Source organism: Kogia breviceps, chromosome 9 (assembly GCF_026419965.1).
Source record: "Kogia breviceps isolate mKogBre1 chromosome 9, mKogBre1 haplotype 1, whole genome shotgun sequence".
In the NCBI taxonomy this organism is placed as follows: Eukaryota; Metazoa; Chordata; class Mammalia; order Artiodactyla; family Physeteridae; genus Kogia; species Kogia breviceps.
In genome coordinates this window covers 98,090,135-98,231,350 of record NC_081318.1, presented here as the reverse complement: position 1 = coordinate 98,231,350, position 141,216 = coordinate 98,090,135, and the positions used below count along the sequence as shown (strand labels likewise).

The 141,216-nt window shown below is 42.9% G+C and overlaps 2 protein-coding genes across 3 annotated transcripts; one reads left to right on the top strand and one right to left on the bottom strand.

Moving 5' to 3' along the window:
* Positions 1-19,962: 19,962 nt before the first annotated feature.
* Positions 19,963-96,736, top strand: LAMB1 (laminin subunit beta 1). Its single transcript, XM_059074800.2, has 34 exons — positions 19,963-20,255; positions 20,385-20,507; positions 21,559-21,734; positions 24,250-24,385; positions 27,522-27,595; positions 34,483-34,671; positions 34,760-34,823; positions 39,093-39,295; positions 43,872-43,992; positions 45,506-45,694; positions 45,939-46,118; positions 46,256-46,368; positions 47,731-47,810; positions 58,777-58,912; positions 60,397-60,555; positions 61,863-61,990; positions 62,205-62,328; positions 62,774-62,978; positions 64,128-64,271; positions 64,496-64,727; positions 67,654-67,817; positions 69,064-69,288; positions 70,887-71,101; positions 71,832-71,928; positions 81,872-82,241; positions 85,087-85,271; positions 86,206-86,447; positions 89,076-89,279; positions 89,830-89,974; positions 91,737-91,944; positions 92,132-92,273; positions 94,523-94,699; positions 96,155-96,314; positions 96,460-96,736. Exons 2-34 carry the CDS (start codon positions 20,471-20,473, stop codon positions 96,594-96,596), a joined length of 5,361 nt encoding a protein of 1,786 aa, XP_058930783.1. The 5' UTR covers positions 19,963-20,255; positions 20,385-20,470; the 3' UTR covers positions 96,597-96,736.
* On the bottom strand, positions 83,099-136,161 carry DLD (dihydrolipoamide dehydrogenase). Of its 2 annotated transcripts, XR_010842293.1 has the most exons (16): positions 136,014-136,150; positions 134,236-134,314; positions 126,927-127,006; positions 126,361-126,429; positions 125,732-125,801; positions 123,856-123,956; positions 123,407-123,550; positions 122,870-122,971; positions 107,647-107,837; positions 106,822-106,992; positions 106,314-106,503; positions 105,750-105,887; positions 104,769-104,858; positions 104,568-104,680; positions 83,589-84,887; positions 83,099-83,357 (listed from the first exon to the last, which is right to left on the bottom strand). XR_010842293.1 is itself a non-coding variant. In XM_059074805.2 (15 exons), exons 1-14 carry the CDS (start codon positions 136,050-136,052, stop codon positions 104,615-104,617), a joined length of 1,530 nt encoding a protein of 509 aa, XP_058930788.1. In that variant the 5' UTR covers positions 136,053-136,161; the 3' UTR covers positions 103,930-104,291; positions 104,568-104,614. The 2 variants fall into 2 exon arrangements, 1 of the variants encoding a protein (XP_058930788.1); XM_059074805.2 differs by lacking the exons at positions 83,099-83,357; positions 83,589-84,887 and adding an exon at positions 103,930-104,291 and having other exon boundaries at positions 136,014-136,161.
* Between the last annotated feature and the right edge of the window lie 5,055 nt (positions 136,162-141,216).

The following is a 141,216-nucleotide window of genomic DNA, read 5'->3' as shown; positions in this document are numbered from 1 at the left end:
TAAAGCTGTCTGTGCATGGGCTTCCCTGGCGGCCCAGCGGTTGCGAGTCCGCCTGCCGCTGCAGGGGACACGGGTTCGTGCCCCGGTCCGGGAAGATCCCACGTGCTGCGGAGCGGCTGGGCCCGTGAGCCACGGCCGCTGAGTCTGCGCGTCCGGAGCCTGTGCTCCGCAACGGGAGAGGCCACAACAGTGAGAGGCCCGCGTACCGCAAGAAAAAAAAAAAAAGCTGCCTGTGCTTGACTCCCCTGGACTACCTGCCAGCTTGAACTTGTGTAAGGTAGAGAAGCAAACCCCTCCTATTTATGTCACTGTGATTTTGGTCTCTGTCAAAAGCAGCTTCACCAACGTTCTCATCAGTATCTTTGCGGTGCTAAGGGGATTCTAAACCCTCTCCAGATTGCTACAGCAGTCCCCTCTCTGCCCCGTGTTAGGGGGACAGGGGACCAAGGGTCAGGTGATAAGTGTAAATCCTGGTTTGGCCCCTCCACGATCTCAGGTGATTCACAGTCTCTCTGAATCTTTAAGTCCTCATTTCCTTCAGCTGTAAAATGCCAGTAAATAGACCTGGCCTCCCCACTAGGATCACAGAGCCAATTCGAGTGAAAGGGCTTTGAGTAGAGTGAGGTGCTACTGAAATCCTTTAAGACATAGTTCCTCTCCCGTTGTATGTGGTCCATCTGTATCTCCCTTCCACCGTCGGTCCTGCCGTGTTGTCCTCCTTGAAATCCCAATTGTTCGCTCTTCTCCAAACCTGTCCTTTCCTTAAGGGAAAGCTCACTTTACCCTGAACTTCCCTCTCTCTCGCCTGCTTCAAAGCCCTTTCTCTGAAGCGCTCTCTCCTGTTGCCAATTGGCTGATAAACCTTACCCGTCTAACCAGAGAGTAGGTTCCCTGAAGACACAGAGTACGTCTTCGGCCACATCAGTGTCCCTTTTAGAACTCGGCACAATGCAGAACACGCTCAATATTTGTTCACTTATGCATTAGTTCCATAAATGGACAGCAAAGCGTTGGAGGTTGGGCGTGCTCTGGACCACTGCAGAATTAGACGTTTTTCCGCTGTAATATGAACCCAGCTCACCCTGTGGGTCAACTCTCTCAACACGTATTCGAGAATCATTCAAATCTGTGCTTCCATATTGGGAGGAAACAACGCCGCATGGGGAGAAGATCCTGTTCTGTCTCTCTGTCTGTCTCTCTCATTTCCCAGAGCCCACTGAGCCAGGGGGACACAGCCTCTCCTCCTCACTCAGTCAGCCTTTGTCTAGAAAAATGACTGCACTTAACTGACTAAGCATACGATGCTAAAGGACACGTTTGAAAACCTACTTTTATAAATATTAGATATATAAAGGTTTATATATTTATGTATACACTTCAAGATATATGCAAAATTTATATAAATGCAACTAGAAACGGTAGGCTGCTCAGTAACCCTTAATCATTAAACAAATCAGTTTAATTAAATCCTCCTGTGTAGGAACCGTCCTCTGCCCTCACTACCCCTTCCCCCAACCTCGCCCACCCCTCACAAACATGCCACACCCCTCCCCAAGCAAGCTTGACTAGAACTTTCTTTTTTATTTTTTTTAACTCACTTTATGCTTGTAACTAAAAGTTCTTTCCCAGCCCTGATTCTCGTGCTTCAGAAAAGGGAACAGTTTTGAAATGTGGACCTAAGTTCTCACCGCCTTTTTCCATTATAAGCTTTAAGGCTTTTAGTAACGAGCTGCCTGCTTACAATTTCTCAGAAGAAATTCCCTGTTCCTTCTTTCATGTTCCATGCCCTCAGCCCTCTGTTTCTCCTCTTGTGAGAGTGAAAGGAGGTTTGTTTTTTTGTTTTTTTTTTTCCCTCTCCAACATAAAGCAGCCAAAGCAGACCTGCTCTTAACACCTCATCTGTCAGCACCTAGCTTTGTCTCTTCTGGGGAATAACTTGAACCTACATATAATGTTTTTTTTTTTTTAGTTGAAGTATAGTTGATTTTACAATGTTTCAGGTATACAGCCAAGTGATTCAGTTATATGTATATATGCACTCTTTTTCAGATTCTTTTCCCCTATAGATTATTATAGCATATTGAATATAGTTCCCTGTGCTATATAGTAGGTCCTTGTTGATCTATTTTATATATAGTAGTGTGTATCTGTTAATTCCAAATTGCTAATTTATCCCTCCCCGCCTTTGCCCTTTGGTAACCAGAAGTTTGTCTTCAAAGTTTGCGAGTCTATTTGTTTTGTAAGTTCATTCAAACCTACATATAATCTTTAACTATACTCATCAAATTCTGAGTGCCATGGCAGAAGGCTTCTCCTGCTCTACCTACATGTCTCTGATTCAGCCTGCCACCTGAACGAACTCTGTTACAAGAAGCAAGTTTACTACAATCTATATTAAACATTAATCCAAACATACAGGGTTTTTGAACAGAGACACAAAGTGTCTTCTTCACTGTCATGGAATTTGTGATTTTTCTTTTTAAACACTCAAGTGTTTGATTTACAGTGATATCTGACATAGTTCCACATGCAACCATAGCTCTGTTAATGACAAGCACCAAAGGCTAGGGTTCGATGGTTGGTTGCATTTTATCTTACGTTCACTGGGCAGTAATGGATTAAGGATACTGCATTTCAGAGCTCTCTCTAGTCATCCCAACGTGGCACCAAGAATTAAAATCTAACCTTAATAGTACTGGTACTTTCCTGCAGTGAAGACTTTGAAATGTTTAGCCCACAAAACATTCACAGTAGTGTGAAGAAAACAAGCAAAAAACCCAAATAATAAAATCCACCAGTGGAAGAGTTTACCTCTGAAGGGAAAAGGTATAAAATGACTGTCAGAAGTACTGGATGCAGCTGGGCAAACCCTTAGACACTAGATGCAAGCATCTGCGGAGCTCTCACGCATAATATGTTCCCTGACCCTGCCTCTTGCTCAGGAAAGAGGTTTAAGAAATCCCAAATGCAAGAGATCTAAACAATTGCCTAGTCCCATCCCCGCCTTTTGTGTAGAGCGCCGAGGTTAATTTAGCCAGGGTATACAGCTAGTCGGCAGAAATGCCAAGGCAGGTGTGATAGGAAATACACCCCTCTCTCTCGCCCTCTCTTTCAAGGCCACTTGCTCTTTTAACCAGTCTTAGGCTCTACTTAATAAGCCATCAAATCCAGCAAAACCATTTTCTTAAGTTTGACCAACCCCTTTCTTTGCACAAGTGGCCTGTCTTAGAAGTTAAATATTTTTAACGTTAATATTTCACAGAAAGTCTTTCTTTCTGCTTGGAAAAAAGGTCAGAGTAGCTAACCAAATAGAAATACTTTATCCTTAATGTATGAACAAAGAAGTATACTCTTTTCAAACTAGTATGTCTTTTGAGAGAATATTGAACTCCATGAGCATATCATTGTAGTTATTAAACACATTCAACTGAATTATTTTCAGTCCTCTAAACTCTCCATGTAGTTAAAAAAAAATAGGACTGCAACGTAACGTAAGTACGAGATAGGCCAAGTTTTAGGTATGAGGCTTTATTACATCTAAAATTTATTATAATATATTTAACAAATTCATTTAATCATGTAGGAAAAGAAAGTAAACCTAACTACTGAAAGAACTACTTGGTTGGGAGCATTAGTTCTATGATATAAAACGTTCTAGGACTCTGTAATAACCACACAGCCATCCAGATTATTACTTCTGTGAAAGTGCATATCTAAATTAGTCCATGTTTTTTTTTCTTAAAGTATAGGTGATATACAATGTTGTGTTAATTACTGCTGTACAGCAAAGTGATTCAGTTATATATATATATATATACATTCTTTTATTCTTTCCATTATGGTTTATCATAGGATATTGAATGTAGTTCCCTGTGTTATACAGTAGGACCTTGTTGTTTATCCATTTTATATATAAAAGCTTATATCTGCTCACCCCAACCTCCCAATCCATCCCTCCTCCGAACCCCTCTCTGTTGGCAACCACCAGTCTGTTTTCTATGTCCGTGTTTCTGTTTCATAGATAGGTTCATTTGTGTCCTATTTTAGATTCCACATGTAAGTGTTAGCATATGGTGTTTGTCTTTCTCTTTCTGATTTACTTCATTTAGTATGATCATCTCTATCCATGTTACTGTAAATGGCATTATTTCATTCTTTTTTATGGCTGAGTAGTATTCCATTGTGTATATGTACCTTATCTTATTTATCTTTTCCTCTGTCAGTGGACATTTAGGTTGTTTGCATGTCTTGGCTATTGTGAATAGTGTTGCTATGAACATAGGGGTGCATGTATCTTTTCAAATTATGGTTTTCTCTGGATGTATGCCCAGGGGTAGGATTGCTGGATCATATGGCAACTCTATTTTTAGTTTTCTGATGTTTTCCATAATGACTGTACCAACTTACATTCCCATCAACAGTGTAGGAGGGTTCCCATTTCTCCACACCCTCTCCAGCATTTGTAATTTGTAGACTTTTTAATGATGGCCGTTCTGACTGGTGTGAGGTGGTACCTCATTGTAATTTTGATTTGCATTTCTGTAACGAGTGATGTTGAGTATCTTGGGTGTTTTTGTAATACATTGATTGATTGATGGCCACGTTGGGTCTTTGTTGCTGCATGCAGGCTTCCTCTAGTTGCGGTGAGCAGGGCTACTCTTTGTTGCGGTTCAGGCTTCGCATTGCAGTGGCTTCTCTTGTTGTGGAGCACAGGCTCTAGGCGCACGGACTTCAGTCGTTGTGGCGCATGGGCTCAGTAGTTATGGCTCGCGGGCTCTAGAGTGCAGGCTCGGTAGTTGTGGCACACGGGCTTTGTTGCTCTGCGGTATGTGGGATCTTCCCGGACCAGGGATTGAACCCGTGTCCTCTGTGTTGGCAGGCGGATTCTTAACCACTGTGCCACCAGGGAAGTCCCTTGAGCATCTTTTCACGTGCCTACTGGCCCCATGTATGTCGTCTTCAGAGAAATGTCTCTTTAGGTCTTGTGCCCATTTTTCAGTTGGGTAGTTTTGTTGTTGAGTTGTATGAGCTTGTTTTGTATTTTGGAAATTTAGCCCTTGTCGGTTGCATTGTTTGCATATATTTTCTCTCAATCTGTAGGCTGTCTTGTCGTTTTCTTTATGGTTTCATTTGTTGTGCAAAAGCTTGTCAGTTTGATTAGGTCCCATTTGTTTATTTTTGTTTTTATTTCTATAGCCTTGGGAGACTGACCTAAGAAACCATTGGTATGATTTATGTCAGAGAATGTTTTGCCTATGTTCTCTTCTAGGAGTTTTATGGTGTCACGTCTTAAGTCTTTAAGCCATCGTGAGTTCATTTTTTTTGTACGGTGAGAGGGTGTGTTGTAGCTTCATTGATTTACATGCAGCTGTCCAACTGTCCCAACACCACTTGCTGAAGAGACTGTTATTTTCCCATTGTATCTTTTTGCCTCCTTTGTCGAAGATTAATTGACTGTAGGGGTGTGGGTTTATTCATAGGCTCTCTATTCTGTCCTGTTGATCTATATGTCTGTTTTTGTGCCAATAGCACACTGTTTTGGTTACTGTGGCTTTGTAGTATTGTCTGAAGTCTAAGAGGGTTATGCCTCCTGTTTTGTTCTTTTTCTTCAGATTGCTTTGGCAATTCTGGTTCTTTTATGCTTCCATATAAATTTTAGGATTATTTGTTCTAGTTCTGTGAAAAATGTCATGGGTGATTTGGTAGGGATTACATTAAATCTGTAGATTGCTTTGGGTAGTATGGCCATTTTAACAATATTCTTCCAATCAAAGAACATGGGATAACTTTCCATTTCTTTGAATCATCTTCAGTTTCCTTTCTTAATGTTTTATAGTTCTCAGTGTATCAGTTTTTCACCTCCTTGGTCAGGTTTATTCCTAAGTATTTTATTTTGGGAGGTGTGATTTTGAAAGATACTGTATTTTTTAAATTCCCTTTCTGATATTTCATTGTTGGTGTAAAGAAATGCAAATAATTTCTGTATGGTAATCCTGTATTCTGCTACCTTGCTGAATTCGGTGATCAGTTCTGGTAGTTTTTGTGTGGAATTTTTAGTATTGCTATGTATAGAATCATGTTATCTGCAGATAATGACAATTTTACCTTTTCACTTCCAATTTGGATGGCTTTTATTTCTTCTCTGATTGCTGTAACTAGGACTTCCAATACTATGTTGAATAGGAGAAGTGAGAGTGGGCATCCTTGTCTTGTTCCAGAATTTAGCAGGAGGGCTTTCAGCTTCTCCCCATTGAGTATTATATTGGCTGTGGGTTTGTCATAAAGAGCTTTTATTATGTTGAGATATGTTCCCTCTATACCCACTTTGGTAAGAGGTTTTTTTTTTTTTTTTAAATCATGAATCAATGTTGAATTTTGTCAAATGCTTTTTCTGCATCTATTGAGATGATCATGTGGTTTTTGTCTTTTCTTTTGCTTATGTGATGTATCACAATGATTTTGCATATGTAACTCAGGATGAATCCCACTTGGTCTTGGTGTAGGATCTTTTTTATGGGTTGTCGGATTTGGTGTGCTAAAATTTTGCTGAATTTTTGCATCTTTATTCATCAGATATATTTGCCTTTGTCTTTTTTGGTGGTGCCTTTCTCTGGTTTTGGTACCAGGATGATGGTGGCTTTCATAGAATGTCTTTGGGAGTGTTCCCTCTTTAATTTTTTGGAAAAGTTTGAGAAGAATCGGTATAAGTTCTTCTTTGTATGTTTGGTAGTACTCACCTGTGAAGTCGTCTGGTCCTGGACTTTTTTGTAGGAAGTTTTTAAGTTATAGATGCTATTTCACCTCTAGTGATCAGTCTGTTCAAATTATTTCTTTTTGATTCAGTTTTGGTGGGCTGTATGTTTCTGGAAAGTTATCTATTTGTGCTACGTTGTCAAATTTGTTGGCATGTGATTGTTCATAGTATTCCCTTATGGGTTTTTGTATTTCTGTAGTATTGGTTGTGAAGTCTCCTTTTTCATTTCTTACTTTATTTGGGTTCTCTGTTTTCTTGGTGAGCCTGGCCAGAGGTTTGCTAATTGTGTTTACCCTTTCAAAGAACCAGCTCTTGGTTTTGATTTTTTTCCTTTTTTTTAAATTTCTATTTTACTTATTTCCTCTCTGATCTTTATTTCCTTCCTATGGCTGACTTTAAGTTTTGTTTGTTCTTTTACTAATTCTTCTAGATGGTAGGTTATATTTATTTGAGATTTTTTTTATCTTTGAGGAAGGTCTGTATTCCTGTGAACTTCCCTCCAAGGACTGCTTTTGCTTCATCCCATAGATTCTGTATGGTTGTATTTTCATTGTCATTTGTCTCAAGGTATTTTGTAATTTCCTCTTGGATTTCTTTGTTGACTCATTGGTTTTTTAGTAGCATTTTGTTTGGTCTCCATGTAATTGTTTTATTCTCATTTCTTTTTTTTTTTATGGTTGATTTCTAGTTTCATGTTGTTGTGGTCAGAAAAGATGCTTTAGATAATTTCTATACTCTTAAATCTGGTGAGGCTTGTTTTGTGCCCTAGTACATGGTCAGTCCTAGAGAACGGTCCACGTGCACTTGAAAAGAATGTGTATTCTGGTTTTTTGGATGTAATGCCCTGAAAATAGCAAGTAAGTCTAACTGTTCTATTGTATTAGTTAGGATCTCTGTTGCCTTATTGATTCTCTGTCTGGAAGATCTCTCCACTGATGTGAGTGGGATGTTAAAGTCTCCTACTATTATTGTATTCCCATCAATTTCTCCCTTTACGTCTGTTAGTATTTGTTTTATGTATTTGGGTGCTCCTATATTAGGTGCACATATGTTGATGAGTGTAAAATCCTTTTCTTGTATTGATCCTTTTATTATATAGTGTCCTTCTTTTTCTTTATGGCCTTTGTTTTAAAGTCTGTTTGCCTGATAAGAGTATTGTGACCCTTGCTTTCTTGGCATTTCCATTTGCATGAAATATCCTTTTCCATCCCCTCATTTTCAATCTATGTGTGTCCTTTGCCCTAAGGTGGGTCTCTTGTAGGCAGCATGTTGTAGGCTCTTTTTTTAATTTAATCCAATCTTCCACTGTGCCTTTTGATTGGAGCATTCAGTCCATTGACACTTAAGGTAATTATTGATAGATATGTATTTATTGCCATTTTAAACCTTGTTTTCCCATTGATTTTATTACATTTCTTCTTTGTCCCTTTTTCTTCTTGTTTTTCTTTTTTTGGTTTGATTTTCTTTTGTATTATATTTATGTTGTCGTCTTTTTGGTTTTTGTGAATCTACTGTATGTTTTTGATTTGTGTTTCCCCTGTTTTTAATTATATTAACCCCTTCCTATCTTTACTTGCCTTTGGTAGTCATATAGGCTCAAACACATTCTAGGAAAAAAAAAAAATCTACATTTTCTTGTTCTCCTGATGTCCTCTTTTACATCTTCATGTCCTTTTACTGTTCAGTGTCTTTTTTTCTTGATTCTCAGTTAATTGAGCCTATTAAAGTTATCACCATACTGTGAACATTCTTAAAAGGAGTAGAAATGGAAGTTACATGGAGCCCAAAAAATCTAGCAACCAAACTAGTGTTTGAGGATTCCAAGGATTCATACCATGGGAAGAAGCTCAAATCTTGGAGAAGTTGTGTAAGCATTCCATATGTAAAGATAAACACTTAGGATCTTATAACTTCAGGTTTAGCTTTTCGTTGGCCGTAACTGCATTATGACTCATCTAGGAAAGGCAAGATATGAATGGGAAAAACCAAATATTCAGGATTAAGGGAACAGTTGCTTTCATTTGGAAAGAGGAAGTATAACATTTCTTATGAATAAATGTAAGAAAAAACATCAATCTATTTAGATATGATTGATATGTTAAGTTACATTTATTTATTTATTTATTTATTTTTGTGATATGCGGGCCTCTCACTTGTTGTGGCCTTTCCCATTGTGGAGCACAGGCTCCAGATGCGCAGGCTCAGTGGCCATGGCTCACGGGCCCAGCCGCTCCGTGGCATATGGGATCCTCCCAGACCAGGGCACAAACCTGTGTCCCCTGCATCGGCAGGCGTACTCTCAACTACTGTGCCACGGGGGAAGCCCCAGTTTTATATTTTTAAAATCCCAGTTCCCTGGCGGTCCAGTGGTTAAGACTCCACACTTCCACTGAAGGGGGCACAGGTTTTATCCTTGGTCAGGGAACTAAGATCCCACATGCTGTATGGCCAAAAAAAAAAAAAAATCCTAGTTCTGTTCTTCAACTCTCTAGACTACCATCATACATGCTAAACAGCAGATACAGAAAAATATGTATACTAAAATTTCTACTTAAGCTCAATTTTCTTTCAACCTACAATGGGGCACATTTAATATACAGGCAATCTTAAAGATTTAAATTTTGACATAAACACACTCTCTAAGAAAAATTTACTTTTAACTGAACACAGCTTACCATGTTTTGATTAGAACATAGGAGCAAAGGAAGTGGTTAAAAAATTAATCAAAAGTTGTAACACTGCATTCAAATCCAGATAGACCATGACACTTCCTACTGAACTCAAACTCAAGTTTCTATGGAGTACCTGCATATTTTAAGGGGTGTCTGCAAGATTGATTTGTTTTTCCTCAGTCTTGGCTGGCCAGAAGACTGACCCTTTTCTTAGAGATATGAACATTGTCCAATATCTCCATCTAGGTTGTAAAGTCTATTAACATGACCTTCACTTCTAAACAAGGAGAGTCACTCTTTTATGCAACCACAGGAATGCAAATACTGGAAGCTACCTTAATTTTGATTTTTTAGAACAAGGGCTATACATGTTCATTATGGAGAAAAAAGAGGAGAACTATCATCTAATATTTGGGGCTGTACACACAGATAATTCCTGGGTGACACCTCTTTTTAATCTCAAGAAATATGATAACGTATACTTTTGTCATAATTGGAGCCTACTTTTTCCTTCAGTTGTATCATAGAAATAGAGCCAATCTTTTTAGGCAACGGAGTATCCCATTACAGGGGTCTAGCATGATTACTTAACTTATCCCCTAGTGAGGACCTTTTAGGTTATTTCCAGTTTTTCTCATTACAATAGTGTAAACATCTTATATGCTTAATTTGACATTTTTCCAGAGTCACTTTGATGTATATATTAAATTTTAATACATTGTTCAGATTGCCCTCCAGAAAGGCACAATTTTACCTTCCCCATAATCACTTATACTAGTGCCCTCGTGAGTTTGATTGCAGATAAGACTTGGGGACATTGACTTAACCATATCATCACCACCTTGCAGCTTCTCACATGATTGTGAAAGTGTAGTCACTTCTTGGTCATCCTTGTGTAGGTTTACCTTCTCCACATAATAGTACAGAGCAAGTGTATGTTAATACTGTATATTGATTAATCCTTCATGTATCTAAATCAGAAACTGTTCACTTTTGTTTATTTCCCATGGTATAAAATGAAATGTACTATATGCTCTTTTAAAGTACTAATGTGGGGCTTCCCTGCTGGCGCAGTAGTTGAGAATTCGCCTGCCGATGCAGGGGACACGGGTTCGTGCCCCGGTCTGGGAAGATCCCACATGCCGCGGAGCGGCTGGGCCCGTGAGCCATGGCCGCTGAGCCTGCGCGTCGAGAGTCCGTGCTCCGCAACGGGAGAGGCCACAACAGTGAGAGGCCCGCATACCGCAAAAAAAAAAAAAAAAAAGTACTAATGTGTATTGAGTATGACTCATTTTGACTAAAAAACTACCTGGGAATGATTTCTCCCCCAAAAGCACAATGGACATAGTGCCAGGTATTTACTGACCAAATGCATGCAACAGATACCTGATGAGGCTTCTGCTCGGTGCTGGAGAAATTAGGATGCTCTGAAGGCACTTGGAATTCAACCCACACAGAATCTATTCGTGCCCTAACCATTTATTTCCTTAATATTCATTATACACGTACAATGTGCTCTGTGCCATGCTGGTGTTGGGGGTGCAGCAGCGAGCGGGAGAGAGGGTGTGCATGACCTCATGAGTGGCACATCTGTTCTAGATCTAGCAAGGCCTTCTCCAATAGGTGTGTGTCCGAGTATTGTACCTGGGCAGTGGCATTGAGAAGCTTCCACAGGTGAGGTATCATCAGAGGTAGACTTTGAACATAAGTAAAAGCTGGCTTGGCAGAGAAGAGAGAGAAGCATTCCAGGTAGAGGGAACAGTCCGAGCCATAAAACAGTCTGGGTTTGGGGACTGGTGAGTATACGGAGGCTTAGTCGGGGTGGGAGACTGATATCCTGAGAATGCAGAGATGAGAGAGATTGTATTGGAGCCAGATTAGAAAGAGCCTGTATAGTGTGCTAAGGCACCTGAACTTTAAAAAAATATTTTATTGAAGTAATTTTGATTTACAGTGTGTGAATTTCTGCTATATAGCAAATTGACTCAGTTATATGTTTTCTTTTTCATATTCTTTTCCATTATGGTTTATTATAGGATGTTGAATATAGTGTACAGTAGGACCTTGTTGTTTATCCATCCTATATATACTAATTTGCATCTGCTAATCCCAAACTCCCAGTTAAGGAAGCTGAACTTTGTACCCTTTTACAGGTAAGGAAACTGAGGCACACAGAAATGTGACTAACGTGGTCCCAACTTAAGAGCCTTGTAATGTTATTCACTAAACTCATTAGTGACCAGCAACGATGAATTTTAATTCTGTAGGTCTCTGAATTTATATTTCAACTTAAGAGCCCTGATTTCATCAACATTTATAGCACACTTCATTTAAAATAGAACATTTTATACTTCAAAAAAGACTTTTGGTTCTGTCTTTTGTTTTTAATGATACCAGTTGTACACAAATAGTCTCCTTACTTAAAAAAGAAGTTAAAACACTACACGTAAGGCATAAGTACCCCTTTCACTCCCATCCCAAATGCAATCCCTGTACCTTACTTCAAGTTACCCGCTATTATCTGTTTGCTCTGCCTCCATCCAGAACTTTATCCTTGTCTACTTGTGTGTATATGTTTACAAAAATAGAGAACTGTAATGTTCTTCCTTCATCTTAGACTTTACTCCTTGCTGATCTCTACCAATAGCGTGTACAATTTAAGACAATCCTGGCCTCCTCAAAAGGTAGAATATACACCATTAGTACATAGCAGAGCTTGGCACATAGTGAATGCTCAAGAAATCTTAAAGAATAAGAGACGTATGTCACTGAGAGGCTTAAGGTACTAATGAGGCAGATGGGGCAGTTGCCAGAGTCAAAGGTCAACAAAGTAGTGGGGATTATCACCGCCTGGATTAAAAAATCCCCAGAGCAGACGACTCGATTGTCAGCTCCATATGCCATGATTTCCCAATAGGATCCCTGAGAAATCATGCAGTCCTCGAGGTTGATGGCAGCATTTTACTAGCCATCTTGAAAAGGGCAGACACATGCTACAACTTCTTTGTCTGGCAAACAGCCCAGTATGTGCGACGTCACTTAATCCTGGAGTGAGACCCAGTGCTGACTTGTCTCTGATGTGATTAAAAACACCACCACTGTGCTCTGGGTGGGCTGGCCTTCCTAAATCTGATTAGCAGCCTTGGTGGCAGCAGTACAACAGCCATAATGAAATAAACGCTCTCTTTGCAGAAGAGCAGGCTTATTCCTTTAGAGGAACTGCAGTCGCGGCGTTCATGCATCTAGAAAGCCAAGGGCGTAGTAGTTGGGGGAGATGAGGCAACACTGCACCTCTTTGAGAGTGGAGATAGCTTTTACTAGCGTTTCCATCACTTCTGAGGTGTGCTCAGAGCAAAGATCCCATTTTCCCAAGGTAAAATGACTGGATTGACAACTAGAATATTAGTGGAACATTTAATTGCTTGCTAATTAAATCCAGTTTCCTGGATCACTCTAGGTAATGATTAACAACCCAGAACGATGAGAGAGCTTTGCAGCCAGCGAGAAGCCTCTGGTACAAAGATACTGCCTGAACTTTACTAGGTTCAAAATATAGACTAAACACAAAGCGCTTTTTCATTCAATAATCATTTCCTAAGGACCCACTCAGTGCCAAGTACGGGAACTCACAGGGAGGTGCAGCAAGGACTTCAGAGGCTCACTAGGAGCTGAACTTGACCCTTCAAATGGAGAAAGAATCTGGATTTTTTTTTTTTAAAGAGTAAAGGAGGATTTTAAAAATGAAAATATTGGAAAACAAAGTCCTTTTTTTACCTCCTGGCTAGTGCTGAATTTCAGCATCCTTAAAAAGCTGAGGATGTAACACTACCAGCTAAGATAAAATTTTCAAGATAATCTTGAAAATACAATTTTAGGTGGATTGCTTTAAGAGATGAACTTCCTTTTAATTAAGGAAAGTTTTTCTAAAACTTAGTAACCATCAACCACTGAGTGTTAGTTGCCTACTCAATTTGGCATTGGTGACTTGCAATAAACATTAAAAAAAAAAGCAGTCTTAATACACTTCATTTAAAAAAAAATTTTTTTAATAAATTTATTTTTGGCTGCATTGGGTCTTCATTGCTGCATGCAGGCTTTTCTCTAGTTGCGGCGAGCAGGGACTACTCTTGGTTGCGGTGTGCGGGCTTCTCATGGTGGTGGCTTCTCTTGTTGTGGAGCATAGGCTCTACCAAGCGGGGTTCAGTAGTTGTGGCATGTGGGCTCAGTAGTTGTGGCTTGTGGGCTCTAGAGCGCAGGCTCAGTAGTTGTGGTGCACGGGCTTAGTTCCAACACAGTATGTGGGATCTTCCCGGGCCAGGGCTCAAACCCGTGTCCCCTGCATTGGCAGGCGGATTCTTAACCACTGTGCCACCAGGGAAGTCCTACACTTTAAGTTTTAGGTGCCAATGTGTTTTTGTCTAAGTATCTTATATAAAATACCTTAAGTATTTCTATAGTAAATAGTTGTAGTCATTTCTTAAACTTCCAATTATACAAAGCAAAATGTTTGAATGTAACTATTATAGGTGACAAAAGCTAACCAGAGAAACAAAAGCCTTTACTTTTGAAGGCCTTAAATCTTACCTGTGAATTGGCAAGTATTTGTATTTTTGTTTAAGTTCTTACTGCCCTTCTTTAGTTAGGGCACTCATGAATGAAGGTAAAGATAGGATATGCCAGAAAAATGAAACTTGGCCTCATGACTTGTATTCAAGTCTCAAGGTGTTCAATTGACTACACTTAAGTTAATCCTGCCATAAATCTGATTTTTTTTAATTGTCAGAGCTTTCCTGAGACTCCCTAGCCCAACCTCAGACATTAATCTCTCCTACTCATTTTTAAATGAGGTTAGCAACCAGAAGTTAAAAATCCACAAACAATGAACTGAGAGGGCTTGCCCCATTTAGGGTGTTTCTATGGCATTCATGTTAAATATAGTTTAGAAATTAAAAAAAACAAAAACGTTGGAATTCATGGGCATAGATAGGGAGGCACTTTGTTTCTACCCATCTCCTGTTGGATCTAAACTATCATCTTGCTGCTTACTGGGAGGTGAAATGCAATGTGTGTGCAGCCTTGCAGAAAACCTGTAAAGAGGATGGATGAGGGCTGCCTACGCCTATTTTAGTGACTATCTTAAAACACTCAAATATTGACTTGGGTACTTTCTCACTTGTGACATTTCTTTTGAAATATCTAAGAATAGACAGGTGACTATTTTTGAGACCACATTGATAAAAAACCTGCCGGAACCAGTCAGGATAAATTAGGTTATGTTGCAGTTAAAACAGAAGACAAAACCCTCCCAATCTCAGGCTAAAAACAGCAAAGGTTTATAACTTCCTTATCCTACATACACAGAAAAATTTATTGGCTAAGGTAATATCTTCTGGCTTCAGGCATAGCTGGATCAGGATAATCCAAGGTGATCCTTAAGGATTTGTCCTATTGCATCCCTTAGCTCTGCCTTCCTCTGTGTTGGCCCCAATCTCAAGCAGCCTCTACTAGTTCCAGGCAGACATCCATATAACTCCAAGTCTAGGGAGAGAGGTATTCTTCTCTCCCATGAAAATTCCAGTAATTCCCACAAAAATCCCACAGATCAGGCTTCCCTGGTGGCGCAGTGGTTAAGAATCTGCCTGCCAGTGCAAGGGACATGGGTTTGAGCCCTGGCCTGGGAAGATCCCACATGCTGTGGAGCAACTAAGCCCATGCGCCACAACTACTGAGTCCACGTGCCACAACTACTGAAGCCTGCACACCTAGAGCCCGTGCTCTGCAACAAGAGAAGCCACGACAATGAGAAGCCCGTGCACCGCAATGAAGAGTAGCCCCAGCTCACTGCAACTAGAGAAAGCAGGTGCACAGCAACAAAGACCCAACCCAGCCTAAATAAATAGATAAATAAATAATTTATTTTTTAAAAAATCCCACAAGTTACCCTAACTGGAAATCTTAAGTTGCATACCCATCCCTGAACCCATTACTGGGAAAAGGCAGATGGAAATGCACTGATTAGCCTGGAGCCCATGGAGGGATGAACCTCATCCAGTGATGTGGGTTGAAAATGTGGAAGGACTAGTCACCTCAAATCTCGGAGCTGTTTCCTGATAAAGGGATGTTAATGCAAGCCCAAGCAGCAGTTTCTATTGTATGGGTCCCAGACTGAAAATGCCTGACTCAGCCCCTGATGTTTTCCATATTATATTACTGGTGACAGTAATTATCCTGTATGCTCTGTAAATGGCTATAAGTAAGGGTTATTCAATCTTAGTTATTCATCCAACAAGTAGATATTGAGTGTATGGTATACCAGAAACTCTGCCACCTTATGGGAATACAAATTCCACTAAAATACAGTCCTCGCCCTCAAAGAGCTCCCGGGGATTGGGGCGGAGGGAGGACACTCAAAACTACAAATGACTATCCTGCATATTGTAAGTATGTAGAAGGTACTGTACTGTGACTTTTGTCCTGAAATTTACTAGTCGTCGAACCTACTTTTCTAGATGAATTCTGAAGCTTGCAAAGTACACTTAAATCTAACTTGCAAAACAGCAAAAACGTAGTAATTTTCATGAGAACAGTGTTAAGTAAATAGCCAGGTTTTAGGACCTAGTGATCAAAGTCTAGAATGTCATGTCCTTGTTTCACTGTCAACCTAAGAATTTAAAATGACACACATAGGTGGCATTCTAAGATGATAAAGGTAATCTTTTTAAAAAATATTATTATTATTTTTTGGGCTGCATTGGGTCTGTGTTGCTGCTCGCGGGCTTTCTCTAGTCGCAGAGAGCAGGGGCTACTCTTCATTGTGGAGCACGGGCTTCTCATTGCAGTGGCTTCTGTTTGTTGTGGAGCACGGGCTCTAGGCCCACAGGCTTAGTTGCTCTGTGGGATCTTCCCAGACCAGGGGTCGAACCCGTGTCCCCTGCAATGGCAGGCGGATTCTTAACCACTAGGGAAGTCCTGATAAAGGTGATCTTGAAAGCACGTCTTGGATTTTTGTTGAACAAAAACAACGCCTCAGGGCGACAACTGTCACACATTCTTTTGAGATGGAACAGCCAACAGCTGGCAATCCCATCTGCCATTCAGAACTGCTGGAGAACTTTCCAGCGAAGACTGCCCTACGCTGAAGCACGTAGTGCCAAGCAAGTAGGTTCAGGGACAAGAGGCCCCTGTCAGCAGGCGTAAAGCGTTGATAGGCTTCACTAGCAAAAGGGATTCGTTCCTCTTCAACTGTAACATCTTCAGAAATCAGAGGAAGTTGAAGGAAATATGACAGAGAGAAAGAACTTGTTCAGCAGTGAAATTGGGAAGCATTCCTAAAGTGAGCTCAAGTCTGGTGGTGATAGTCTTTTGTCTTGGACTGGAAATCTGTTAGGCGAAAGTAGATATTTAAGATTTAAGAAGGTTTTTTGAAACATGGGGACAAGTCTTGATTTACGTTGACTCCAGAAGCATTTGTTGAGCACCTAAGATGTGCCCCATGTCACATGAGACAATGTTTATGCACAAAGGAATGTTACCCAATGATGGTATTTGTCTCACTGTCTATTGGGGGAGATAAGGGCATAAACAAATAGTTACAGGATTATGTCATGTATGCTGTAACAGGCTTTTACAAGGTGTCTGTAGACAGGGCTGGGAGTGGAGAAAGAGGGAGGAGAGGAAGTCACGGCGTTGAAGGTGTGCCGTAGCTCACTAAGTCGATGAGGTCAAGGAGGATCCATGTAGCAGAGAAATGAAGGTATAATGGAAGGAGTAGGTCTAGGGAACTTCAGGAGGCCAACGTGGGCAGGGGGAAGCCATTGAAAGCTTTTGAACGAAGGAGCGATGTGATCAAAGCTGTGCCTCTGAAAAATCCTTCTGGCAATGTGACAGAGGGTTAGACTGGACAAGGGAAGAGTTGGGCAGTAGGAACGCGAGCCAGGAGGCTCCTGCTGGCTTTCAGACCAGATGTGAGCAGAGACCGAACTAAGGCAGCGTGATGAGGTTGGAGTGATGGGGACATGACGGCTCGTTGCCACTAGAGTAGAAATGATGAGACCTGATGAAGGGAGGAGGTGAAGGAGACGGAGATGTCCAGTGTGATTCCCAGGCTGAGCTGGCTTCAAGGGTATGTGATCGGGGCAGCCTCACAGGGCCTCCCACTCAGAAGAGTCCCTACTGGCACCATCTTGAAATCACTGATAATTTTTGAATACGGGGCCCCACGTGCTCGTTTTCCAATTTTGTACTGGGTCCTGTGAATCATACGGTCTGTCCTGTTCCCATGTGCCTGTGGGTCACCAAAGTAGTGATGGTCAGTAGGCTGTTAGAAATTAGATGTAAATCCCAAGCAAGGTACATGCTAGAGCCATCCATGTGGGGTGTACCAGGGCCGAGGTGGTAGAGCCCCGGGATGTGGATGAAAGGGGTGAAGAGGAGAAAGAAGCTGGAAACGGCAACTTCGGGAGCATTCATGTGTAAGGGATCAGGGAGGGAGAGAGAAAATGGGGGTGGGGGGAGAAGTCAGAGTCCTGTGGGAAATTTTTAGAGGGAATTGTGTCCTGGAAGCCAAGGAAGAGTCTTAAGAAGGGGGAGGAATCGTGAGGAACACATGCCATAAAATGATCAAATTGGGACATCGTCCGTTGCATTTGGCAATTAGAGGGTTGGGGGTCATCACGGGGACCAGTGGTGGAGATGGAAGCCACATTCCAATGGGATGGAGGAGAAACCAGGAGGAAACAGAAGTGAGTGCAGACTATCCTTTTAAGAACCTGGGCTGTGAGACGTCAAAGGGAGGAAAGGAGTAGAGGGGTGTGGAGCATAAAGCTTTTTGATTTTTTTTTTTTTTTTTTCTCCTCTTAAGATGGGGGAATCGAGCAGGTTTGTGCGTGTGAGAGCATTGCTCTCAGGAGGTGAGATGAGGGCACACTTTCCAGGGCAGAAGTACATAAGATAAAGGTGGGAATGGAGACGGACACATTCATAGATGGAGTGGTCAGAATATATGCATGCAAAACCCAACAAATCTAATTTTTTCAGTAACGGTAAGTTTACCACTGTAGGTGAAACGTTAAGGCATACAGGGGGCTTTACGAGAGTGTTGAAGGTGCTTGCCCTCTGGGAGAGGACACAGACCGGGAGCAGATAGAACTGCCAAGTAGCAGGGAGGGTTCAGCTGCTGTGAGAGTAGAGGCCAGTTTCCCCAAAAGAGGCAGAACCGAACGCCGCCTGCAATTTGTATGGATGAAAAACTGTAATAAGCAACTATGGTCCAGGGTATCCAAAGTTCCACAAAGGGGGAAGACATTTGCTTGTGAATCTTTTTTTAAGTTCTGAAGACCCTCCATCACAGTATTAAGACCATTGCAAGGGCACCCGCTTTCTCAGTGTTCAGGGCTGCCCAGACAGCACCAAGGATCCTGAGCATGAGGTAGAGGCAAAAACCTCCAGAGGCTGCAGCAAGGCAAGTCTTGATTTGGTGAATAATTAATGTATGTAATGAGACCTAAGGCCTCCCTCTGTGGAAAGGATGTAGATAAACTCACAAAGCAGCTTACTCTATGGTCTAATGATTAAACTTCCCTGGGCCCTATTTCATTGCAACTAAGTTAAAAGCTGACCAACTGGCCACTGAAACTCTTCTCCCTGGGGTGATTAATTAGGAAACCAAATCTCCCGACTGGACTAACAGCTAACTCTACTCCCCTCATTCCAGGGAGCACTTTTGCCCAGAGGACTAAAGAAAGCTCAGGCTCTGATTCTAGCCATTGCTAAGGCAGCAGAATTGGGTTAATTCACAGAAGGGGTGGCAGAATCACACCACCAGCCTCTCTCCCCTCTCCAGCCCCGAGAAGGGTGAGCATGTATTTACCCCTTATTTAACCAGAAAGGTCACACGCAGTGCTGCTGGAGACCCGGCGTTAGAGGATTGCTCGCCCGCCTCACCGTTTGTGCACCAGGGAGTTCCTCTCTAGAATTTGTGAGGTTGTGCTTTGTGGAGGTTGTGGACAAGTGCGTCTCAAGAGACCTCCAGCTTCGTGGCTGAGTCGAGCCTTTCACGGTAAGATGGGGAAAAAGCGTCACTACCAAGAGCGGCGTTCGAGAAATTACCTGAATTCGAGCCATACGTCTGGATTTAGGTAAAAAGTAGATTAAAAAAAAAAACAACAACAATTATATGGGTAATTCAATGCTGTGGCCACCTGGGTAGCAGGGACTCCAGGCAGGTCCTGAGCTGGTGCGCAAAGGCAGCGGAGCGAAGAGCACTTTCTTTCCTTCGAATGAAGACATCAGAGGTGGCGCCCAGCCCGGGCTCAGCAATACAGGGGGCTTCCCTGCTTTCTCGGGAGCAAACCTGCCAGGTCGACCCTCTTTCCAAAGGGTTTAACCGGCCCTCCCGGAGCGCTGGGTGCCGAGAGTTTATAGCCTTGGGCACCTCTTCGTGACTCACTCCTTACAAATGTAAATGCACGAGCGCCCCGTAGGTCCCAACCCGCCTCCTGCCCACGGACCCGAACACCTCCCGCCCCCGCCCTGCGCACACTGGACGCGCACCCGGCGGCCGCCCCGCAGCTCTGCGCAGGGAACGTTAAGAGCCACAGTCCCGCCGCGTCCACAGATGCGGCCTTAAAACAAAAGAGGCACCGGGGGAGGGTTGGACCTGGCCCTCACCCCCTCCCCGCCAAGTCGGGGCCGCCCGCCCCCTCCGCCCCGGCTCCCCGTGTGCGCATGAGCAGAGGCGCCACCCTTGGTTCCTCCCAGGGCGAAACTTTCTAATTCCCTTCTTTGGGCTCCGGGGCTGCCAGGAGCCGGGAGAGCGCTCGCCCCGCCGGGTGAGGAGAACAAAGTGGCGGCGCGATTTTTCCCTCCCCACCCCCACGCTTCCGTGGGAGCGGCAGGAAATGCGAGGGCCCCTCTCCTCTGCCTGAACATTTGCCTTATTTTCCTCTCCCCCTCTCCAGAAAGGAAGACGGCGGAAAAGAGCCGGCGGCTCGGCGGCCGTGTCCTCCCCTCCTCTGCTGTGTCCCCTCGGCTGCAGGGACTGGCCATGGGGCGGCTCCAGATGTTCGCGTTCGGTTTCTTAGGTAATTCCGAGGAAACGGTGGGGGAAGGGCGTGGGCTTGGACGCGGGGAAAGAGTAAACCAAGCCGTTGGTCCCAGCTTCGGGAGAGCCTGGGGGATTGGGAGAGGGACCCGGTGGAAATTCTGCGCTGGGATTAAACGCCAGCGCCCTGGATGGTAGCTGGGGACGGCGTGCGAGGATCGCAGGCGACTGCGTCGCGGGGGACTGTGCCAGAGCTCCGGGTGCTCCCGCGGCTGCCTCTCTGGGCTTTGCATCTCCGGCCCTTTTCTCGGTGGGTCTCTCCGTCGCTGGGGTCAGGCTTCATGGGGTGGAGGGCTCGCCGGGAGCCCATTTTCCGGGAAAGCGCCCCGAGCTGAGCGCAGGCTTCGTCCTGGGAATAGACTGGGGCCATGTGGCTTTAATTAACCATCGCTGTTTGCCCCCGGATGGCGCCAGGAACAGCTGGACCGGGAGCGTCCCCGGAATGACGAATTGTTGAAGCCAATCCAAAGCCGCAGGGACTGTCCGCCGGCCCCTCGCTTGGGAGAGTGGCGTCCCCCGCGAGCCCCACCATCCCCCGTCGCCCGGCGAAGCGCCCGCGTCCTCCGAGCGTGCGTGCACACACACTCACGCGCCCGCGCGCTCACACATTTCCGCGCACACGCTCGCGCTGTCACGCCGAGGATACACAGGCTGCCGCGTGCACGCGGGTTCACAGACACACGTGCGCGAGTACTGGTGTGCGGCGTTTGGCCACCTGCCTCCCTGCGCCCAGGTCCAGGCGTGTCCAAGTGCCCGGAGCTGCTTCCCAGGCAGATTAGGGTGGGCGCGAGTGTAGGTGGGTTTCCTGGGAGTGATGCTCTCGGCTGCTGGACAAGTTTGATGTCTTTGTTTCTGTCTGAATCCTTCTCTCCGCGTCTTGCCTCCCTGGCCTTGCTCATTTCCCCGTTCTGTCTCTTTCCTGTGTATCTCTGCCCTTTTTCTGAATCTACTCTTTCCCCGCCCCTGCGTATTCCCTTTGCTGGGGCCCGCTCCCTGCTTGTGCCCTACCCTGTCGCCTGACCCTTCCACAGCCCTGTGCGGAGCCCAAGTGAATGCTCAAGAACCCGAGTTCAGCTACGGCTGCGCGGAGGGCAGCTGCTACCCGGCCACCGGCGACCTTCTCATCGGCCGAGCCCAGAAGCTCTCGGTGACCTCGACCTGCGGGCTGTACAAACCCGAGCCTTACTGTATCGTCAGCCACCTCCAGGTGAGGGGAGAGATGGTACCAGGCTCTGCGCGCGCCTCCTCCGGTCCAGACCGAAGGGGAAGGCCCCGGGGACTCCGCATCCTGCCAGCGATCCAGATAGGAAGCGCCTCAGCCAGGGAGTCCCGGGATTAAGGCTGGTGGCTCACCCTTTTGCACTGTGGTGGCTCACAGTTTGCACAGTTGCATCCGCCAAACATTTCCTGCGGCGGCCACAGTCAGTGTGGAAAGGCAGGGCTGCAGACAGATTTGGTGGCCCCTGCCCCCAAGCCCTGACCTCTAAAAGACCCATGTCTCTGTTTGTTTGTTGGTTCGGTTTGTTTTTTAATCCTTTCCTTTTTGGAAACGTACATAAAAGGTAGTTTAACCTCTTCTTTTTTATACACTGAGTGGTGATCTTGGGCTTTTCCCAAACCTTTCACTTGGGTAAAGAGTATTCCAGCACTGACAGACACCTTGCAAGGTCACTCCAGTCATGGAGAAAAACACTCCAATGTTTTTCTCTCCTCATTTGGTGCTGTTCCCATCTACTTCCATTAGATAGCAGGATCAGATGCTTGCTTTTTCAAAATGCCCTGGTTGCCATGGTACCCGATAGAGGAGGACCAAAATGAAATTTACGAGTGTTATCTGTTTCTAAAAGTAGACCCAGATCCTAGCTTTCAAAGGTCACGTTTTTAATGAAACTAATTTTAAAAGAAGACACAAAGCATAAACCACCCAGAATCAGAAAATCCCTTTCCTTGATTTTGAAAAGGGAGGCAGGTATCTCTGGCTTCTAAAGCCAGCATAAGGGCTTAGTCTCCTGCGCAGGGCAGGTGCCAAGCCACTTGCTCTAAACTTGGTCACTGCACCCACCTGCAGATCTGCCTTTCAGGAGTGGGACAGAATATCTGTGTGGTTTGCAGGCAGATGCCTTCAAATGGAGTCACGTTTACAAAGCAGAAGGAGGGCCCATTCTGGAGACCTGATAAATTAAATCAAAAGAATGTGGTGAAGTGGATTCCACTTACTCGCTTCCAGGTTTACACGGAGATGTCTAGACTGCTTCCTCCTGATTAGAAGGGAGGCTATAATTAAACTTTTTTTAAGTTCTGGTAATTGTTCTCCAGTATTCGTTTCCTTGGCTACAAGTTTCTGAAGGCAGTTGATGTTACCTTTTCTAATATTAGCATATAAATTTTACCTAAACTATTATGCTAACATTTACCTCTGAGGCCAAGACATCCTGTAAATGAATCACAAGATCCTGAAACCAGCTTTGCCCAGAATGAGAATTGGACTATTTGCCTTAAAAGCAAGTAGAGCCAGACTCTCTGGTTTGTGATTAGCCATGAAATTGTGGAGCACGCTTCACAGATATTAGAGCCTAAAGAAAGGCACTGGGTGTGTACTTCTCTCAGACGTTGAACAGGTGAAAAATTGAGGCAGGAAGCGGAAGTATTTTGTCCAGGGTCCCACTGTATTCCTGACTTCTGGTTTCCATTTTCTAGTTGGTACATCTCGCCAGTCTCGAAATCCTTTTGGGAGGAAGATGATAAGTAAGAGTTAGCTAAATAAATACAAACATGAAAAGTATGGTCAGTTGATACTGTCCTTATAAGAATACCACCCTTGCTTAAATGTTGTTTGTAAGATGTGTGTGGGTCTCTAGATTTCCATCTTAGTGTCACTTTCAGACCTAAGAATAATATGCATTTCAGAAAATCTTAGAGAGCAAAGCCTTGTGTGGAAAAGGGAACTTTAAGTGATGCTGTTTATAATCCACGGTGATGGAGTGCAAAGAGGGCTCTTCTGGCTGTGACCCCCGTTTTAGGGAAAAGGAAAATGAGAAGAGAGGAGTTCAAAGCTACTCCAACACCTAAAGTATTTTTTCAGTTCGGGTCCAGTTTGGCGTTCTTTGAATTGGTCCCAGTTTCGTGATCCCAACACGAGAGCCTGGTGTCCTCTTCCTGGATCTTCTGAGCAGTTTGTAGGCTAGCCTGCTCGCTGCCACTGGGAATTCACTGCTGGGGTAGAGGAGAAGCTGAGAAATCTTTATCTGGAGTTCCCAAAGCTTCTTAAATATGTCTGCCTAATACTTAGTTTCTGCTTTATATAGGTTTTCGAAAATCAGGCCAATTGAACTCTTCTCTTTTTATTTTCAGTTTGCTTTATGTCAGCAAAAATTCTCTAAAACCTCCTCTGCAGTTTGCTTCAAGAGTAAACTTCTCCAGCTATTCACTGAGATTAAGGCTTAAGCCTAGAACTTTCATTTTGATTAAATTAATAGCTTGTGGAAACAATGCCGCCTTCTACTTTTGACCTTGAAGTTGCAAGAGAAGAGGAGAATTTCAGGAGTATTTCATACTCAGTTAAGTTAAAAAGTGAAAGACATATGACAGGTCATTTAAGTAATTTTGGCACGTGCATTTTTCTTGAAGCAAGTAGGTTGGGTTTTTGTGTTGTGGGCCTGATTTTGGTGTGTGTCTGTGCGCAGGATTGCTTCCTAGACTCATAGAACTGACTTTGCTTTCAGGAGGACAAAAAATGCTTCATATGCAATTCACAAGATCCTTATCATGAAACCCTGAACCCTGACAGTCATCTCATTGAAAATGTGGTCACGACATTTGCTCCAAACCGTCTTAAGATCTGGTGGCAATCGGAAAATGGTATGTGGTTGGTATGGGGATAAGTTCCAAGCAGTGTGATTGGTCACCTGGAAGGAGTTTACAGGCTCCTGGGTGTTTGTAATTAGATTGGTTTCTCTCTCCTGGAATTGGGGCCTTTGACAGATTTACTGCCTGAAGCACTAACTCCTCTCCGTAAAATCCGAGCCTTCTTCCTGAAGTATGCACTTCCCATAAGAAAGAAGTCTTTCATGCGAGACCAAAGGAGTACTTCATAGTCTTCATCCTGAAGGGGCCTTGGGGAGCGTGGCCATGGGCGGGGGGGTGGGGGGTGGGGTGGGGAGGGGTGCAGTCTGGGGAGGGTGTGGGAAGGCCCCGCACCATCTCAGGCCCTTATTCCTCCACAAAACAGCATCTTTCATTTTGATCAACCCCAAAGGAAAGGGCAGAATCAACACCCACCATCTTCCTTTCATCTAGAAAACATTTAATCATAGTACTCTGAATACACATTAGATGTAGTTTTTCAGACTCAACGTGGATAATGACCCCAAGTCAGCTTTTCCAGCGAGTGTGTGAATCCCACCGTCTTTCCTTTCTTTGCCTCTTGGGTTTTGGTTTAATAAATGCATCAAATATGATGTTAACTGTTGCGGTACAACTAAGCCCAAATTGGTTTTGCATTTGTTTCAAACTTGAATGCTGAAATTTGAGGACTAAAGGTAGAGTTAATGTGTTTGTCATTAACAGTGTTACCATTAGATCTTTTGTTTTTGATTAATTTATTTTTGGCTGCATGGGGTCTACATCGCTGCGCGTGACCTTTAGTTGCAACGAGCAGGGGCGCGGTGCGTTGCGGTGCGCGGGCTTCTCATTGCGGTGGCTTCTCTTTTTTGCGGAGCACGGGTTCTAGGCGCGCGGGCCTCAGTACTTGTGGTACACGGGCTGAGTAGTTGTGGCTCGAGGGCTCTAGAGCGCAGGCTCAGTAGTTGTGGCTCGTGGGCTTAGTTGCTCCGCGGCATGTGGGAACTTCCCAGGCCAGGGATCAAACCCGTGTCCCCTGCGTTTGCAGGCGGATTCTTAAGCACTGCGCCACCAGGGAAGTCCTGACCATTAGATCTTTTTTACAAAATATTTATGAGAAAGGACTCTCAAAGAAGTGAATCTAAGCCTGGGCAGGGAAAGCCTGGGACTTCTGAAACCACATAGAGCTTATGACAAATGTGGGACGTTTCTGACTGTCCACGTTTTTCCAGTGAGACGGAAAGATAATTAGAAGAAGGATGCCTCAACATCCGTATCAAGTTGATAGACAGTAAGATAGTTCATCATGTGCTATTGTTCTAGAGGAGGGTTTTTCTTGGTTACATCAGGAGTTCATCAGTCTCTACAATTTTGAGTTTGTGGGACAAAAGAGGCCAAATGCCAGAAAGAAGGGATTTTCAAATAGAGGGGTTTGAGGGCGCTGCCCCTGTGTCACACTCTTGTGTGATGAGATTAGATGGATGGAACTTAGTTTTAGAAAGTCAGACTGATTGTTACTGTTCCCTGTCATCTGTCTGCGGTCTGATAGGTCACAAGTGAAGACTTTCTTTAGGAATGTGATTTTATCTATTTTCTTGATGTTTTGTCCAAGATGAGCTTTACATGACGTGTTAAATTATCAGTGCTCAGGCCCAGAAACAGTCTTGGAATGTGCAGCTACTTTTAATTTACCCATCATGGTGCTTTATTCCTAGGTCCGACAGAAATCAAGTACACCATAGAAGAATGATCTCATTTCTTTTCTCCGTGGATTTTTCTTCCCATATTAAAAACAAAAAAAAAACAAAAAAACCCCTGCAGTGCTTTATCAGGTTAGGAATCTAAAATGGAATGCGCTTTTCAAGCCCACATTGCCGAATACAGTTCTTACGTTACAGAACTGGTCCTAGTCTTGCTCGTACTTTACGCTATTTCGTTATCTCTTCATTTTAAGCAAATAGTGTAGGTTTTTAAAAGCCTGGGAAAGGAGAGACAGATAGTTGCTTAGCTAACCTTGTCGCTCAAAAAGAAAGGCGGAGAGTAGGTTTGTAGTACGTTTCTTTCTAATAAGTTAGATAAGGTTAGTTAGCACGGCTATGTTTTTCTTTAACATTCCAACTAACTCATATCCGTTCCAGTGACCACTTCCCCCCCACCCCCATCCCCAATTGACTTGGCAGTTGTCCAGTGGGAGAGTTTATTTCAAAAGTCCTACTGATTTCCTGAAAATACACCAGCCTGTGACATGATCCATCCCGACACATTCCTGTCTTCCTGCGTTTAAGACTTCTTTTGCTTCAGAAGATGGACCCCCCCCCCAAAGCTCTCTAGAGCACAGGAAATGCGGAAAGGTCTCCTGCACTTAAACAGGCAGGCTTGAGGGCCCAGGGGATTGGGGAGGAGGTGCTTTCCCTCCCTGGAATTCCAGTGGATTGACCCCCAGGGCATAGTGCAGAGGCTCGTTTGTTTGTTCAGGCTTTCCCCTGAAAGGGAAGATGTTAGTATTTGTTCTGGGCCAGTTTATTTATTTGACCCATTCTTTGTCTCTTTGGCATTGTTTCTCAGTTGTGGAAATGCACCCAAAGTCTTCTCCATCAGGGATAGGTTTTTCTAAATTGGAGTGTAACTCCCAAAACGTGATGGACTCTTATTTGTTTTCTTTGCTGCTGCACAGAAAAAAAGGACTATTTGTGTTTCGACTGGAAGAGGATTGTGTTCCTGGGCTTCACACAGCAAAGCTGAACCCCTACTGTGCACAGGAAGTGCCCTCTCTTGTTTCCCCTTTGAGAGTCCCTTGGCTTAGTGGGTTGGGAAGACTTCATTTTTTTCCTAAGCAAAAGATGTCTTTCTTGACAGCAACTAAAGGCTGTCATTCCGACATTCTGCCAGATGTCTTCTTCCAGGGAACATATTCAGTCCGTTGAACTCCAGAATGATTTATGAATAACTGAAGAATCATTCTGAGATGTGCTCCGTCACCTGAATCAAGCCAGGGTTTTATCATTATTTATCTTCAGCTTAAGATGGACTGCAGAGAGAACTTCTAAGCGGAGCCTAAGGATACTTGAAGAGAATAGTCTCAGTTGTTCACAGATGTTCCTGTTTACCTTGCTGTTTCCTTTTGTCTTTTCAAAAAAAAAAAAATCTCCTGTAGGCGTGGAAAATGTAACTATCCAACTGGATTTGGAAGCAGAATTCCATTTCACTCATCTCATCATGACCTTCAAGGTAAGGAATCCCGAACTTTCTCACAAATTCCCCTTTCGAAACGGATGGCTGTTGCGAGTTCGCCTCAGTGGGAACCTAATCATTATTGTTGCTATAAATTGGGATAGTTGAACAGCTTTTCAGCAGGGGCGTGAAGAACTACGCTTAACAGATCCTCTCTCTTCACGGCAGTAAGTAGAGAGAGCCACTGTTCTAAGTTGATTCGACTGTAAACTTTTAATTAGATATCTGTTTATATCCCCATGGAGATAGGCAGCTTTGACTTGCTCCCAAATCATAGACATCTGGAGAGTAAGTCCCTGCTCCCTTGGGTTGGTGTTTTAATGCTGACTTTGGTAAGTGAAAAGGAAGTGTATTATCTTTAGTTTTCAAGGTTTTGCAAAATATGTGGGAACGGTTTTTGAGTTCCTTAAGAAATGTGCCTGCCTTCTTCAACGTGGATTTTTCCCATCCTTTTTCTTTGAGAGATGTAAAATGACCCCAGGACTAGGGAATGTCTGTGTACAAAGTCCCTTTGTTTCTTCTTAAGCAGCTGCCTGGAAATGACAGGCTTCACATGGCTTAAAGTACATGTTGGTGCCTACAAAACCTATAATTTACTTATTGCTTCTCAGATTAAAATCACTTTTGAATCGTTTTCAGTTGGGGGCCTTATCTACACCTTCTCAGGTTTGGAAAGGGTGCCAGGGGTAGGTTTACAGTGTGGGCGGGTAGCCATGAAAGTCTTGCTTGTGTCCTCTGCCTAAGCCTGGGAGGCCAAGGGCCAGGGGTGGGCGTGGAAGTCACAACGCGACTAGGAGGGCTGCTGGGCTGCTGGTCCCGAGGCCTGAGCTCTTCATCCCCTTGCTCCCCCATGAGAACCTGCGGTTGCTGGTTGGGGTGGGCGGGGGGAAGGTATACCCTGTGGCACCTGCTCCCGCGAGGGATGGGGAGGACTTTCCCTGAAGCACGCCTCGTCCCTTCATTGGCCATGTGCTCAACCTGGCAGTTAGAATTGAGACTCAACTTCGGTTGTTGCCTTCATGTTACGGGACACCTAAAAATACTCAAAATCGTCTTTATTAATGTTTATGGTCCTATCTTTTACTTGGTTCTTTTTTTTTCCATTTAAAAGGTAATATTACCTTTTATGGGTAGTTCGTTTATATCCAAAAGTCGGGTGGGCACATATCCTGTAGCTGAACACTCATTCAAGTGAGTACAATGGGCCAAAGGTGAAATTCTGCGCAGAAGTGCTGACAGTCAAACAGAGGAGGTGGTGATTAAACTGATACCCGAAGAATGGGTACAAGTTGGCAGAACTCATCCTTTGGGCTCCTGGTTCACGTGTGAAAAGCAACATCTACAGGGTCGCACAGACTTGGGTGACTCCCGTTCTGCCCCTTACTGGCGTGTGTGGCCAGAGCTTCTCCTTCCTCTTTGGTAAAATGGGAAGAAAAATAACGCCTGCATTATAGGTTGCGTAGCGCACCCCTCTGCCCCGGGGGTAGGCATGACCTTACCACCCTGGCTATAGTGGGAGCCTGATTGCTTTTATATAGGCTGATGCTTGGCATGTAGTAATTGCTTTACAAATAAATAAGTGGGTAAATGAATTCAGTCATCTTCTGTTTGTAAGAAACTGCCTTAGATTTTAAAGATAGCATGTTCCTGCTCTGCGCTGTCCGGGAACTCCAGTCTTCTAGGGCAGAAATACATACTTGCAAATAACTTACAATACCAGGTAGGATGTGCTCGCTGCCAGAGCAGAAGTGCAGATAATGTATATCGGCAGGGAGGAGAGTGAGATTCATTTTTGCCTGGGATAAAGGAGAAAGCTTTAGGAGGAGGGGACTGGGATTGCCCTTGACCTGGGCCAGGAAGAGTGAGCAGGCTTTTAGGGAGACGAGGTGGAAGAAAAACCCTTCTTGGCGGTGTGAGAGCAAAGCTCTGGTGGTGGGACAGTTCGGGCAGAGTTTGTTCAACACGTACTATGTAGACGTGCCTCGAACTTGGGCTAGTGAAGGGAGGAGCGGGAAGTAAGGTTACAGCCAGAAGGACCTTGCTTCCTTGCTGAGGAGTGTGAACTGTATAGAAAATGGGGGGCCATCGACGGGAAATGAGACCTGTGTTTCAGGAAGGGAGGCAAGAGGAAGTGCAGAGGGGAGGGCCTGGGGCATGGAGAAGAGAGGGCACAGAGGTAGGAGGCTCTCAAGGTCAGCGGCAAGGGGGAGCTGGAGCCTGACTTCGGCAGGGATGGTGTTAACGCAAAGGCTGGCTGTGGCTCTCAAGTAGGAGGAAGCCTCCTGCTGCAACCCAGAGTCCTGGCAGCGTGACCTGGAGAGCTTTTCCCGGTCCCACGTCTCCCCTTGCCGCCGTCCCTGCTACCCTCTGCTACTGTTGCCTTTGAGAGTCATTGCCGGGAGGAGGAGCCCCTGTTTTCTAAGGGAGTCAGTCGGACCCTTTAGAATCAAAGACTCAGCCATGAATTGGAGAAGGATTAGAAGCAGAACAGCAGAAGGCAGGAAGGAATCAAAAATTACTCAGATGTCCGAGCTGGGGAACTAGGAGGGGGGCGATACCATTGAGTGGTGAGGATGGGAAGGGGGCAAGTTGGTTTACAATGTTCTGTTAAGTTCTGCTGTACAGCAAAGTGATTCAGTTATGAAAACAAACGTATATATATGTATATTCTTTTCCTTTATGGTTTATCACAGGACATTGAATATAGTTCCCTGCGTTCTACAGCAGGACCTTGTTGTTTCTCCATTCTGTATATAATAGTTTGCATCTGCTAACGTCAGCTTTCCATTTCCTCCCTCCCCACCCTCCTCCCCCTTGGCAGTCACAAGTCTGTTCTCTATGTCTGTGAGTCTGTTTCTGTTTCATAGATAAGTTCATTTGCGTCATATTTTAGATTCCACATAACAGGTGATAGTATATGGTATTTGTCTTTCTGGTTCTGACTTAGTATGATAATCTCTAGGTCCGTCTGTGCTGTTGCAAGTGGCATTATTTCATTCCTTTTTATGGCTGAGTAGTATTCCACTGTATATATGTACCACATCTTCTTTATCCACTCATCTGTTGATGGACATTTAGGTTGCTTCCACGTCTTGGCTTTTGTGAATAGTGCTGTTATGAACACAGGGGTGCATGTATCTTTGGATTATAGTATTGTCTGCGTGTATGCCCAGGAGTGGGATTGCTGGATCATATGAGAGTGTGTTTGTTCTAACTCGTGTTTGCGTGGACACGGCTGTTTACGAAGTGGATTGGATTTTCTTAGGGTAGCAGAACCCAGTTAGCATATCCACAGTCTGTTTTTGTTCATAGCCAAAGGTTCCCAAACTCACAGCTCTTTTGTTTAGTATAAATTCAGAGGTAGCTGTGCAGAAGGTCAGTGACTCAGCAGTGAACATGGAAAGGCTTCCCTTCTGTAGGTAAAATGTGTTGTCCCCGTTTCCAGCAGCTTCCTAACTTCACAGGAAATTGGATCACTCGTCAGTAGCCTTTTGGGACTCAGAAGGTTCCAGAAGGGAGAGAGAAGGAAGCACAGCCAGGACCGGCTGTAAGGCTTTTCCTTTCTGCTGTCTTGCGCCTCAGAGACATCAGGCTAGTCTCTCTCCAAAGCGTTTCCACCCACGAGGCAGCTCCCCTGGGGAGTTTGCCTTGGTTCAGTTATTGGGTTTTTTCCCCCTTTGTTTAAAGTTTTTAGTCTAATACTCTCTTGGGTTTAATAAAGTATCATTTTCTTATATTTCCGGATAGGTAAAAAACAAAAACAAAAACAAACCCAGAAAAAAAACGTGAGCAACTAGTAATGTAAGTCAAGGAATCTGTCGAAATGTGACTTTCCATTGCGTTACCCTTGTCTCCTTTTATCCGGGAAAAAGACCATCATGATTATGAAGGATGGTGCAAGGAGAGCTGGGCATGTACTAGTTTTCACCCTTAGTTGTCACCCAGGTTTCTGTCAAGCATTTGTTTTATTTTTTTTTTTTTATGGTCCTGTTCATGTTCTCGTATTGGTCGTCTTGGCCCCCAACATTTACTCTCTTTAAAAAATTTTTTTTTATTTTTAAAGGTTACTTGCCATTTACAGTTATTAGAAACTTTTGGCTGTACTCCCCGTGTTGTACCGCACAATGCATCCTTGAGCCTGTCTTGTACCAAGTAGTTTGTGCCTCCCGGGCCCCCACCCCTCCCCACTGGTAACCGCTAGCTTGTTCTCTGGATCTGTGAGGCAAGCACTGGTTTGAATTCATAAGTGAGTGTCTCTGTTGAGGTTCCGTTTGCTCAGTTGCCTTAACTTTCTTGATCTTCCTCCATCGTCGTCTGACTGCCGCTTCCCGAAAGGCACTTTACCCCGTTCATCACTGTTGAAGCTTTTGCCTATTTTTAGCGCTCATTCCGCTTCATCTCTTTTTTCCCCGTTGCCCCTGTTCACCACACCCTCCTAAATCTCCATCCTGCCTCAGTTTCCAGATTTCTTGTCTTTTTCCTCCTTCCTCTCTGGCATCCATTTTTCAGGCTTCTGTTACACCATTAGTCAGTGAGGCAGAAAAGATCTTCATTCAGCCTGGATTTGAAAGGTCTTCAGTCTGGATTGAAATCTCTCTGCCATTACCTGGCGAGTTAACGAATGTCTCTGAGCCTCGATTTCCCCGTCTGTCAGACAAATGTGTTGTTAAGGTATATTAGTTTGCCAGGGCTGCCATAACACAGTAGCACGGACTGGGTGGCTTGAACGACAGAAATGTATTTTCCAGGGTTCTCAAGGGACAAAGTTTGAGATCAAGGTGTCGGCAGAGTTGGTTTCTTCTGTGGTCTCTTTCTCTCCTTGGCTTTTAGATGACTGTCTTCTCCTTATGTCTTCACCTGGTCTTCTGTCTGCACCTGTCTGTGTCCTGATGTCGTCTTCTCTGAAGGACACCAGTCATATGTGATTAGGGTCCACTCCAGTGACCTCACTTTATTTTAATTACCCCTTTAAAGACCCTATCTCCAAATACACTTATAGTCTGAGGTACTGGGGATTAGGTCTTGAACATCAGAATTTGGGAAGGACACAGTTCAGCCCGTAATGGAAGGTTAAATGAAATAATGTGATTAAAGTTCCCAGCACACCTCTCTTGTCTTCTCACTAGCCCTTCGTGGATGTTGGAGCACTGACTTGGCTCTCTTTTATCTTGTCCTTTTCTTTTTGAGGGGAAATTAAATACTTGGAGGTTTCAAATACTATATGTGTACAGTGCCCCCCAAATCCATGTTTCAAGTTCCATTCTCATAGCTGAGTCCAAGACCACTGTTTCCAGTTGTCCAGTGGGCGTCTCGATTCTGAGACCTTGCACGTAACTAGACCAAAACTACATGCCTTTGCTTCTCTTCTGTATCTTTGTTGGTAGTAGCACCCACACCCACCTACCGAAACTCAGGGGTTCCTGGTTCTTCTCCCTCCCTTTCTGTTGGAATCAAGTTGATCACCAAGTGCAATTCAGCATATTTTACTTCCAGTAAATTTTCAGAGCAGTCAATCCCATCCCTTTATCGCTATCCACACTGTAATGCTTGAGTTAAGACCTTCATCTTTTTTCTGTCACTTGGTTCCCTTGTCTCTTGTTTTGTCCTTGTCCAGTAACTCTGCCAGAGTTTTTTCTGAAGTGCAATCTAAGCATTTCATTCTGTTCACTTAAATGTTTCAGTGTTCCCCTTCATTGCATAAAGATAAAGTAAACCCCTTAGCATGGCAACAGATTCCTTCCCAATCAACCCCTCCTGCCACCTGTAACCATCTCTACCCACTGTCCGGAAAACACCCAGTTACCCTTTTAAGATAAGTTTGATGCCATCTTCTCTCTGAAGCATTCCCTAGTTTGTGTGTGTGTGTGTGTGTGTGTGTGTGTGTGTGACACCACTATCTCCAGAACATTTTCATCACCCCAAGTAGAAACCCTGTACCCATTAAGCAATAGCTCCTCATCGCTGCCTCCTCTCAGCCCCTCTTAACCTCTAATCTACTTTCTGTCTCTATGTACTTACCTATTCCATATGTTTCATATAAGCAGAATCACACATTATTCTTCTGTGTCTGGCTTATTTCCCTTAGAGTAATGTTTCCAAGGTTCATCCATGTTGTAGGAAGTATCAGAGTTTCATTCTTTTTTATTGCCCAATAATAGTCCATTGCATGTATATATCACCTTTTGTGTATCTGTTTACCCACTGATGGACACTTGAGTGGGTTCCACTTGTTGGCGATTGTGAGCAACGCTGCGCTGACTCTTCATGTACAAGTTTCCATCTGAGTCCCTGTTTTCAGTTCTTTGGGGTGTATAGCTGGAATTGCAGGATTCTCTAGCTTCTTGAGTTAGTAATTCCTTTCTCTTGTTTTCCCAAGCACACCACATGTGATTCTATTATAGTGTTTGACGAACTGTTTTGTGAATAATTTCTGCCCATTCCTGTACCTCATTGGACAGCATTAGTTACAGCACTTAGACTCCTGTCTGGTACCGAGTAGCTGTCATTACACATCTACCGAATGATTAAAGGAATGAATGAAAGAAGGAACACTGAAGCTAAGCAGTCGTGTCATGGGCATGGTGGCTAAACGTACCAAAACTTGTATGCTATTAAGGCCTGTTTATAATCAGCTCCTAAAGAGGAACAGCTTACTAGTCTCTGGTAGGGTGGGAGAAAGTGCAAAATTTAGAGGCGAGACGCTTTGTTGTGAAAAGAGGCTCCATGGAACAGCTTGAAATATTTGAAATCCAGCCACAGTCTGAAATACCAACCACATGCAGTCAGGGTTTGTGGCACACAATTGAATGATGTTTTCCTCTGAGATTTTAACGTACAGATTACCAATAAAAACGTCCCCTGAGTCTCTTCCACCCTGCCTTTAGACATTCCGTCCAGCCGCTATGCTGATAGAACGATCGTCCGACTTTGGAAAAACCTGGGGTGTGTACAGATACTTTGCCTATGATTGTGAGAGCTCGTTTCCCGGCATTTCCACCGGCCCCATGAAAAAAGTCGATGATATAATTTGTGATTCCCGATATTCTGACATTGAACCCTCAACGGAAGGAGAGGTTTGTTCGTTCTTTTTGTTTTCCATTCTACTTACAAATCTAGTTTTTGATCCTTGCAAAAATACCAATTACTCATATCTATTTTTAGGTGATTTTTCGTGCTTTAGATCCTGCTTTCAGAATAGAAGACCCTTACAGTCCAAGGATACAGAGTAAGCTTGTTTTCAAATAAAAGCTTTGATGAAGAACAGCAATCATGGGTGAATGCTTACCCAGAGCACTGCTACCCAGAATCTAAATATCAAGTGCTAATTCCACTCTCTTCATTTCCTTCTTTCTTTGCAATGCTCTTGAAATTGGCAGTTATCAGCCCTCACTGAAGGGGGGGGACACGTTTTGATAAGAGTAAAAGGTTTGGGCTTCCCTGGTGGCGCAGTGGTAGAGAGTCCACCTGCCGATGCAGGGGACACGGGTTCGTGCCCCGGTCCGGGAAGATCCCACGTGCCGCAGAGCGGCTGGGCCAGTGAGCCATGGCCGCTGAGCCTGCACGTCCGGAGCCTGTGCTCCACAGTGGGAGAGGCCACAAAGGTGAGAGGCCTGCGTACTGCAAAAAAAAAAAAAAAAAAAAAGTGCAAGGTTTGTGTCATAAGACCCCAAATCATTATGCTGGTCATAATACCTTATTTATTGCTCAATATCATATATATATGACGTGTGTGTGTATATATATATCGCATATATGATATATATCATATATTATGCATACATGTATATAATTATGTATATAAAGGTACAGATTAGGCCATTGTAACAAGGTGTCCCCAAAAATGCAGTGTCTCAAAAACGTTGACTTCTCACGAAATCACCGCGGGAGATTTACAGATAAAGTTCCATTCACTTGCCGCAAGCAGGCTTACCAGATAAAATACAGGATGACACCCGGTTCAGTATGAATTTTCAGATAAAAAACCAGTTTTTTAGGACTATATCCCATGTGATATTTGTGACTGGTACGAGCCTATTCCATGCAATATTTGTGGTTAGTATAACCATGTGATATTTGGGACATATTGCTACTGCAATGATTAATTGTTTCTATGAAATTCAAATTTATTGAGCACCTTGTATTATTATTATTGCCAAATCTGGCAATTGTAGCCATTAGGTCACCCAGGTTCCCAGGTTCCCTCTGTCTTGTGGTCTGTATCCACATGGTTAGACCTGGATCGACCCCACCCTGTCCTTGTCCCAACCTGTGGGAGGGGACAAGTAAAGAGCAAGCGACCTGAAGCCGTACATCACATCCACTCACACCCCATTGGCCAAAATTAGTCCCCTGGCTACACCGCAGGAGATGTGAGATACTCTAGCTGGCGGCTGTGTGCGCTCTCAAACTCTTGGCCAGGGCTCTATTGTCAAAAGAAGAAGACAAGAAAGAATCCTGGGGGAAGATTTGAGGTCTCAGCCATATTCAGTGGGCTCGTTAAGATGAGGGTTGCAGTTGCATTTCCCAGATGAGTCAACAGAGGCTCAGAGTTGGACTCACACGCATAAAGTGACGTGGTTATTTAATGAGAGATCCTGAACGCACGTGTTATGACTCTTAGATCAGAGTGCTTTCCAGCATCCAGCAGCCAGGCTCTTGTCTTTACAGAAATACATTTTGATCTTCTTGGTAGACAGAATGGCCTTTGGAGTCCAACACAGCTGGTTTAAGTCCCAGCTCCAGCATATTAGAGCTCTGTGACCTTGGGCAAGTCATTTACTTAAAAACTTTTTTTTAGCTTCTACTTTTTCATCTGTAAATGGAGATAGTCATACTCACCTTCTGGTTGTTGTGGATGGAAAATGAGTAACGTATATAAATGACTCACCGAGGTGCCCAACGCACAGAAAATGTTGGGTCTGTGAAGCTGCTGCCACTTTTGGTGTCATCACTGCCATCAGCTGTCACTCAGGCCTTGTGTAGACCGGGTCCTGCACCTCAGAGAGAGGGTAAGGCCCCCTCTCCAGCTCCTGAGGTGCAGTCAGTTGAGCAGAGGTGGGGTGAGGTCTTGCTGGTCTTTCTCAGTGGAGCGTAGCCCTACTTTGAACCAAAGCCCCGTGGCACTTCCCGGCTCACAGCAGGGGAGAGTAGAATGGAAGGAGTCCGGGGAATATTTGCCAGAAAAGTGCTGTTTCCCCACTTAATTTTACATATGGCCCAGACCGTGTCTGGTCTGTAATTTACTCATTCTGTTGTCAAATATTTATTTTTAAGTTTTATTTTTAAAAGTTTTATCGGAGTATAGTTGATTTACAATGTCGTGTTAGTTTGTAGGTGTACAGCAAAGTGATGCAGTTACACATGTACATATATCGGTTATTTTTCAGACTGTTTTCTCATATAGGTTATCCCAGAATATTGAGTAGAGTTCCCCGTGCTATCCAGTAGGTCCTTGCTGGTTATCTGTCTTGCATGTAGTAGTTCATCCCAAGCTCCTGATTTATCCCTCCCCGACCCACCGCCGTGTTTCCCCTTTGGTGAGCATACGTTTGTTTTGGATATCTGTAAGGCTTTCTGTTTTGTACATAAGTTCATTTGTATCATTTTTTAAAATTAGATTCCACATATAAGCGATATCATATGACATTTTTCTTTCTCTGTCTGACTTCACTTAGTGTGATATCAAACAAATAATTAATGGCACACGCAGCCCTCTGCCATTTCTGAGTGAGCTCTGGGAGGCCTGCCCTCCCTGCTCTCAAAATCCAGTCGCGAGAAATGTCCACACAGGCTCCATGACCAACATCTCCTGGGTCCGTAAAAGGACTCACGGTCTGTTCCGTTTGGGTGAAATTTGTGGGACTTGGAGAATGTGCTGCCATTATCTTTCTATTGTCTTTGGCTGTAAAATGGCATCAGAAAACCTATTCCTATATTAAAGAGGCATCCACTGTGACAGATCATGCTTTGGATTTACTTTGTAATCAAGGGAACAATATCTCTTTAGTTGTCCCCATCGTTGAGGCCTCCGAAACTGACTTCAGAAGTGATCGTGCCTCTTATAACAGCAGTAAATACGAGGCTTAGCTGTTGTTAAATATGGCAGGAGAGAGCGAGGGAGCTTATTTGCTCTGCTGAGGGCTTCCGCAGAGATCATGCAAGGGCTTCTAAATACTCAGCTGCTCTTCAAGTTTGTTGTTTGGTCTCTTGTCAATAGGCGCTTGTGCTCATATTGTGCAGGAGGAAATGTTGGCATTCAGAAATTCCGTTCGGTGAAGTAGTACCACAGTTTCTCTGTTTAGTTTTTGATTTTACAAAGAGCCTAAGTTGAATGCGTGGACTCGTGGGCTTTCTCTTTCAACCCACAGCTCTTTCTGTAGTCTTCATTGTAAGCTATGCATATATTATTAGTATTTAAAATTGTATCTGGGCTTTGAAAGTATCTGGTGCATTGGGCCAATGCCCTGTTGTCCCGTGTTATAAATTTTAAGAATCTCTCAGCAGAAATGAAAGTAAAGCGTAGGAGCAATTTTAGGCTACGGAACTAAAAGGGGAGGACAGGTGGACTAATCAGTCTTTTGGGGTCCACTTCAGCGAGAGCCACTTAGTGATTAATGAAAACACTGATGGAGAAGATTGAATGACTCTTGGTTTATCAACTTATTCGAGGATGTAATTGACAGCCCCGCTTCTGTAATAAGCATAGGCCTATAGACCCAGGAAAAGGAAGAAAAGATCAAGTAAGAGACATTGGTCTGGAAGTACCTTCTATTAGGAAAAAATGGCCTCCACATCCCAATACTAAGCTCCTTTATCTTCACGCCACTGTATTATATTGGTAATTATATTGGTAAACTGTAAAACTAAGACCCAGAAAGTTGTAGATTGTAACGGTGCTTCCAGAGTTGGTTGAAAAGTCAGGCCCTGGATTGTGGTTATTCTATCGCGTTAAATCGATTTTAGTAACTTGGATTTCCCCTAAATGGTGGGAAATTTCACATAGCATTTTCCTCTCCAAAGATAAACACAAACATGTCTCTGACTATTTTATAATAATAATGAGAATTGGAGTGCTTTGATAAGCTCTTTCCCACCTGCATGGAATTTTCTGATTTTGAGACTAGTTGCTGTGGGAACCAGATGGTATTGCAATAGTGTAGATTTCTGTGTGTTCAGTGGCTTCAGGCAATCATGCACCCGCCTTGTAAAATTTCTCCACCTCCACACATCTTCCTGAGACATCAGTCTGCCAACAAATCCATCACAGAACAGATGTTCTTGTTAAACTGATGAGAAGGGAATAACCTTTCTTCGAGAGACTGTCACATTATGTTAACCTTTATTATTACGTGCATCTAGATCGTGCAAGGGGTGTAAGCTTAAGCCATTTTTATTTGTCATGCCTTTCTGTAAAGAGAAAAAACCAAGTTGTCTAATTGCAAAGGATGTCTTGCTTCTTTGATCAAACTTTTCATATTCTTGGTGACCTTCGTAGATCTCTTAAAAATCACCAACTTGAGAATCAAGTTTGTGAAACTACATACTTTGGGAGATAACCTTTTGGATTCCAGAATGGAAATCAGAGAAAAGTACTATTACGCGGTTTACGATATGGTGATTCGAGGAAACTGCTTCTGCTATGGCCACGCCAGCGAGTGTGCCCCGGTGGATGGATTCCACACAGAAGGAGAAGGAATGGTAAGTACACGTTCTAGGCAGTTTCCTCCTTTGTACGGGTGATTCTAAAAAGCAGATGGAAGCTAGTATTACCTTAAGCCTTTTTATTTGGGGTCTTATTTTTCCAGACGGCTATTTAGTCCTTTGTACCATTCCAGTGGTTGAATTTTTTTTTTCCTTTTCTGTTTGCGGATTTTCTTGGACTACGAGAATGTTAAGAATACTCATTTCACAGACACCAAATTTTTGGAAATTGTCCCTGTGGGCTGCTGTTACAGTAGATATTTTAGTCAGTAAGGATTACGAAGTTTTCTACATGACAGTCACATCTTCGTTTACTTGAGGGAATATTAAAAACCACAAGCTTTCCAGCCTGCATGCCAGAAGGCATAAATTGACCCCAGCCCAGAGAACGTGGAAATTTCAACCTAGAACCACGGGACACCGTTTAGGAGTCAAATGGACTTTGTTTCTTGATCTGCTAGTTTCATTCTTTTCCCACTTTTTTGCTGTGTTTTCAAATTATGTAATTTTAAAAATAGGGGACTTGGGTAACTTGCCAAATGGGTAATGTTAGGATGTTTTACCAGCTTCTAAGTGAATTGTTGATTCTTGTTAGAAGAGACCAAAGTTTAAGTAATTTGCCAGAGGGCCTTATGTAAGTACATGGCAGATGCGAATTGAAATCTTGCTCTTCTGACTGCATCAGGGCCTCCACTGGACTGTGGGCCTCGCTTCCTTTTTTTTTTTTAATTAAATAAATATTTTTATTTATTTTTTTGAATTTTTAATTTACTTTTATTTTTTTTATACAGCAGGTTCTTATTAGTTATCCATTTTATACCTATTTGTGTATACATGTCAATCCTAATTTCCCAATTCATCACACTACCAGCTCACCCCCCTGGCGCTTTCCCCCCTTGATGTCCATACCTTTGTTCTCTACATCTGTGTCTCTATTTCTGCCCTGCAAACCGGTTCATCTGTACCATTTTTCTAGGTTCCACATATATGTGTTAATATACAATATTTGTTTTTCTCTTTCTGACTTACTTCACTCTGTATGATAGTCTCTGGATCCATCCATGTCTCTACAAATGACTCAATTTCATTCCTTTTTATGGCTGAGTAATATTCCATTGTATGTATGTACCACATCATCTTTATCCATTCGTCTCTTGATGGGCATTTAGGTTGCTTCCATGACCTGGCTATTGTAAATAGTGCTGCAGTGAACATTGGGGTGCATGTATCTATTTGAGTTGTGGTTTTCTCTGGGTATATGCCCAGTCGTGGGATTGCTGGGTCATGTGGTAATTCTGTTTTTAGTTTTTTAAGGAACCTCCATACTGTTCTCCATAGTGGCTGTATCCATTTACATTCCCACCAACAGTGCAAGAGGGTTCCCTTTCCTCCACACCCTCTCCATCATTTGTTGTTTGTAGATTTTCTGATGATGCCCATTCTAACTGGTGTGAGGTGATACCTCATTGTAGTTTTGATTTGCATTTCTCTAATAATTAGTGATGTTGAGCAGCTTTTCATGTGCTTCTTGGCCATCTGTATGTCTTCTTTGGAGAAATGTCTATTTAGGTCTTCTGCCCATTTTTGGATTGGGTTGTTTGTTTTTTAATATTGAGCTGCATGAGCTGTTTATATATTTTGGAGATTAATCCTTTGTCTGTTGATTCATTTGCAAATGTTTTCTCCCATTCTGAGGGTTGTCTTTTCCTCTTGTTTGTAGTTTCCTTTGCTTTTCATTAGGCCCCATTTGTTTATTTGTTTTTATTTCCATTACACTAGGAGGTGGATCAAGAAAGATCTTGCTGTGATTTATGTCAAAGAGTGTTCTTCCTGTTTTCCTCTAAGAGTTTTAGAGTGTCCGGTGTTACATTGAGGTCTGTAATCCATTTTGAGTTTATTTTTGTGTATGGTGTTAGGGAGTATTCTAATTTCTTTTACATGTAGCTGTCCAGTTTTCCCAGCACCACCATTGAAGAGGCTGTCTTTTCTCCATCATATATCCTTGCCTCCTTTGTCATAGATTAATTGACCATAGGTGCATGGGTTTATATCTGGGCTCTCTGTCCTGTTCCATTGATCTATATTTCTGCTTTTGTGCCAGTACTATATTGTCTTAATTACTGTAGCTTTGTAGTATAGTCTGAAGTCAGAGAGCCTGATTCCTACAGCTCTGTTTTTTTCCCTCAAGACTGCTTTGGCTATTCGGGGTCTTTTGTGTCTCCATACAAATTTTAAGATTTTTTGTTCTAGTTCCTTAAAAATGCCATTGGTAATTTGATAGGCATTGCATTGAATCTGTAGCTTGCTTTGGGTAGTAGAGTCATTTTCACAATATTCTTCCAATCCAAGAACATGGTGTATCTCTCCATCTGTTGGTATCATCTTTAATTTCTTTCATCAGTGTCTTACAGTTTTCTGCATACAGGTCTTTTGTCTACCTAGGTAGGTTTATTCCTAGGTATTTTATTCTTTTTGTTGCAGTGGTAAATGGCAGTGTTTCCTTAATTTCTGTTTCAGACTTTTCATCATTAGTATTTAGAAATGCAAGAGATTTCTGTGCATTAATTTTGTATCCTGCAACTTTACCAAATTCATTGATTAGCTCCAGTAGTTTTCTGGTGGCATCTTTAGGATTCTCTATGTATAGTATCATGTCATCTGCAAACAGTGACAGTTTTACTTCTTCTTTTCCAATTTGTATTCCTTTCTTTCTCATCTCTGATGGCCGTGGCTAGGACTTCCAAAACTATGTTGAATAATAGTGGTGAGAGTGGGCAACCTTGTCTTGTTCCTGATCTTAGAGGAAGTGCTTTCAGTTTTTCACCATTGAGAATGATGTTGGCCGTGGGTTTGTCATATATGGCCTTTATTATGTTGAGGTAGGTTCCCTCTGTGCCCACTTTCTGGAAAGTTTTTATCATAAATGGGTGTTGAATTCTGTGATAAGCTTTTTCTGCATCTCTTTTTTTTTTTTTTTTTTTTTTTTGTGGTACGCGGGCCTCTCACTGTTGTGGCCTCTCCCATTGCAGAGCACAGGCTCCAAACGCGCAGGCTCAGTGGCCATGGCTCACGGGCCCAGCCGCTCCGCCGCATGTGGGATCTTCCCAGACCGGGGCACGAACCCGTGTCCCCTGCATCAGCAGGCGGATTCTCAATCACTGTGCCACCAGGGAAGCCCTTTTCTGCATCTCTTGAGATGATCATATGGTTTTTATTCCTCAATTTGTTAATATGGGGTATCACATTGATTGATTTGCATATATTGAAGAATCCTTGCATCCCTGGGATAAATCCCACTTGACTCTGCACCGGGGCCTCCACTGGGCTGTGGGCCTCACTTCTTGATGAAAGGTGTGCCTTGCTTAGTTGATGTTGGCCTTTTCAAAAATTGTTAGTCCTCATCTAAGAAGGTGAAGGTGCAGGACTGACTTGTATTCAACAGTCTAAAACTTCTGCCTTCCCTTTACTCTACTTCAAACTTTTATTGCACAGATAAAGTTGCATTTTTAACAGAGCCTGAAGGGAGAATATATCCTTCTAATCTTTTTGCTCCATCTTTCAGAGAATGCCAGGTAGATGATATTTACTTCTCAGAGTAACAGATCCTGCGTGTAGCTAACCTCATGTAGTCATGTCACTACCATGTGTCTCACAGTACGTTGTACTGTTGATTCAGATGCCATAGGGTCCTGTGGTATGGGCTTTGGGACTGGTTTTTAGTCTATGTAAAACCACCTTGTAATGAGAGGAATTTAGACTTCTGCTAACTGCAGTCTTGTCAAGGTGGGTTCAGGGTGGACCTGTCTGTCCTGTTTCTGAATTCCATCCTGTAGAAACTAGTGTTAAGGTGAGGGATCCATGAATGTGCATATTTGCTAGACGGAAAGGATGGATTTATCATTTATGTGCCTCAGGGGCTCAAGTGTGACTGGTGGTGTGGTGTAAAAGAGCACATCGTGGTCCCTTCCTGAAGCAAAATAATCTGTATCTTTTTCTGACATTTTATATTTCTTTCCTTAAAAATGTAAATGTGTGGTAACTGATTAATTCTTAAAATCTCATTTTGGGTTGAAAAAACATTTTTAAGTGCTGAGCCGGAAGTCAAAAACCAAACGAAGCAAGCAGAGAAAACCTGTCTTTTGTATGGCATGGGGTAAAGCTTGCAGTAAATTGAGTTGGTTCTCAGTGGTGTGTACACATTTAGTTCTCCATTATAACTCTTGTTGATTTCATTATAATATATTTTTTTAAACTGTTAAGTAACTAGTTTTTTAAAAAAAATTTTAAGTGACTAATTTTGTTCTTCTGTGTTTTTCCTCATCAATACTTCAATAAGAATATTATCGACTACCCATTAGATAGCAGGAACTGTTCCTAGAGTTGGGAATGACGGCCATCAATAAGACAGGACTCACCAGGGGGGAAGGAACAAAATAAAAAGAAACCCTCACTGTGGTGCGCTACAGATGAGGATTAGTGTCAGAAGGGGTTGATATTTTCCGTTGATTGTGGGAAAGGTCTGGCCGTTAGTATATCTCTTCCTTTGCTTTTTTCTGTTTTTGTAACTTTCAAGGTTCACGGGCACTGCATGTGCAGGCATAACACCAAGGGCTTAAACTGTGAACAGTGCATGGACTTCTACCATGATTTACCTTGGAGACCCGCCGAAGGTCGAAACAGCAATGCCTGTAAAAGTAAGTCTCGGGCCAAGGGACGTTCTGAATCAATTCAGACCCCGGTATCCATTTAGATAGAGATGCTGTAACGGTACACTGGTCTGCAAAAGGAAGAAAAGTTACTACCCTTTTCCCAGCCTCGCCCTGATAATTCTAGCAAGCCACTCTCCAGTCTATTAAATTAATCAATTAGTTTTTGAGCAGCACCTATGTGTTTGGCAGATTTAGTAGAAGACAGAGATGCCATCCCTGACATTGTACCTGTTTTTAAGGCAAGATGACCGTGAGCCGAACAGTGAATGAAAACAGTCGTGTGGTGGATCAGTAAGGTCTAAAAGAGATGGAGTATCTGTCAGCCTTGTTTCTGTGCCAGCCCAGCTGCAGCCTGTGGCATCTTTCCATCCACCCATCCCTCCCGGTTGTATTTTCTGGGCAGAGGGGTAGTTTGAAACACCACCACCCCGCTCCACACAGACACAGCGATTCTGGTAGACTGTCATCCCTGCGAGGCGTGCTGTCTCTGCCCCCACTGAGGACTGTTCTAGGAGCTCAGAAAACAGGGAGGGCTGGAGTGGTCAAGGTTCTGTTAGTAAGGTCGACCAGCTGGCCCTTAACAAATAGTTAGGATTGTTTAGGTAAAGAGAAGAAAGCGCAGGGGTGCGGGGGGGTGGGGCGGGGAGGGAGGTGGAAGGGAGTTCAGATAAGGAGAACACAAAACACAAGGCTCTAAGGACATTCTCACGACCCCAGGGTTTAATTCATGATTCTGGGCTTTAATTAAACCAACATATCCAGGGCACGACGACACAGTCCCTCCCTACAGGACGGATAAGGCCAGTGTGTAGAGCCCCGTGAGGGCCCCAGTAACAGAAGCTTCACTGTGGGAAGACAGGAGTCGTCCATGGGGATCGTTGAGCGTGAGAGAGCGATGGTTAAAGCTGGGTTGGAACAAGAGGACTCCGCCGAATGGGCTGGAGGAGGGACAGGATGACCCAAGATGGCCAGCTGGATGGCTGCTAAGGGTCTGGTTAACAGAACCTGGCCCGGTGTGGCGGTGGGAATATGCAAGGGAATCCGGCTTTCACACCGTGTTCCTCAAAGCCGGCAGCCCAGACACGCTTCCTCGGGGACATATCGCCTAGAAAACCCTCTGGACGGATGTCTTCCCATCCCGCCCTGAGCATGACCCAACCAACCGCTTTTCCATGCAGTGCGGTCTTCCTGTGAGTGAGCCTCCAAGGGGACTTCCCCCCAGGACTTTGCAACTTTTTATAGCCCATCCTCTTCCAAAGAGGGCAAGTGAGGTTATTTCGTAAAGGTCACACTCGGAAGGTTTCCAGCATGGCTTAGAATTTAAACTGATGTCGTAAGCAGATGCGTCCTTTTCACCGCCAGCGCCTTCTCGTTCATTGCCATTTTGCCCGAACTTCGTCCCCAGTTTCCAAAATGAGCTTCCTTCCGACCCACCCCCATCCCGCCCCCCGGTAAGTAGATCGAAAAGGCTTTTCCTGCCGTCGGTCTTGTCTCGCAGGATGTAACTGCAACGAACATTCCAGCTCTTGCCACTTCGACATGGCGGTCTACTTGGCCACTGGCAACGTCAGCGGAGGGGTGTGTGATGATTGTCAGCACCACACGATGGGACGCAGCTGCGAGCAGTGCAAACCGTTTTACTACCAGCACCCGGAGAGAGACGTCCGGGATCCTCATCTCTGTGAACGTATGTGGGGAAAGGTCACGAGCTGTCTAGGTCAGCTTTCAGCTTGAATAGTCTGGTAGCCACCGTCCTCCTCTTGGGACTCAGACCCAGCCTGGTTTTAGCTGCTGTATAGGATGCCGGGGGTGGAATTTACTTCGTAGTCCAGCGTTTTTGAGTCTATTTTCGTGACATTTGGAGGGGTGAAGGGAATATGTGTATTTCTGCGCACACACGCGTGTTACCTGATGCTTCTCATCGTCCTTAGCATGTACCTGTGACCCAGCTGGTTCTCAGAACAAGGGCGTCTGTGACGGCTACACGGATTTTTCTGCCGGTCTCATTGCTGGTCAGTGTCGGTGTAAATTACACGTGGAAGGAGAGCATTGTGATATCTGCAAAGAAGGCTTCTATGGTTTAAGCGCCGAAGATCCATTTGGTTGTAAATGTAAGTACGTGTGTTTAAAAAGTTTGGCAGTTCTCATGTGCACGTAATTCCCATTTTGCTTTGCAATTCTTAATCCAGTCGACTACTGCAGACTCACTTGGTTTGTGTTTCTTTACTTCGTTTTATCTTTAATGAAGCTTGTACTTGCAGTCCTCTGGGAACAATTCCTGGCAGGAGTCCTTGTGATTCTGAGACTGGTTACTGCTACTGTAAGCGTCTGGTGACAGGACAGCATTGTGACCAGTGTCTGGTAGGTAAATCGTAATTACATGGGATGGGTGGTTTGTGAATATGACGTTTCAGTAGGGAACCATTTTCACAGTTGTAGGTTCTACCATCACCCTTTTATGTAATTTTTTTTTTTTTTTTTTTTTTGTGGTTCGCGGGCCTCTCACTGCTGTGGCCTCTCCCGTTGCGGAGCACAGGCTCCGGACGCGCAGGCTCAGCAGCCATGGCTCACGGGCCCAGCCGCTCCGTGGCACGTGGGATCTTCCCGGACCGGGGCACGAACCCGTGTCCCCTGAATCGGCAGGTGGACTCTCAACCACTGCGCCACCAGGGAAACCCAGTTTTATGTAACTATTAATATTAAAAGCCATGAGTAGACAATTCACAAAAGAGGAATTACTAATGAATAATTTTGACAAGATATTCACCATCGCTGAGTTGCAAAATAAAACCACGGTGAAGTACCATCTTTACAGACAAAACTAGCAAAAGTCTTTTTAAAAAAATAGGAATGCTATTAAGTGAGGGGCAGGTACTCGTGTGCTACTGATGGAAATACAGACTGGTTCATACTTTGTGAGAAGCGTTTTGGGGATGTGTATCCACAGCCTGTAGAAATGTGCATCCCCTTTGACCCAGTAAGCCCACTTCTGGGAATCTATCCTAATGAAATAATCAGAAAATTGGACAAAGATGTATTCACCAGAAGACTCATTGCATCTTTTATTAATCACAACAAAAATAACTTGGAAGCAACAGTAGGGAAAATAGTTAAATAAATTTGGGTGTTTCTATGCAGTGTGATATTTGGTTGCCATTGCAAATGATGACATGAGGAAATGCTTATGCTGGTGTGAAAAAAAAATAAAAGAACACAGGATGCAAGTGGTATCTTGACTAGGGAGAACGTTCGTCAAGAAAAACAAAATCTGGAAGGAAATAGACCAAAAAGTTCACTGTAGTGTTTCTGGGTGGAGTAATTATGAGAGTAATTTTTAAAAATTATATTTTGTATTTTTTAAAACATTTTTGTGTTTGCTTTCATTTTACTGTCTCACTGCCAGAGTAATTCCAATGAAGAAAATTGGCATGTTTGCTGCTAGCTCACGTTAATTCTTGGAGGAAGCCTATTTGTAGGGCAAAGAAGCTGCTCTGATCTGGGGTTACCATATGGGTATGTGCAGCCCTCTCTGACCCCAGTGACCCACAGCTTGGGTTCTTTATGCTAGAATACTTCTACTCACACCTATTGTAGGCTTTCTGCTCTCACGGTGCAGATAAACGTCTGGTGGAACATCCAAAACACGCCATAACTTGTCTCTTGCTGAGTCTGTTGTGTAATTACAGGAACCCCCCTTTAGATGTTTAATCTTTTGTTCTGCAGCCAGAGCACTGGGGCTTAAGCAATGACTTGGATGGATGTAGACCTTGTGACTGTGACCTTGGGGGAGCCTTAAACAATAGGTGAGTGGAGCTGCTCTGACACTTGCACTCAGTCGCCTCCCAGGGTCCTTGCGACCTCTAGGACGGAGGAGGATGTGTCGCCTGAGAAGATAAGAGTGCATTGACCTTTTTTTTTTTTTTTTAAACATCTTTATTGGAGTATAATTGCTTTACAATGGTGTGTTAGTTTCTGCTTTACAGCAAAGTGAATACATAAACAAAGTTATACATATACATATGTTCCCATATCTCTTCCTTCTTGCGTCTCCCTCCCTCCCACCCTCCCTATCCCACCCCTCTAGGTGGTCACAAAGCACCGAGCTGATCTCCCTGTGCCATGCGGCTGCTTCCCACTAGCTATTCACCCTACGTTTTTGCTTTGAATGCCCGATAATCACTTTGACCTGTGCTCTCAAAATTTTCAAAGGTTTATTCCAAGAGTTAGCTTGAAGCCTTCTCTAGTCTTTATGTTTCTTGGGTTTTTTATTTTGTTTTTTCATGTTTCTTTAGTTTTTGTGTTTTTTTTTTTTAAATTGAAGTATAGTTGAGTTACAATATTGTGTTATTTTCAGGTGTTCAGCACAGTGATTCAGTTATATATGTATATATTCAGTTGTATATTTATGTTCTTCAGATTCTCTTCCCTTATAGTTTATTATAAAATATTGAGTATAGTTCCCTGTGTTATATAGTTGGTCCTTGTTGGTTATTATTTCTTGGTTTTGTTGTGGTTTTTTTTTTTTCGGTACGCGGGCCTCTCACTGTTGTGGCCTCTCCCGTTGCGGAGCACAGGCTCCGGACGCGCAGGCTCAGTGGCCATGATGGCTCACGGGCCCAGCTGCTCTGCAACATGTGGGATCCTCCCGGACCGGGGCACGAACCCGTGTCCCCTGCATTGGCAGGTGGACTCGCAACCACTGCACCACCAGGGAAGCCCCTGTTTCTTGGTTTTTAATGGTGTTATTTGTTTTGTATTTTACTTTTCAGTATTTTTAAAATTATGGAAACAGTGTATGCCTGTGGCTTAAAAAAAAAAAAATTCAAACAGTTCCGACAGGTATCCTGCCTTTTTTCCCCACCAAGTTCCATTGCCTTGAAGTGCCACCATTAACAGTTTCTTGTGTCTCTCTAGAAATTAATAATAGTGCTCAAAATACCTCTAAAAATGACAGTTTTCTTCCTCTCATTTCTTTTGAAATAACATCTTAGGTGTTACTTTTTAAACAAGGCAAGTACAAAGGAATATAGTCCATGATTTCCTACTCAGCTTAACAGACATTTTTTATAAATCAAAGTAATGTATGTATGTACATTACTCTGAAACTTGTTTTTTTAATCTAGAGGTTTTTTTATATCAGCATCTATTCATCTACCTCTTTTTTGTGTGTGTTCTACCGTGATAGTGCCATGATTTATTGATTTCCATTTTTTGTTGTTTTTTCTTTTCAAAAATGTTGCGGTGAATATCCTTATTGGTAATCTCGATGAATGTTTGTAGTCATATCTATAGATTGGCTTCCCAGTGATGGAAGTGCTAAGTCAAAGTACATGTGCCTTTTCTGTTTTACCAGAGGATGTCAGATTGTTCTCCAGACATATGGTGCTAGTCTATTTTCCTCCCAACCAGTTACAAAGTGCCTTCTTCCCAATCCCCCACCGGTATCATCAAAACTTCTATTTTCACCAGTTTAAAAGACAGAAAATGCAGTCCCATTTTGATTTGTGTAAAAGCTCTTCATTTTATTCTTCACTACTTCATTTTTTCCAACTTGCGGGTACCGGGTACATTAATGAAAATTACATACAATAACTTTAGTGACTTAAATATGTTGGTGTTCCTTGAATTGGTGAGACATGACCCTCTCCTCAAAATGATCAAAGTACACATTTTGGCAAGATGTTCAATTTGTGGGAGTTGGATTAATTTTACCTTTGAGTCGTCTCTGTGTGTTACTGGATCAGATTCAGAACATCTGGTAAAAATAGCATAAGTGACTGTTGGGAGGATAGACAGATGTTTCCTTGTGGCCCGGGATCTTCCCTGGGAGAACGTGCTGAATTCATTGCGTAAGCCTCATGGATTCAAAAACTGACTCTCTTACAGGAAGATTTCCCAACCCCGTAGTAGTCTGCTTGGGCAGGAATGAGATTTTAGGCAGCGAGAACATGTTCTGTTTGGCCTCCGTATTTGGGTTTGTTCTGTTCCAGATCGTGCAGTAAACTTGGGACAGCATGTCGCCTCCGGAACTCCAGGGTGAATGCCTGTTCTTAGAAAACCTCCAGAGGGGAGGGAGCAAGGATAATTCCATAAAGGAGGAAAGCGAGACCAACTGCTCTCTCTGCTGTTGAAATCACTTCCCTGACTGCCCTTGGTGACCCCCAGAACACAAGCTGATGATTCCTTTAGTAACTGATTCCTCAATTCAAAGCTGTCGGCACTCCGAAAACGCTTCTCAGTTAGAGGAAAGTGGCATACGTAACTCTCCAAAGTATGTCCTAAACTCGGGAATGTCCTGTGTTCCGTTACCCTAGATGGTTTTTGTTGCTTACACTCCTTTGCTCTCTCTCGCTCGTCCACACATGCTTCCTGTCTCAGAATGCACCCACGCACAGCCCCTGGCCTGCCCCTAATTTCTCCTGCAAAAACTGTGCAAAAACCAGAATGTGCTAGTCAAGAGAGTTTGTGAAACAAAACATTTTAGTGAAGTTTTTTTTTTTTTCAATTTTGGTTGGAGTAGAGTTGCTTTACAATGTTTTGTTAGTTTCTCCTGTACAGCAAAGTGAATCAGTTATACATGTATACGTATATCCTTTAGTGAAGATTTTGAACTGGGTAATTTGATCTTTCTAGCATGATGGGTGAAACAGATGCCTTATCTTTTGGCACCATTGGTGGGGGAAGAAAAGGAACTTGCAAGATGCCTCCAGTCTTGTGACTCTTCGGTGTTTTATAGTCATCCTTTTCAAGGTTGTTTTTCCCCACAGGACTTTAAAGAGTCCCAAGGAGGTGACGGAGGCTCTGTCTCCTAAAGCACCAATTCTTCTAGAATGCTTGGTGCATAACAGATGCTCAGGATCATACTTGCTGAATGATTGATTTGCTGTAGACAGTCTTAAATACCTTCCACCTGACAGTATTATTGTACTTTGCTTTGCCTCAGACACAAGTTGAATAAATGTTGACTGAGTAAAACAATTTGAGAAACAAAAGATTTTTGCGGTATAGAAATTAAACATGCCCTCCTCGGGAGAGGCAATGTCTAAATCAGTCCCCAAACATTCCTTAGTTACTTTGGCCAGGGCTAGATTAAGTGTAAAGTCATGAAGTGGAAGAAGTTTTTAAGTGTTTTGTTTAATGAGCGGAGTGGCTTTTGGTAGAAAAATTAAAGTGTGTCATCTATGCCTATTATATTGACAGTCTGAACTTTGCAATATTTAAAAATAAGACCTAATTGATTTAAATAATGTGACTCCAACCAGGTTAATGACTTTTTCCCTAGTAGATAACCTGCATTTTTAAAAAAATATTTATTTTGGCGCATCGGGTCTTAGTTGCGGCACGCGAGATCTTCGTTGAGGCATGCGGGATCTTTTATTGCAGTGCGCGGGCTTCTCTAGTTGTGGTGTGCAGGTTTTCTCTTGTCTGGTTGTGGCACGTGGGTTCCAGAATACGTGGGCTCTGTAGTCTGCGGCACGCAGGCTCTCTAGTTGAGGTGTGCGAGCTCAGTAGTTGTGGTCGCGGCATGTGGGATCTTACTTAGTTCGCCGACCAGGGATCAAACCCGCATTCCCTGCATTGCAAGGCGTTTACTGCTGGACCAGTGGGGAAGTCCCCTAACCTGCTTTAATGAGTAAATAAGAGTGGTTGCTAAGTAAAAGCTGCTTGCAACTGTTGGAAACATTGAAAAATAGAAGCAGCTTGACAGCGTCCTTCAAAATTATTTCATCAGTTACATTTAGGACTTTGATATCTGGCTTGAAGCCCACCACTTTCCTTCTGAAGACCCCTCCTTCTTAGACTGAAGGCCCCAATCCTCCCTTAATGTGAATACACATTACTTCTGCATCTTTGTTAGCACTCATTCTGCTTTGTGTTATAGCTGTTTGTATTTGCACGGTGTCTTTGGACAGGGATCGTCTTAGGTGTTTCTGCATATTCTTTTGTCCCCAGCCCATGGATAGGTGCTCAGTAAATGAGCTGAAATTTATTGTATTTCAAAAGCAGAGCAGAAGTTAATATTTTCATCAGTATATGGGATAACTGTGGTGTATCTAACCCGTTGTTAATTGCTATGGCAGCTGGATATAAAGAGATTATCGAACATAGCTCCTACCCTTTAAGAACATATTCGAGTTGTAGGGGAATTGGCGGTGGAGGTTGGGTGGACGGGTGTTGGGAAAGCTGCTCTGGAGAGAATGGGTGGTGCTGACTGTACATCACTGGGGAACCAACTCATTTGTAATCAGTATTTTGGAGGAGATTTCAGCGTTGAACAGAGTAGTGGTCCTTATGAATGATGATTTTTATCCTTTAATGTTTTTCTTTTGCTTTATTTCTTAGTAGTGAAGTTGAGTTTGTACAGTATTCTCCCTGCTCATCATCATCTAAATGAAAGTTTTCCTTCCAAGAGTTGGCAATTGCTACATTTATGAGAACTCTGTGTTTTTGAGAAACGATCTTTTTATAAAATTTATTTTATTGACGTATAGTTGATTTACAATGTTGTATTTCTGCTGTACAGCAAGGTGATTCAGTTATACATTTCTGTACATTCTTTTTCATGTTCTTTTCCATTGTGGTTTATCACAGGAGATTGAATATAGTTCCCTGTGCTGTACAATAAAACATTGTTGTTTATCTATCCTATACATAATAGTTTGCATCTGTTCAACCTAAACTTCTAATCCATCCCTCCCCCCTCCCCCCTCCCCCCACCCCCCCCCACCGCAACCGCAAGTCTGTTCTCTATCTGTGTGTCTGTTTCTGTTTTGTAGATAAGTTTATTTGTGTCATATTTTAGATTCCACATATAAGTGATACCATATGATTTTTGTCTTTCTCTGTCTCACTTCACTTAGTATGATAATCTCTAGGTCCATCCATGTTGCTGCAAATGGCATTATTTCATTCTTTTTTGATGTCTGAGTAATATTCCATTGTGTATATACATACCACATCTTCTTTATTCATTCACTGCCAGTGGACATTTAGGTTGTTTCCATGTCTTGGCTATTGTACATAGTGCTGCTATGAACATGGGGGTGCATGTATCTTTTCTTTTTTTTTTCTTTTTAAGAATCAATTTTGGGCTTCCCTGGTGGCGCAGTGGTTGAGAGTCCGCCTGCCGATGCAGGAGACACGGGTTCGTGCCCTGGTCCGGGAAGATCCCACATGCCGCGGAGTGGCTAGGCCCGTGAGCCATGGCCGCTGGGCCTGTGCGTCCGGAGCCTGTGCTCCACAACGGGAGAGGCCACAACAGTGAGAGGCCCGCGTACCGCAAAAAAAAAAAAAAAAAAAAAAAAAAGAATCAATTTTATTTTTTGGCCGAGTTGGGTCTTCGTTGCTGCAGGCGGGGTTTCTCTACTTGTGATGAGCAGGGAGGGGCCACTCTTCGTTGTGGTGCACGGGCTTCTCATTGCGGTGGCTTCTCCTGTTGTGGAGCATGGGCTCTAGGCATGCAGGCTTCAGTAGCTGTGGCTCGCGGGCTGTAGAGCGCAGGCTCAGTAGTTGTGGCTCACGGGCTTAGTTGCTCCGCGGCATGTGGAATCTTCCCGGACCAGGGATCGAACTCGTGTTTCCTGCATTGGCAGGCGGATTCTTAACCGCTGTGCCACCAGGGAAGTCCTCATGTATATTTTTGAATTACGGTGTTCTCTGGATATACGCCCAGGAGTGGGATTGCTTGATCATATAGCAACTCTATTTTTAGTTTTTTAAGAAACCTCCATACTTTTCTCCACAGTGGCTGCACCAACTTACATTCTCACCAACAGTGTAGGAGGGTTCCCTTTTGAGAAATAATCTTGGCCTCTACCCTTTGAGGAAAAAAAATAGGGCCTGTGTTAGGTTTCTGTTGCTGCTATAACAAATTACCACTACTTAGTGGCCGAAAACAACATAAATGTATTGTCTTACAGTCCTGTATGTCAGACAGGGTCTCAGGGGACTAAAATCAAGGTGTCGGTAGGGCCGTATTTCTACCTCAAGGTTGCGGGGAGACTTTTTCCTGCTTATTCTCACTGTTGCCAGATTTCAGTTCGTTTGGGTGTAGGATGCAGTTCCCGTTTTCCTGCTGGCTGTCAGCCGAGGGCTGTTCCCAGCTTCTAGAAGCTGCTCACATTCCTTGCCTCTTTCTTTCACCATCACAACCAACAACGGTGGGTCAGATCATCCTTGTGCCACAGCTCTGACCCGCTCCTCTGCTTTCCTCTTCTGCTTCTAAAGAGTCATGTGGGCTTCCCTGGTGGCGCAGTGGTTGAGAATCCGCCTGCCAATACAGGGGACACGGGTTCGTGCCCCGGTCCGGGAAGATCCCACATGCCGCGGAGCGGTTGGGCCCGTGAGCCATGGCCGCTGAGCCTGCGCGTCCGGAGCCTGTGCTCCGCAATGGGAGAGGCCAGAACAGTGAGAGGCCCGCATACCGAAAAAAAAAAAGAGTCATGTGATTCGCTTGGGCCCACCTGGGTAACCCAGGATAACCCCCCACCTCCAGCTCCTTAACCTCCATCTCATTAGGAAGGTCCTTTGTGCCACATGAGGCAACATATCCACAGATTCCAGGGGAGGAGGATGTGGACATCATTTGGAGTCATTATTCTGCCTGCCTCGGGCCCCCATATATTGTGTTTTATGTCTTTATTCTACCTAACTGATCCAATGAATTGCATCTGTATCTAGTTACAGGGAACTTGGTGGGGGGAACATACGGCGTTGTCAGATGTGCCATTTCTGTCTGATTTGATTTTGCTTGGACACAGGAAAGAGCAGTGGCACGTAAGAAATCTTTTTCCTCTGGAGGAGGTGGGATTTGAGCTTTGGGGTGAAGGCACAGAGGTGGGATGACTGTGGCATGGTGAAGACCCGGTCTGATCTCCACCGGGTCTGCTCACGTTTCTCCGTGAGCCCTCTCAGCTCCTGGCTTCCCGTCTTCTCTCTGCGGCCTCAGGCCCACTTCTGTCCTGGTGTCGCCTCATCTCCTGGGTCAGGTGAGTAGTGTCTTCTCCTCACCTGTCGTTCTTTGCTCTTAGCTCTGTGTGGGCCCTGCCTGCATTTGGATTGGTTGTACTGGTCAGTTGCTCTGTTGTTTATCCCCCTTGGTTAGATTGGAAGTGCTTTAGGGCAGGAACTATCTTTTTCTCCCGTTTTTCTTTCTCCGTGTTTCACTGGAAATAATGGACTTAACAAGGAAGGTTGGATGGGTTCAGAAGAGAGTTGACAGGGACTTCCCTGGCGGTCCAGTGGTTAAAACTCTGCGCTTCCACTGCCGGGCGCACGGGTTCGATCCCTGGTCGGGAAACTAAGATCCCGCGTGCCGTGAGGTGCAGCCGAAAGAAAGAAAGAAAGAGCTGACGTGGGCTAAAATGGGAGAGTCTCGACACCAGGAAGCACAGCTGCCAGGGCCAATATCTGCTCAGTAAATATCTTTGCAAGAGTCTAAGGAGTGTGGCTCAGCCAAAGCCAAGGGTGGGCCCCCGAAAGAGCAGCAGTTGTTTGCAGAGGGGGGCTTACAGAGGCTGCGGGAAACCAGGCACAGGCTCCGTGACTTGATAGGAGAAGAAACCATTGTGGGGTTTGGGGAAGGCGGGGCTTTCGGGAGGTTGGTTTGGCTGTGTAGCTGGATGATCTGGGCAGGGGAGAGAGAGAGGAACTGGAGAGATCAGCTCGGGAGGTGGCTGGAGTAACAGGTGTAGAACGATGACACATGGGGCTAGAGTAGCCGCAGTGACAATGAGAGGAAACGGCCGAGTCGAGAGCCGTCTTGAAATAACACGTGTTATATTGAGGATTAAGGGAAGATTACGTCACACCTACGTCAGGAATTTTTTTTTTTTTTTTTTTTTTTTTTGGGTACGCGGGCCTCTCACTGTTGTGGCCTCTCCCGTTGTGGAGCACAGGCTCCGGACGCGCAGGCGCAGCGGCCATGGCTCATGGGCCCAGCTGCTCCGCGGCACGTGGGATCCTCCCGGACCGGGGCACGAACCCGCGTCCCCTGCATCGGCAGGCGGACTCTCAACCACTGCGCCACCAGGGAAGCCCCAGAGGAATTTTTTTAAATTGAAGTATAGTTGATTTACAACGTTGTTAATTTCTGCTGTACAGCAAAGTGATTCAGATATATATATATATACACACAACACGTACACACACATTCTTTTTTATATTCTTTTCTGTCACGGTTTATCATAGGAGATTGGATAGATTTCCCTGTGCCGTATGGTAGGAGCTTGTTGTTTATCCATTCCATATATAACAGTTTGCATCTGCTAATCCCAAACTCCCAGTCCGTCCCTCTCCCCTCTCCCCCTTGGCAGCCACAAGTCTGTTCTACATCAGAGTGATTTTAAATCTGCCGACGGAAATAGCTGGAGATAAGTGTGTGTGAGGTCGTGAACAGTTTGGGACAGGATGGATGAGAGGTGACGGCTGGGCAAGCCATGGAAGTGTCCCACTCATTGGCTGGAGGGGTACAGCCAGGGCACAGTCGTGAGTCAGAACTCAGAGCCGTAGGTGAGGGCCCCCTGCATGGTTGGGGGGGGGCAGGTAAAGCCCCGAGAACGAGTTCAGCAAAGGAGCGGGTGTTGAGTGGGGGCCCCGCCTACCGGCGACAAGCGTTCAAGCGTGGGGACACAGGCGTGTGGCTGTGGAGCCGCCGTGAGGGGAATTCCCTGCGCAGGGTCGGGTCCCGGTGAGTTGTTTCTTCTTTCCAGCTGTGCTGCGGGTGAAAGCCTCTCGGGGGGCCTTCCCGCTGTCTCCATCCTTGCCTTCCTTGGCTTGTTCTCTAGTGATGGGTGACATTGGGAAGAATCTGGGTGTTTTCTTCTTTGGTGGTTCGCAATTGAGACATTTGTTGCCTCAGTAATAAACATCTGCTGGGGAGGGAAGGGATGTTCTTTTGTCCCTGTGATGTCACGTCTGACGCCTGAATTCTGGAAAATGGCTTTTGGTGGCTTAGCTCGAAAGAGGGCTTAGGCCCTAATTGGAACAAGCTTTCCTCCTCTGGGAATTGTCCACAGGATGTTGAGTGTGTTCCTACCCATGTAGGAGAAAAACTATTTACGTGACATAAAGGAAGAAAGCTTCAGCTGGACCGTGACAGGGCTGTTTGGGGTGTTTTTTATTTTATTTTAATTTTAATTTTTTTGTCCTGCGGTACGCGGGCCTCTCACTGTTGTGGCCTCTCCCGTTGCGGAGCACAGGCTCCGGAAGGGGTGTTTTTAGTAAAGCTCTGAGTATTCGGTCTTCCTGTGAGTTGTAACTTGCCTTAGGTATTTGGTTTAAAATGAACTTTGGGAAGAGAAAAAAAAAAAAAAGAACTCTGGGAGTAGGTTTAAAGTCACAATTCCAAATCACATCTTGACTTTATGAAGTAAAGATGGATGCGTGTAATTCAGGGCTTTTTCTTGTCTTTCGTTGAAGTTGATTTACAGTGTTTCAGGTACAGAGCAAAGTTGTCAATAGTTGTCCAACGAGAGAGGAAGTGATCAACGTCTTAACAATAAACGTAGCAAACAAGTGAGGCCTCAGAAGGCACCATTGGAGGAGAGGAGAGGGAGGGAACCACACAAGCCTTCGTGAAGGGATGACAGTTGAAAAATCAGGAGGATTTGAAGACACAGTGCATCAACTTCAATGAACCACCTACTTGGTGATCCGCTTAGCTGTTGATGTGTCGCATACAGCATTTCTCTTGCAAGGAGGCAGTGGCGCGTCGGAGAAGGTGGTTCCTTCTATGGGATGGGGAGTGATGGTCAGGAAACACCACAGCAGGAGGGTTTTGTGAGCTGAATCTTGAAAGAAGAGTGGGTAGATCTTTGCTGGGTGAATACAGGATCAGGGCATTCCAGGCTGCAGGAGCAACCCAGGCAAAGGGAAGGGGTCATGAGTCCCCCAGGGCATTGGAAAAACTCTGAAGTAGCACAGTGTGGTTGGAGAGGGAGGCAAGGGCAGAGGTGAGGCTAGGAAGGTAAAGAAGAGCCAGAGGGTGGGGGCCTGGTGCACCTGCCCAGGGCCATCGTGCCTGGAAGTGGTGTGGTTCGTGCATCTCATAAGGGTCATTCAGGCAGCTCTGGGGCAAGGTGGAAGTTCAGGGTGGGAAAGTTGGAAGGTTGGCAATAAGGATACCAATTAGAGGACCGTAACTGCTTTTACCCGTGAGCGAGAGAGAGAAGAAAAGGCATAGCCTAGTCGGTGCAAAGTGGGGAGGAAGGATACACAAGGTGCTAGGAGGGGAAATCACCGAATTAGGTTCCCGATTGGCTGTGAAGAAGGAATCTAGGGAAGAACTTCTGGTTTCTGATGTGGTTGACTGTGGGTGGTGGAGTCTTCTCCCCAGCGGAGAACACGGGAGGGATTGGGTGCTGCTTTCTGGGACCTGTGACGAGCCTCTGGGACAATTAAGTTGGAGCTGTCCTTCTGGGAGCTGGATATTTAGATGTGTGAGGCCCAGGAAAAGGGGGTGCATTTGCAAAAGAGATCTCAACGCGAGAACCTATGTGATAACTGCAGAACGCCGTAACGTGGCACAGATGGGGCATAGTCGAGGGAGAGAAAACCGAAAGACCAGGTCACTGAGAGCGTTCAGCCTCACGAGTCTGGGATTGATTTGTAGGCAGTGTTTTTTCCCGTGCGCTTATTTTCTGAAGGAAGGAAGCAAACCCTCCCTGAATATTTCACCCCGCTTACTATTTCGTGGCCGACGCGGATGTGCTTCCAGCCGTTTCACTCTGAACGTGGTGAGCGCACTGACCAGCTCTCCGTCCTTTCCAGTTGCTCTGCGGAGTCAGGCCAGTGCGGCTGCCGGCCCCACTTGATCGGACGCCAGTGCAACGGAGTGGAATCTGGTTACTACTTCCCCACCTTGGATCACTACATCTACGAAGCAGAAGAAGCCAACTTGGGGCCTGTAAGTAGTGGGGGGTGCTTGCCAGGTGCGTCAAGCAGAGCATGGGGGGCGGGTAGTGATGGCAGTACACGTTCTGTAAAGAGAGCGAGTAGGAAGCATGTTGTCGTGGGCACAAGGTAAGGATTAGCAGCAGGCCTTCTTGAGCACCGTCATGCTTAAAGCTGAAGTAAGCCCGTAACGCAGAAGGAGACTCTGCAACGTTCACTAATAAGGCTTTTGGTGTTTTTATAGGGAGGTGGGTTGTCGGTATTTTTTTTCCTTTTCCATTCTTTTCTCTACTGGTGCGCCAGAGTTAGCTGGTATAGTAAATCGTCAGGATATTGCTTCAGTTTTCTAATGCTGTGTAACAAGCCGTGCCAAAAGTTCGCGGCTTCAGATATACGTCTGGCGCTTCAGCTGGGACGGCGGAAACGGCTGGAGGCCAGCTGGGTGCCGTTCTCCGAGCAGCTGTCTTGAGCTTCCTCACAGCATGGAGGCGTCTGGACAGTGAGAATTCTTACCTGGCGTCTGGAGGAGGAAACAGAAACTGCCAGGTCTCTCAAGGTCTGGGCTGAGAAGTCCCAGAATGTCATTTTCTCACACTTTGCTGGTCACAAGGCACAAGGCCAGACCAGATTTGAGGGCAGGGGAACATAGGTTCCACCTCGTGATGGGTAAGGCTGCACACGAACATTACAGGGAATGAAGGACTTCATCTCTGGAGGTAGCTAATCAGTTACTGTATGTAATCCTGTGAACAAACTCAAATGCACACTTGAGTTAAGCAACTCAGATTGATCCATTCTCAGCCTTGCCATCAGAATTCACTCATCAGTAGTGAACATTCATGGTTGTAACAAGGTTCCTGACTTGTACGTGGCGCCTGAAACAAATACCAATGAGAGTGACTGAAAGACATCCTCTAGATATCGGACTAGCCTTGTGGAGATCTGGGACCTACCTAGTCACTCCTAGGCTTGCTACTAACAGCATCTGGGATGTCCTCTTTGCTTCCTTCTTGCTCATTTTCCTGGTTATATCATAGAAGGTATATCCTAAGCCTTAAGCCCATCTCCAATGTCCCAAGACTACCTCAACCTAAAACCAGTTACCTGTTGATAAAGCAAAAAATTATACAGTCTACTGGAAAATATGACTGCAAAAAATGGGTTTAATATCTACAGGTTTGTTTGTTTGTTTGTTTGTTTTGTGGTACGCGGGCCTCACTGTTGTGGCGTTTCCCGGTGCGGAGCACAGGCTCCGGACGCGCAGGCCCAGCGGCCATGGCTCACGGGCCCAGCCGCTCTGCGGCACGTGGGATCTTCCCGGACCGGGGCATGAACCCACGTCCCCTGCATCGGCAGGCGGACTCTCAACTACTGCGCCACCAGGGAAGCCCAATATCTACAGTTATTGGACCTTTGGGTGACTTCAGATTTCTTGGGCTGTTGCATTGAATCCCATTTCAAGTAAAGCATCAGTCCTGTCTGTCCCCTTGTCCTCAGGGGGTCAGCATAGTGCAGCGGCAGTATATCCAGGACCGTATTCCTTCCTGGACTGGAGCAGGCTTCGTCCGAGTGCCTGAAGGGGCTTATTTGGAGTTCTTCATCGACAACATACCGTATTCGATGGAGTATGACATCCTAATTCGCTATGAGCCACAGGTAACCCCTTGGTAGACTAATGCGGTGGCGGGGGGATATTGGTAGAAAAATCTTTCTTCTAACGGACACTATGTCTTCGTGAATTGTGGAGGGTGCATTGTAATAGAGGGAACTCTCTCTGACTTTCTATGCTCCTTGGAAGTAAAAACGTACATTTTTCTTCAGTTTCACAAACATTTAGTGATCTCCTTGTTAGGCACTTAGCCTTGCTGAGGACTGAGGTGGCGATGAGAATGTGCCGGGTTCTCTCCTTGCCTTTATGGCCTGCCCTGCCCAGGGATGGACACGTGTCCCTAACTGCCATCAAAGGTGGAAAGTCTAAGAGCAGAGACACAAACAGTGCTGCAAGATGAGAGGTTCATACCAGCCGGACTGGCCAGGGGCTGCCAAAATGTTTACTAAAGAGTCAGTCGTAGGCCTTAAGACAGAGGTGGCATTTTGACGCAAGAGGAAGTGAGGAATAGCATAAGCGGTGGAGAAGGAGGTGTTTTGAGCATCCTTCCCCATAGCCAGATAAGGGATATGGTTGGAGATGCTGTTAGGAGAAATGCTGGGATCAGTAAATGAACTTGCACTCTATACTAACGGGAAGCTGTCAAAGGGTTTTGGGCAAGGGATTGTCATTATCTAAGCTGTGGGGTTTTGGGAGTTTATTTTTATCTTCTTTTTTGCTTTTAAGTCAGAGAAAGATGAATATCATATGCTATCACTTACGTGTGGAATCTAAAATACGATAAAAATGAACTTATCTACAAAACAGAAATAGACTCACAGACATAGAAAACAAACTTATGGTTACCAAACGGGAAAGGGGGGGGGATCCATTAGGAGTTTGGGATTAATGGATGCACACTCGTGTATATAAAATAGAGAACCCACAAGGACCTCCTGTATAGCGCAGGGAACTATATTCAGTATCTTGTAATAACCTATAATGGAAAAGAATCTGAAGACGAGTAGATAGATACATACGTATAACTGAATCACTTTGCTGTACCCCTGAAACTAACACAACGGTGTAAGTCACCTGTACTCCAATAAAAGATAATAAGCTGTGTTTGAAGGTGGATGGAAAGGGACGTTGGGAGAGGCAGGGAGAGCAGTGGAGGCTGTTCGGTGTCCAGGTGGGAGGGGGTTCGGGCTGGAACTGGGGTAACAGCCGAGGGAACGGTAAAGAGGGAAGGGAAACGCAAGCGGGCGTTTCCCGTTTCAACTTGGCAAGAGATGGGTGGACGGATCCATCCACACAAACAGGCAGCAGTGGGCCAGCTCGGTTGGTCTTTCCGATCGTCTGCTTCTTACTGTAGCTCCCCGACCACTGGGAGAAAGCTGTCATCACCGTGCAGCGACCTGGGAAGATTCCAACCAGCAGCCGATGTGGAAACACTGTTCCTGGTGATGACAACCAGGTGATGTCCCTGTCGCCTGGCTCCAGGTCAGTGTGACAGTGGTTTGCAGCTCAGCAGAGCCACCATGCAAATTAATTCTTTTTCTGATGTCTCATCTGGTGAGTTGTACGGTTACCATTTTGGGGCCAGAGCCAAATGTGGACTGTTCCTTCCTTTGGGATGATCTACGTGGAGCTTTGATGGGTTAGATACGTAAAGGCACACGTTTGGTGGTTACTTTTCTCTTTTGTTCTGGGGCAGGTATGTGGTCCTCCCCCGCCCCGTGTGCTTGGAGAAGGGGGTGAACTACACGGTGCGGTTAGAGCTGCCCCAGTACACCTCCTCGGACAGCCGTGTGGACAGTCCCTACACGCTGATCGATTCTGTAAGTGGAGGTCGTTTCTGACCTGGGCAGGGAGGGCTGGGCAGAAAGCATGCATCAGCTTCCCCAGAGGGTTTTGTGGCGGGTAATGCTGACAGCTGAGGCAGAGTCATTCTTTCTGCCTCCGAGGCCACTTTGCTTGTTTCTTGTAATAAAACTCCACCCTCCCGAAAGGATCTACTCAAGACGATCCTTCCTGAAAATATGAAGTGTCTTAACGATGACATTTCAAAACCCATCAAACTTTGTAAGAGGTCTCTAAACTTTTTCTGGCAAGAATATTTAAGAATGAAAAGGTTTTCACTTGATTCCATGAGTCTGTTTTTTTTTTTTTTTTCCCCCCCCAAGAGTCAAAGAAGCACTTGGGGTTTTTATGTGTTTGCTTGCGTTAATTGATGGCCTGGGACAACCCCTGTAAGAACAGTGTGCTGTTCTGTTTTCTTCCTAGCTTGTTCTCATGCCATTCTGTAAGTCGCTGGACATATTCACCGTGGGAGGCTCAGGAGATGGGGTCGTCACCAACAGTGCCTGGGAAACCTTTCAGAGATACCGATGCCTGGAGAACAGCAGGAGCGTCGTGAAGACTCCGATGACCGATGTTTGCAGAAACATCATCTTTAGCATCTCCGCCCTGTTACACCAGACAGGCCTGGGTAGGTGTAACTGCCGCCTCCGCCCCTTCTTTCTCAAGAGGCGTGAGGACACTTGGCCTCACGAGGTACGTTGGCAGGCACGTCCTACAGGTCTGTGTTAGTCAGTCAGCCCGAAGGAAATCGTGTCTCGGCTGCAGTTGGCGTTTGCTTTTTTAAGAGTATGTTAGTGATAGAGCACCACTGACAGTGCACTCAGTCGTCAAGTGACACACACAGAATAGGGGACTGGGGAAAGGTCCCGGAGACTTTCCATACGCACGGTGGGGAGCTGGGATGGAATGACAGGAGCACCCCATAACTGAAATTGATATTTTGCTCTTTGAAAGGTCACTGGGCTTCTGTTGAAGGTCTTGGGATATTTGAGCTTTGAAGGCAAGGAGAGAAAACCTTAATGACCTCCTTCCTAGAAAAACCGCTTTCATCTGTCCACTCCGGCCCCTGCCACTTCCCTGGCACCCATCCGAGGCAGGACACCGCTTTAAATGGGAATTCTGAACAAGCTAAGGCGCTCACGGGAGGATCGGGAAGAGCCCCAGCACAAGGACAGACCAGTGCAGAGCCAGGCGGTACTCACTGGGCTCGTTGCTGCGGAGAGCACGGCGAACCTGGGTCACAGGCTTTTTAAAAATTTTTTTAAAATTTTTATTGGAGTGTAGTTGAAACTAATACAACATTAGTGTACAGCAAAGTGAATCCGGTATACATAGCTCCACTCTTTTATTTTTTTTAAGACTCTTTTCCCATATAGGCCATTACAGAGTGTTGAGGTAGCGTTCCCTGTGCTACACAGCAGGTCCTTATGAGTTATCTATTTTATATATAGTACTGTGTATCTGTCAGTCCCAACCTCCCAGTTTATCCCTCCCCTGCTATCCCCTGGTAACCAGAAGTTTGTTTGTAACCAGAGTCACATCTGTGACTCTGCTTCTGTTTTGTACATAAGTTCATTTGTACCTTTTTTTTTTTTTAGATTCCACCTGTAAGTGATACCATATGATGTTTGTATTTCTGTGTCTGACTTACTTCACCCAGTATGACAATCTCTAGGTCCATGCGTGTTGCTGCAAATGGCATTACTTGTTCTTTCTTATGGCTGAGTGGTAGTCCACTGTACCTAGAGTCGTGGGCTCTCGCCTCTCTCCCCCGCAGCTTGTGAGTGTGACCCTCAGGGCTCCCTAAGTTCCGTCTGCGACCCCAACGGAGGCCAGTGTCAGTGTCGGCCAAACGTGGTTGGAAGAAGGTGTGACAGATGTGCACCCGGCACCTTTGGCTTTGGCCCCAGCGGGTGCAAACGTAAGTTGATCAGAAGAACTGTAACGTGTTCATTCGGATCGTGAGTCACACTAGCATGGGTTCCATAGCTTCAGAAGGCATGCTGCTCTCTGGAAATTGACCACAGGGGCCCGTGAGTGTTCTGTGGTGGGCGGTGGGGGGGGGGGGGGGAACTGGCCTACGTAAGGGGTGTGTTTGCATTTAATGAGTTTTTCAGCTGGTCCCTTGGTTGCCTGTCTCCTCAGGTTGTGAGTGCCATCTGCAAGGATCTCTCGATGCTTTCTGTGACCCCATCACTGGCCAGTGTCACTGTTTCCAGGGGGTATACACGCGGCAGTGTGACCAGTGCTTAGCCGGCTACTGGGGCTTTCCAGGCTGCCAGCCCTGCCAGTGCAACGGCCACGCCGGTGACTGTGACTCAGTGACGGGGGAATGCCTGGGCTGCCAGGACGACACCACGGGCCGTAACTGTGAAAGGTACACGCAGCCTCTTGACAGTAAAGAGAACGAGGTTGGTCTTGGCTGAGCAAACAGCATCTTAGACAAACCACAGGATGAATCTCTGCCGGTCTCCAGGTGGCTCTTTCATTTCCGATCACCTCGGTATTTATTTTCTAGGAACTCATTCGTTTATCCAGAACAGATGTAGCTTACACCCTCTGCGTGCCAGGCATTGTTCAAGGGCTGGGGGGGGATACAGCAGAGAACAGAACCGATGTGATTCTGCCCTCTTCGGAGAGTCTTTCTAGAGGTCACCGTAAGGCTGTAAAGAAATCATCTCTCTGTCTCAGCAGATCCTGGCCTAGGATGAGCGTTGTGAAATGTTAATGCCTAATTTAGGTCAAACTAAAAACCAAATCCAAATGGGGATTAGTCATTCTAAATGGTTTTGTGTTTTGGAAACATGTTATGCAGCTACAGCCCACATAAAATGTGCACAAGTAGATCTGTTCTCCAGTTAGCAGATGTTAATTGCATAATTATTATGGATGTGTAGTGCATTGCACTAAGGGATAGTAAAAATTGGACATACAATGTGCCTCTCATAACATTACAGCTCAGTAGATAAGGAACAGTCCATATGAAAAAATTACATCCTGACTTATAGCGTTCATTGCTAATTAAGAAAGGTAGACGTGCTCTTAGAACCTGCTTTTTTTGGATTAACAGTCTCCACCTTTCAAGTCAATAAATCTTCTCTCTTCTAGTATCCATCCACATTATATGGGATTTTTGTTGTAAAAAAAAAAATTTCAGCAAGTGCTTCAGTCAGTGCAAAAGTTGTTTATCAGATGAAAGAAGTTGTTAGTGAAAACTGCATTTGTGATTACCTTATGGCTTGAAGATACACAAGTCAGCAAATACTGCTGGATGGTATTCAAGAATTTAGCGATTTCAGTGACTCCTCCTTAGAGTAAAAGTCAGTCCTTCCAACCTCAAGTGTTGTAAAAAGATAATAAGGGAACAGTTACACGAGATTAAAAGGAAGAAATTAATATATTAGTGTCATTTTTTGTTTTCTCCCTTAAGTTTTTCATTACTGTTCTTTCCTTGAGAGATGGAGAATATATTCGAGAGAGAGAGAGACAAACAGATAAGAAAATCAGATGAAAAAGGGGAGGAGAGATGGGTGGGGAACACAGGTCAACAGCAGTGGTTTGTCCATAAGACCAATCTGAAATCAGGCCCGCTGTGAATTTTATTTGTAAAACATTTTGATTTCTTGCAGAACTCAAAAGGGTATAGGAAGAGAAAAGATTTTCAACCCTAGTTTGGATGTCAAAAGTGCATTCAAGTATTTCAGATGCTGCTGTCTAGTTGGAGCTGATTTCTCATTCTTTTCCTCTTTCCGAGATGATCAGTTTCAGTCCCGTGAATTTAAAAAGAAGCTCTAGGCTCAGATTATTGCCGAGGGGGTTAGAGAAGGAGGAGACAGGAAATGAACACTCAGTTCTTACCATGATGTATTTGGACTTACTTCACCTAGAAAAGCCTCATAGAAAACTTTCTCACAAACTGTTGCATAAAACTGCTTCATCACTGCTGATTTTCCCAGCACATAATTGGGCCACATGTTCTTGTATTGTGTCTGTGTGTAATTAAATAGAAGGTTAATGTCCTCTGAACAACTTTCCCCTTCTATTTCTGCATCCTTTTCCGCTCCCCATTTAAAAAAAATTACCTCTGGGCTTCCCTGGTGGCGCAGTGGTTGAGAGTCCGCCTGCCAGTGCAGGGGCCGCGGGTTCGTGCCCCGGTCCGGGAAGATCCCACATGCCGCGGAGCGGCTGGGCCCGTGAGCCATGGCCACTGAGCCTGCACGTCTGGAGCCTGTGCTCCGCAATGGGAGAGGCCACAACAGTGAGAGGCCCACGTACCACAAAAAAAAAAAAAAAAAAAAATTACCTCTGCCTCAAAAAAGAAACAAACAAAAAAAAAAACGAAAAACAAAACTTAATTAGAAGTCCCAGGCCCAGTTGTGCTTCTAACCTGCTTATCTTGGGTGACTTAGCTCACCTCTCCAAGTATCCAACTTTCTGACAGTAGAATAACTACGTTGGATTCGATGATATCCAAACTTCCTTCAAGCTCTCATGTTATAGGAAGTAAAAAAGTAACCTAATTACCAGTCATGTTGAAAAGCAGCATGACATACTAAAAGAATTCCTTGCTAAAAGTCAGGAGGCTGAATTCAAATCATGGCTCATTTATTCACTAGTTGTGTAGGCCTTGCCAGTCGTTTCAGCTCCATGGCTGCCTTATCTGTAAGGAGAGGAGATGGAACCTGTTGGGTTTGAGAACCGATCAATAACATCTCTCATCCCTGAGAGGCAGGCACAAGGGTCACGCGTCTGGAGAGCATCCTTATCGGCTTTATTACTGGTAAAGGCTGCATTGCAGAACAAGGCACCATGGGCTTGCTGACACAACGTCCCTCCCAGGCATAGGCAGAGACTGACAACCGCGGGCTCTCTTTCCCCCAAGCCCCGCCCCCAGACTCCTTAATGCAAGGAGGGGAGCTACCAGAATGCTCGGGGCAGGTGGTAGGGTGCACCTGGGGAGATGTACCTCTTCCTCTGGGGAGGAGTGAACGAGGGTCCGGGTGAGGCCAGAGGTGTCACCTTAATGCAGGGGTCCCGCCATGGGGTCCCCAGACTAGGAGCCGCAACATCAGCCTCTAAATGAGAAGCGGGGAGAAGGGAGCCCAGCGATCTGTGTTTCAAAAGCCCTCCAGGGATTTCTGGTTAGAACTAGCGTTTGAGCCACTGCTGTACTGGAAAGTGCTTCGTGTGGAAATGTGAGGAATGATGTTCGTAAACGGAGAACATGGTTTCTTAGACTCCTTCCTGTAACAGATTTCTTACAACTGTGGTTCATGACCTTCTCTCTTCGGCAACTGATGTAGGTGCTTGGCTGGTTTCTATGGAGATCCCATCATTGGGTCAGGAGATCACTGCCGTCCTTGTCCTTGTCCAGATGGTCCCGACAGCGGACGCCAGTTTGCCAGTAGCTGTTATCAGGACCCTGTTACTTTACAGCTCGCCTGTGTCTGTAATCCTGGATACATCGGTAAGTGATGTGCAGACTTTCGGAGGAAAAGATGCGTCTTCACGAGGTTAGTTGTTAAGGAAGAAAAAAGATGAAGAGTGAGCCAATTTAGTTGCTTTTTTTTTTTTTTTTTTTAAACCTTAATTAAAAGCGAAGGGAATCTGAAATATAGAAGATGTTCTTCTCCTGTTTGGCATGTGGGGTAGAGTCAATTTTTGTGTCTCTGATAATAATGTTATAATACAGGGCACAATAGCAAGCTCATTTAATCCATAAGTCCCTGCTGGCACTTTTCTGGCCTTAACCAGTAGAAAAGTTCATTTGCATTTTACTTCTTCGTTTCCTTATCCAACTCCTAGTGGAAGAGTCTCAAAGTAGTGAAGTGGCCAAATGGCCAGAAGGAAGAAAAGAATATCATCTGGGAAGTCCCCAGACAACAGAACCAGTCAAAGCTAGATATAGTCGTCATTGTTTACTATGCTCACATTATCTGTCCACACCCTCAGAGTGTAGCTAGCTGTACATACAAACATCATTTCATCCTTGATGCCCCCGTTTCAAATACTTGTTATGCTTACCCATGGCTCAGCCAATTTGCATGTTTCAGGATTTTTAAAAATCTATTTCACTGAAGTATAGTTGATAGTGTTTTAAATTCTGCTGTACAGCAAAGTGATTCAGTTACACACACACACACACACATATATATATATATACACACACACACACGTTCTTTTTCATATTCTTTTCCATCATGGTTTATCCCAGGATACTGAATACTGTTCCCCGTGCTATACGGTAGGACCTCGTTTATCCTTCGGGATTCCTTAAGCAGGGAAATCGGTCACCCCGAGGGGCCCCGTTTTTCAGGTTGCTCGTGGGGCAGCAGGTATTTGTCAGTGAATAGACGCCTTGGCTTAGGATGTAGCATCCAGCTGAGCTTTCCGCTGTGAGGCCACTGTGTCACTCCTGGTCCGCCCATCCCTGTGTAACGGGGCGCTAACCTCCTGTGCGCTGGAACCTCCACGCTCTCCCGGCCCCACCATGGCCGCGGAGCCAGGCGGCAGCAGCATCGCTGCGAAGGCGCTGCTTCCCCTCACGACCAACGGCCCGTTTCCCCTGAAGGCTCAGCCACCCGGCGCGGTAACTAGCGCACCGGGGGCCGAGGCGCTGCCTGGGTGGGCCCTCTGGCTGGCGGGGATGTCGCGGACCAGACCTTTCAGTGGGCGAGCCCGAGGCCCCAATGCCGGTTTTATTGGACAAACAGGCTCCAGATGTGACGACTGTGCCTCGGGCTTCTTTGGCAATCCCTCGGACGTGGGGGGCACGTGTCAGCCCTGCCAGTGTCACCACAACATCGACACGACGGACCCAGAAGCCTGTGACAAGGAGACCGGGAGGTGCCTCAAGTGCCTCTATCACACGGAGGGGGAGCACTGCCAGCTCTGCCGCCTCGGTTACTATGGCGACGCCCTCCAGCAGGATTGTCGCAGTAAGATGCACCTTGCCTTGGCCCGCTCCTTTGGATGACTTCCACTCTCTGCCTCCTCCCCCCTCCCCCTCCCCCTCCCCCTCCCCCTCCTCCCCCCTCCCCCTCCTCCCCCCTCCCCCTCCCCCTCCTCCTCCTCCCCCCTCCCCCTCCCCCTCCTCCCCCCTCCCCCTCCTCCCCCCTCCCCCTCCTCCCCCCTCCCCCTCCTCCCCCTCCCCCTCCTCCCCCCTCCCCCTCCTCCCCCTCCCCCTCCTCCCCCTCCCCCTCCCCCTCGTCCCCTTCCCCTCTCCCCCCTCCCCTTCTCCTCCCCTCCCCCTCCTCCCCCTCCCCTTCTCCTCCCCTCCCCCTCCTCCCCTTCTCCTCCCCTCCCCCTCCTCCCCTTCTCCTCCCCTCCCCCTCCTCCCCTTCTCCTCCCCTTCTCCTCCCCTCCCCCTCCTCCCCCTCCCCTTCTCCTCCCCTCCCCCTCCTCCCCTCCCCCTCCTCCCCCTCCTCCCCTCCCCCTCCTCCCCCTCCCCTTCTCCTCCCCCTCCCCTTCTCCTCCCCTCCCCCTCTCCTCCCCTCCCCCTCCCCTTCTCCTCCCCTCCCCCTCCCCCCTCCCCCTCCTCCCCCTCCCGCCCCCCTCCCCCTCCTCCCCTCCTCCCCCTCCCCCTCTCCTCCCCTCCCCCTCCTCCCCTCCTCCCCCTCCCCCTCCCCCTCCCCCTCCCCCTCCTCCCCCCCCTCCTCATTTTATTCTTCAGGGGTTTATCTCATCGGGGAAAATGCGTATTCAGAGGGGTAAAATTTCACTGGTGACAAAAGAAAGATGAGGATGTCAGTGCCTGAAAGGGAACCAAAAGCTGTGTTGCTGTCCCTGTGATAAATGCCATCCCATAGCGTATATTGATTTTATGTTCTGCCCATGAACTTGCTGATGGGCTGGGACTTCTGCATCCTAAATACACGCTTTGGTCCGTACCTTTTCTTACATCATTGATGGATAGAGCCTTCCAGCTTAAGGAAAAGAAAGAAAGAACATCTCTGAAGTCTCTGTTTTGGAACACATTATTTCTCTCTCATCACGAGATCAGCCAGCACTTCCTGCTGTGGCTGCATGGCCCCCAGGCCCCTGTCTTTGTTGATACAAACACGTGCAGAATGTTGAGGGCCAGCAGGACCTGATTGCCTTAAGCCTTCCTAGCTTAAAGGGCTTCTCCCTGCCGTGGCTCACACAGCCGTGACTGTTCTTCCCCGCCAAGAGTTTGAAATCATTCGGTATCTCCGTTCCCACAGCCTAGGTTTTATTTCCAGTTAAATCTTCAACTTTGCACTGACTCACCAACTGCTTATTAAATCAACTGTTTCGAAAATACTGCCGGGCAGATGTGTCATTTTGCAGGCCTGCCTGGGAAATGTCTGAACTGCGTGGAACATCATAAGAGATGAAGACCACAGTTTCAGATTTTTAAAAATCCCCTCTGTTCCTTTCTCTACTTGTTTGCATTTCCAAGTCGAAATCTGGAGAGGGAAAATGGTAGTCATTTGATGTAGCTGACTTTGGCATGATCTGTGTGTTTTCCGAGCGTGACTCTGTAAGTACATCTGACCGGTGGTTCTCTTTTCAGAGTGTGTGTGCAATTACCTGGGCACCGTGCAGGAGCCCTGTGACGGCTCTGACTGCCAGTGCGACAGAATCACCGGGCAGTGCTTGTGTCTCCCTAATGTGATCGGCCAGAACTGTGACCGCTGTGCACCCAACACCTGGCAGCTGGCCAGTGGGACAGGGTGTGACCCGTGCAACTGCCATGCTGCTCATTCCTTTGGGCCGTCTTGTAACGAGGTGAGGTGTTGTGGCCGGTGGAGGCCGTCATGGCCTATGGAAAGATGGCTTTGAGTCCTAGTGACAGCTCTTTGGTGGCTGGGCCCCAGTTAGAGAAAGGCACCCCTCCTTGCGGTCACGGCCTTGCGCCAGGGCACACAGCTTGGCATACACAGCACAGACTGCATATCCACCGTCACCGGTCCCCCGTGGCTGGGGCTGTGTAACTGTGCCCAGAGGCCCCGTCGGACGCACCCGTAGCACCGCAGCCTAGCGCCCTAGCTGAAGGGGTGCAGACTCGCTTTAGGATGGACGAGGGGGGCCGTTTTTCTTCAATACCTGGCTGCCGAGTCAGGCTCTTTTCCCTTAACCACACAGCCTGAAATGCACTACACCGTCATACCCAGCATTGTGCAAAGGTCTCCTGTTCCCTGACACACATAGAATGGTGAGTGAGTCACAGGTGGTCCAGGCTTGTGAGCGATATGAGGAAATACGTCAATAAAGGGAGACGTGCCCTGGGCCCCCCACCCCACCCACCAGCCCCAATTGCAGAAGAGCAGTTAGGAGACACCGGCCTGGGGCCCTCAGCACCTGGGATCAGCGTTAGATGCCCTGTTCCTGGTCAGGTGTGAGGCTTTCTCAGGCAGACAGATGGGTCCCCCGTCCCGTAACTGGCAGCCGGGAAAGGCAGCGCGGCCTGGCCTTGGCCCGGCAGCCTGTCTGACCTGGCTCTGTCTTCTGGCCGCAGTTCACGGGGCAGTGCCAGTGCATGCCTGGCTTCGGAGGCCGCACGTGCAGCGAGTGCCAGGAGCTTTTCTGGGGGGACCCCAGCGTGGAGTGCCGAGGTGAGGCGCGGGCACCGGGCTCTCGGGTGGAGTGCAGGGGACGGGCGTCTGAGGGAGCCTTCTGTCCAGTACAGCACAAATGAACTTGTCTATAAAAACGAGGTTTGGGCTTCCCTGGTGGCGCAGTGGTTGAGAATCCGCCTGCCGATGCAGGGGACGCGGGTTCGTGCCCCGGTCCGGGAAGATCCCACGTGCCGCGGAGCGGCTGGGCCCGTGAGCCGTGGCCGCTGAGCCTGCGCGTCCGGAGCCTGTGCTCCGCAACGGGAGAGGCCACAACAGTGAGAGGCCCGCGTACCGCAAAAAGAAAAAAAAAAAAAAAACGAGGTTTGATTACAAAAGAAATGCATGCTCATGGTTTAAAAACAAAAAATCCTGGAGGCATGTAAGCGGTAAAAAGTGGACCTGCTGGCTTCCAGCTGTGTTCCACAGGGGTGAGGTTTGTCTCAGCACAGACAAGCATACATACAGTACCCCAAATACATACAGAATGGCTTTATTTTTTTATTTTTTAAATGGAAGTATAGTTGATTTACAGTGCATCAGGTGTACATCAGAGTGATTCAGTTATATATATGTGTGTGTATAAAAATATACTTTTTAAGCTTCTTTTCTTTATAGGTTATTACAAGATATTGAGTAGAGTTCCCTTTGCTCTACAGTAGGTCCTTGTTGGCTATCTATTTTACATATAGTAGTGTGTATAAATGTGAATCCCAACCTCCTAATTTATCTCTCCTCCACTTTTTCCCCCATTGGTAACCATAAGTTTGTTTTCTGTCTGTAAGTCTGTTTTCTGTTTCATAAATAAGTTCATTTGTACTATTTTTTAGATTCCACCTATAAGGGATATTAAATGGTATTTGTCTTTTTCTATCTGACTTCCTTCACTTAGTATGATCATCTCTAGGTCCATCCATGTTGCTGCAAATGGCATCATTTCATTCTTTTTTTATGGCTGAGTAACCAGAATGGCTTTTAAAAATGCTTTTAACCAAAATGTGCTCATATTCACCAGCGAGTTCTGCAAATTGACTTTTCCCCCCTCTGAACAGTACTTTGGGGCCAGCTTTCTTGTCTGCACAAGCAGAGCTAAATGTTCTGGTAGGATTGTTTGATCCCAGTGTAACAAGCAGGTGGTGCTGACAGTTAAACCCCTCGGCAGGAGTGTACCGTCCTCATCAGCGGGGACAACAAAGGAACAGGTGACACCAGCGCCATGTCCCACGTAGGCTTATGATTAACTAGGACTGTGACGGAAAACTTGATGTTTTCTTAAGAACAAAACTTGTTACAATCATGTGAATCAGAAAGATTGCTTAATTTTTAGGCTGTTGCAATTTTTTTTTTTTTTTGACCTGCCACGTTATTTTTAAGATCTTCAAGTAAAAGCATTTACGGGAAAGATTTTAATAGACTGTTGCTATTCTGTATTCCTCTTCTTTCTTTCCTACTTGGGTTTTTTTCCCTATGTTTTAAGTTTATAACTATGGATAAACATCTTCTGTAGTTTCTTATTTGCTCTTTGATACATTTTCTTCATTACACATCTGAAATTCCAGGTCCCTGTTGGACTCTACATTTAAAAAAATATATCTTTTTCTTTTTTGGATACAACCGTAGTGAGAAATAATACAGATCTGCAAGTCAGTGGTTCATTCAGAATATTCTGTTGAAAGTCACAAACCTAGATATACTACATGTTCTTTCAGAGTCAACTCATCTGTTCCTTAACAGCCAGAAGACTTCAGACAGTGGACACGACCAGAACCAAGGGCATATCATTTGTTTTTTTTCATTCGAGGTGTAGCCAGAAGGGTCTGTACTAACATCTCAGATGAGATGAAGGTTTGCTCCACAGAGGAGGTATGAAGGCTGTGTTGATAAGTGTGCTTTAATTCATCGTCCTTCAGTCCCGACGTTGGTTCTTAACAGGATCTGATTTTCTCACTTCCTTTAGAAGGTCCGTGACATTCAGTGGACCAGATTCGAGATGTTTCCTGCAAGTAAGATCCTGCTTAAAATCTGGTTTTTCCAGAGCTCTAACCACAATTCTGTTAAATTCCTCAATCTTGTACTGCCCCAAGGGCTTGATTTTCTCCAGATAATAGTTCTATCATTGCTTGTAGCCTGATTCTGTCAGCATGTGTCATTGGCAAAATAGCTTTGGCTGCCAAAGCTTCCTGACCTTTTGCTCCATCTTAGCTTTATTAGCATGAAAAACCTGTTTCCTGGCGTCAGAGTCAATCAGAGGATTGTTCATTTAATACTCAGAACTTTACCCCTTACCCTTTAATCTTTAAACTTTCACCTCTAAATCTGCCAGAGACATTGTGGCTTCTAGGAACAGTATCAACTTGTTCAGGTCAAAAGTTAGATCATGTTTTAGAAACTTTGCAAAGAGAGAAATCCACGGCATCCATGTTCACCAACTTCTTTGTTCGTTTTATCTGGAAGAAAGGTCAGCCTATCACATAAGAAACTATGGGGACCCACATGCTTTCAACACCCTGTGGAGGAAGTTCGTAACTGACAAGGCACCCAGAGAGGGTGAGAACTGAGTTAACGATGGGGGAGTCCTGGCCAGCTGCAGGCCTTGTGCACACAGGACGGCATTCGGAGCAGGACCAGTATAGTTATGATGAGGGCAGGGAGAAGAATTCAGGAGTGGACAGAGTTCAGGAACAGAGTCACCAGTGAAAACGGGAGGATAAGAACTTGAAGGGACAGGGTCCAGTGACCAGCAGGGACAAGAATAGGTGTCATCTGAAATTAGGTGGAAGTATGGAGAAAAAAAATGTGACCGCTTTTCTCAAGTGACATCATTCATTGCCCAAGAGTCTTCAGTGTCAAATCATTTAGTTGAACAGGGCACAAGTTTAGACTTTCCGGGGCCACCTTGCTAACAGTATGCTTATAGAAAGGCTTAGGTCATAGCTAAATAGTCTCCTTATGGAAGAAAATGGAGTTATATCAAGGACAAACGAGTTGAGCCTCCGGCTCATGACTTGTTGAATGTTCCCATTGTCCTGGCGGGTTGGGGCTCTTGGCCGATGGTGCTGAGTCTGAACAAGCCCATCACTGTGCTGGATGGAGAGGATCTCGCCTACCCAGTCCGGAGAAAGCCTCGGCCCGGAACCCTGCCTTGTGCCCTGAGGACTCAAGGGGTCACAGGAGGAATCTTCCTGTTGATTGGTGGAGAGCAGAAGCAGAGATCCTGGCTCTTGCAGAAGGCCAGTGTTTCTTAAACCCAGGCTGATTGGAAATGTGGGCCATAGGTGAGAGGCTCTGGGGAGTGGCCATTTTTTTTCATCCTGCTTGTTTCTCATTTCAAACGTTTTTTTGTAGAAAATCGAAGTACATTTTTTCTCAGACATAATTTTTTTTTTTTTTTTTTAATGCTTGTCATCTTTTCTCAGGCTGGGATTCATTTACAGTCACCCACCTTTTTATTTCCAGGGTGGCTCAGGAAATCAGATTTAATTTGATTCTTTAGAGAACCCCAGATACTCTTGTTAGTAGAGGGAAGGCTCGTCTACAGCCATGTGCCAAATCCAGCTCACAGCCTGGGCTGGTGAATAAAGTTTTAATGGAACACAGCCATGCCCATTTGTTTACATATTGTCTGGGGCTGCCTTCGTGCTGCAGTGCCCGAGTTGAGCGGTTGTGACAGAGCCCGTAGGGCCTGCAAAGCCTAAATACGCGCTATCTTTTCTAAGCAAACGCTTGCCAACTCCTCGGCCAGACAGCCAGCTCATTTCTGCAGGTGAAGCCATAGTCATTGCCCAACTTTCATTTCAAAACTGAAGTTATAGTACTGAGGCCAAAAAAAAAAATGTGCGGCTGGAGGAGGTAGAGAATTTAAAGAAAAAGAAAATCACATTTCAGAGATGGAAAAAGCATTTAAATTTCCCGCATTAGAGTAAAATAGAAAAGCCTAAGTAAAGTAAGAGTAAAGCTTTGGGCATGACAGCACGTCCTGGGGTCCCTCATTGCTGTGAGGCAAGGTCCACGGCAAAAGCGAATAAACCCAGTCACCTGGTTTTAGGATATAGCGCTCCCTCAGTCCCCAGGCAGGTGCAAGTTTCAAAAGGAAAGAGCGGGGACCAACGCAACCGTGAGTGACTGCCCACTGGTGCCCGGTGGGGAGTGGGTGCAGCAGAGGAGAGCTGTTCCCTGAGAGGGGGGCTGGGGGGGGCGGAGCTTGCAGGCTCTGGGGAAAGGGTAGGTGAAGTAGCAGGACGGCTGGAGGTGAGTGGTGCTGTCCTTTGCAGCATCAGAGGAGGGAAGCCCGGTAGGAACTGGAGTCACTTGGCGGGTGTCATGGAAACTGCCTTCGTGGAGAGTGGAGAGTAACGAGGAGCTTTGGTTTCACCATTGGGGATGGATTTTCTTCACTGGGGAGGGGAGGATACAAAGAGCAGAAAAGTTACACCTGCTGATAAAGAGGCACGTGGACCGATGTTTCGCATTCTGGCATTCACTTGCTAACGCTTTCCTCTAGATCTCAATATCTCTAAAATGGGTACAATATTTTTCATCTGCCTACCTCTTAGAGAACATGTTTTATTTACTTATATTTTTATTTGAAGTATCGTTGCTGTACAGTATTATATGTTACAGGTGTCCAGTATAACGATTCACAATTTTTAAAGGTTTTATTTCATTTATAGTTATTATAAAGTATTGGCTATATTCCCTATGTTGTACAAGATATCCTTATAGCTTATTTTATACCTAATAGTTTGTACCTCATTTTAAATGATGAGAAAACTTAGTAAAAATTGAGAGAACCCGCTGCCCACATAACCAAGAATATATTTATAGATGAAGGTAGAATTCTCATGGCTCGTTAAAATGATGATGGTCTCATTTTTATTTTTATTTTTTATTTTTTTTTGTGGTACGTGGGCCTCTCACTGTTGTGGCCTCTCCCATTGCAGAGCACAGGCTCCGGACGCGCAGGCCCATCGGCCATGGCTCACGGGCCCAGCCGCTCCGCAAGCATGTGGGATCCTCCCGGACCGGGGCACGAATCCGTGTCCCCTGCATCGGCAGGCGGACTCTCAACCACTGCGCCACGGTTGGGTAGGGAAGCCCCGGTCTCATTTTTAGAATGCTGTTCGTCGTCTTCACAATTTGTTCAGCTTAAAAATCAGGCAACAACTTTTGCTATATACACTCTTCTTCCCAAGAGAAAGTTTTTGATCCTCTGCCAAATAATCCCATTCCTTAAAGCCACATTGAGTTGCAGGTCCCCCTGGACTCCTATGCCTTTCTCTGAGGAGAGGAGAAAACCCATTGGCCCCCGTCAGAGAGAGCCTGCACAGTTAGCTGATAATTTTTCCCATCCCAGGGAATGTGAGAGATGATTGATTGGGGAGTCTCCTTCACAATTTTAGTGTCCTTGAAGTTTTAAATCGTCAGGTGAGAACCAACCTTTACTCTTATGGGAGGTCTCTTTACAAGGTCCTAAGTGTGGGCCTTCTAGTTCTTGTCTCCCAGGTGACCCCATTAGAGAAGCAGTTCTGGAAACTCAATAAGGGAAAGCAGCACGTGCCCACCGGCATTTCAGCAGTTTCCCAGCTTGAGTCTGAAATGAAAACCTGATGCGTTTTAGGTAGTCATTTGGTACCCTTCCAGAGAAAGGTCAGGATCGACTTTTTCAGTGATGAAACTGCAATCCAGCCATCTGTGAAATTGGACTTTACTTTTCAAACGAGGGAATGTTGTCAGCTGAGTGGGTCCTGGTCTCTGGAGGGCGCCGAAGCTCTGCCCTGCCTCTGCGATGCTGGTCTTGAGGGGAAGGGTCCAAAGATCAGCTGGGACGAGAATTAGGTGGACTATGGGAAAAGAACATGACCGTTCTTCTCAAATTATGTAATTAATTGCCAAATATGCTTTCCATTGCTAATCTTTCAGTTGAAGTGGTTTGTTGGAGGGCACAGGTTTAGACTTTCTGGGACCACCTATATGCTTCTGGAAAGACGTGCGTCATAGCTAAGTATTCTCCTTATGGATAAAAAATGTAGCTGTGTGAAAGACAAACAAGGAAAGGCTTAATGGGAGGGCACTTGCCTTCTAAATCCCACAGTTTGGGGCCAATATTTTCCCCCTCAAAGATGCCCATGACAGAATGAGAGCAAGACATACCCTTTACCAATGACCTAAATGAAAAATTGTTAGAGAAATTAAAAATAAATTTACCATATGCACACATCCCTTGCCCCCAGCATGAATCTAGTGAAAACCTCTTTAGGACTGAACTGAAGTGTACCTTTGCATTATCTAGGGGAAAGAAAGGTTTTCTAAGCTTGTGCAGCATCTGCTACCGTTGTCCCAAGCCTAAGGGGGATGGTAAAATAGGACAGATCTGCTGGGCCACTGAGGCCCCAAACAGGGCTACCTGCTGGGGCCTGCGGGACAGGAGCGACTGACAGCCTGATTCATTTCACACGGCATCTTGAAGGCTCCCCACTTGCGCAGGTCCTGAGGTTTGTGCAGTAGCTCACACGGCTTAACTCGAGGCTCACGATTACTCTACTCCACACACACATACACACTTAACAGGCAAAAGGGAGGAGAACAGCTTGGAAGATAACAGTCAGCACTCCCCAAAATGGGGTGTAGCAGCCCTCGGCACCAGCACCTCCTGGCAACTGCTAGAAATACAAATTCTCAGACCTTACTGGTTCCAGATCTGGGGGTGGGGTGGAAATGCGTTAAACGAGTCCTGCACGTGATCTGATGCGTGCCGGAGTTTGAGAGGCCACGACCTAGATGACCCAGGTAACTTACAGCTTTTTGGAAGATGACTAAATTTTATGAGATGATATGGAAATTCATTCCTAAGGTCTGAAGTTCTTCCCATCCTCCTGATTGTAGAAACTGATGAAGGCAGTGGTTTCCCCAAGCCTTTCCTATCCTTTTTCTGGGGTGTCATTAGGTATTCCACTAGAGAAAGATCGCACAGCCCAATGAGTCTGGGATATGACTGGGTTAAAAAAAAAAAAAAAAAAGTGAAACGGTTTTTCCTGCAGAACTCCTATGAGTCTTTAATATGCTGTTTGTTTTGAACCTTCAAGAGGAGGATGTAGAATTTCCCGAACCTGCTTGATCATGGAACTCTCATTTCTGGGAACATCTCCTAGAACTAATTAATGGTCTAGGGAAAACAGTTATCCACAGCTCACCTAAGCTGCTTCCCGATTCGTGAGAATGCCCCAAAGAACACAGGAAAATGAAACATGCCTGGAAAGAAACAAAATGCTTAAGGAAAAAGAGGTTTTGTTTTGAAAACCTAAGGTACCAGGAAAATGCTATAGATTTTAAATCCTAAAGGTTGAAGACTGGAGTATTCCAAACTTCAAATTGTTTAATAATTATGTTATTGGCAAATACGCAAAGACAAACATTAAGGCCATGACAACTTTCTTCCCATGGAAATATGATCTAGCACACAGCACTCTGGGCAGGAACCTCCAGACGCTTGGACACAGAGCGATAAGAATAAAAACATTTATTGAGTGCTTACTCTGGACCAGACACTTCTCTGAATATTTTAGAGTTCTTTCATCCTGAAAGCAATCCTAGGAGGAGCTAGGTATAATCGTTACCCCTTTTACGCGGGAAGCACGACTCAGTTTCTGTCCTCCCCAGGGCCACACAGTTGGGTGTGGGGAAGGCAGGATTCACCACCCGGCCGTCTGCGCTCCGATTACAATGCTGTGCTACTCAAACTTGCTGCTTGAGATCGTGGAGTGCAGTTGGCAAACAAAAGCCAGGAAAAGCTAAACAATACAAGGCAAGGTGTGAGGATGTTCAGGTGAACGGTCCAAGCCACAGACACGTCTTTCTGGCTTTGGAGGATAGAGGCGTTTTGTTTCTCAGGACCATCGATGAAACTGGTTCTGGAAAATGTTTTATTAGAAAGTCTTTCAGAGGCAATCGCGCCTATTGACTCAAGAAGGGGTTTTTTGTTTTTCATTGAAGTGTAGTTGGTTTACAATGTTGTGTTAGTTTCAGATGTACAGCACCGTGATTCAGTTATGTATTCTTTTTCAGATTCCTTCCCCCTATAGGTTATTACAAAATATTGTATAGTTCCCTGTGCTGTACAGGTCCTTGTTTATCTATTTTATACATAGTAGTGTGTATATGTTAATCCCAAACTCCTAATTTATCTCTCCCTCCCCCAGCCCCTTTCCCATTTGGTAACTATAAGTTTCTTTTCTATGTCTGTAAGTCTGTTTTTCTTTTGTAAATAACTTCATTTGTATCCTATTTTAGATTCTGCATTATAAGTGGTATCACATGGTGTTTATTTTTCTCTAACTTACTTCACTTAGAATGATAATCTCTAGGTCCATCCATGTTGCTGCAAATGGTATTATTTCATTCTTCTTTGATGGCTGGGTAATATTCCATTTGCGCGTGTGTGTGTGTGTATATATATAAATATATATACACACACACACATACATGCCGTATCTTCTTTATCCACTTCTCTGTTGATGGACACTTAGGTTGCTTCCGTGTCTTGGCTGTTGTGAATAGTGCTGCTATGAGCACTGGGGTGCAAAGCTTCCTCAGAGAGGATGATTCTGTTGTGCTTTGCCACAAATGACATTGCGTCTTACGAGGATTATTTTCTTTTTTGCATGCCTGTATCAAAAGCGAGGTTAAAGGCTCGTTTGGCAAAGGTGGTTGAACTCCAGTTGGCAAGTTGACCCTGTGCTCAGAGCTGAGAATGGAGAAATGGTTACAGGTGTACCTCGGCCCTTGGAGTCCACAGTCTAGTTAGGGAAATAGGATCTTTGTTTTTGTTTTTATCCCCACCTTTTCCCAGAAAGGATTTAAGGGCAGCGTGGTGAGCTGTGTGTACAGGCCTCTCGTTATTCACACACTGTACAGATGCTGTGAAATGTCAAGTGTTGATATAAAAGCAAGTTAGTCACCTGAGCTTTGGGCTCTGGGCCCGGGTTCAACGGCACGGGCATCGTGATGGGTAACTCGGCCACAGTCAGTTGGCCAAGAACGCGGACTTCACCCCGTGTGCCATTTGCTTCTGCCTACGGCGCCCACCCTGCTGGGCCAGTGAGAGGTTGGGACTGAATGGCTCCCAACTGACAGGCCCTTCCTGTCACTTCAGATGTTTAATGAGCCTGTGCTCTCAGGGCTGGGGGTGGTTATCACAGTGGCAGACAACCCACCCACGAGTTAGGTGATACTGAGTTGAAAGCCTTTTAATCAGATACTTGGAATTCCTCAGACTTCTCCCGGATTTAGTTTTCTTTTTATCAACTTGATTGCATTTCATCGAGCCTTCACTGCTGTGCTGTGTGGCCAGGCAGAGGGGTGCTGGCGCAGCGCTCATTACTGCTGTATCTCAGGCCAGAGGCCTCACATCATCGGGCTGTCACCTGAATTGTCTGTCCTGGTAGGATCTACAGACGGGTCAACAAAAGAGGGAGGCAAAGGCAGGACACAGCTTAACAGCACAGGCTCTGGAGCCTGCAAAGTGCCGAGTCAGAATCCTGGCTTGGCCATTTCCTTGCTGGAAGACTTGGCAGTCCTGTAACCTCTCTAAACCTCAGTTTCCACATCCATAAAACTGATGATTGTAACACCTGGATCCTGTAGGGTTATGGTGAGGATTACATGAGACGATGTATGTGACCCATCTGTACAGTGGCAGGTACAATGGTGTTCACTTAAAAAAGAAAAAAAAACTATCGTCACTATTACAGTTAAGACGTGATTAGCCAGGGTTGAGATAACGCGTGTTGTGGAGGAAGCAGCTGCAGTCTCTGTGCAAACCGTTGGTAAACTGTCGTGGACCATGTACAAACTTTCCCATTGTAACGGTGACTGGGGGTCCTAACTGCCAAGTCACTGAGGTTGGGGCTCTAGTAGCTCAGCCAGCACTCTGCCGTCTCCCTTCCAGCCTGTGACTGCGACCCCAGGGGCATCGAGACACCGCAGTGTGACCAGTCCACCGGCCAGTGTGTCTGCGTCGAGGGTGTGGAGGGTCCACGCTGTGACAAGTGCACTCGGGGGTACTCGGGCGTCTTCCCCGACTGCGTGCCCTGCCACCAGTGCTTTGCTGTTTGGGACGTGATCATCGCCGAGCTGACCAACAGGACCCGGAAGTTCCTGGAGAAGGCCAAGGCCTTGAAGATCAGTGGCGTGATTGGGCCTTACCGGGAGACCGTGGACTCGGTGGAGAAGAAAGTCAATGAGATCAGAGACGTCCTGGCCCAGAGCCCAGCCGCCGAGCCGTTGAAGAACGTCGGGAACCTCTTTGAGGAAGCAGAGTAAGTAGCTGATGGACCAGAGTAACAGCTCACGATGCTGTTTCCACCCGATGAATCCACCGTGTGGCCCTTCCACCGGGAGGCATGGTTAGTGCTGTGAGTGAAAACAGGTAACTGGGCCATTCGTTTTCCTGCACTCACTGCTCTGGGCATGGGGGTGAGTGGACGCTGGCTCATTGCTGGGGACCAGAGTCGCAGAGATTGCAGTGCAAAATGTGTGAACGTTGTATTCAGCACCCTTCTCTGCAAACAGTACTCTCGGCCAATAGAATGGCAAGGATGCTGGATTCAGGGACAGAGGATCCGTAACAGAGTCACAGCTGGGTCACTTGCTAGGCTTGTGAACTTGAATGACTTGCTCATTTCTAAGCCTCTCTCTTCTCTCCTGCGGAGGAGGGAGGATAGTATTTACCTTTCCCTGACAGAGTAACAAAAGGACTGACCTACGAAATGGTAAGGTAATTGCAGAGAACAGTATGAATTATTATATGTTTTGCTACTACCAGGGAAAGTCCGTTACCACAAATAAGACTCTTATTTATAGGTTATTTGCACTCATCAGCTGCTGGTCCACTAGAGCAGTGCTTCATTCATCTAATTATAACAAATTCTCTGTGATGAAAATTCCTCTTCTTAGCCCTTCTCTGGGTAATCATCTCTCTAATTGTAAAGTGTGTATTTTGCCAGTAGAAGCAGAGAGAACTGAGCAAAGTGGTGCTGAACTTCCTCCCAGCCAGTCATCTTTCCTGCTCTCAAACATTGCAACTCCCTTTGCCAAAAAGGACCCCCCCGCCCCGACCCAAAACAGCATAATAAGGTCTAGGCTAAAGGACAAAACAGGAAAAGGGTAAGAAGCATTTGTTTCCCCCAATGCTATGGGTTTTTATTGTAGACTCACCATTTGGCATGAGCGAGTGGGTTGACTCATGGCTAAGTTCTACACATTAAGGCGATATTATATCATGACAGAACTACGGTAACATTTTTGTGTGATGGGACTTTTAATCCGCACCTCTAAGAAGTGAGATGGCCTTTTTATCTCAGCGCTGTGTATGAGAAGCAGGAAGCTAACCGCTGATATTAGCTCAAGTACCTTGCAGGAGGTCCTTTCTAGACCTTCTAGATTTTTTTTTTTTTTTTTTTTTTTTCTCTGTGGTACGCGGGCCTCTCACTGTTGTGGCCTCTCCCGTTGCGGAGCACAGGCTCCGGACGCACAGGCTCAGCGGCCATGGCTCACGGGCCCAGCCGCTCCGCGGCATGTGGGATCTTCCCGGACCGGGGCACGAACCCGTATCCCCTGCATCGGCAGGCGGGTTCTTAACCACTGCGCCACCAGGGAAGCCCGACCTTCTAGATTTAAAGTAACTGGTCCCTTGATTTCAAGCCTCAGAGCTCATGGCTAAGATCATGCGGTTGACCAGGGTGTTAGGCGATGTCTGATGTGGGGCCATAATGCACTTAGTGAGGAATTCAACCTCACTAAAAAGACCGTGGTACAGCTCAGCCTTCTTACATGTAGCGATAACGAGCTGTGGGTATCCAGCAAGAGGCTGCCGGAAGAGCGACTCCCCTCCTCAGACAGCCCTGGTCCTATCTTCACTCTCCACCTACTCAGACAGATTGGAATCACCTTGGGAACACCAATTTCATCAATCTTTTTTCAACACCGTATCCAGGGACGCATGGTCTAGGATCCAAAGGGGCATTATTTACAAATATACAACGTGAGATTTGACTTTGTGAAATTGTAACATTGTAAGAGACCTGAGGAGAAATGAAAGCTGTGAATCAACCGATTAATAAAAGCAAAGCACTGAAAAAAAAAAAAAGCTAGCCTCAGGAAAAGAGCCATCAGGTTTACAAAATGTAACTTAACCCACAAATCCTTTTAAGCACTTTTTCTTTGAGTCGGGTCATGGTATTCTCTCAGCCTTAAACATCATTTTTTGACTGGCCCCCAACCTTTCAGCATCTGCATTTTCCCAGTTTTTTGTACGAGTATATTCCTGAGAAGACAATGATACTGAGTTAGGTGATACTCAGGGGTAAGGTCTTCTCAAATATTCCTTTCTTTGAGATACATACACACAGGCACACTGTATATATGAGTAATTTACAAACAGATGCCTGAAGTACAGCTTTGGAGACAGGAAGATACAGAACAAAATGCAGTTGGGTTTAGATTCCAAGGGAAACACTGTGAAAGCTAAATGGCTATCATATTCCATCTTACTGGTGCCACCTTCTTTCTCCGGAAAAACTAAAGGGTTGCTCTGTTGGTGGAAGGAGGAGGCTCCTCTGACGAGACGTGGCTTGAAGGGGGTCGGGTATGGAAAGCTCCTCTGGGTCGCTCCCACTGTCTTCCTGGTGGCGGTGGGGCTTGCTTTCTGAATGTCCCATCTCGAAGGAGATCCCAGAGGTGCACGTGAGAGCATTTTTGGTGGGTGGCTGGGAGGCATAATTGTACACTGGAGTCACTTACATTTTTCGAGTTTGTGGGACTGTATGGGCTTGAAGCTGCTTACGTACAGAGCTGGTACCCCATGCTCTGGATCTGTGCTCACGTTACATCAGACATTCGAAATCCCTCCTGTAGTCCATCCGCCACACACAGCTGAGTGGTGCTGCTGTGTTTTTCTTCAAAGTCTTGAAGAAAGAAAAATTGTTAGATTTAACGGTCTCTTAACGATAAGAATAAAACCAGTACTTAAATTATTACAGACTACTGAATCGGTCTGAAATTACAGAGTAATAGATAAAAGTATTAGTAGAAAATGTAAAATTGAGACTTCAGGTTTTCCCTTTGGTTTATTTTCCTTAAGTGAATTTGCCCTCCTCTTTACAGGAAACTAACCAAAGATGTTACAGAAAAGATGGCTCAAGTAGAAGTAAATTTATCTGACACAGCTACGCAAAACAACAGCACGGCCAGAGAACTAGATGCTCTACAGACAGAAGCAGAAAGGCTGGATAACACAGTGAAAGAGCTTGCTGAACAACTGGAATTTATCAAAAATTCAGATATTCGGGGTGAGCATTTTTTTGTGCAAATACTTAATCCTGGGCAATGGATTTTACCACCTGTGCAACCTTTTAATAGAGCACTTTCAGAAGAAAATTAAGTGCTTTGTAATCATTTTTAAGCTTTTTCTTCATTGAGACTCTGGCACAAATGAGGATTGAAGTCCCCATTTTACAAACATGGGGCCTGGGGCACAGAAGGGGCTGCGCGTTGCAAGCAGTGGTTGTTGCGTTACAACGGCACGTGTTCCGATTTAAAAATTTTTTTTTCCAGTTAGTGGTTTACCTCCTTGGCTTCTCTTGGAAACGGGCTCTTGTAAAAAGTTAAGAAATTAAGTTGATACTTCACATCGTTTTGTATTCAAGAATGTTACTTGGTCAGGAAATCACATTTACAAATCGTTTATTGGTATCGTAGGCCATATTATAGGACCTTCCCTCCCCAAAGCAAAAGAAAGTGAAAAACGTGTCAGATCACCCTATCCATCCTGCTTTATGCATGACTGCTTATTTTTTTGGCTAGATCCTTAAAGCCAAAACACGTCAGGCTGTTTTATGTATATAATATTAGCCATTTGAGTGGATCTAAATAGTTAAATGACTGAGAAAAGGGAAAAGTAATCTGGACATGTAATCTACAGGCTGCCTGACACCAGCTATTTAGAAAGAACTGGACGCTTGCCTGTGTGCAGGAACATCTGCATGATTGACTTAAGTTTCTAATCCAGATGTGTGGCATCCTCCAGAGCCAGAGTTAGGTGCTGACGGGACAAAGTGTATTCATTGATCATGAGAGGAAAGTTATATTTCTTCATAAAGATTTTATTCCTTGAATTTTAAAACAAAACCATACGGTCAGTTTAGACGCGAAATACAACCGTTGCTGGACGGGGAGATCCAGTCCAAGGGGATTAACTATGGGCAATTTCATTTCATGCCCTAGGCGCCTTGGACAGCATCACCAAGTATTTCCAGATGTCTCTCGAGGCAGAGGAGCGCGTGAACGCTTCCACCACAGATTCCAGTGGCACCGTGGAGCAGTCGGCCCGCACCCGGGACAGAGTGGAAGCCTTGATGTTGGAGCGGGAGTCCCAGTTCAGGGAGAAACAGGAGGAGCAGGCCCGCCTTCTGGATGAACTGGCAGGCAAACTACAAAGTCTTGACCTTTCAGCTGCTGCCGAAATGGTAAGGTTTGAGGGTTTGGCCGCAAGGCTGCCATGCTACAGGAGAAAGACACCCTGCTTTGTCTTTAACATTGTCCACTTTGCAAATGAGTCGGCAGGAGGGAACCTCCCCAGCTCAGTCTCTAGCCCCCTCTGGGGTATCCGGGACCAAGCCAGATTAAACACAACGGTGTGTGGGTTTCCTCTCTCCTAGAGGTTTCTCTGTGGTACAACCAAGAATCAGGACTATTATCCCAAGGCTGCTGAATCGAGTCACTGCCTTCTTATCTAAACTGGATCCTTTTTACACTGCGGACATTTTTTAGTTTGTTCTGATTTGAAGTGCAAACTCCATCTCAGTGGAGCAATTGAGAATCATTCTGGGAGAGACTTCTTAAAAAAATTAAAGGGCGCTAAAGAATTTTTTTTCGTGGGTGGGTGGGTGTTAGTTAAGATGTTGCTTTGTTCCAGTAACTTTACCTAGTGAAGCCCAGCCTAGGAAGTGGATTCATTTCCCGGAAGCTTTTAAAAAGTAACTCTGAAGCCAAATGGAATTGAGTAGTGAGTTCAATGAAAATCAGGCAGAAAACCAAAAAAAAAAAAAAAAAGACAAACTAAGCCTGTTTCTTCCTCTTGCTCCCTTATTGTTTTTCATGGAAGAATACCTATCTGAGAGACTTTGGAGGACGTTTTTATATTCTGTACCTTTATTTTATAAGGCTTCTGCTCTCCTTAGCTTAGAACAGAGGGTCAGTACAAGGAGGAAGGTGGGTTCCTAGGAAGCTGTGAGTTCAGGCTTCACTACAATTTTGTCTTAGTAACAGTCCCCCACCCTCTCAGCCTCCCCCCCACCTTCTCCAAAATAGACAAAAACACTGTGCTTTATAATTAATGCCTACAAGGTTGTATTTTCATTTTCTTAGGAAACTTGATGGCATCTAATGGAAATAGGGAGTTAGAAGATCTCCTGTTACAATTTCTTACAATTTCTTTAATAGAGAGAGAGGCCTAGGTCAATGTGTAATCGCGCCTGAGACAAAGCCATCACGCGTGAGTGTGAAATCCCCCACCTTGTCTTCCTTCCTTTCGGTATATTGGCTCCTTCCTTATAGTCATCACAAACAAAATCTCTCCAAACTAAAATGAAAAGCAGGTAAGCATGCTAAAGGATGTTTGCTGTGCAGCAGAGGATGTCTTGGGAGCGGGTGGCTGCAGCGGGTGCCTCTGGCCGCAGGAGCGGGAGCCCTGCCCTGGGCCTGCTTTCCGTCAGGGGCGTGGCCCAGGAACAGCCTACGCTCTTTCCATCTCCCACTCTGTGTGTGTGTTAATGATCCTGTGAGAGTTCCCTTTAGAGAGTCCATACCACCATTTCTCGTGTAGAAAGATTTTTGCTCCTTTGTGTTTTTCATGTACCTTTGGTTCTTTGTCTGTGTATATTTACTTAGACCCATGCTGGTTTTAAGCCTGCCAGGCTGCTGAAATAAAACAGAGCTTTTAGTGTGCTGTCAGATAGTTTTTAGAAAGTATCCCTAAGGTCTTAACGCATCTCTTCTTGATTAAGGCTCATGTGCTTGTACAGCATGCAGAATAAACGTTATTTTCTGCAGCTTTTTATGTGCTGTAAACCAGACACATGTATTATTTTGAGATATAAGGGGATAATTATTACCAAACTATTTGGTTAAACAGTTGACTGTATTTATTCAAAAACTACTCTTTTACTTATTAAAAGGAGTACTTGTTTGGGAATATCCTGTTAACTGTTTTTCACTGTAGTATAGCTTTTGCCTCTTTTCAACATGAGCATTTTCCACAAAAGGATAGCTCTAAATGTGATTTTTCTTCCTGCTCAGCCTTTTCCATCACATAGCAATCTTGTAATTCATGAATTTGCTGTGTCTATTCTACAACCAAGCCCTGGTCTTTGGAAGTTTCTGGTAGATAAGAAAGGCGGCGTCTGGCAGGGCCATTGGGAGGTTATTTGGAAAAGTTACACGTGTACTTTTGTCTTCTCTCTTCCTCTCCCATGTGGAATGTTCCCCCACTTCACCTGCTCAAATCCCACAAGCCAACACTCCTTCCCAAACTACAGTAATACTCAGTGGTCTCTGCTTTGCCTGCCTTCCTTCGTACTTGCAGCATCTGACCTATTCTTGGCTGTTTTACCTAGAATGATCTTGTCTTCCTTACTAGATGGGAAATTACTAAAAGGCCCGATAATGGGCCTTTTATATCACCCTTTTCACCAAAACAGTTATTAACATGATGCTAGGTCTAAAGAAGGTTCTCTTTTTTTTTTGGTAAACCCTACCAGTTAGGAGAAAGGGGATGGGACACATTCTTTGGCTTTCATATTGGCCGACTTCAGCTTGATGCAGCAGATAACATTTGTACCCTGCACTGAACCCATATGGCATTCCAGTTCATTAGGGCAGAAGGTATTGATGCAGGGCTGTAAATCACTGTTTCCTTGGAAATAAGCAGGTTAGCTCACCCCTGAGCTCTCTGCCCCGCTCTATCCTGAACACTGTTTTCAAGCGCCCTCGCTGAGGACCACCTACACGCTCTCTGGGGCCACTCCGGCCCTGCCCAGCTGTTGGCTGCAGTGGACTCACTCTGCACCCCGTGCTTGTTCCTTGGCTCGCTGCAGACATGTGGAACACCTCCAGGAGCCTCCTGTTCCGAGACCGAATGTGGCGGCCCCAACTGCAGAACTGACGAAGGACAGAAGCAATGTGGGGGGCCTGGCTGTGGCGGGCTGGTCACAGTCGCACACGGCGCCTGGCAGAAAGCCATGGACTTTGACCGAGATGTCCTGAGTGCCCTGGCTGAGGTGGAACGGCTCTCCAAGATGGTAATTCAACGACGGGCTGTTTCTGTTTGTTTGCTTTCTGTTATGGACTGGAGGATCTGAATGGGACAAATCAATTCCAAATGCTGACTAAAACGAAAAGGCGTCAGTTTTTGTGAGGTCAGGGAAAGAGAGGAGGAAGTTTTATTCATAGATGGTTTAAGAATCTGCTTGTTTCTCACAAAAATTTGAAATAACCATGTTACTAACTGTGGGTCCAGGGTTATGAATACCTCCAGCTGTTACTTCAATTGAGCCTTAGACTAATGAACATCTTATACACCACCACATGTTTTGGAGGAATTAAAAACAACTAGAAAAATATTTTATATGCTAGCCGTAGCTATGGTTAAGACTGTTGTACAGGATCCTATTGGTATAGTGAATACTTTGTCTACACAGGAATATAATATGGTTGAATGGGAGATGTCTGTTTCTAAAAGCTGTGACTCCAAATACTTAAGTTTTTCGACATTTTCTGGACCATTTATAATATTCTCGTCTGTTTTAGGAAGTGACATTGTTCCACGGGTATTTTATTCCCCATACGTAGGTCTCTGAAGCAAAACTGAGGGCAGATGAGGCAAAACAGAGTGCTCAAGATGTTCTGTTGAAAACCAATGCTACCAAAGAAAAAGTGGACAAGAGCAACGAGGATCTGAGAAATCTGATCAAGCAAATCAGGAACTTCTTGACCCGTAAGGAACTTTTTCATTTTACTTTTAAACATCTGTTCCTGTCTTAGAATATACAACAGTTTTTTAAGAGTGTTTGAGAGGCCGTAATTCAAATCTGCATCGTAGATAAAATCAAATTCTTTCAGGGAATAAAATACTTCCAAATTTTTAAATGTATCTGTAGGTAAATAACTTCTAATTTATGCCGATATAACACACCCGATGTGATACCCAAGTAACAAATCCAGAAGTCAGACATACACTATGAGAACTAAATTTGGAATGTGTGTTAGCAATTACATATAAGGTGTCATTAGAACCTTAACTAATCCTATTATTTACAGGATATTATAGTTACACAGCTCTATACCGTACGTGTTCTGTACAGAAATAGAAAGTCTCTGGGATTTGTGGTCCAGCTCGTAAATACTGCAGGTCACAGTTTGACTGTTACCAGTCAGGACACTTTTGGCCACAAGTTAACTCTCAACTGAAATGGACTTAGTCAAAAAAGGGATGTATATTATAACACACAGTAAGTTCAGTAGTAAAATAGCTCCATGGTTCTAGGATTCATACCCTTCTCCTCTTTCTGTACTGTCATTTTAAGCATATCAGCTTTGTTCTCAGGCTAGCTTCTCCCGGTTACAAGGTGGCTGCCAAAGTTCCAGATTTCACAGAAAGACAATAGTAGCTAACGGAAGAAGAGACCACCTACCTATTCCTTTGTTGTATCATTTTTAAAGGGAGGAAATCTTTCCCAGAAGCCTTTGAGAAGTCATTTCCATAAAGCTCAAGGGCCAGAAATGAGTCCCATCCCCACGTATAGATGTCCCTGGCAAATGGAAAGGGATTACCGTACTTGGCAGGCTAAGCAGTATTAATGCTGAGTTGATAAGCTCGCCTTACCTTAGAGGTTGGTACCTGAACGAAATCAGTATGCTGTTAGCAAGGAAAAAGGGAGAATGGCTAATAAGTAAGGCGCCAACAGTTATTTGCTAAGGATATCTTACGGAATATTCTGTGGAAGCCATCATTCAATCATACATTATCCTGTGCTTAAACCCTTAGGGCTCCCTTTTTATGTTCTTTCACAGTTTAAAAGAAAAAAAAAAGCCTAAATATCAATGACATATTTAAAGTTTAAACTCTGGTATGTTTTTGACCTCTTTTCACATTTGACATTTGAAACTCCATGGCGTCTTTGATAAGGCAACTATCCTGATTTTCGTGCTTCTCACTGGATTTTCTCCCTTTCTCTAGTCTCCTGAATCCAGATAATTTATTAGGAATTTCAACAATTACATCTGCATTTACAGTAGTTGCCTACCTAATTTTTCAACCTCAACTGAAAGTCTTCATTGCCCTTGAGGATCAAGACCCAGCTTTTTTACCCTGGCCTCTATCGTTTTCTACAATCTGAACCATTCACGTCACTCAACTTCCACATACCTTGCTCTGCCCATCTACCTCTCCAGCCAGAGATGTTCTTTGTTCTCTCAAATCCTGTTATCCTTCAAAACCTGATCAGTTCCTCACCCTCCATAGTTGTACCCAACGACCCCAGCCTCCAACCAACTCCAGTAGTACGCACTGCCTGCAGTACAGTTCCTGTGTGTAGTTCTCACCGCCCCAGCCGAGATTAAAAACTCTTAAATAGGAAGTACCTCTGTCTTGGTGTAACCCCACCATGCTGATCACAGAGTAGACGGCCAATAAGTGGTTGAATGAGTGAACCATCTATGATTTCCACCTCTTCACGGGAACATCTTTGCTTTAACAGAGGACAGTGCTGACCTGGACAGCGTAGAAGCAGTCGCTAACGAAGTGCTGAAAATGGAAATGCCCAGCACCCCACAGCAGTTACAGAACTTGACAGAAGATATTCGTGAACGAGTTGAAAGCCTTTCTCAAGTAGAGGTTATTCTACAGCAGAGTGCTGCTGACATTGCCAGAGCTGAGATGTTGTTAGAAGAAGCTCAAAGAGCCAGGTATCTGAAGCAATATTATGGCATTTACGGGGGGCTTTGTGTATCTAGCATTGAGTAAAGTATTTCTCCATGTGAGTCTCTCGGGGGTCATTTCAGGAAGGCTTTTCTGTAAAAGAAATGCTCTCTTCTGAGAGGAAGTACTTTTTTCATGTTCACATATGATATACTGTCTCATTGTTTTACTCAGCAAAAGTGCAACAGATGTTAAAGTCACTGCAGACATGGTAAAGGAAGCTCTGGAAGAAGCAGAAAAGGCCCAGATTGCAGCAGAGAAGGCAATTAAACAAGCCGATGAAGACATACAAGGAACCCAGAACCTGCTAACTTCGGTAAGAGATTACAATCATTATTACGTGTGGTTTCGAGAAAACACACGCGCATATACTCTTACCAGACAAGAAGCGCATTTGACAGTTATCTATGAAAAATCTTACAATTGAACACTAAAGGAGTCCTTTCAGTAAATCTAAACTACTCCCATAGCACAAGGTGCTAAAAGTGTCATTTTCAAGGAAGAAAAAGGATTCTAAAGAGAAACATTAAAGCCCCTTTCATTTTCATCCCCACAGAAAGCCTAAGAAAGATAAAAAGTTTCCTGTTCCTTCAAGGAATCACACAGATTCTATTTAGTATGAGGCACACTCTTTATATCCAGTTTTAGAACATCTCTGGCTAGAGAGAGAGGATGAACAGAGCCACGTTTTGCAGCCCAAAAGCAACTACATGTGAGGCCGGTGCCTCAAGATTTATGAGGTGATCATTAACAAAAACTTCGTGATCATTCACAAAACGTCTGCTTCTAACACCCAGTTTTAGAGGAACCTAATAGAGCTCTTACAGCTAAATAATCTGTTTTGTTCAGAATGCATGGGCAAAATACCCTAGAGCCTACCAAATATTAGACACTAAGAACTTTTCACATGGGTTTATTTGTGCTTTATTCTAAAAACTTCTCTCTTAAAAGTAATGCAAACTAATTCTGTCTTATTCTTTCACTTTTCAAAAATCAGTTCTAGAGGCAAATTTTTCCTTCTAATCTTAGGAAAGTTCATTTGTTATGAAACTGGGTAAAGAAAACTGATGACTCGTTTAACCCGTCCTTATGTTCTCAGAATACACTTTGAAGTTAGATGCTCTTATTACTTGCTGCTATCCCCCTTCTCAAGCCAACGACCCCTAATGTTTAAAACCTTGGGAAATGCCTTTTCAGCCTGCTTTCCCTACCAGTAGTTGATAAAAGCCCATCTTCCCCGTATTCCATTACTCTCAGTAGAATGAAGCCGGACAGTTTGCCCAAGCCACTTTCTTACATTATGAGCAATTTAAGGCCCTTCCTTCAGGCTACTTGTTCAAGTTTAGAAAAATTATGTTTTCCCACCAGACTATGTTCTAACCCTTTCAATTACTGTTTTTTCTATCTCTAGGATTTTCAAATTTGTCACTGTGTTGTTTGTTAACATGTTAATGATTTTTAAGTGACTTAAAAAAAAATGACTGTTTTGAAAAGCCAAATGGAAACTATTAATCAAACTGTAGGTGCCAGGCCTGGCTTCTTGTTGCAAGTTAATAACGGTGGGCAGAAGTGTTTCAGGTTAACAGTAAGAAAAAACGGAGCCTTTATCTAAACCACACTAATAATGAAAGCTTGTTACAAACCATTCACCTACTTAAAACTATAAGGGTTATCTTGTAAGAATAGTCCCTAAGAATTGTTTTCTAAGTTAACTAATGGGTGAACTCTCAGATAAGAATCATTTGGTTTGAAATAGTTTTGAAATAGTTACAAATTCTATCATATGCATATACTGACCCATTAGTTATGACATTGTTATTCAGAGTAATTCTGTGGAACAGACCCATCCTTAAAGATCATTTTTCAGGAAAATTAGGTGCTCAGTGCAACTGGTTCTTCTGTTACGGCTAGCTTTAAAAACAACAACGGTTACTGATTAGTACTTCGAAATGAGAGCAAACTTACCCTCACCAGTTGCACAGATACTTTTTCCCTAAATAATTTTGAGCACTTATAGCTTCCAGTTATAACATTCCCAGACCTATGCCATCTCACAATCCTATAGTAACTTTTCAGAGTTTTCACATTCCTGATTTCCATGTCCTTTCTGAAGTACTATAACCTCTGCTACTAGAGTTTAACATTTACAGTTGACAGAAAAAAACTAGACTGGAAGTTATAATTTTTCCACCCATAATACTTCAGAGAAGTTGTCTGGATATCCCTCTACTCACAGCTGCTGCTTTGTGAACACTGCTTACGCAAACTCTGCAGGTGTTCTTAAAGTGCTTTCTCAACACATCAAGCTGCCTGGAGGTGGTTCAGTAAGGAAAAATTATACAAAAATTTCAGCCTAGACCAGCAGAAGTAGTGAAAGAATAAAGTTAATAACATGTAGCAGACACTATTTTAAACTTGGGCACTTTATACAAGCTTTCTTGACATTTCTTTTGTTCTAGAACAAATGTCATAGCAGCTTTTTAAATCTTCCTCTATCTACACTGTACTCATAGCACTTGCTACCACTTCTTGAATTAATGGCTTGCTGAATGATGACGCTTTTAGATCGAGTCTGAAACAGCAGCTTCCGAGGAAACCTTATTCAATGCCTCCCAGCGCCTCAGCGAGCTAGAGAGAAATGTGGAAGAACTTAAGCGGAAAGCTGCCCAGAATGCTGGGGAGGCAGAATACATTGAAAAAGTAGTATATACTGTGAAACAAAGTGCAGAAGATGTTAAGAAGGTAAGTAGATCTTTGTAACTTCACAGCTATGTGGATAAAGGAGCAACTAGTCTTCTCTATGCCTTCCTTGGAATTAATAAGGGACATGGACTTAAACATGGTTATTCATCAGAAACATCCCCAAGTGACCTGTTTTGAAATAGCAGTCTTCAGAGACACAGATGGAAAAGAATGGGAGTGGATATAAAAGTATCCATACACATGATGTAGGCCCTCAAATCCAAACTTGGATAAGGGTTTAGAAAAATGAAATTAACTTAGGGGTGAAGCCTTAAAATAAGCATTATTGAGCTTGTATTTCAATTAGGAAGACCTTTATGGCAAACAGTAAATTACCTGGCCCTTTGAGAAATCTTTCAAAGCAGGGTAGAAAATGCTTAAAGAATTCCTAACAGACAACAGCTAGTAGGGAACCCTTATCTCTTCTGTGCTCATCTGGAATTAACCACCTCTTGCTTCTCAGGGGATGGTACTATATTTTGCAGAGGAAAGTCTCAAGCCCAAATTTCTCACTACAAGTCAAGTGATCATTGAGACACATTTAATTTCTAAATTTCTGTAAGCAAATATTTAAAGAAACCTTTTAAAACTTTTCAGAGGAGTGTTGAAACTTCTAAATGAATAGTAGGGTGCTATAACTGACATGAAGTCGAGATTTTTCCTAGAAGTGACTGTAGCTTTTAGGCATTACATACAGGTGACTTCCCTACACCTGCGGTTTGGGGAAGAGAACAATAAGTTTACTGCCACATCTATCTTTTTTCATTGTGGTCTAGTTGCCTACAGGCCTGAGAGCGTAAATCTCCCAAGTAGTCTTCTTACAGAACATTTTGCATCAATATTAAATTTCACTGGAAATAAGAACAAAACCCCTTGACAAGAAAGTCCTCTATCAACAGAATTACTCACAACCATCTTTCCAAATCCTCATTAACTCCACTTGTGCTACAATCTGGCCCTTTCCTCCTTTTGTTAAATCTGCCTTTTCCCTCCAATTTCCTGATAGCAAGTCTCTATCAACCCTAAATTAGTCACAATCAAGATGGCCTTACTTTTTTTTTTTTTTAATTGGCTTCTTTTGATCTCTAAATATTTGGATCTCGGCAAACCTACCTCTGAGAACCCCTAATTCTCAAACTCTCCCTCCATGCATTCTCCTACGACATCTCCATAGTAAAAGTACTAACCCCCAAAGACCTACCACAACTCCAACATGTCTTTAAGATCTTTCATTTAAAAAACTCATGTCAATATTGTATCTAATTCCACTGTTTCAGGTTAACGTTTTCAGTTATTTACTACTGGGTAGCTTGAAGCCTGAGTACCCTTGGCAGTGGCCTTTAATTCAGGATGCTTGCCATGCAAGTTAATCTCATCCAAGCTTGCCATCGTTTACTAGTCTTAAATGTAACTACTGACACTATTACCTCTTTGTGCTGAAATGTGGAACTGCAGACTCTGGATGGTGAACTTGATGAAAAGTATAAGAAAGTAGAAAATATAATTGCCCAAAAAACTGAAGAGTCAGCTGATGCCAGAAGGAAAGCTGAACTGCTACAAAACGAAGCAAAAACACTTTTGGCTCAAGCAAACAGCAAGCTGCAACTCCTGAAAGGTAGATTTTTTTAGTTTATTTAAATGGTAAACATCTATTCACTCTGTCTTAAGCACTTAAGTAGCCTTCTGGGCAAAGAGGATCAGTATTTGATTTTGAGATCATCACAGTAGTGTAATTGCTCAGACCTTTTTATCTCCCACAGATTTAGAAAGAAAATATGAGGACAATCAAAAATATCTAGAAGATAAAGCTCAAGAATTAGTAAGACTGGAAGGAGAAGTCCGTTCACTCCTGAAGGATATAAGTCAGAAAGTTGCTGTTTATAGCACCTGCTTGTAACAGAGGAGGAGGAGCTATAAGTAAAAGATGGCTACAGTGTGACCAAAGCAAAATCACTACATTTAAAAAACTGACTTTTAATGTTTTTAATCGCCACATTTTTGTATGGAATTAAATAAAGTACAGTGCTTTTATATAAATGGATATTCAGAATAATTCTTAAACTGTTACTTTTCCTGATTTAGCATTCATGAATCCCTTTACCAAAGAATTTCACTGTAAAGATGGATTTTAAAGCAAGCGGATTGCCTTCATAGAGATGCTTACTTTTCTTACAAACAAGTATCAGTCATCTGTTAGGGTCAATATCCTCTACAAATCCAGCCCTAAAATCACCTCCCAGGTGGAAATTAAAGAGGAAGGAAGTAGCCTGAGCTACATTCACCATTTCCCTGGCTGCTCAGTTGCTCCAATCTCCAAAACTCCTGATAAGTATTCCTCGCTCTAGGCAAGAGAACAAAACCAACGTTTAGGGCAGTGTGACTAAACAATAGAACAGTTAAACTTAATTGATATCTTTATGACATTACATCCCCCAAAAAGCAAAATACACATTCAAGTGCACATGGAACATTCTCTATGACTGACCATGTACTAGGGCACAAAACAAGCCTCAACAAATTTAAGAGTATAGAAATTATTTCAAGCATCTTTTCTGACCACAATGGCATGAAACTAGCAATCAACCACAGAAAAAAAAATTACAGGGAGACTAAGCACCTTGCTACTGACAAAACCAATGGGTCAACAATGAATCAAAGAAATTAAAAAATACCTCACGACAATGGGAAAACAACCATACAAAATCTATGGGATGCACCAAACGCAGTTCTTAAAGGGAAGTTCATAGCAACCCAGGCCTTTCTAAGAAACAAAAAAAAAATCTCAACCTAACCCACCACCTAAAACAATTAGAAGAACAATCAAAACCTAAAGTCAGCAGAAGGAAGGAGATAATAAAGATCAGGGAGGAAAAACCAAGAGCAGGTTCTTGGAAAAGGTAAACAAAATTGACAAATCTCTGGCCAGGCTCACCAAGAAGAGAAGAGAAGACACAAGAAATAATAAGAAATGAAAGAGGTCACAACTGATATCACAGAAATACAAAAAACCATAACAGAATAATACTATGAACAATTGTATGATTTGACAACCTAGAGAAATGGACAACTTTCTAGAAACATAGCCCACCAAAACTGAATCAAGAAGGAACAGAGGACGAAACCATACTTCAAAAAGATATATGCACCCCAATGTTCACTGCAGCAGTATTTACAATGGCCAGGGCATGGAAGCAACCTAAATGCCCATTGACAGAGGAATGGATAAAGAAGATGTGGTACATATATACAATGCAATATTACTCAGCCATAAAAAAGAATGAGGGCTTTCCTGACAGCGTAGTGGTTGAGGGTCCACCTGCCAATGCAGGGGACACGGGTTCATGCCTCAGTCCGGGAAGATCCCACATGCCGCGGAGCGGCTAGGTCTGTGAGCCATGGCTGCTGAGCCTGCGCGTCCGGAGCCTGTGCTCCGCAACAGGAGAGGCCACAACAGTGAGAGGCCCGCATACTGCAAAAAAAAAAAAAAAAAAAGAATGAAATGAATCTACAGCAACATGGATGAACCTAGATTGTCATATTGAGGGAAATAAATATATGATATCACTTATATGGGGAATCTAAAAAAATGGTACAAATGAACTTATCTACAAAACAGAGTCACAGATATAAAAAACAAACTTATGATTACTAGTGGGGATGGAGGGAGGATAAATTGGGAGACTGGGATTGACATATACACATTATTATATATAAAATAGATAACTAATAAGGACCTACTGTATAGCACAGGGAACTCTACCTAATACTCTGTAATGACCTATATGGGAAAAGAACCTAAAACAGAGTGGATATATGTATATGTATAACTGATTCACTTTGCTGTACAGCAGAAAACAACACTGTAAATCAACTATACTCCAATAAAAAATAAAGATAACTTGAACAGACCACTAACTGGAAACGAAGTAGAATCTGTAAAAAAAAAAAAACCCTCCCTACAAACAAAAGTCCAGGAGCAGATCACTTCACTGGGAAATTCTACCACACATACAAAGAAGAACTTATACTGATCCTTCTCAAACACTTCCAAAAAGACTGAAGAGGAAGGAACACTCTTAAAGACTTTCTATGAAGCCACCATCACCCTGATACCAAAACCAAAGAATCTACCAAAAAATAAAATTACAGGCCAGTATCTTTGATTATGACATAAAAGTCCTCAACAAAATATTAGCAAACCAAATCCAACAACACATAAAAAGGTCATACACCACAACCAAGTTGGATTCATCACAGGGTCACAATGGTTCAACATATGCAAATCAGTGTGATACACCACATCAACAAAAGAAAGGTCAAAAACCACACACATGATCATTCAATAGGTTCAGAAAAAGCACTTGATAAAATTCAACATCATTCATGATCAAAAAACCCTTACAAAACTGGGCATAGAGGGAACATATGTTAACATAATAAAAGCTATTGATGACAAACCCACAGCCGATATAATACTCAACCGTGAAAAGCTGAAGGTTTCCGACTGAAATCTGGAATAAGACAAGGACGCCCACTCTCACCAATTTTCTTCAACACAGTATTGAAATCCTAGCGACATCAATCAGACAAGAAAAAGAAATAAAAGGTATCCAAATTGGTAGGGAAGAGGTAAAATTGTTTTATATGCAGATGATATGATACTATATATATTGGGTTGGCCAAAACGTTTGTTCCAGTTTTCTGTAAGATCTTACAGAAAAACCAAACCAACTTTTTGGCCAACCCAATAGAAAACCCTAAAGACTCCACACAAAAACTACTAGAACTGATAAACGAATTCAGTAAAGTAGGTGGATACAAGATTATCATTTGTATTTCTTTACACTAACAATGAAATATCAGAAAAGGAATGTAAACAAACTATCCCTTTTAAAAATCACATTAAAAAAAAAAAAAAAAAAAAAAAAACCACCCCACCTAGGAATAAACCTCACCAAGGAAGTGAAAGACATGCTGAGAACCACAAAACATTAATAAAGAAAATTAAAGATGATTCAAAGAAATGGAAAGATATCCCATGATATCCCATGCCCTTGGACTGTAAGAATCAATACTGTTAAAATTACAATACTACCCAAAGCAATCTACAGATTTAATGTGATCCTAGAACAAATAATCCTAAAATTTAAGTGGAACCATAAAAGGCCCAGAATTGCCAAAGCAATCCTGAAGAAAAAAGCTGGAGGCATAAGCCTCCCAGACTTCAGACAATACTACAAAGCTACAGCAATCAAAACAAAACAGTGTGGTGTTGGCACAAAAACAGACATATGGGATCAATGGAACAGAATAAAGAGCCCAGAAAAAAATCCGAACACCTATGGTCAATTAATCTTTGACAAAGGAGGCAAAAATATAAAATGGGAAAAAGACAGTCTTCAGCAAGTGGTGCTGGGAAAGCTGGACAGCTGCAATTAATCAATGAAGTTAGAACACGCCCTCACACTATGCACAAAAATAAATTCAAAATAGCTTAAGGACTTAAACATAAGATGTGACACCATAAAACTCCTAGAAGAGATCAGAGGCAAAACATTCTCTGACATAAATCATACCAATGTTTTCTTAGGTCAGTTTCCCAAGCCAACAGAAATAAAAACAAAAATAAACAAATGGACCTAATCAAACTTACAGGCTTCTGTACAGCAAAGGAAACCATAAACAAAATGAAAAGACAAGCTACAGAACAGGAGAAAATACTTGCAAACCATGTGACTGACAAGGGCTTAATTTCCAAAATATACAAACAGCTCATACAACTCAATGACAAAAAACAACCCAATCGAAAAATGGGAAGTCCTAAACAGACATTTCTCCAAAGAGGACATACAGATGGCCAATAGGCACATGAAAAGATGCTCAACATCACTAATTATCAGAGAAACGCAAGTCAAAAGTACAATGAGATACCACCTCACACCAGTCAGAATGGCCATTAAAAAGTCTATAAATAACAAATGCTAGATAGACTGTGGAGAAAGGGGAACGCTGTTACACTGTTGGTGGGAGTGTAAATTGGTGCAGCCACTATGGAAAACAGTATGGAGGTTCCTCAAAAAACTAAAAATAGAGCTGCTATATGATCCAGCAATCCCACTCCTGAGTATATACCCAGACAAAACTATAATTTGAAACGATACATGCACCCCAATGTTCACAGCAGCACTGTTCATAATAGCCAAGACATGGAAGCAACCTAAACGTCCATTGACAGACGAACGGATAAAGAAGATGGTGGTACATATGTACAATGGAATACTACTCAGCCATAAATAATAATGAAATAATGCCATTTGCAGCAACATGGATGGACCTAGAGATTATCATACTAACTGAAATAAATCAGAAAGTACCATATGATATCACCTATATGTGGAATCTAAAATATGACACAAATGAACCTATTGCAGAAACATAAACAGACTCACAGATAAAGAGAACAGACTTGTAGTTGCCTTTACAATTACAAGAGGGAGGAGGCGTATGGGAGGGAAGGAATGGGAGTTTGGGATTAGCAGAGGCAAACTATTATATACAGGATGGATTAACAACAAGGTCATACTGTAGAGCACAGGGAACGATATTCAATATCCTGTGACAAACCATAATGGAAGAGAATATGAAAAATATATATATGTACAACTCAGTCACTCTGCTGTACAGAAGAAATTAACAACACTATATATCAACTATATTCCAATAAAATTTTTAAAAAATACGACTATTGCCACCTAAAACAGGGCTAGGGCTGCTGAGCGGAACGTTTAAATTAAGTTGAGCCAAATCTGGGGGCTATTACTGCTTGTGCACAGTGAGCAGTGCTACTCAAAGTACAGAAGGATGCTATAATTTCTCAGATTTTACATTGAATTTTATTTGATTTCACAATCAGATAGTTATTCCACAGGATGAAGAAAATAGCTGGAATAAAATTGCCAAGCCTTTGTTGACTTTACAGCTGAGTTAGCTGGAAACAGGCCAGGCCTTAAGTGGTTTTTTCACACATTCTTCTTAGAGAAAAGACTGCTCTGCACCACCACAACAACCCACACACCCAACACAGCTGCATTTGAAGCTGGGCCTGGACAAAAGTTCCGTTAATGGCTGTAATCTCAATAATAAGGCAACTTCCCTCTGGTTCCACACAGTTGTCACTTTTACTTAGATAGGAATTCTAATAACTAGCAAAGTGGTTGTACCTCCTCACCTACCAGGGCAACTAAGTCTATTTTCCCCCCCATAAGTATTTTACTTAAAATTTAGCAGAGGTAGAAACCTTCACTACCCCTTCATTGCTTTTCGGCTAAACAACTAAAAGTCGCACTTTGAAATTACTAATTTTAATCAGCTCAATGAATTGGACAACTAACAGCCCCACCCTTCACAAGCCAAGAGAATACTTAGAACTTAATAACAATAAGCGAACATTAAAAATCTGTCTTGTACCTAGGACTTCATTCCCAACCAGATACATTTCCATTCTCACAGTGAATGGGAATCCTTAAAGTTGCACTTAACTATTATTTTGTGTCTCTCTACAGCTAGGACTTTGTGTTAAATTAAATTTCACTAGTCCCTCATCAAAATCTTTCTACCTAGAGTAGGGGACACGTTTGAGGTTTAAATAATTAGCACTTCACATAATATCAGGACTTCAGATTTTAAAAAGATGCAGAGTTCATTACCGATAATGGCAAGTAGCACATATCAGACCACTACTCCTACAGATAACAACTGAAAACTCTGAATAAAATATATTTTTGAAAAGTAAAGGTACTGGACAACAACCAAAAGTAGGCAGAAGAGGGGGGTGCGCGTTGCACTCAAATAACAGCCTTGTGTGACATTTCCATTTTTAATAGCTTTTCACTGAGGGGAGATCCCAAGTAGCAACTTGGAGAGAAGCCAAGTTTTACTGGTTAAGGAATCGGAGAACAGAGTTTGGGGTAACTAACAGCAACTGAAATATGAGGGGAGGAACCCCAGAAAAGCGGTATAAATTCTGCATATCCCTTGTCCAATCTCTGGCTGACCTGTGAACTTTACGTACATGGCACAAACTTCAGGTAGCCCAAGTAAAGCTAAAACAACTGCGTAGAGATTTCAGCTGTCCACCCGCCCTCCGCCTACACACACACACACACACACACACACACACACACACACACGCGCGCGCACATGCACGCACAAAGACAACAAGAGTTTGTTAAATGCCCACTAAAAAAGTTAATGCCCACTAAAAAATTCAGTATTTTTCAGAGGTATGTAACAGAATCCAGTCTTTACAATGTATCCATTTATAATGACCATAATACAATTCAAGAGCACTGGACAGGTGAAGAAAAAGGAAAATGTGACCTACATATAAATCAATAAAAACCTGAAGGCTACAAAACATTTTCCTTTTATCTATGGATCAACTGATGATTTCTTATTCCATACAGCTTTCTGCTCATGAATTACATTCTCCAAACTTTCCTTAAGACAATATATAACTTTTAAATTGCAATCAAGTGAACTTCTGGTTTGCATATTTCAGTTCCTTAAGATAATTTACTTTCTTTAGAAATTTATGCTATATCAAATATGATGAATGAATCTGAAATGATTCTTAAATTTAGTTATAATCAAGTCTACATAGTATTCAACACTTTGTTATTTGTTTTAAGAAACAGCCATTTTAAATATTTATCAATAAATATAATTTTATAGCACTCTTTAAAGAAATAGATTTTACCCAGCCAGGATACACTGGCAATCCACTTAAGACAACAGATTAAAGATTCCCTTATGTTGTTTCTCCAAAAATAAATGTTAAACATTTAGTAGGTATCACTAGAACATACGAAAGGATAATGACCTTTTAAATACTTTAATACTGTCCTACAGTGTGGGAAAAAAAGATCTATCCAGGCCTATAAAAGCAATAATAAAGAGTAATAGGGCTTCCCTGGTGGCGCAGTGGTTGAGAGTCCGCCTGCTGATGCAGGGGACGCGGGTTCGTGCCCCGGTCTGGGAGGATCCCACATGCCGTGGAGCGGCTGGGCCCGTGACCCATGGCCGCTGAGCCTGCGCTCTGCAACGGGAGAGGCCCGTGTAACGCCAAAAAAAAAAAAAAAAAAAAAAAGAGTAATAAACAAGAAAGTATGGTAGAGGTAGTCATAAAAAATCTAGGACCATCTTGACATCCACTCAGAATAACCAGTAAATGAATATTTAAGACATGTTTATTTCCATATCTTAATTTCCCACTGTAATACATTGCTTCTCCACTTAATATATGAATTTCATATATATACTGCCTTACTTTGGTCAATGATACTACTTCAGACTGCAGACCTCACTAGAACCTTAAAAATCTAAACACAAATTCTACCTCTAACAGCCAAGACTTTCGGGATTAAAATAACTGATAGACCATCATTTTTTATTTACATCAGTTCAGTTTATACATATTTAACTTATTCTGACTGTTTCCAATGTGAAAACCAAGTTTAAAATAACTTGATCACCTTGTTTCAAACACAGCTGTTCACATACCATACTCCAGCTCCATCCATGTAAGTAAATCCTGTATCAGAGATAAAAGCTACTTAGCATAAATTCAGTGAAGTTGAGCCTTTCATAAACAGCATGAAAATATGGGTTGAAGAATATTTCCAGGATGCTACTATAAGTAGCTTTTTTCTGCAATATTAACGCAGTGAAATAAAATATTAAATTTATTTAAAATATAGATATGAGATTATTCCATTCTATCCAAACCTATTAAATACCTTCCACAAGTTTCATAATTGAGTCCTAGAAATTCTTGGAGCTGTGAGCATTTCCTGTTCAGAAATGTTACCTCTATAAAAGCTCCCAGGAAATTTCAGAAAAATATAATCTTCTAATTTAAAAGTTGATCGATTTGCCAAATGATGCAGCCAGGTTTGCTTCTCTAAAAGCTTCTGATAAGGTCTGCAAAGGGAAGAAATTTAGAATTAAAAGCCAAGTATTTGTGAATCAGAAGAAACTTGAGATAGCCATTAATTGCATATGTTGTTACCGGATGTGCATGACAGACTCTAGCTATATCTTCACAGGATGCTCCATATTCCAGTGCAAGAGCAGCTTCATTTATCATTTCACCAGCACCCTTTAAAATAATAAACCAAGAAGTAATTTTGTTTCTATGGCAAAAACAACTACCTTCTAATACGAGACATTAGAACAGCTAATTGCCTCCAGTCAGAAAAAGCTTAACAGAAAAAAGCAGTTCAGAAGTTAAGAGCCTGGGCTCTGAAGCGAGAGGCCTGGATTCAACTCCTACCATTTACCGCCCTAACCACTCACTGACTCTGTGCTTCGGCCCGTTTATTCACCTCAAAAATGGGAACACCACCACCTACCTCACAGGGTCATGGAAACTAAAGTTAATGCATGCATCTAGGAACAACTGTTACAGAGTAAGCACTCAAATGTTCTAGTATCATTACTGATGCACCAGATACCTAGGGGAGGGCATACCTCATGTGCAGTGGCAGGAAAGGCTTCTCTTAGAAGGTAACACCTGAGCTAAGACCTGAATAATAAGCCAGTCACGCAAAGATGTGAAGGCAGAGGATTCTAGAACAAAGGCTTTAACATGGGAACAAGCTCAGCCTGTTAAGAAATTGAGAGAAGGCCCATGAGACAGGGAATTAATGAGCAAAGGGGATGAGTGGAAAGAGATGTCAGAAAAGTAACCATGGCTAAATTCAGTGGGACCTTTTATATAAGGCTGTAGCAGAAAGGACCACTAGAGTTTTAAGCAGGCAAATGGCCTGCTGTACGTTTTAAAGTGATAATCTTAGTTGCAGCATGGAATGCAGATGATACGATGGGCAGGAATGTCAGTGCTAGAAACGATGCATGAAGAAGCCATATTCAAACTTTTGCTAGTAAACACTAACCGCAGAATGTAAACACCAGGTGGTTTTAAATTAATCTACTAAATAACACTGCTTTCCAGAAATCCTAGTGGGATTTCTGGTTTTACAGTACTCACTGGTCCTAGAATATGTGCTCCCAATACTCGGTCTGTTGACTTCTGCCCAAGTATCTTCACCATGCCATCTGTGTCAGCGTTTGTCTTAGCTCTGCTGTTAGCAGCAAATGGGAATTTCCCAACTTTGTACTCAATACCCTGTGAGAAGCAGAAAATGAGAACGTACATAACTATCAAAAAATTCATTCCCATTTGGTGAAAGCGTCCACCGTTTCTTCAGAAAATAAATCCCAAGAAGGCAATTCTTCACAAAGCATAAAGAAGGAAAGACCAAAAGGCTTGTTATTGAAATATATTTTGGGTACAAACACAAGCAAATGCAAATGTCAGCCCACCTGGATATATTTCAAAGCCAAATATAAGAGCTCTGGAATTACTAGTTTTTGAATACAGGCAACCAAATGATCTCCTTTAAGATACTCACAAAGTAAAAAATTATACAAACTTACCTATAATGTTCTACATAGTTATTAAAATGCATTAATGCAATAACGAAAGGATTCTCAACCACTGGTGTCAACTCAAATCACACATTAAAGGAAAACTACTCTCATTCAGAATTACCTCTTCTTTCAACTGCTCTTCTGATTTGCCAACCCAAGCAACTTCCGGGTGTGTGTAAATCACCGATGGTACACAATTGTAGTCAATGTGCACAGCGCCACCAGCCATCCCTTCAACACAGATAATGCCTTCATCCTCTGCTTTGTGAGCCAGCATTGGACCAGCAACCACATCGCCGATTGCATAGATACTGCCACAGAGATCAAAAGAAACAGTCAACTTCTGAAATCACAGACACTCATCTACAGTTATACCAGGGTAACAAAATAAACGTTTCTAGTTATAAAGTCACCAAAAAATAAACCAAATACAGCTCTTCAAATATCTGTGAGTTCAGGTTCTAATCTTTGGGTAGTGAAAAAATTCAATTAATTACTTTTGCTTTTACGTATTATAAGTTTACTGTTCTTCCCCAAAGCCAATGTACTTTTTAAGCATGACAAAAGCCTTATTTTCAAAATAGTGTTTGCTTAAAATTACTGAAAATGCAGGTAAGTGTCCAACTTACTTTGGAATTTTAGTTTGGAATCTGGTATTTACTGGAATTCTACCTCTAGGATCCAGCTCAATTCCAAGCTCCTCTAGTCCCAAATTCTTAGTAAAGGGTCGTCGGCCAATGCAAACCAGGAGTACATCACAAGTGATAACTTCAGCTTTACCACCAGAAGCAGCTTCAATACTAGATAATGAACAGTGTATAACTGTTGAACACACATCTACATGAATAGCTCACAGACTTGGAAATTTAAGACCAGACATTTCTCAAGTATTGATAATACTTCTAACAGTGTAAGTTTATTATAAATACAAACATAAGGGTCAGGCAAAGAAAAATGTACATATCCTCTAGGGGTCTACCATAGAACCTCACAACAACAGGCTATATAACACAGTTTAAGAACATTAAGTCTTAGAGTCCGACAGATCCAAGTTCAAGCAGTGCTTCTGCCCCCACCAGCTATGTGACCTTAGGCAAGTTATTTCAGTGTTATACAAACAGAATGCCAAGCACACAGTAAGCAACTGAATCAATAATATTACTGATTTCCCCATGTATCTGTCTAAAAATACTGAATTAACTTTACTGAATGTTGAGTTTAAATTTTTCTGAATGTATACTATGAAAAAGTACATTACAAATGAGAACACTGGCTTAATTTTTCTATCAATGCAATCGTGAATTTCAATGGACTGACTTGATAAGCAATACTGAGTTATACTACACAGTAAAATGGTATTAAGTTACAGAAGAATCTGATCCTAGAAACTGAATGTTTTTCTTAAAGAAACGCACAGAAGGGTATCGTAACAAAAACAAATGTAGCATACTTACGAAACATCAATTTTTCCATCTGACTTCTTAGTAGCACCAGTGACTTTGGTATTCAATTTAAATTTAAATCCTTGTTTTTGAAGGATGCGTTGAAAGTTTTTAGATATCTCCATATCAATTCCAATTCCACCAACATGACCCAAAAACTCAACTGCTGTCACGTCTGCACCAAGTCTTTGCCAAACTGAGCCCTGCAAATAATAATAATAAAAAAGTCATAAAAATAAAGGCTTCTATAGCAAATGTTAAAAAAAAATCATCTTACAGTTTATTGTAAGATATTTTCTTGTGTTAATATGTTCCTATTAGAAACTCTGAGGTTTAAAATTAACACTGTGACAAACATATATAAGTTAATATTCATTAACTCAACAAGTACTGAGCACATACTATATGCTAGGCACCATTTTAGGTGATAGACATACATCAGTAAACAAAACACTGCCCTCAGGGGCCTTAAATTCTGACAGGGGGGACAAATAAGTAAAATTCATGCAGAGGACAGTAAAAGAGCTATGAGAAAAATAAAGCAGGAAGTAGAACCAGGACTACTGAAAGGAGGGACTGTAATTTTAAACAGTGTGGCCAGGGGAAGGCCTCACTGCAAGTGCCATTTGCACAAAGACTTGGAGAAGCAATGAAATACACCGGTAACTGGTCCAGAAAGAGGAACAACAGCAGGAAGGAAGGTCTTGAGGGGGCAGAAGTAACCTCTTATTGCTAATTACTGATGCTTGCAAAATATTAAACTGATTTTGTATTTTATTTTCTCAACAGAGAAATGTTTACATTTTCATGCAAATTATAATTTAAAGTAAATGCTGGCTTTTTATTTTAACAACATTTTATCAGTTATAACTTGTGAATACTTATATGTGAAACTGGCAATATGAAGATAATTTTACCGCATTAAATAAACTATGAAAAGCTATGAATATATCCTCTGCAAGAATCTGTATTAAATTCATCTCATAATTGAAAATTCACCTTAAGAGTTTACCTTACCAACTAAATTAAGTTCATGTATTCATTTTAAAAATTTCATGAATTTTTGGGGTGAGAGCTGAGTTAACTAGAGGCAATGCAGTGACACTAAAAAATCCAATAGCAAGCATCCATGAAAAGGTAACTCAAAATCATAGACCTAAATGTAAAACCCAAGGCTATAAAACTTCTAGAAGAAAATATAGGAGAGAACCTTTGTGACCTAGAGTAGGCAAAGATTTCTTAGCTATGATAACAAATGCACAATCCATAAAAGAAAACAGATAAATGAGACTTCATGAAAATTAAAAACTTCTCTTCAAAAGACAGTATTATGAACCCAAAATGAGAAACCACAGGCTGTGAAGAAATGTTTGCAAACCATCTACTGGGGGCTTCCCTGGTGGCACAGTGGTTAAGAATCCACCTGCCAAGGCAGGGGACACGGGTTCGAGCCCTGGTCTGGGAAGATCCCACATGTGGCAGAGCAACTAAGCCCATGTGCCACAACTGCTGAGTCTGTGCTCTAGAGCTTGTGAGCCACAGCTACTGAGCCCGTGTGCCACAACTGCTGAAGCCCGCAGGCCTAGCGCCCGTGCTCCGAAACAAGAGAAGCCACGGCAATGAGAAGCCCACACACCACAATGAAGAGCAGCCCCCGCTCACCGCAACTAGAGTAAGCTCACATGCAGCAAAGACCCAATGCAGCCAAAAATAAAATTCAAAAAAAATTATATAAAGGATTTAAATAAAGAATCTAAATCCAGATTACATAAAGAAATCTCGGGCTTCCCTGGTGGTGCACTGGTTGAGAGTCCGCCTGCCAATGCAAGTCCGCCTGCCAATGCAAGACAGGTTCGTGCCCTGGTCTGCGAAGATACCACATGCCGCGGAGCGGCTGGGCCCGTGAGCCATAGCTGCTGAGCCTGTGCGTCCGGAGCCTGTGCTCCACAACAGGAGAAGCCACAACAGTGTGAGGCCTGCGTACCACAAAAAAAAAAAAAAAAAAAAAAAACCTCTCAAAACTCAATAACAAACGAAACTGGAAGGAAATATGAAAAAGAGGGGCTATATGTATACATATAGCTGATTCACTTTGCTGTACAGTTCCTTTTTTTTTTTTTTTTTTTTTTTTTTTTTTTTTTTTTTTTTTTTTTAAAACCAGTTGAACTGGTTTATTCGGGACTATCAAAGAAATGCAATTTGGGGTATACAATCCATGGTGAACCACAGTTAAGTCCAGAGAACAAAGAAGATGAACGTTTCTCTTATAGAGGAGATGGTGGAGTTGGGAAGGCTGTTACAAATAAAAAGTGCATCAGAGTCCTGCAAATTGGAAGCTGTAGTGGTTTTTTATTGGCTGAGTAATGACAGTCCCATTGGCAAGGTTATTGCAAGGAGAATCTTCCTTCCTTCTGCTGGGGTAGTACAGTAGTAACCTTCTTCCTGTTGGAGATGCGAGGTATGTCTCCTCCTGTTGGGTCTGCAACTGACTACTAGTGGTAGGGCGAGAGAGCTCCTCCTTCTGGCCTCCCAACTCCTTTTGTTCTCAATTTTATTTATTTATTTTATACAGCAGTTTCTTATTAGTTATCTACTTTATACATATTAGTGTATATATGTCAATCCCAATCTCCCAATTGCTGTACAGTTCCTTGAAAGGTTAAAAAAAAATTACTCCTAAGTATATACTCAAAATAAATGAAAACAGATGTCTACACAAAAACTTGCACACAAACTTTCATAGCAGCATTATTCATACTAGCCCCAAACTGGAAACAACCCAATTGTTCATCAACTGATGAATTAATTTTAAAAATGTGCTATAGGGCTTCCCTGGTAGGGCAGTGGTTGGGAGTCCGCCTGCCGATGCAGGGGACACCGGTTCGTGCCCCGGTCCGGGAGGATCCCACGTGCCGCGGAGCAGCTGGGCCCGTGAGCCATGGCCACTGAGCCTGCGCGTCCGGAGCCTGTGCTCCGCATCGGAAGAGGCCACAGCAGTGAGAGGCCCGCATACCGCAAAAAAAAAAAAAAAAAAAAAAAAAAAGGTGCTGTATGCATAGAATGGATTATTTGGCCATAAAGAGAAATGAAGTATACCTGAATGTTGAGAACATTATACTAAGTGAAAGAAGCCAGACACAAAATGCCACATACTGCATGAATTCCATTTATATGTAATGTTCAGAATAGGCAAATCCATAAACATAGGAAGTAGATTAGATTTCCAAGGGCTGGAAGAAAGGAGGACTATAGAATGACTACTAATAGTCACGGGGTTTCTTTCTGGGGTGATGAAAATGTTTTGGAATTAGATACTGATGACAGATGCATAACTCTGTGCATATACTAAAAATCAGTGAACTGTGTACTTTAAATGGGTGAACTATATACGTGAATTTTATCTCAGTAAAGATGTTTAAAAGAAAGGAATCACTCTTCTGAACCTAAATCAAAATAGTAAGAGTAGAAATGATGAGAAGCAGCAACTTGAAGTCTATAATTCAAAGTAAGGAACAATGAGCATAGCTAGACAAGTGCCCTACTTTTTAGGAAAGCTGATTTCAAAATCCTTAGAGATAGGAAAACTCCAATAATATCTACAATTTATTTACAGCTTGTTAAATGCCAAGCACTAAGTTAAGTTTCTTAAATGTATTAACTTTATAAAATCCCAACAAAATCTTGTAAGGCAACTATTCTTTTCCTCATTTGTATTATGAATCAACTAGTTCAGAGAGGATTATTAATTTAACAAGGACATAAAGTCATTAAGAGGCAGAGCTAAAATTCAAATTTATATCTGATTCCAAAACCTATGTTCTTGAAAGCACTACATTAAACTGTAATGGAAGGAACAAGAACTATAAGTAAAAAATAAAAGTCATATGACTAACTTTATGAGAATGTAGAGATATGTATGACTACAAAGTAAATTCTCTGATAAGCCTAAATTTTTTAAATGACATGTAAAAACTAATTCAATATGGTAACAGACACCTAAAACATTGTGGCAAGATATCTGGAATGACCCAAGCGTTGTAAAAAACCTAAAGCAAAAGTGCAGAGATGGAGGAAATAGAATAACTGCTTGGGGATATTATTATACCGTTAAACAAAAGAAAGTAAATCTATTATTATTCCTTTTTTCTTGCTTGTTTTATCCATCTGTGAGAATAATTTTCAAAGTGGAGTGAACTGAAGAAATATCACTAAGTGAGAAATGAAGCCCAAGACAACAACAACTAATGATTTTGGATGAATTAACTCCCTAATCAAACAAATTACATCACAGTTTGAATAACAGAGACAGTCAATCAGTGAACTCTGGGAACTTAATTAGCATAAGAGTACTGCCAAAGGTGGAAAAGAATAGATTCTAAAGAAGAACAGATTCTGGAGATTAGCTCAAGATAGTGAAGTAGAAGGATGTGAGCTCACCCCCTTCTTACCGAAACACCAAAATCACAACTAAATGCTGAATAACCATCGACTAAAAAATGCTGGAACCTACCAAAAAGGATATCCTACATCCAAAGACGAAGAAGCCACAACAAGACAGTAGGAGGGGCACAATCAAATCAAATCCCATACCCACCAGTGGGTGACCACAACTGGAAAACAATTATACCACAGAAGTTCTCCCACAGGAGTGAAAGTTCTGAGTCCCACAACAGGCTTCCTAGCCCGGGAGTCTGGGAGCGGGAGGAGAAGTCTCCTGAGAATCCGGCTTTGAGAGCCAGCGGGGTTTGATAGCAGGACTTCCACAGAACTGGGGGAAAGAGAAACTCCACTCCTGGAGGGCACAAGCAAAATTTCATGCACACCAGGACCGAGGGGGTAAAAGCAGTGACCCCAGAAGAGACTGGGCCAGACCTACCTGCTAGTATTGGAGGTTGCCTGCAGAGGCAGGGGGTGGCTGTGTCTCACTGCGGGGACAAGGACACTGGCAGCAACAGTTCTGGGGAGCACCCATCAGCATGAGCCCTCCCAGAGGCAACCGTCAGCCCCACCAAACATCCTGTAGGCTCCAGTGCTGGGTCACCTCAGGCCAAATAACCAACAGGACGGGAACACATCCCCACCCATCAGGAAGCCTGCCAGCCTCTTAGACAGCCTCATCCACCAGAGGGTAGACAGCAGAACCAAGAACCACAATACTGTAGCCTACAGGATGGAAAGTGCAATCACAGAAAGTCAGTCAAAAGGAGATGACAGAGGAATTTGTCCCAGATGAAGGAAAAAGATGAAATCCCAGAAGAACAATGAAGAAAAGTGGAGATAGCCAACCTACCAGAAAAATAATTCAGAATAATGATAGTGAAGATGATCTAAGATCTCAGAAAAAGAATGGAGGCAAGGATCGAGAAGATGCAAGAAATGTTTAACAAAGACCTAGAAAACTAAAGAACAAACAGAGATGAACAATAACTGAAATGAAAAATACACTAAAAGGAATCAATAGCAGAATAAGTGAGGCAGAAGAACGGATAAGTGACCTGGAAGACAGAATGGTGGAAATCACAGTGTGAAAAGAATAAACAAAAAAAGAATGAAAAGAAATGAGAACAGTCTAAGAGACCTCTGGGACATCATTAAATGCACCAACATTCGCATTATAGGGGTCCCAAAAGGAGAAGAGAGACAGAAAGGACCTGAGAAAATATTTGAAGAGATAATCGCTGAAAACTTCCCTAACATGGGAAAGGAAACAGACACCCAAGTCCAGGAAGCACACAGAGTCCCAGGCAGGATAAACTGAAGGAGGAACATGCCAAGACACACAGTAATCAAACTGACAAAAATTAAACAAAAGAAAAAATTTTAAAAGCAACAAGGGAAAAATGACAAATAGCATACAAGGGAACTCCCATAAGGTATCAGCTGATTTCTCAGCAGAAACTCTGCAGGCCAGAAGAAAGGTCACATGATATATTTAAAGTGATAAAAAGGAAGAACCTACAACCAAGAATACTCTACCCAGCAAGGCTCTCATTCAGATTTGATGGAGAAATCAAAAGCTTTACAGATAAGCAAAAGCTAGGAGAATTCAGCAAAACCAGACCAGCTTTCCAACAAATGCTAAAGGAACTTCTCTAGGCAAGAAAGAGACCAGTAACTTAAAACAACCGTATACATACAGACTGCTATATCAAAATCTTATGGGCACAGCAAACCCAAAACCTACAATTCATACAAACACAAAGGAGAAAAAGCAACCCAAACACAACACTAAAGATGGTCATCAAACCACAAGAGAAGAAAACAAAAGAGGAAGGGAAGGAAAAACACCTAGAAAAACAAAGCCAAAACAATTAAGAAAATGGCAATAGGAACATACATACCGATAATTACCTTAAATGTAAATGGATTAAATGCTCCAACCAAAAGACACAGGTTTGCTGAATGGATACAAAAACAAGACCTGTATATATGCTGTCTATAAGAGACCCACTTCAGACCTAGGGATACATACAGACTGAAAGTGAGGGGATGGAAAATGGTATTCCACACAAATGGAAATCAAAAGAAAGCTGGAGTAGCAATACTTGTATCAGACAAAATAGACCTTAAAATAAAGACTGTTATAAGAGACAAAGAAGGACACTACATGATGATCAAGGGATCAATCCAAGAAGAAGATTTAACAATTGTAAATATATATGCACCCAACACAGGTGCACCTCAATACATAAAGCAAATACTAACAGCCATAAAAGGAGAAATTGACACTAACACAATAATAGTGGGGGACTTTAACACCCCATTTTCATAATGGACAGATCGTCCAGACAGAAAATCAGCAAGGAAACACAGGCCTTAAATGACACATTAGACCAGATGGACTTAATTGATACTTAAGAGAGCACTCCATCCAAAAGCCGCAGTATAGGAGATTTCCCTGGTGGTGCAGTGGTTGAGAATCGCCTGCCAATGCAGGGAACATGGGTTCAAGCCCCGGTCCGGGAAGATCACACATGCCACGGAGCAACTAAGCCTGCAAGCCACAACTACAGAGCCCACGTGCCTAAATCCCGTGCTCTGCAATAAAGAGAAGCCACCTCAACGAGAAGCCCATGCACCACAACAAAGAGTAGCCCCAGTCGCCGCAACTAGAGAAAGCCGGCGCGCAGCAACGAAGATCTAACGCAGCCAAAAATAAATAAATAAATTTATTAAAAAAAAAAAAAAAAAAGCAAAAGCAGAATACACATTCTTCTCAAGGGCACGTGGAATATTCTCCAGAACTCACCACGCGCTGGGTCACAAAGTGAGCCTCGGTAAATTTAAGAAAACTGAAATCATACCAAGCATCTTTTCCAACCACGTCACTACGAGATTAGAAATCAACTACAAGAAAAAAGCTAAAAAACACAAACACGTGGAGGCTAAACAATATGCTACTAAACAACCAATGGATGGATCCCTGGTCAGGAAACTAAGATCTCACATGCCACCCAGCTTGTTAAACACAAAACAAAACAAAATAACAACAAAACCCAGAGACAAATGAAAATGAAAGCACAACAATCCAAAACCTATGGGATGCAGCAAAAGCAGTTCTAAGACACAAGTTTACAGCAATACAATCTTACCTCAAGAAGTAAGAAAAATCCCAAATAAACAACCTAACCTTATACCTAAAGCAACTAGAGAAAGAACAAACAAAACCTAAAGTTAGTAGAAGGAAAGAAATAAAGATCAGAGCAGAAATGAATGAAATAGAGACAACAGCAAAGATCAATGAAACTAAAATCTGGTTCTTTGAAAAGATAAACAAAATTGATAAACCTTTAGCCAGACGTGTCAAGATAAAAAAGGGAGAGAACTCAAATCAATAAAATTAGAAATGAAAATGGAGAAGTTACAACTTACACCACAGAAATACAAAGGATCATAAGAGACTACTATAAGCAACTATATGCCAGTAAAATGGACAACATGGAAGAAATGGACAAATTCTTCAAAAGGTACAATGTCCCAAGACCAAGCCAGGAAGAAATAGAAAATATGAACAGACCAGTCACAAGCACCGAAATTCAAACTGTGACTTAAACACTCCCAAAAAACAAACGTCCAGGACCAGATGGCTTCATAGACAAATTCTATCAAACATTTAGAGAAGAGATGACACCTACCCTTCTGAAACTGTTCCAAAAAATTGCAGAGGAAGGAAAACTCCCAAACTCATTCTATGAGGGTGATGACCCTGATACCAAAACCAGACAAAGATACCACAAAAAAAGAAAATTACAGGCCAATATCCCTGATGAACTTAGATGCAAAAATCCTCAACAAAATACTAACAAATCTGAATCCAACGACACATTAAAAGGATCATACACCACGATCAAGGGGGATTTATCCCAGGGATGCAAGGATTTTTCAGTATCCATAAATCAATCAGTGTGATACACCACACACCACATCAACAATCTGAGAAATACAAACCATGTGATCATCTCTATACATGGAGAAAAAGCTTTCGACAAAATTCAACACCCATTGATGATAAAAACTCTACAGAAAGTGGGCAAAGAGGGAACAAACCTCAACGTAATAAAGGCCATATATGACAAACCTACAGCTAACATCATACTCAACAAAACAAGACAAGGATGTCCACTCTCACCACTTTTATTCAACATAGTTTTGGAAGTCTTAGCTACAGCGAAGAAAAAAAAAAAAAAGAAATAAAAGGAATCCAAACTGGAAAAGAAAAAGTTAAACTGTCACTGTCTGCAGATGACATGATACTATACATAGAAAATCCTGAAGACTGGACCAGAAAACTACTCGAGCCCATAATCATGAATCCGGTAAAGTTGCAGGTTACAAAATCAATACACAGAAATCTGTTGCATTTCTATACACTAAAAACAAAAGATCAGAGAGAGAAATTAAAGAAACGATCCCATTTACCATCACAGCAAAAAGAATAAAATACCTCCTAGGAATAAACCTACCTAAGGAGATAAAAGACCGGTACTCTGAAAACTGTACTGTGCTGATGAAAGAAATCAAACACAACACAACAGATGGAGAGACATACCGTGTTCTTGGATAGAATCAATATTGTCAAAATGACTATCCTACCAAAGGCAATCTACAGATTCAATGCAATCCCTAAGAAAGGATCAACTGCACTTTTCACAGAACTAGAACAAAAAATCTTAAAGTCTGTATGGAGAAACAAAAGACCCCGAATAGCAAAAGCAATCTTTTTTTTTTTTTTTTTTTTTTGCAGTACGCAGACCTCTCACTGTTGTGGCCTCTCCCATTGCAGAGCACAGGCTCCAGATGCGCAGGCTCAGCGGCCATGGCTCACGGGTCTAGCCACTCCACGGCATGTGGGATCTTCCCGGCCCGGGGCATGAACCTGTGTCCCCTGCATCGGCAGGCAGACTCTCAACCACTGCGCCACCAGGGAAGCCCCAAAGCAATCTTGAGAAAGAAAAATGGAGCTGGAGGAATCAGGCTCTGTGACTTCAGACTACAATACAAAGCTATAGTCATCAAAATAGTATGGTACTGGCACAAAAATAGAAATATAGATCAATGGAACAGGATAGAAAGCCCAGAAATAAACCCATGCACCTCTGGTCAATTAATCTATGATAAAGGAGGCAAGACTATACGATGGAAGAAAAACAGTCTCTTCAATAAATGGTGCTGGGAAAACTGGACAAATACATGTAAAAAAAATGAAATTAAAATACTCTTTAACACCATACACAAAGATAAACTCAAAATGGATTAAAGACCTAAACATAAGATTGAACACTATAAAACTTTTAGAGGAAAACATAGGCAGAACACTCCCTGACATAAATCACAGTAATATCTTTCTCAATCCGTCTCCCAGACTAATTGAAATAAAAACAAAAACAAATGGGACCTAATTTAACTCAAAAGCTTTTGCACAGCAAAGGAAACCACAAACAAAATGAAAAGACAACCCACAGAATGGGAGAAAATATTTACAAATGATGCAACCGACAAGGGATTAGTCTCCAAACTTTACAAACAGCTCATAGGGCTAAAATCATAAAAACAAACAACCCAATCAAAAAATGGGCAGAAGACCTAAACAGACATTTCTCCAAAGATATACAGATGGCCAAGAGGCACATGAAAAGATGCTCAACATGGCTAATTATTAGAGAAATGCAAATCAAAACTACAACGAGGGGACTTCCCTGGCAGTCCAATGCAGGGGCTACAGGTTCAATCCCTGGTGGGGAAGCTAAGATCCCACATGCCTCACAGCCAAAAAAACCAAAACATAAAACAGAAGCAATACTGTAACAAATTCAATAAAGATTTTTAAATGGTCCACATAAAAAAAAATCTTAAAAAAAAAAAAACAAACTACAATGAGATATCACCTTAAACCAGTCAAAATGGCTATCCTCAAAAAATCCACAAACAATAAATGCTGGAGAGGGCGTGTAGAGAAGGGACCTCTCCTACACTGTTGGTGGGAATGTAAATTGGTATAGCCACTGTGGAGAACAGTATGTAGGCTCCTTAAAAAACTAAAAATGATCCTGCAATCCCACTCCTGGGTATATATCCAGAGAAAAACATGGTCCAAAATACCTGCACCCCAATGTTCATTGCAGCACTGTTTACAATAGCCAAGACATGGAAGCAACCTAAATGTCCACTGACAGATGAATGGATAAAAAAGTGGTACATATATACAAAGGAGTATTACTCAGTCAATAAGAAGAATGAAATGATGCCATTTGCAGCAACATGGATGGACCTAGAGATTGTCATACTGAATGAAGTCAGTCAGACAGAGAAAGACAAACATCATATGATATCGCTTATATGTGAGGTCGAAAAAAGAAATATACAAATGAAGTTAGGAAGTTTGGGATTGATATGTATATACTACTATACTTAAAATGGATAACCAATAAGGACCTACTGTATAGCACAGGGAACTCTGAACAGTATTAGGTAACAACCTAAATGGAAAAGAATTTGAAAAAGAATAAATACATATATACATATAACTGAATCACTCTGCTGTACATCTGAAACTAACACAACATTGTTAATCAACTATCCTCCAATATAAAATAAAAAGTTAAAAAAGAAAAAGAAAAAAGAATAGACTCTGAAATGTGGAGCACAGGTCAATCTCTGCTAAATACTAAAAGAGATTTTTAAACAGCTGGCTTGACCATCATTAGACACTACCACAAGTGTTTCAAACAGGTCATGTAAATGACCCACACTTTATTTTCTAAAAGTTTTTCTGGCTGGTTAATGTAGTATGTTTTGGTATCAGCAAGATATTCAGTTATGTTTATAACTGGTTAAAGACTGTAGTATCAGGGACTTCCATGGTGGTCCAGTGGTTAAGACTCCACACTTCCACTGCAGGGGGCACGGGTTCAAGCCCTGGTCGGGGAACTAAGATCCCGCATGCAGCGTGGCGCAGACAGAAAAACAAAACAAAACAAAAACAACAACAACAAAAGAAAAGCAATGGAGATTTAAATATGAATAAAACTCAATCTCTGCCTTTAAGGAGCTTATGGTCCTATAAAAAAGACAGACATAAACAAATAGATTCAATATACTGTTATTAGTAGATGACGCAAAGATGTAGACACATTATACTGAAGACTCGAAGAAGGAAAGACCTGAGCTTTCTTAAACAGAAGTCTCCACTAAAAAGGTAACTTCTAAGCTGACATTTGAAAGGTATTTATTATGTCAACAAATGTTTATAGAGCGATAATAAAAGGCAATATATGAGTACTTATTATAGATCAGCCACTATGCTAGATCCTAAAGACACACAGTAAATGAAACAGCCAGCATCTCTACCCTCATGGAGTTTATGATTTAACGAAAGAGAGACAAGTGAACAAGTAACATCAAGAAAGCAAGATAAATGCTAGAACAAGAAGTATAGGGTGCAATGGAACACTCAGCAAGAGTGCCTAAGGACATCTAGGGTAGGCAGGGAAGGGCTCAGAAAGTGCAGAAACTCGTAGAGGGATGAAATGTTCCAAACAGAAGGAAGGCCTACCTACAGATAAAGAATGCAGCTTGTTCAGGAACTGATATTTCAATATACCGTGAACATAGCTTGAGAGGGAAAGGGGTTAGAAACGAGGCTGGAGATTTGAGCCAGCACCAACCAACATTTAAGAGTTTGTACTTATCCTACCAGCTATAATGAGTCATTGAAGGATTTTCAGCAGGGAAGAGACATGATTACATTTGTGTAATCATGTAATCACTTCAGCCACTCTGGGGAAAACAGATTAGAAAAAGTTAAAGAAGTGAAACCCAGGGTAAGACATGATCTTGGCATGAACTGGGATCTAAGCAGATACATGAAAAGAAGAGGATATATTCATGAGCCACCTAACAGGTAGTATCACATTACAACCCAGGGACTGACTCAATATGGGGCACAAAAGCATGGGAGAGGTCACATATAGTTTCCAAACTTCTTCAGGCCTCTAGATAGATGGCAGTACCACTCAGAGATGGGAAATGTTAGAAAAGAAACAGGCTTTGTTTTGGGGAGTGAAAGAGGGAGAGAAAGGTTAAGAGGTACTTACTGAACTGAGTGCCTGTGAGACCTACAAACAGAGATGCTGGTAAGCATTCAGATATAAAAATTCAGAGGCAAGGCGAAAGGATTAGGCTGCGAATATTTATGAGTCCTTGTGTAACTGAGGTAAGAGGGAAGAGAATATTCTGTGGAAAGACAAAAAGGGTCTGGAATAGAACCCTGAGACAGAATCTAGAGTAATCCTAACAATTAAAGGGAAGGCTGAGAAAGGGAAGAATGAGATGTCAGCCCAAAGGGTAGCTGGAAAACCCAGAGTGTGGTTTGATCAGAGAAATTAAGGGAAAAGTTTCACACGCAAGAAAATCAGCAATGCCGTTTGCTACCAAATAAAGCAGTGAAGAAAACAGTCCATTGGATTGAGCAAAAAATCCATTCATGCCCTGTCAAGAGCAATCTGATGGCACAAGAAGCCATGGATGAAGAAGTGAGTGGGAACTGATGAAACAGAATGTGGGCATCTTTTTTAAGAAGTCTGGCTGTGAAGAGAAGGTGAGAGGAAAATTAGCAACTGAAGGAATACACAGGATCAAAAAAAAGCTTATGTGTACTTATATGTACACAGCCTGTGTCTATGAGCGCAAAGGCATCTTGGCATGTGTGAATGCACACAGGTGCCCACAGAGAAGCAGGTTTAAACGTAAATAAGGAAGCAAAAGTAGAGGAGAGTTTGAAGACTAAAAAAATATATAAAAATCACAAAACTAAGTCCCCAGGAAAGCAGGAGATGATGCACTACCAAGCACAGGTGAAGGGCTCAGTCTTAGGGAAAAAAGCACTTCCAGAGTTACACAGAGATCAAGAGAACAAGTTTAACAATGAGTAAAAATAATTTGAAATCTAGGGCATCAGGCTGAGGGAGTTCTCATCTGATGGTTTCCCTTATGCGGAATTTAGGAGACAAGATCATCTGCAAGCAGCGGAAGACACTGTGCTGGCAGAGGTTTGAGATGAGTGGGAAATGAAACAACCATTGCGGGCACCAGGAGAGTGTACCAGCTAAGGAAATAATGGAGTTGTCAGCAAGGCTGAGGATCTTGCCGAGACCTGTGACCAAAAATTTACACAGGTACTAATCTGCAGGATGTGTGTCTTTCTCCTGGTGTAGTCAATATCCTGGGTATAGCATAAAAAGACAGACAGCTGAATTCAACCAGGACTAGTTTTGCCAAGCAGATATGACAGAACAGCAAGGCAAGGGACTCAAGAGCATCTGTAAGGAAGTGATTAAAGTGACACATTATAGAATCTAACCCGCTCGGGAAAGCACTCAAGACAGGATAAAGGCAGAGAGCAAAAACATAAGAGGGATCTAGGGACTAGAAAACCTGATTAAGTTAGAGAGCCTGTCTAACTGAGGAGTAACTTAGTAAGAGGAAAGGAGCTTATGGTTAGAGAATAAAATGTCTGGATTTGTGATTTCAGAAGTAGAGCCATTCTTGGCGATTACAAGGTAAAATGGCCCTGGGAAAGGACTCCTAAAATGGAGGGATAGAGGTCACTGGACAATCATGAAAACTGCCAGATGGACAAGAAGGGAGAACCAAGCAACGAAAAGGTAGGAGACAGCACAGTATTCAGAGAACGACATTTCTAAAACTTGAGTTAAGAGGGATCGAGATGAGGATGGAGAGGCAGGGAAGAGTTAGGTCACGTAAGTCATGTCTTTACCTGAAATGTAATTCACTCAGAATGAGAGCTGTCTGCTGAAGGGTCGAAGGGCTGGCAGGTTTAAATACCTGAAGGGCTGGTAGATTTTTAAAAATTAGTCCAGTTCTAGGGAATAAGAAATTTGAAAGATACATGGAAGCAGATTTCAAAACAAAAGAGAATGTTCTAATGACTAATGATTACTTAAATAGGTTGCCTTGAAAATTCTTTACTACTAGATAAGTGTCTAAGCAAAACTCAATGCTGGGACTTCCTTGGTGGTGCAGTGGTTAAGAATCCGCCTGACAATGCAGGGAACACGGCTTTGATCCCTGGTCCGGGAAGATCCCACATGCCAGGGAGCAACTAAGCCCGCCGTGCACCACAACTACTGAGCCTGCACTCTAGAGCCCGTGAGCCACAACTACTGAAGCCCGCGCACCTAGAGCCCATGCTCTGCAAGAAGAGAAGCCACCGTATTGAGAAGCCTGCGCACTGCAACATAGAGTAGCCCCTGCTCGCCGCATCTAGAGAAGAACCGCATGCAACAACGAAGACCCAAAGCAGCCAAAAATCTCTTTTGAAAAATTATTTAGGGCTTCCTGGTGGCGCAGTGGTTGAGAATCCACCTGCCGATGCAGGGGACGCGGGTTCGTGCCCTGGTCTGGGAGGATCCCACATGCCGTGGAGCGGCTGGGCCCGGGAGCCACGGCCACTGAGCCTGTGTGTCCGGAGCCTATGCTCCACAACGGGAGAGGCCACAGCAGTGAGAGGCCCGCGTACCGCAAAAAAAAAAAAAAAAAAAAATTATTTAGAAAAAAAAACTAATGGATGTACATAAATATTTAAAAAAACAAAAACAAAAACAAAACCCTCAATGCTGATCTACCTGTGATGTTATATAACGAATCAAACAGAGCATCACTAAGTCCTGTCCAACTCCATGTTAAGTAATAAGGGGCAGAAAAAAACATCACTCACCAATTCTACACCTATTACTCCTGCACCAATGACAACCATCTTTTCTGGAACTTTTTTTAAAGACAAAGCACCTGTAGATGACACTACTGTATCTTCATCAATCTGTAATTTTAAAGAAAGGTACAATCAAAATTATTTGGAAAAACCTACTGATTATAAGCTGTGATCTCACTCAGTATAATCACTAAAAATACTAAGTCATTTATTTGCTTTGAGCTACTTATGACTTTTATCCATAGACTCAATTTTATCAAAACCCATTAAAAATGCTCACTTAAAAATTTATCATTCAGTATTTCAAAACAAAATGGTCAATTTTAACTTCATACTGAATTGAAAGATATCTTAATATACATTGTTCTATTTCTGGTCACGATCACTGCAGAATAAAGACAGGCAATTTCCCAAAGCTGAATGACTGTCAACATATAGTACTTCAGTCAGAGATCTGTCATTCAAAGTTCATAAAGAACATAATGTCGTTTATAAAACATATTTCTGTAGGAAGGTTGTGACAGTTGTAAAACATGTAAATACCGTAATTCCAGGAAAAGGAGTGACTTCTGAACCTGTGGCTATAAGAATGTTCTTTGTATCAATAATTTGAGTGCTGCCATCGGCTTTCGTAGCAGTGACCTGATTTTTCCCAGTTATCTTTCCATATCCATTTACACGAGCAACCTTTATAAAATAATGTTTATAAAATCACAGTTTAATTTTTTGGAGAAACAAATATGATTAGTAAGAAAAAAACTATTAACTAATTATTTATCCAATAAAAAATACTTCCCTACTTAGTAATGCTACGTATGGAAGAGCAAACGTTTTGTTATATGTATCAGGGAAATCTATTTCAGCTTAACATACTGTTTTAAATTAAATAAATATTCTCCAGCAGCCAAGTTCTAATAACATCACTGTGGGCATACAGCAATGTTAAGGTGCATATAAAATAAAGCAAAAATTTGAACATTAAACACACTGACCTTATTCTGTTTGAATAAGTGGGCAATTCCACCCGTTAAAGTTTTTACTGCATTACTCTTCTGCTCCATCATCTTCTCTAAATTCAAGCGAACTTCAGACACTGTAATTTGTTAAATAAACCTTTAGTCCATAGCTAAATTCCTGAAGCAATGTGTGATATTTTTCACTAATCAAGGTTTAAAAAACTGCAGTCTAATGCTTACGGAACTGTATAAAAGGCAGTATTAAAAAAAAATTTTTTTAACATCTTTATTGGAGTATAACCGTTTTACAATGGTGTGTTAGTTTCTGCTTTACAACAAAGTGAATCAGTTATACATATACATATGCTCCCATATCTCTTCCCTCTTGCGTCACCCTCCCTCCCACCCACCCTATCGCACCCCTCTAGGTGGTCACAAAGCACAGAGGTGAACTCCCTGTGCTATGCGGCAGCTTCCCACTAGCTATCTAATTTACATTTGGTAGTGTATATATGTCCATGCCACTCTCTCACTTCGTCACAGCTTACCCTTATAACTGATACAATAATCGTAGCTGGCAAAAGGCACCTTTCACAATAACAGAACCTATCACACACTGTAAAAAGTCCACCTTCAGGAAAAATGAAGTCCAAAACAAAACATTATACCCCATTATGACAAAATATTCTCCAAACACCTTAGGATAATTAAAACCCTGGAAGAGATTTAAATTTAAGTATTGATAAAAATGACAAAGTAAAACATCACTGGAAATTGCAAACAAAAGAAAAGGCTAAATTTCATGAAACTACTAAAAATACACATTTGAAATCTTCAAATACAGAAGCTTAATATAAAAGAGTTTAATAAACTAGATTTTACTCACTCATTTAATTCAGAAGAAAACTCTGAAGCAACTCAGAAGATACAGAAGCTCAAACTCAACAGAACTTTACATGTAAGAATACCTCAGAAATCAGCTCATGCAACCAAAACATATCTTAAAGATGAGGAAACAGAGGCCCTGAGAGATTTGATTTACCTAAAGTCACAGAGCTATAACATGAAGCTTTACCTACAATGCACGTCTTTGACTAACCCTGTCTCTTCTTTCCTTTGTAGGTACAGAAAGTGAGTTTTGATTCTACTTTTCATCTAGCTTAATATGTTTGCTTTAATGTATATACATCACTACTGTACCTTCCTGTCTGCCTACACTACAGACCAATCTTTCAGAAACCTACTGCTACAAAGAAATAAATGAAGGAAAATCAATTAACACCCCCCCACCTCCAACCAAGGTGTGTTTTGGCCCTTCCTAGAAGGGCCAAACAATATATATATATATCTCAATAATGTAATTGATATATATATATCTCAATAATTGTAAACAACAATAATTGGAGGAAAAGGATGAAATGAAAACAGTCCAAAAAGAATGGCAGGAGATATGACATAACAAATTAAAACATTATGAAATGTCCTTCTTTTCCACTATGCTGCATCCTTCCCCCTCTCCTTGCATCTCTTTCCACTACCAACAACTTAAGTAAACTTTGCTTCCTTCCCCATTATTTGCCCATGGCTCTCAGGAATCCAGAGCCTCCTAATGATCTCTAGGTTTCAGGGAAATAAAAACTGACTCCTCCCTCTCTCTCTCTCTCTCTCTCTCTCTCTCTCACACACACACACACACACACACACACGCACACACGTTAGCAAAGGAACACAAGATGTCATAGTAGGAATATGAATTTAAGCCTTCTTTCTTAAATAAATCTTCTCACATTAAGATCTTTCTCTTACTCTTCCCTCACTGAACATATATTATACAATCATTAGACACAAGTCAAGTTAAGCCAGAAGAGTCAAGTTAAGTGACAATATTGCTAAATATGAAACGTATACATACTTTCAATTCCTCTAGATGCAAAATCTTTTCCATGGGCCATATGGTAATAATGAGAGTTATTCAATAAAGCCTAAAGGAAATAGACTCAATTATCAAATTTCACAAACTATATATAATCAAAAACCACTTACAAAATGACATTCTCTACGTGAAATAGCACACAGGACTACACCAATTCAGTTTCTGTTCTTACATAATTAATCTAAGACAAACAATAATGATTTAAACATTCAACAAGACTGAAAAAACATCTTTACTTTCTTTAAAAGCAACGAATTAAATACACACTTCAGAAAGGCAGGTTAAAAAAGCCGTCATATTTTCATATGACGCCTAAAAGAAGAATTTACTACCTATTATCTGTTTCACTGTAAAGGAAAGCTAAAGAGAAAAAAAGTGGAACATCAGAGCCTAGCTCAAAGGCTAGGCATTCTGAGACAAGGAAGTTATTTCAGGAATGTATGGCAGACTGATGACAGTACTCTAAGTTTTAACAAGGGAAAAAAGTGTTTTTATCATCCCTGGTTTATTTTTTAATAACTGTATTAGTTTAATATTCTAATCTCAATATATCCTTCTAGCTGGTGGCTAATAAAAAAATCTCTGCACTGCACAAAACATACGCTCACCTTAGAAGGAATACAACCAACGTTCAAGCATGTTCCACCGAGTGTTTCATTTTTCTCAACGCAGACTGCCTACAAGCAAAACATTAAAGAAAACATTACTTACTGCACATAACCTGCAATGTTTCAGTTCACTAAAATTCCAAATGTATCTGTCTTAATTATTCTACAAAACATGCTACTGAAGCTGTGTTTGTGAGAATGAAATAGACTCCTTTATAATTTATTATTTGAATAATACTAACCCCAAAGCGAATTATTCTAAAAGATATTTTTGTTTAACAACCAAATACATGTTTTTGGCTCTATTACTGTATCTTGCAAAGTGTGATTAGAAGCCCAAACAAAAAAGTATTGGGGGAAGGGGAAAAATAATGACTTCACTTTCCATTTCATGAAAATACTACAACCGAATAAACCCTCTCTCTTCATTACTCTCAGGCCTAAATATAATTTATAGAATTAAGAAATTATTTACCATTATTAATTACTTGCAAAGTATTTTGTGAATGTGATCAACTCTTGCCAAATGAAAAGGAATCAACACACAGTCTGAGCCTAAACCTTACCTTGAAGCCTAACTGGGCAGCTTTAATAGCAGCAACATATCCTCCAGGACCAGAACCTATCACTGTTACATCAGCATCAACTACAATAAAAGCAAATTGACATAAACAATAAATTGCTTAATATTGACCAAAACCAGTACTTAAAAAAAAAATCTTACATTTTACATCTCCAAGAAAGTGCAAATAATCAGCATTTTCTACACAGTACTATTCATTCCTAGGTACCTGATGTTCTCTGACATAAATGAAAATGGCACAGATTTTTAAATTTTGTTTTCTATTTATTCATCACAGCATACCAAAATATAACTGAGTTTTGTACCCACTGACCTTGCTAAATTCCATAGTTTCATAACGGACAGGCATTTACTGACACATCCGTATGAAGGCAAGAGCCTGAGCTTTGGAATCTGACACACCTGGCTTCAAATCTCAGCTCCTGTCACTTATTAGTTGTGTGACTAAGTGACCTCATTTTTCTGTCATATAGGAACAATAACACTGCCTTAAATGATTGATGTTTGGATTAAATAAGATAATTTTGTATAATACTTTAGTTCTCTCAATAAATTTAAGACTGATTATATCCTTTACAGGTACTTAACTTCTAAGATACCAGGGGGAAAACTGTTTCCCTATAATGCATGGCAAATACGATTTGAACTTTACTTGAATAATAATACATTTTGTATAGTTTAATAGGCTAAACAGAACTCAATGAACTATTCTGGACATTTATCATACAAAGATAAGACACTGAAAGTTAACTTTGATCAGTAGCCTGAGGAATATAATAATTATGATACATATGTAAAATTAAGTCCAATTATTCCCATTCTCCTCTATCCAACATCAAACAAAGCAACAATAACTGTTAAGAGTTAGAGACAGTCTCCCTTCTCCACCCCCCAACTGTCATTGCAACCTAGCATTTAGCAGTTTTTAACACACTCTCACATATATTATCATGTTTTTCCCAGAACTTCCTAGGAGGAAGGTAAGGATGGCATATATCCGATGTATCACAGATAAAAAACACTAGGTTCACAGAGGTCAATTAACTTGCCCAAGGTCATCTAGCAATCGTGTGGCAAAGACAAAATTAAGTTTTCTGTCTCTCCTTCCAGTGGTCTTTCCATTATTCAAACTACTCCATTCCTCAGTTTCACCTATCCCCAAGAGCAATAATCAAGCTTTACAATTACTAGCTATCTGACCTTAGATGAGTAATTTAACCTGCTTCACCCTCAGTTTACTCATCTACAAAATAAACAGTACAAGAAAATCTACCTCATAGGGCTGTAATACAGAATAAATAATGTATGCAAATAGCTTAGCATAGTACCTGGAACATACATAGTAAGTATTCACTGTATAATAACTATATTCTGACCTACAAAGACAGCAATTTTAATTTCTTATCATCCCTCCCCCACAAAACACACACCTCCTAGGGGATAGGAGTGTAGTATCATTGAAAAGACCTTTGCCGGCCTGAACAGAATCAAATAACCTCTATGTTGGAGGACAACTAACAAGTTATCCAACCCAGTTAGCCACAAAATCTAAGAATCGTCCTACTGAATAAATCATAGTACTGATTCTCCTTGGTTATGTCAGATGATAATTAGAATTACTCAATACATGAAAAAAATATAGCTAGTCCAATACATGATAAAAGTATTGCTTCAATTTTTACTGATCCATTTATTCTTTTTGGCCACAATGCTTGGTTCACTCATTCACATTCAGAATTAAGTATGTAATAAAGTGTATTTCTATTTTCAAATCTTGAACCAAATCAGGACCTAAACTATATCCCTTAGTTTGGGTCCTAATTTTCAATTTCACAGTAATCTAAATACAAGCTACAAAACATGTTTCTTTGCCGATTTTTTTTTTTTAACATTTTGGGGTTATAATATACATGTTTGTTGATTAAATTTAAACATAAAAAAGCCAAAATACTTGCATTTTATTTCCCAATTTACTGTGTGATCTCAGGTCTTTTTAAAAACCGTAGAAAATACCAAAAAACAGTTCGCCTTGCACTGAAGATACTAACTGTACCATTCCATCAGAATCCCACTAAAGTGCTAGGAAGCACAAAGATGAAGGGAAAAAAGAAAACTCTTCATCTGAAGATTTGTCAACTGAAAGTATAGGAGGGTATGATCCAGTGCAAAGCTTCAAAAATAAGCTATTATTTAGGGGAAGTACACCAATGTCTGCAATTTACCTTGAAATGCATCAGAAAAGTAAGAAGAAAGAATATGGATGAACAGATATGTGATAATGTAAGTATAGTAAAATGTGAAGAATCCATGGGTATTCACTGTAAAATTCTTGCAACTTTTCTAAATGTTTGAAATTTTTCATAATAAAATACTGGAAAAACAAACCAGCTAGCTTTCACCTTCACCAAAGGCTGCTTGCAAGTGACAGTTTACAATACCTGATTCTGACTCACCATCTCCTTGTCAAGAAGCATTTCTCAATTTTAAAGTAGTTTTAAAAATCAGGATATAGAAAAGTAGTTAAACCAAATACATTAATTTAGGGAACACTTAATATGTAATTTTACAAAACTAGCATCAGCCTTCAAAAGTGAAAAAGAAAAACTGAAAAGGATATACAAATTGATAGCATAAGAGAACTATGACTAAGCCAAAACGGCAAAAGACAGCTGGATAGCAATCTTCATTTCAGGTGGCAGTAAAATACCAGGAGAAAGCTATTGGGTTGATACTTTAAAAAATACTGGGGTACAATAAGAGGTGACTGACCTAATTAGTCAACGCCATGAACTGAACTGAAGGAAAAAGCAGGAAAAAGTGCTCTACAAGTTACTCTACGAATGTTACTGATTATATCATTATGAGGAAACTAAGGATACCACATTAGCAAGGCTACCACTGAAATAAAGGTGTCCGGTTACAAACCAACTGTAATCATCAACAAACTACCACACATGTTTTAAGAAGTTCAGTCTGCAATATTATCTGCCACTTGGATAATTTACATGCCAGGTAGTGAGCTAAATGCTTCCTGTCGTCTTATTTAAGCCTCAGCACATCTCTGTTACACAGTTATTATTGCCATTTAACAGGGAGAAAATAAGGCTGAGGATAACTAAACAACCTATATAAGGTTGCACGATTCGTAACTGATCCAGCCAGCATTCAAGCCATATTTTTTAGATTCTGAAGCCTATGCTCCTACACCATTATACCTCCCAAACCCTCAGATGATCCCATAAGCTCCAGGTCAATCAGGAACTCCAACTAAAATGACACAAAGCTCTTCATTATCAGAATGAAATCAAATTTCATGAATGCCTACCCTATGAGGAAATCATCACTACCTTCAAAAACCTTACGTTCTAGTTAGGGGAAATAGGCACGTATCAAAATGTAGATAAATCAAGATTATTTTTAAAGCGAAAAAAAAAGGAATAGGAAAAGAAATATAAGGCAGTAATCATTAATTACCAGTTTCACTAAATGAGTATAAGAGCTACTTGTTGTAATGTTTACTTGTTTTGTTGACCGGGGGGGGGGGTCTGTTTTTAAATCAATAGCCTGGGACTTCCTTGGCGGTCCAGTGGTTAAGACTCTGCACTTCCACTGCAGGGGGCGCTGGTTCAATCCCTGGTTGGAGAACTATGATCCCACATGTCTCATGGTGCAGCCAAAAAAAAAAAAACCCAAAAAACAAAAGATACAATAAAATAATCAATAGCCTTAATCTTTTGTCTATTTCCATTGTCACATCCTCTACCTGTGATCACCCTAAACCACTCAGCTTCAAGGAAAATGTTGAATTCTAATACTTTTACTTTCTGATCATAACCCTACAACCCTCTAGTCCATTAGGAAAGAGAAACAGTAAAAGAAGAAAGGATGTGAAGTTAAACAAACCTGAGTTCAAATATGAGCTCTACCATCTCTTAAATTCTTGGGTAAATTATTTAACCTCTCTGGGCTTCAGTGCAACCTAGGCATAACAGTGACAGTAATATCTACATTCCAGGGTTGAGAGGTGAGAGATAAGGTATGTCAAGAACCTGGGAGAATGCCAGGTGCATGCTGGGCACTCATCACATGTTTCTTCCCTTCTCAGATCCTCCTCCCAATTTTGGTCCTGCAGCCTCCAGTCTCATCTCCACCCTCCTCAGCTGCCACGGTGTTACCTCCTGCCAAAACCCAACTAGGTCTTTATTCTCCTGCTCCTCATTGGTTTCCCTGCCTCTTGTTAGATAAAATCCAAGTTCCTAAATACACATCTAAATCTCTTCAATAACTATTTCTCCAGCCTCATCTCCCACCACATTCTGCTTATCCACCACTACCATGCAGTTCAAGCTTCAGTAATAATGAATTACTGGTACCTTACACACACAGAATTGGGCTGGTCTACCCACATACATTCTGGCCTATCTACCTAGAAATAAATACTGACAGCATGTATTTCACATTACAGACACAATTCTAAGCTCTTGGGCTTCCAATGAACGACAGAGCCCTGGTTCTTATAGTCTAATGAGAGAAAAAGTTACTACAACAACTCTGATCTGCAACCAAAACGAGCTTTAAAAACAAATCTGATTATAGCATGCCCCTGCTTAAAACACTTCAATGACCTCCACTTGCCCTTAAAATAAAGAGTTAGGGTCTTCTGTAACCTGGAGAAGTAAACCGTCAACACATCTCAGCCACACTGGCCCTTCTGGGCTCCTCAAATGCACTACGCTCCTTCTCGCATCAAAATATTCCCACAGGCAGGTCCTTCTACCTGGAACACCTCCTCCTATACCCACTCCCACCCCAACCCTTTTCAGATATCATCATTTCCTTAGAAAATAACTGTGGCCATTCCTGATCCATATACAGATATCATAACTCCCAATGCTCAGTTTGTGGAGTCCTTATCACAATTATTTGTTGGATGTTTATATTCCCCAGTGGACTGTAAACTATAAAGCTGCATCTTGTCTGTCCTGTTCACTGGTGTATCCCAGCAACTAGTCCAATAACTAGCACATAGTAGATACTCCATATCTGTTGAAATAATGAATGAAAAAATTAACGTAGCAAATGTAACTGATGAAGGGCTGTAAGTCTATTCCTGTCATGAAACAGGTCATATCAACAACAAACACAATACTTTTCAAATCTTGATGAACTTGGTTCATATTCAAACACCTCCCAGAGGCTGTAACAGGGACTGTATCATAATAAGCTTGAATCCCTCAAGTTGGTCAAGCAATACTCATGTAAGGAGGTAAGCCAAACAGAACAATGATAAAGAGTGTAAGCTCTAGAGTGAGAAGAATTTTCCCAGCTCTGTCGTTTCCTAGCTAAGCTCTCGACTCAGCTCCTCCACTCACTAAATGGGGAAAATAGCAGCACATACCTGGTAGGAGAGCCACAAGGATTAAAGACTGTGCCTGAGATAGAGTAAGCCCTCAATGCATCAGTTAATATCACTGTTGCTGCTGGGTACTCACTGTGTACCAGGCATCATACTGGATGCTTGTGATGGAGCATAACTAAAGCAGACATGGCCCCAGAGCTTATTCAATAAATATGCACTGAGTACCTACTGTACCATTTTTGGTGCTAAACAGTCACAAATCACAGTCCTTGCGCTAATGAAGTGTGCACTCTTGAGAAAAGTACAGACGTTAAATAAACACCTCAGACAAATATAAATATGTACATAAAATGCTTGTTACTTCATGCAACCAAAGACTTTATGTACGGAACCCACATGGGTACTGACGTATTTATAATTTACTCGATGTCGAGGGATCACTAAATTATTGGATTCATGAGTGCTCAGTTATCCCCATAACATTACAATCTAAGTTCCTGCCCAGGGACTCCCTGGCAAATAGAAGGTACCGAATAAATCCTCCTTGAATATGTAACACCGAAGGTGTAGAATGAGCCATGAAAAGTCTTTACTTGCATGCTTTGGAAATGAAAATCTAGTATTTCTCCTGTTAAGCTGAGAAGAATAAGTAATAATCCCATTTAACCAAAGAGACAAAGGGTGTATGCCAATTATACCTCAATAAACCGAAAGGGGGAAAGAAGGGACAAAGGACATAACAAAGGTCCAACTCCCCCCCACCCCGCCACCATCAAATTTGTATTTTTTAAAGGATTTCTTGACCTGTTCAAAGCTAGGATAAATCACCCACTGTAGGTCATTAGTGACCCAAATCCTCCTCTTTCTTCTAGGAATATACAAAATGATAATAGTTTGACAACAGTTTAAGGATACAGAATAAAATTATTTCACAGAATGCAGGAAGACTGATGGTCACAGCTCCCCCCAGTTAATGGTTTCTATAATGAAGCTTTAAGACAACATGTGTGACTTTACTTATGATTATATGAGCAATTCCAGAAAATGTCAAAACAGATAATTTCAAATACTCAATTAGTCTTGGTACTGGGAGGCCAAAGTATCTTACTATAAACCCATTAACTCCTTGTTTTAAATACTTTAAAAAATAAAGTACATATCCTTTACAGAAACTTCAAAAATATAGAAAAGTATAAAGAAAAAAGTATTCATAGTCCATAGCCTCCTTTCAGGGTACATTCTTCTAGTCTTTAAAATGTGCTTTTGATAAGCCCACCAAGATTTTCATTCAGCATGGAAAAAGATTTCTCACCATTCTAAACAGTGTTAAGCAACTAACACAACCTTACCCAGGCAGGATCTTAGTTCCCCAACCAGGGATCAAAACCCATGCCCCCTGCAGTGGAAGTCCAGAACTTTTTAAGTGTAAACATATAAAATCACTCCTCTGCCCAACACCCTTCAGTGGTTTCCCTTCACACTTGGGAGTAAAATCCTGGCCTGGTTACAACTGAATTCTCACCTCGGACCCTTCTCACTGCTGTTTCCCTCTGTCTGAAATAACCTTCTCACTCCCTCACTTTACTCAGGCCCTTACACAGAAAAGCCCTGCCACCCTATCTAAAATAGCCTCCTTACCTCCCAATTACCAGCTTTCGTTTTCAAAGACCTCCCAAAATATTTCCCTGTTACTTGTGTACTGTTTGTCTTTTACCCCCGGACTGTAAGTTCCATAACAGCAGGGCTTTGCCTCATTCACCATCCGGAACACACTAGATGCTCAATAAACATTTAAGTGAATAAACATATGAAAAAATGAATTCTATAACCGATTACTTTATTATTAGTTACTCTACCATTCACTTGCTTTTACATTTAAGCACAAAAGAAATATGAGTTAATATGAGGAAAACCTGTTTTACCAAGTACTTACTTGGTTGATCTGCATAAGTCCTCAGTGGCATGACAGAAACTCCTTGCAGACCATGAGATATTCGACTGAAATGGCCTCTCTGAAAGAAAAGAAAATGTTCCCATTATGTAAAATATGATTTCAAAATATAGAACTCCTGAAGGTCCTTGAAAACAATGAGTTAGGGCAAATGTATCAAGCAATGATTATTAATGTATCTTCCATGGCCACAGAGATTACACATCAATTTCTCCTCTTCTGTAAAAACAGTCAGCTTGCCACACTTTTCATTATGAACAGTCAGCATCCCATTTCTTTTTTTTTCTTTTTTTTTTTTTTGTGGTACGCGGGCCTCTCACTGCCGCGGCCTCTCCAGTTGCGGAGCACAGGCTCCGGACGCGCAGACTCAGCGGCCATGGCTCACAGGCCCAGCCGCTCCGCGGCATGTGGGACCCCCCCGGACCGGGGCACGAACCCGTGTTCCCTGCATCGGCAGGCGGACTCTCAACCACTGCACCACCAGGGAAGCCCCCCATTTCATATTTAACCTAACTAAAACATGTTACTCAATGGTGTTAAGTTTTATTAAATTTTCAGGAAGCATGGCTAACTTTTGGTGCCACGGATCATTTTAATATCATAACTAAAGTGTTCAAAATTCTAGCTTAATTCCTTGGATAATTTCATTATGCAATCCTTTTACACGTGAGATGTACCTGAACCGTCCAACAGAAATAGAAAATGAGACAAAATACCTTAAAAAATGCTCCAAGTAATGTACTCATATTCAAGAGCTACTACAGTTTTACAGACTGCATCATAATCTCCACAACAACCTCTAAACGTGGATGGCTACGATTTCCTAAGAACAGTGAGGAACAACGGAACAAAGCAAATAGCTCCTATCACAGAAGGCAAACGGGAAGCAGCGACGAAACCTACACTGAGCTAGTAACGTCGTCTATTTCAAGGCAATTCTTGCACCTGAGGTCAGGGCGGCGGTACAAAGAACAGCAGAATAAAAATCAGTACTGAGTTTTAGTCCCAGCTCTGCCTTTCACTAAAAGTACGACTTCTAGCATGTAACATTAACTTCGGAAAACATAAGCTACTCATCTTTGAAACAAAGGAGTCTAACTACTGTATTATTGTTAAGGCCTGCATCAATACTGTATCCAGCCACGATCCCACCTATATACACTTTGGCTGTATTGAAAAAAAAAATGAAAACATGAAAAAAGAAAGTTTTCCTGAGGATAACCTGCTACAATTAAAAATAAAAGCTTCTAAGAGGGAAGTCAATGCACACTACCTTAAAACTGCAAACACTGAAGAGACCTTGGAGGAATTTCTAGAACTACGTGTTAGGGCTGACTCGGTCTGGGTGTTTCAAGCGGTGGCCCAAGGTTACCTGTCCGCTGCAGAAAGGCCACTCAGGGACCGAGACGAGGATTAGCAAAAGGTATTAAAAAGAGTCGACCATATGGGGCAAGGTAGACTCATACTTCCTCCGCCTAGGGGGCAAGGCTGATGTGCGACCGCCAGGCCCCACGACCCAGGCTAGGGAGGGTACTGTGTGTGACTGCTGGCCGTCATACAACCGGCGGGGCCTCTCCACCGCCAAGGCCTCTGCCTCCGAGCCACCGCCCGGGCTGAGCCGGTTCAGGGGTGGAGCCGCAGCTGGTCCCGGCCTGGCCGCGGGCCTCTCCCAACCCCACCATTTAGGCCACGTCCCGGACCCCGTCAGCGGGCCTCTCTGTGCCTCTGGCTCAGCACGACCCCACCCAGTCGGCCCTCACCTTAGCCAAAGAACAGTACACACGACTCCAGCTCTGCATCTTGCCGCTGGACTTTCCTTTCCGCCAAGATTTCACCTACGTTGAGCGTCTCCACTGCCTCGCCAAGGTCTCCCCGCTCTGCGCATGCACGAGCGCGGCCTACGTCATCGGCCGGGCGCCGCGCGATTGGCCCGCGCCGTGCGGACCAGTCAGGCTCGGCGTCGTACACTGTCGTAAGGAGCATAGTGCTTTGTGGCAGCGGGGAATGAGGGACCGTTCTAGAGGAATGAAAGTGTCCGGAGTTGCAATGTGATCTTATAGAATACTTGGAAGGCGTTTGCTATCGTAAAGCTGTCGTTTGCTTAAAGCACACTACAAAAAGTAAAGTTTCACCAGTTCTTGATGCTGCTAGGCTGAGGAATCTCAGCACTTTCCGGGCACTATCTCACTTTATCCCTAACTATACGAAGGGTTTCGAGTGTTTCTACTTCTTGGATGAGGCCCTGAGAGGTTAAACAACACCCCAAGGTCTCACCAAGGACAGATAGCTGCAGCCCTGAGCTCAAAGCCTTTAGTCTTAATTATCGCTTTATAATCTCTCCCTCAGTTCAAATGCCATGTGAGAGATGGGGTCACAGACCGTGGTATCACCGGCATCCTGCTCTAAGTAACTAAGCTAACTGGCAATGTGTAGAAAACACCATCTTCTATCTCCTCAGCTGGGAAACACACCTCCCTGTTGAAGCAAATTAGAATGGGTCGGGGGTGGGGGGGGTGATACACTTTTTTAAGAGACACTGAAAACCATTGTCTTCAGAACTGAGCACGGAGATCGAAGGTCTGATCCTTGCTTTGCAATAACTGTATAGCGTGGATAGAACTTAATTCTACATTTCTTGAAAGTTTACTGCCCAGGCACTGTGGATTTAAATAATAATTAGAAATTAATGGGAGTTCCCTGGCGGTCCAGTGGTGAAGACTCCGCACTCTCACTGCCAACCTGGGTTGGGAAACTAAGATCCCATAAGCCGCGCAGCATGGCCAAAAAAAAAAAGAAAAAAGAAATTACTCCTTGCTGAGGTAAGCTGTTTTAGGGGAGAAGATATGAATGCTATTTAGTGTTTGTTATAGAGGCTGCCACTTTGTACTCAATATCCATTCTCCCTCTTTCCTCTGTACATAAGCATTTTGGCCATCTTAACCATTTTCCTGGCTTTAGCACCCACCTGCATACACTGATAATGATAATAACTCCTAGATCCTTAGCTCCTGTCTCTACTTCTCTCCTGGACTCCAATTCCATATTTTCAGCTGTCTACTGAACACATCCAACTGCACGGTTCTGCCAGCACCTCAATGAAAATTATCTAATATCTAAATATGAAATACATATTGTCTCCTTTATATAATTCACGATACCTCCAAATAGGCAGTCATCCATAGGAAAAAATATCGTAGCCATTCTCAATTCTTCCCTTTATCCCAATATCTAATTAGTCACTGTTTTACTTAACTACATCTAGGAGCAGACCTGGAGACAAGCATTTGAGTGCAACAAGTCTGTTGGAGAGATGAACCAAGAAAGCATCAGGAGGGGATGGAAAACAGATGGAAACGATTTCAACTACATTCATGACTAAATTACCACTGTGGGTGGGCAATTGTGTCTCAGAATCACTGGACGCCTCTGGAAGACAGCATACAGCACGCTTCAGAGTTGTCCTACCCAAAATATATCCATCAACTTCCATCAGGCTTTGGTTGAGGCCTGCTCGTAAGGATTTTAACTCCCTGGCACATCTGGCCTGCCCTGTAAGTGGGCTGAGTGAGCACCAACAGCCAGAGAAATCTCAGGCAAAGAGTCCCTGGTGCTTCCAATAAGAAGGGTTTGGGTGAACATGAAAAAAAAAAAAAGTGAGTGCTAAAAGGATACAGGTGAGACACCAGTGAGGTTGGCTACAATCACCAAGTTCTATCAATTCTGAAAGCGAGAATAAGAGTGAAGGAGACGATGATGATGGCTCCAAACTTTCTACCTTAGATGGAAGGGTGGGTAGTGAAAGCAATACAGAAATAGGAGAAAGAACAGCTTTGGGGAGAAGATAAGTTGGAGACAGAAGGCTCCCCTAAGAAGGTGATGCTCGAGCTAAAATCCAAACAATGTGTAGGAGTGCTCCAGGCAGTAAGCATTATTATCATACCCATTTTACAGATGGGAAAGAATGCAGTGAGGAGAACCGGAATGACAATTAGGAGACCAAAGTTCTAGACCTGAACGCTCTTCACTTTCTGTGTAATCTGCTATAAGTTGTGTCTTGGGACCTTGGTTGCCCAAATTTTCAAATGAGGGGCTACAAGCTCCCTTCCAGCCATAAAGCTATTCCACTGAGTTGCATAGAGTTGGCTTCCAGAGAACCACATAACAGTCACATCTGTAGTAGAGGTTCGTTACCTTGAGGCTGTCATCTAGTAGAACCCTCACTCCATGGTTGAGGGATCTGTCACAGTGTGAGATCACACTCCACCAGGAAGCCCAGGTGGCCCTCCCGGGCTCTCCTGACTCCCAACAGGTAGAACTGGCACAAAACCTAAGCCAGTCAGATGCTCTTCCCAGAACCAAAGTCAGGAGGGGCACAAAGAAACTGACAGCTTAGAATTCATGCCACCAGCAGTTGCTCAGTGACCAGTGGTGACAATGACAGCGCTCCATTCAGACCCCACCTGTGGAAAAGCTCAGCTGGGGCCGCCTGTCTCCCTGCCTGCTTCTCAAAACCACATTGGTTCTTTCGCTATCAGACAGCTTGCCAATGAATTCCTTTTTGCCAAAGTGAACCAGAGATGATTTCTCAGAGATTACTTGCAATCCAGAAACACGACTAGTACACTGCCATTTATTAAAAAGCTGCTCTGTACCAGACACCTTAGATGAACTTTAAAAAAATCTCATAAGATTGCAAGATGGGTATCATTAATCTGGTTTTTAAGTAAAGGAAACAAGCTCAGAGAGTTTAAATAACACACCTAAGCTCATGCAGTCAATCAGCAGCAAACCACAGTGTGTCCCTGCCTTTTGCACAATTCTGTGCTACACCTATTCATGCTGGACACAGCACTAACCAGTGTGAAAGAGAATTCCTTGGCTCTTTCTTTCTACTACTTCGTTCTCTTGTGGCGGAAGTCCTCATCTCTGGCACTGGCCGGCCTTGATTGATTAACTCAGGTTTGATGGGGTTGAATTTCTCCATCAATTAGGACACAAAGAGCCCAAATGGTCTCAGGTGTATTGCCCATAGAGCCCTCTCCCCTGGGTAGTTTGTGGTTTTACTGTAGCCAAAATTCGGCCTCTATACATCAGTACCGAATTGAATCTCGAAGACAAGAGTTTTGGGTGAAGTAGAAAAGAATAGCGTTATTGCCTAGCCAGGCAAAGGGGGCCACAGCTGGCTAAAGCCCTCAAAACCGTGTGTCCCTACCGGGCGAGGATAGAGAGGAGTTTTATAGTAATGCTTCAAAGAGGAGGGCGTTGTCAACACGTGGTCGTTCTTCTGATTGGTTGGTGGTGAGGTAATTGGGAGTCAGTATCATCAACCTGCTGGTTCCTACCGGTTTAGGGTCTATGTGCTTATGGGCAGCATGCAGTCAACCTCTTTCACCTGGTGGGGATTTTAGCATCTGCAAAACAGCTCAAAGATATTGTTATACGTATCCCTTGAAGGGGAACCAGGACCCTGCCCCCAGGCTTCACTATTGTTTCTTTTTTTAAAAAAAGTTATTTATTTTATTTATTTTTGGCTGCGTTGTGTCTTCGCTGCAGCACGGGCTTTCTCTAGTTGCGGCGAGCAGGGGCTGCTCTTCATCACAGTGCGCGGGATTCCCATTGCGGTGGCTTCTCTTGCTGCGGTGCACGGGCTCTATGCGCCTGGGCTTCAGTAGTTGCAGCACGTGGGCTCAGTAGTTGTGGCGCACGGGCTTAATTGCTCCCCAGCACGTGGGATCTTCCTGGACCAGGGCTCGAATCCCTGTCCCCTACACTGGCAGGCGGATTCTTAGCCACTGCGCCACCAGGGAAGTCCTTCACTATTGTTCCTTGACTGCTACTCCCTTGTCTCCATATCTGATTAGCAAGTGTTTGAACCTGCCTTTGGAACTCAGGGAAGGTCATGGAGGCTGAATGAAGCCTATTTCCTACAAGCAAGAAACAGGGGACACAGAAATGCTTTTGTGCCCAGGAGCCTCACAGGGTCCTGCTCATTATGGAGGGAATAACTGTACATAATGTCCTAATCATCTCCTTTGTTCCTGACAAATTTCATTTTCTTAGGTGACACTTGAACAACAACAAAACTATACCAAAATGCTAATTTGAATATCTGTGGTTGATTGAGTGGATAATTAGTGTCATCATAGTATTAAAGTAAACAGAAAAACTGAGTCAAAAGTGTACTATAATGACTTTTTTCAAAAGCATGGATGAACATAGAAACAATCATAAAAAGGGACATAAGTCACACAGAGAATATCACATAAGGTCACTTATAAGTGGAATCAAAAATTGATACAAAATAACTAACATGAAACAGAAGCAGAGTCACAGATTTAGGGAAAAAACTTAAGGCTATCAAAAGTGAAAGGTTGGGTGGGGGACATAAATTAGGAAGTTTAAATTACAATAGAAATCCTTACATACAGAAAATAGGTAATCGGTAAGGAAGTTCTGTATAGCACACAGAACTCAACACCCTGCAATACACAAAAAAAAATACGTAAGATTGGTAGTAATCCGAAGAAGAAAATATAAATATCTCGGCATAAGGGAATCAGGTAGGAGTTCACCAGAAAGGAACACAACTTTACAAAGCTGCTATACTCCATTATAAAAATAAAGTAAAAGAAAAAAGGAGGGTATTGGGAATTGTTACTAAATTTTTTCAGTGGGGGAGACCCAACGTGGTGTCACATCCCGGGATCTGAGCAGGCTTGGGTCTCAGGGCAGGACCTTCGTGGTGCAGAGGGACCTGGGGAGGATGTGCCAGCTAATGCAGCCACATTGGAGATGTGCTGCCTGATCCCCACTCCAGGTGCCGAAATCTCCAGGTGCAGGGGACCCAAGCTACAACTAAATATGCCTGGGACACACAAAGGACGGTCGAACCTCTGAACGGGAAGATGTTTGAAAAGTCACCGCACCTCTTTTAAGAATTTTCTATCCCACCTCGAGCCTCTT

What these genes read in the sequence shown, in the direction of transcription:
- DLD (XM_059074805.2), bottom strand. Translation starts at nt 136,052, where the DNA reads ATGCAGAGCTGGAGTCGTGTGTACTGTTCTTTGGCTAAG. An exon ending in CTGCCCAGTTAGGCTTCAAG is followed by an intron (nt 126,430 to 126,926) that starts GTAAGGTTTAGG and finishes TTTTGCTTGTAG; the next exon opens with GCAGTCTGCGTTGAGAAAAA. An exon ending in CTCCTTTTCCTGGAATTACG is followed by an intron (nt 122,972 to 123,406) that starts GTATTTACATGT and finishes TTAAAATTACAG; the next exon opens with ATTGATGAAGATACAGTAGT.
- LAMB1 (XM_059074800.2), top strand. Translation starts at nt 20,471, where the DNA reads ATGGGGCGGCTCCAGATGTTCGCGTTCGGTTTCTTAG. An exon ending in GTATCGTCAGCCACCTCCAG is followed by an intron (nt 21,735 to 24,249) that starts GTGAGGGGAGAG and finishes CTTTGCTTTCAG; the next exon opens with GAGGACAAAAAATGCTTCAT. An exon ending in ACACAGAAGGAGAAGGAATG is followed by an intron (nt 39,296 to 43,871) that starts GTAAGTACACGT and finishes GTAACTTTCAAG; the next exon opens with GTTCACGGGCACTGCATGTG.